Source organism: Eptesicus fuscus, chromosome 9 (assembly GCF_027574615.1).
Source record: "Eptesicus fuscus isolate TK198812 chromosome 9, DD_ASM_mEF_20220401, whole genome shotgun sequence".
In the NCBI taxonomy this organism is placed as follows: Eukaryota; Metazoa; Chordata; class Mammalia; order Chiroptera; family Vespertilionidae; genus Eptesicus; species Eptesicus fuscus.
The window spans coordinates 7,395,937-7,540,115 of record NC_072481.1 but is presented as its reverse complement, the minus strand read 5'-3'; the positions used below and the strand labels follow the sequence as shown (position 1 = coordinate 7,540,115).

The 144,179-nt window shown below is 44.9% G+C and overlaps 1 protein-coding gene and 1 long non-coding RNA gene across 5 annotated transcripts; one reads left to right on the top strand and one right to left on the bottom strand.

Moving 5' to 3' along the window:
* Window positions 1–30,512: 30,512 nt before the first annotated feature.
* Window positions 30,513–140,334, bottom strand: PRDM2 (PR/SET domain 2). 4 transcript variants are annotated; one of them, XM_054721206.1, is made up of 10 exons: window positions 140,181–140,334; window positions 123,939–124,010; window positions 110,323–110,440; window positions 108,602–108,705; window positions 96,317–96,469; window positions 89,112–89,238; window positions 64,909–65,019; window positions 55,612–59,980; window positions 33,703–33,846; window positions 30,513–31,166 (listed from the first exon to the last, which is right to left on the bottom strand). In XM_054721206.1, the coding sequence occupies exons 2-9, from the start codon at window positions 123,945–123,947 to the stop codon at window positions 33,726–33,728; spliced, it is 5,112 nt and encodes a 1,703-aa protein (XP_054577181.1). In that variant the 5' UTR covers window positions 123,948–124,010; window positions 140,181–140,334; the 3' UTR covers window positions 30,513–31,166; window positions 33,703–33,725. The 4 variants fall into 4 exon arrangements, with proteins under 4 accessions (XP_054577181.1, XP_054577183.1, XP_054577182.1 ...); XM_054721208.1 differs by lacking the exons at window positions 96,317–96,469; window positions 108,602–108,705; window positions 110,323–110,440; window positions 123,939–124,010; window positions 140,181–140,334 and adding an exon at window positions 69,074–69,132 and having other exon boundaries at window positions 89,112–89,177; XM_054721207.1 differs by lacking the exons at window positions 89,112–89,238; window positions 96,317–96,469; window positions 108,602–108,705; ... (1 more) ...; window positions 123,939–124,010; window positions 140,181–140,334 and adding exons at window positions 69,074–69,132; window positions 88,797–88,851.
* On the top strand, window positions 36,470–36,937 carry LOC114233951 (uncharacterized). Its single transcript, XR_003620160.2, has 2 exons — window positions 36,470–36,691; window positions 36,794–36,937. It is a non-coding gene; the product is annotated as an uncharacterized LOC114233951 (long non-coding RNA).
* Window positions 140,335–144,179: the final 3,845 nt, after the last annotated feature.

The window sequence follows — 144,179 nt, the reverse complement described above, 5'->3', positions numbered from 1 at the left end:
ATCTTTAAAAAAGAAAATGACCTTAAAAAAAACCCCAAGTAAACCTTTATACTCTAACTCAACCTGCAGATGTCTTTTGTTTGTTCTCCTTTCTCTGTACACCTAGTTCATTGCTTCTCACTGCTACACGTGTTTCATACACCAAATCAGCAACATTTTACGCTGTCCGCTTCCTTAGCACCAGGCACCTGAGCTACCTCCTGTAAACACAGCTATGATGCCACCTAATGGCTAGTCACCAATACATCATCCAGTCAGGACAAGGAACAATCGGAACCACTGCTAACCATTACACCAGGAGAAGCAGCATTAACTGGGAGGGAGGGATACATGCAAGAGTTCCTGGGGCTACATACCCAGGAGGGGAATTATTCAAAGGTGTATGCAAACCTAATTTCATTAAGCACTGCCAGCTAGTACTCAAGACTGGCAGTCCTGGTTCCCACGCTCCCTGGGACTGCACGGGGGTGCCCACTTTCTCACATCTTTGCCAATCACTGTTGTCGGCAAAAATTGGGAAGTTGGGCCACCTACTAGGTACAAGGTTATAGTTCATTGTTCCGATTTGCCTTTCCTTAATTACTAGTAAGTTGAGCATGCCTTGAAGCTCATTAACCACTTGACATCTCCTGTTTAGGCAATTTCCTCTTCAGAGCCTTTGTCCAATTTTCCAGTCACTTTTCTCTTTTTTTCTTTCTTACTCCTGTTAATTTGCACAGGTTCCCTGACTTTGCTAGGTATTCGTTTAGACTGTGCCACTATCTTCTCCAACTGATACCTTTGTCCATGGTGTCTTTTCTTGACTCAAAGTACTTTGTCTTTTTGTGTGGTCAGTTTCATTGCTCTTTTGACTTATAGTCTGTTTTGAGGGTCTTGCCTGAAACATCCTTCTCCCCTCCCAGGCTGCAAAGTCAGCTTCCTTTATAGGTTTATCTTTCATGCTTGGTGCCTTCCTATCTGGAGCCTCCTGTTATATCTGGTATGAGGTAGAGTAAAGCATTGTTTTTCTCAAGATTATGAACCAGTTTTCCCAAAACCCATCCTCTTTCCCCACTGTGGCCCCAGTTATTACCTATCCTGTCCCATGTATGTGGGTCTGTTCCTGAGCTCTCTCCCATACGGCTGACACCCTCCCCGCCACCACCACCACCATCATGCTATGCCGTCAGGGCTAACATTTTAGAGTTAGTGACCAACATGTTCAGAAGTCTGGATTTCAAATCTTTCAAGACACAAGTCCAATTTGATGGTGCTGAGCCTGCGTGTCTCGCACAAGCATCAGCCAGGGCAGCAAAGAACCCCTTTCTAGGGGACACACGCCGCCCCCTCCTGATACACCAAACCCGGTCTGCATCCTTACAGGACAAGCCTGTTCCTCACAGAGATGTGTTCACGTATCGAAAACATCTCCAAAGATAAAGGTCAAAAGCAAACCACGGCAGAGAAGACATTAACTGGGGGGGGGCCCTTTGTCATATGTGTGCAGATGAAGATCATGCGCTAGCGATCTTTCTGATGCCTGACACTATGCCACAGGAAGACTGAACAGGGTCATAGCAATGGAAGGTGGCAGGAATGGGGGCAAGGAGGAGACAGTGGGAGAAACAGCACATAACCTCTACACCCATCATCAACCAAGGATGGTAACCAAACAAGTGGGAACACATTCCACACCGAGAATTACGGCATCAGGCAAGTTCTTGTCATTCCAGTACCGGTGAGGGCTGGCGCCTGAGAGAAACCCTTAAGGGGGGAGCGGTACAGCTGGATCTGAGGAGATACCTGGATTTGCATCAGCAGAAGGAAAAGATTAGATTGGGAGTGGCAGGGGGGTTGGAACAAGCACTCACCTGGGCGACGCCAGTTTAAATGCGTGTTCCTCTGAAATGGTTTTAAAGTCCATTAGGGCTCTTTAGATCGGGATGGAGATACATTTGCTCTATGTCCAATCAATGGTCTCAGCTTTGTTTTTAAGCTGTCCCCTGATACATGTTCCATCCTATAGACTTTGCACTGACCTGCCCCAGAGAGCTCCCTTAACTTTGCTCCGACTCAGACTCCCAGGGGAGTTCAGGGCTAATTCTCTGATTGATCAGGCTGAATCCATCAGCTGTCATCCCCTACAGCTCCCAAAAAGTACAGACTACCACAGCCGGGCATGTAGACACGTAGAGGCAACATGAAGGGCAACTCAGAAAACCGTGACACTGCCGAAACTGGTTTGGCTCAGTGGATAGAGCATCGGCCTGCAGACTGAGAGGTCCCAGGTTCGATTCCGGTCAAGGGCATGTACCTTGGTTGCGGGCACATCCCCAGTAGGGGATGTGCAAGAGGCAGCTGATCGATGTTTCTAACTCTCTATCCCTCTCTCTTCCTCTCTGTAAAAAATCAATAAAATATATTTAAAAAAAAAAATAAAACCGTGACACTGAGCTCCGAGCACTAGGAGAGGCCACGGAGTGCCACGAGCCAGACTGTGCCCACAGGCATTCTCCTTCAGCAGCAGGGCTAGCCTGCCCCCATCCCCGATGAAGAAACCTGGGCTTGGGGAAATCCAAGTACTCTGCCCAGGATTCCACAGCCAGAAAATCATACCTCCACTGACAGGTAATCTACACGACGCACGGTTCCACTGGCTCCCTGCTTGGTGACTAGCGACCACCGATTTCTGTGAATAGTTGTGGTGTTGGCTCTTTTGCCATGGAGGTTTCCATACTGACTCCAGGTTCCCAGCAAGTCAGAATAAATGCCTTTCTTCTTACAAAATCGTTAAGCAGCTTTGCTAGGATATAATTCACATGCCATCCAATTCAACCACTTAAAGTGTACAATGTAATGTCTTTTAGTACGTGCACAAATATGTATAACCATGAGCACAATCATTGTTAGAACATTCTCATCACCTCTGAAAGAAACCTATACACTTTAGCCATCACCTCCTCTATACCCCCACCCCCAAGCAACCACTACTCTCCTAATGTCTCCACACACTTCCCTATTCTGGGCTTTCAGGTGCTTGGAACCACAGAACACTTGTTACACTATCATGTCTCGGTGCAATACCAGGTACTAAGTTATCCTAGTAACCTGAAAGGCAGCAAAGGCTAAAATAGTAACTGGCTCAAAAGGAGCTTAATTAAAATTTTAATTCTTAATTAAAATTCATTTAGAAGGCTAACCCTTTCTTTTGTTACAGAAATCACTGATCCGTAAATCCAGGCCAGAAAGAGATAATAATGTCCTTTTACATCGTCAAAATAGAACCTGTGGAAGTAAACATAATGTCTGCCTAGAGGAATAGGTCTTAAATTAAATTTCCTCAATGCTAGGTCTTCAATTATTTCTGTAATTTCATTTGTACTTTCCAGCACAGAATCTACTTTCCTTCCTTCCTTTCTGAATAATTCAATTCAACCCAAAAGATGGGGCAAGATGGATGAACAGAAACCCATGCCCGAGGTGTGGGTGGCGGATCCCAGCGCTGAGTCAGAACCTAAGCAGGATGAGGGGCAGCGTCAGGTGAGGAGGGAGGCAGGAGGGTCGGAGCCAGGCAGGTGAGGAAGACGCCCCGCAGAGCAGCCACAGGAGGCTGGCTCCACACAGAGGGGCAGTCAGCAAATAGGAACGGAAGTCAGATGCCTCACTGTTGGAGAAGAGGGAGAAGCCAGAACAAAATGGATGGTGTTAAATGGGAATTGTAAGTATTGGTTTTCTGTATGTAGATTAAAGACGTAAACCTAGATTCAGATGTGTGTGTGTGTGTAGTAGGTCAGTATATACACGCAATATTCCCTAATTCTGTCCACTGGGAAGGCCTTGGGAGCAGCACAGCAATGAGAGCTCACAGGAACCAAGATTAGGCTCTAAATACCACTCTTCCCTAAAAGGAACCAGGTAACTCTGGTATGAGGTACAGACTATAATAAGCTTGCTAAATACGCCCAGGGAAATGGGACAAGGTAAAGAATGTTGGTGGAGCCATGGAGACTATGGAAAGTTATTAAATTGGAGAAGTAACTAAAATGATATCAGCCACAGGTAGAAAGAGCTAGCAAATTGGGAAAACAGAAGAAAGTCAGAATGGAACACAGAGAAACACAGAATGGAAAAGAGAGAGGAACGTTGAAACACAGGGATTCAGTTAAAAGCTCTAACATTTTTAATTGTCATCCCAGAGAGAAAAGAGAAAATCAGAAGAGATCACTGATACTATTTGAAAAAGCTAAGATTTAAGACGCTCAGTGGACCCTAAGCAGGATGAGTAAAAATATAATCACACCGAGACAAATCACAGTAATACACTGAAAACCAGAAACAGAGAACGAACGTCTTAAACGCAGCTGGAGGTGGGGTGAGGGGAGAGGCGACCTTCAAATAAAATTTCAAAATAGAACGTAATAGCATCAATACATTAACCAAGAATAAATCTAATGAAAAACACTCAAGACCACTGGACAGAAAACTATAAAAGATGAAAAGTAAAGAAACCTAAATATATGAAAAAATGATTCAACGACTTGATGTTGTAAAAGTTTCAATTCTCCCCAAGTTGATCTACATATTTCATCTGGTTAAAATGTGAACTGTTTTTCTGTGAAAATTAACAAAATGATTCAAAAATTTAATTGGAAAGGCAAAGGGCCACAATCTCTCAACGGCGACCAAGAATGAAAGAGGATTTGCCACCAGATCATTCTAGACAGATTATTAAGCTTCGGTAATTCAGAGAACGTGGTCTTGGCTCAAGGACACACAACCAGACCCACCAATGAGAATGAAGGGTCCAGAAGAAAACTCACAGCTGGAGAGCAATGGAGATGCTCAAGGGTATGGGGTGAGGAAGAGGGGGCGGGGGGGGGCGGCGCGTGTGAAACCTGATTCCAGCCTCACACCACACACAAATTCTAGGTGGATTGTCATTTCAATGTGAGATTAAAACAAACCTTTTCTATTATAATAGAGAGTATCTTTATGAACTTGGGGTAGGCAATGAGGTATGTATATATATATATACACACACACACTTTTATTGATTTCAGAGAGGAAAGGAGAGATAGAAACATCAATGATGAGAGACAATCACTGACTGGCTGCCTCCTGGCACGCCCCCTACTGGGGATTGAGCCTACAACCCAGGCATGAGCCCTTGACTAGAATCGAACCCAGGACCCTTCAATCCGCAGGCCGACACTCTATCCACTGAGCCAAACCAGCTAGGGCAGCAATGAGATCTTAAACAGGATGCAAAAGCATTAATTGTTAAAACGGGGTAACTGTGTTTTTTTTTAGTTTCTACAACACAGCTGGTGTGATTAGCACTGAGATAGAACCTGGGCTACAGGCATCTTTTGTGCTGGCCTTCTGCACTGCCCCTGCCTTCTGTGCTGGGTGCCAAATACCGCCCTGGGAGAAAGACCTCGTGGGGCACACAGGCCTGCTGAGACCAAGCCTTTGTTCTAGTTGCCTCTCCCTCTTGCCCAAGCCAATATGGGGGTTGAAATTCTGGGGTGCTAAAGGCCAGGAGACCCCAGGGCTCGCTTAGGAAACATCTGTCAAAGGAGTCACAGTGTCTTCCTCGGTTCCTCCTATTTGCTGTGTCCCCTCCGGACGTGTAGCTGTGGTACCTGCTGCTTTCTGGGCCGGAAAGGCTCTTCCCCCTTCTTCACTGAGTGAACGCCTCTGGCCCTCGGCTCTCTCTGAGCTCTGACGGCAGTGCCCGAGGTGACTCACCCCAGTAGGTCAGATGTCTCTAGAACGCAGATCTCACTGTGAGATTTGATGACCTTTGGTTTCTCCAGGGACAGAACTAGGTGAGGCACTCGCCTCAGGCACAAAAACTCGGTAGTCAAAACAAATAACACTGCAATGTTTTTTTTAAAAAAATCAAAATGAATGCAAAAAAAAAAAAAAAAAACAAAGTCACAATGAATGCACTGTCCAAATTTAAAACCAAGGCAGGGTCACAGGCAGGGCCTGTTAAGGTATAAATTGCTGCATCCCATCCCCGAGTTTCTGATTCAGGAGGTCCAAGGTGGGGCCTGAGGATTTGCATTTCTAGCAGGCTCCCAGGTGATGCTAATGCTGCTCATCTGGGGACCACACTTTGAGAGCCACTGCTTTAGGGTATACTGACCCCACTTCCCACCCCCACCCCAGGTCCAGGCATAGAAAAAATGACTTCTACACCAGGAGCAGAAATGAGCAGAAAAGCAGCTATTGCGCTACAAAAAGATCCACATGGCCTAACCCGCTGTGGTAGCTGAAGGATAGCTCCCCAAAGATCTCCACGCCCTCATCCCCAGAACCTGAGAACGTGTGTCCTTATATGACAAGAAAGACTTCGAAGGCGTGATTACATTAAGGGTCTTGGCAAGGCTGCTGTGGATAATCCAGGTGGATCCAACAGAAAGAAGGTAATGCGATGGCAGAAGCAGAGATTGGTGGAGGGATGTGCTTTGAAGATGGAGGAAGGGGTCCCGCGCCTCGGGATGTGGCGCCACTAGAAGCTGAGAAAGGCCTGAAAATGGATTCTCCCCTTGGAGCCTCTAGAGAGAGAGCAGCCCAACTAACACTGTGAGGCCCAGTTACACTATTTCGGACTTCTGCCCTCTGGACCTGTTAGAGAATGACCGTGTTGTTTTAAATCAGCAAGTTTATGGTTATTTGTTATAGCAGCAAGAGGAAACTAATACTCTCCCCACCTCAAGTGCAATACCCACGTCGGCTATAGGAGATTCATTTGAGACAGGCCTTTCAGACATATTAGCACTCATATTTTGAACAGCTCTGCAAGAAGCTATTTTGGCTCCGTTTTACAGATGGGAAAACAGGAATGGTTTCCCCTTCAGATTTGTCTGTGGAGCTGGCTGGAAGGTCATCCTTCCCTAAAGAAGGTGGGTGAAGGGTGGGCACAGGGCCGACTTATCTGTTAAGCAGAGTAAACACAGGACCTAGAGCCAACGATACTGTTAGGGGGCGACAAAAAAAAATGTTTTATTTCTCACATCAAATGAGATATATACTTCAACTGTAATTTTTATCATTTTAAGATTTTTTTTCTAGAGAAAGGGTCCCCCAAATGCAAAATGCCCCCAGAACTCATCAGTTAGAACATGACCTGGCTGGACACCTCTGTCAGCAAAGGAGAGGGGCTAAAAGGCAGGTGGGTGGGCAACCAGTTGAGTTCATACAACTCTGCACACGGAAAGGGAGATGTGAAACCATCAGTGACAGGAGCGTGTTACGGCATGGAATTTTCAAGCAGGAATGGGGTAGAGTGACTGTGAGGATGGAAAAGAAGACCTCTCTCTCACCCAGTAATTGATGCTTCCTGTGGAGGAGTCAACAACTTCCCCCTCCACCGCCGTTATTGGTTCACAATCTTCTTTGTTATGAAATGAATTGTGTCTTCCCCTAACCCCTGCAAAAAAAAAAAAAAAAAAAAAAAATCACGTATTAAAGCCCTAACCCCCAATGTGACTGTATTTGGAGATAAGGCCTTATTTTTTTTTTTTTTTTTTTTTTTTTAGGCCTTAGAGGAAGGAACTGAGGTTAACTGACGTCAGAGGGTTGTGTCCCTAATGTGGTAGGATAGATGCCCCATAAGAGGAGGAAGAGACACCACGGAGGAAAGGCCATGGAGGGCACAGGAGGAGGGAGCCATCTGTAAGCCAGGCAGAAAGGGCTCACAGAAACCAAACCCCAGGCTCCTTGATCTTGGCCTGCTGGCTCCAGAACGGTGAGAAAACAAATGTACTGGGTAAGCCACTCCGTCTGTGGTGTGATTATGTAGGCCAAGCCCACTGAAGCCTCACCTGGTTCGATCCTCTCGTTATACAGGGTCAACTGTGTTAGAGAGAGCCAGCCACGTGTCCAGGTTCTGGCAGAGCTCAGCCTAGAGTCCTATCCTCACTGCAGTCTGTCTGCCTGCCTCCCACAAGGACACAGACCCGGCAGGTCATGGGTGCCCTCCAGCTGGTCAATTGCAGGCATTACCAGGGCTCTGCCAACACTGAGTGGGTGCTTCCACAGGTCTTCCTATCTCTGGGCCGGCTCTGTCCCAATTAGGACAGTAACGGGATGACCGAGGGTTTCCTGAAGGCAGAGGAGGCCCAGACACCCCACACAGCTCCCACGTCATTAGCATAGAAGGAAAGGGGGCGGGGATAGGAAACAAACTCATCAGCTTAATCCGGGAAATACAGTAGTTCTCAGGCCCAGTGCTAATTCACCCAGCACACTGGCAGAGACATGTGCTCGACGTTCAACGAGCACAATCCAGAAGCAACTGAGCATAAGAGGCAAGAACCATCATTCCTTCCAAGGATCCTCCGGGGTGACGGTGGATCCTTCACATGAATGAAAAGGACCCGGCTAATCCAAGATGGGGAATGAACGCTGCTTGCTATCTGCTGAGCCACGAGACACAGACGAGATCTAAACTGGATAGTGCCTTGTCCCGTTTTCCAAGTCTGTGCCCCTTCTCCCTTCTGGGTGAAATGTAACAAGAGCAGGTTTTTAACAAGGCAGCTGCTGGGCCATCTCAGCTTCATTTCTTTTCCTAAAGAATCGATACACCCGTGGGTCGCAGCTGCTATAAACGTCAAGCCGCAATTTGTGACTAACGCCGGTGCAAATCAGTTCAGGCAGCGCGTGACCGGAGGCCTCCCCCGCTGGAGCCCGAATGGGATAATAAAAATGCTCAAGGCTACGACGACATTTTTCTTCCTATCAGCTCCCGGTGCAGGAGGCTCGAGATTTTATTTAATCCTGCGGACTCCCTGGGAAGGAGGGAATCATGGCTGAGGTTTCCCGGGGTGTTCAGTTGACCTCGGGAAGCTCAAGGACTCCAGGGGGGGTGGGAAGAGCGTGGACCCTGGTCTGTTTGAAAGCACAAGTCGTTGGACAATATGACCTGTCACTCCTAGAGCCCAACAGAGAAGAGCCATCATTTGACAGATGAGTGACTGCTCCTGCCTCTGGGCCTCGGCACCTTCATTCCTTCCGTGTGATGTTTTGCTTCTTCTTGCCCTGTGGCTGACTTTCATAGTCATTCTGCATTCAGCGTGGCTGTTTTTTTCCTCCAGGAAATCTTCCCGTGACTCCAGGGCTGGGTTGGCATTTTCTTCTTTGTTCCTATAGTTCATGGCACATAGGGACCCTGGTTTTCACTTGCCCAGAAACACCTCCCCCTTCTTTCAGTAACAGAAAGTCGGTGCCCTTTGGGAGGATCCCTGCACACTGAACACAGGGTTCGTGAGCTGTCAACCAGAGTCCTGTCCACTTCTAGCCAGAGGAGTGGACAGAGGACCAAAGTCAAGTCAAATTTCTCATGCTGAGGCTACCGGATATTGATCAAGGTGAGGAAAATGGTGAGAACCAATTTGTCCTAATTTGTCTCTATTTCCTGCTCTTTAGACCACTGGAGCTGCTGCCCACTCCTGCCTTTTCTGAGCCCGTTGTTCAGCTTCTCCTTCAATCCTGTGAACCATCCCATAGCTTCCCAGTGCACTGTCTGTCTGAGGTTAGCCAGAGTCCGCTTCTGTTGCTTGCAACCCAAAACCCTAAGGTTCTCTAACATCCCACCCATCCTTCTATTGCATCTGCCTAAAAACAATGGCTGTCACTCATTTCATAACCTCAGTGCCTATCACAGGGCCCGATACATGGCAACTATTCACTGGCTTATTGAGTGGAAACTCCTTATGCTCATCACTGACGCTGCTTTGATTGGCTGCATCAAGAGCTGTCAATCGACATGCAACACGTACTGATGAAGCTGCTCAGGGAGGTAAGCACCGGCAGGCCAATGTGATGGAGGAGAAACACGTCAAGCTTCCAGGCACACAGGACTGAATTGAAATGCCAACCTCACCAGTCGTTAGGTATAACTCCAGGGCACAGAGTTGGCCTACCAGTCCTTGTATTCATAGCAGTGTACCTGGCAATTGGGCAGGTGCTCAAGGAGTAAGTGGGCCTGAGCGTGTTATAGCCCCTGATGTGAGAGTCTCCCCGTCAGCATCTTAGAGGAAGATCATCCTGCTTTCCACTCTGACTACTGAGGCTCAAATACCAGGTAAAACATATACTACAGTCAGTGTTCAGTGCATAGCAATTCCCAGAGTGCGAATCTATCTTCTACTTTTTCCCTAAAGCATTACTACGGTGGGCAAGGGGAACCATGTTTAAACCTGCTGCCCTACAGCTCCGTCTACATTATCGGTCTAGTGTCTGTAGGGGAGGAGACACTTTCCGCTCCCCTCCGAGGTTCTGCAGCTGGGGCCCTGCTACTTAGACTGAGGACAGACAGATTAACAAGAGAAAAACAAAAGTTCATGAACGCATGTGGCACACATACACGTGGAAGAAACTCAGGGCTGATGAACTCAAAGGGGTGGCTAGAACTTAAGGCTTATAGCACCTTAACAAAGGGCAATTTACAGAGAGGCAACAATACAAAGGAAAGGGGGTTTAGGCTTTTAGGGGAGACAGACTGTGGGAAGGTAAACATATGAAGGGACAAACACTGGAAGATAAGGGTTGTTTTAGTAAGGCTTGTTATAGAGATTTCCCCTGGTGTCATCTCTGTGCCAAAAAGAACCAAGGGTTGTCCCCAATGATGAATTATAGAGAAGAGAGGACAGAGTATTTTTCTTGTGCCTACTTCTCAATTGCCTTTAACTCAAGATAATCCTTATGTCACAGTGGCATATTTTGGGGTTGCATACTCTGAACTCCTTCATGTCATACACAGAAAGCCATGATCGGGGTTCCAGGCAACCAATTACAGCTTTCCAGGACATGAACAGTGCCTTGAATCTCCAGGACCCATTGAAGAGTGAAGAGCAAGCACATTGTGGCTGCAGAGAATGTTCCAGAACAATCCAGAATTTTATATATATATATATATATATATATATATATATATATATATATATATATATAATTTATATATACACACACACACACACACACACATACACACACACACTCAGTTGATCTGGCTTTGTATCCAGCTACTCTTTTGATGTGCTCTCTGAAAACTGTCTTACCTCCTCCCACGTCCCAGAAGTCATTTTTATCTGGAACAGCAAACACTATCCTTCATCTACATCAAGGGTTGGCAAAGATTTTCTGCAAAGGGACAGATGATAAATATCTTAGGCTCTGCAAGCCATACAGTCTCTGTCACAGCTACTCATCTCTGCCATCGTAGTGCGAAAGCAGCCCTAGAGAACACGTAGCCAAATGGACACGGCTGTGTTCCAATAAAACTTTATTTATACATGCTGGAATTTGAATTCCATGTAATTTTCAGGTGTCACAAAGTATTAACCTCCTTTCCCTGTTTTGTTTTTCAGCCATTTGAAAGTGTAAAAACGATACTTAGCTCAAGAGCTATGGGCCACAGCTGACCCACAAGCCAACATCTGCAGTCCCCAACTACACGGAGGTCTAACTGCTCCGTCATGGCATATGTTGACCACCATTAGCTGTTCACTCCCTTCCCAGCGAAAGCACCACCACCACCGCCCTGCACAACGGGAAGGAACCTGCAGAGGAAACATACCAAGGAACACTATCTAGAATCAGGGGGGCAGGGGCAGTGGTCAAAGCTGTGGAATTAGGTCCAGGGCAGAAATCTCTGAACTCCTGCTCACTCTTTGTCTAGCCCTGGGGAATTCGGTTAAACCAGTGGTCGGCAAACTCATTAGTCAACAGAGCCAAATATCAACAGTACAATGATTGAAATTTCTTTTGAGAGCCTAATTTTTTAAACTTAAACTTCTTCTAACGCCACTTCTTCAAAATAGACTCGCCCAGGCCGTGGTATTTTGTGGAAGAGCCACACTCAAGGGGCCAAAGAGCCACATGTGGCACGAGAGCCGCAGTTTGCCGACCACAGGGTTACACTTTCTAATCCTTGAGTTTCTCTTTACGCACAAGGGGTATATCCTACCACATGGGGACTGTGAGGATTACATGAAATAACCTGTTCAAAGCATTTAACATGGCCAGGCCCCTCGAGAAGGGCACAATAGAGAAGGAATGGCACATTCCCATTTTTTTAAATGTCAATTAGCCTGAAGAGTGTTCATACCTTTACAGAATGTATGTGCAGAGCAAGTTGACTGAGCCCTGATAAAGACGAACTGTGTTTGCTCTCCTGGATCAGAATGACTTACTAAGCTATTATGGGAGTTGGGAGGAGATGGGAGTTTTCAGAGGGCAAACCAACAGGGCAGCTAGAATGTACTTCAGAGAAACTCAGCCTTGTTTTCCCTTAATGCTTCTTTTTCTTCATCCTGCTGACTAGTGAGGTTTAGCTTTGCATTCAGGTTAAGGGGCCCTAAAATTGCAAACCATCCCCTTTAAGTTGCCTTTAGTAAGAGAAAGTCTTGGTCTGTGACCTGCAACATAGCCCTCTCTGCCACATAGAGCAGATGGCCACTAGCCTTCAGGGGTAAATTCATCTAAAAGCTTGGGGGGATATGGCTGGTTATCCAGGTCATCCTTGAAATGATGACCAGTAATCTTCAAGGGATATTTTGCTTTCAAGAACTCCAACAATTACCTAAATTGGGGAAAATCCCACTTATAAGTATGTTGTAGAAAGTTTTAGAATCACCCACAAAAAGCAAGAGTAGCAGGGGCAATATGGTGATGGAATCCCAAAACCACCTTCCAGGAGGGACTCGCTGCCCCCACGTCTGGTAAACAAAATAAAAGAGGGGTCTTTCTTCTTCTGCTCCAGATCCTGGCAATCCACCAAACTTGTCAAACCCCATCCTCCAAACTGAGACTTTACATCTGGAGAGAGGAGTAGAGATGGAGGGACGATGAGAAATAATTCCAGAGCAACTCTGTGGGGATAGCCGAATGACGTAACGGACTGCCTTGGCAGCTGCAAATCTGTTCTGGTGGACTACTTCTACTAAAATGGGATTTCATGCTTCCTCCTTCTCAGCCCTCCAGAACAGCCTGGTCCATGCCCACGTTCCAAGCCTGGTCCTCCAGCCTCCCACCAATGCCCTGTTTCCAGAGATAGACAGCCAGCTCTTCCCTAAGAAAACCAGTCAGTACTGCAGACTGCAACCCAAACTGTAAGTGACACAAGACCACCTAAAGGGATCTCTAGGGACTTGGAAGCAAGGGCTGTGGGAGCCATACTAAGGCACAAGTATGTGGTCAGGGAGCAACAGATGAGAAGCATGACTGCCAACACTTTGTTCCCGGTGTTTTATCACTTTCTCAGAATCCAACGACTCAGACAAGGGCAGAGCCGGATGCCCTGCTCACCCCCAAGCAGTGCTGGGATGCTGAGAGGAAGGACATGCCCCATAGGCAAATAAACAGACCCACCTTGTCCTGACTAAACCAGCCACCTGGGGGGAAGTTATCCTCTCAGAGCATCAAGATATTGTTGGGAAGGGGACTGGATGCTAAGCTGACAAAACGTGCCAGGTCCGCCCCACGTCATGAAGGTTCACCTTTGCAAGACATTGAAGCTATTTTTCTCCTATAGACTCCAAGCTCAGACAGACGCTATGTCCTCCAGTCGCCTCTGGATTGAACATGTGTTTACATAAATACAGCACAAAAAAACCTAGTCTCGCCCAGCTGGTGTGGCTCAGTGGTTGAGTGTTGAGCTATGAACCAGGAGGTCATGGTTCGATTCCCAGTCAGGGTTACATGCACTGGGTTTCGGACTTGATCCCCAGTAGGGGTTGTGCAGGAGGCAGCTAACCAGTGATTCTTTCTCATCATTGATGTTACTATCTCTCTCACTCTCCCCCTTCCTCTCTGAATCAATAAAATTAAAAAAAAAAAACTAGTCTCACATGCAAACAGGACTCCAGCCAGGTCTTACACCCTCTGCTAGAAACGGGTTCCCAGAGGTCCTAGGTGGAAAATGCAGAACTTAGAAAAAGTAGAATTCCCTAATCCACCCTTGTCCCATCTTTTATTTCTCCCAGATTATTCCCCATCCTCCGCTTCCTCTTCTCTAACACAGACTGCTGCCTTCTCCACAGAGATGATGTATGACTTGCTACCATACACCAGGCACTGGGCAGAGCTGCCTTCCAGAATCTGTCATTTCTGGGCCTTATTATTCAAGGCCTCGTCACCTACATGCTTAGGTTGGAATTGTTTTAAGGATGAAGTGTTTCTTTCTAGAGTATTACAGTTGATCCTTGAATGACTCCAGTTTGAGCTGTGTGAGTCCACTTACACCCAGATATTTTTTCAACAAATACAGTCAGACCTTCATATTCAGTAGTTTCGTATCAGCAGATTCAACCACCTGCAAATTGAAAACAGTCACTTTCACTTTCCCAACTGCAGATTCCCAGCCGCAGACGGAAAGTACTGTTTTCAATCCACGGTTGTTTGAATCCCAGGATGCAAAGCACCAACTAGAGTCAAAAGTCATATGTGGGTTTCTGACTGTGAGGGGGTCAGGCTCCTGACCACTGCATTGTTCAGGATCTGCTATAATTTAAACATGACAGCTTAGACAAGCATTTTTTCAGTGCCTTCCAAAACCTATAATAGAATTGTAATTTTTTAAAAAGATAGAAACCCACAGGGGCGAAGAAAACACGAGCTAGAAGACAAGATGTGAACAGACTTTAGAAGCAGGAGGAGTGAGGTCCCAGGAGAACAGCCTAAGCAAGCTGGGAGCCAAGTGCCAGCAGTTGGGGGGCGGGGGGAAGAGGGGAGTAAATGGAAGAGCAAGAATTCTAAAAAACTCTCTCAAAAATATAAAACAAAAATGTCAAGATTTTAAAAATAATGACAATTACAGTCAGAGAAAGATAAGTATCACATGATCTCACTCATCTATGGGAAATAATGAACAACATAAACTGATGAACAAAAACAGATCCAGAGACAAGGAAGCATCGATCAGACTGTCAAACCTCAGAGGGAAGGTAGGGGAGGGTGGGGGTAATGGGGAGAGATCAACCAAAGGACTTGTATGCATGCATATAAGCCTAACCAGTGGACATGGACAACAGGGGGGTGAGGGTATGAGTGGGGGGGGGGGAATGAGGACAAATATGTAATATCTTAATCAATAAAGAAATTAAAATGCAAAAAAATGACAATTAGAAGATCAAGCTAAACATTGAACCAACAGAAGTTCTAGAAAGATAAATAAAATATTAATTTTTATAATGTTTTTTAAAATAGGAAAATTTCAAACTTCCAACAGAGGACCCATCAAGTATGACAAATAAAAACAAGAGCCCTGCCTGGTCACACTGTGAGGTTTCTGACCATCAAGGATCAAGAGGAGATCCTTAAAATGTCTTTTTCAAAAACGGTATAAAAATCGGAATTGCATCAGGCAACATGATTATGCGATCAAGCAACAGGTTCGTGAAAAGATGTTAGCATCACTAATCAGGGAACCGTAAGTCAAAACCATGAGCTACCACCTCACACCTGTTAGAATGGCTATCCTCAAAAACACAGAAGATAAAAAATGCTGGCAGAGATGTGGAGAAGAGATGTGCATTATTGGCGAAAATATAAATTGGTGCAGACACTGTGGAAAACAAGATAGCGGTTTCTCCAAAAATAAAAAAATAGAATCACCATATGATCCAGCAATTCCACTTCTGAGTAAAAATCCAAAGGAAACAAAATTACTATCTTGAAAAGCTATCTGTACCTCCATGTTCGTGGCAGGATCATTTACAATAGCCAACATCTGGAAACAACCTAAGGTCCATTGATAGATATATGGATAAACAAAAGGTCTCTCTCTCTCTCTCTCCCTCCCTCTCTCTCTTCCTCCCTCCCTCTCTCTCTCTCTCACACACACACACACACACAGTGTCACCCCAAAAAATGTATACGCACTTTAGCAGCTGATAGCTCAATTTTGAAAATGAAATGTATTGCATGTAATAAATACTGCTTTTATAATTATTCAAAGTGTGTGTATACATTTTGGGGGGGAACACGCTACACACACACACACACACACACAATGGAATATATTAAGCCATAAAAAGGAAGAAAATTCTGCTATTTATAACAACAAGAATGGGCTATTATGCTAAGTAAAACAAGTCAAACAGAGAAATACAAATACTGTATGATCCCACTTATATAGAAAATCTAAAAAAAAGAAAACAGAACTCATAGAAACAGAGAAAAGATTGGTAGTTGGCAGAGGCAGGGGGTGGAGGTGGGCAAAATGGGTGAAAGGGGTCAAAACATGCTCACTGTAAGATAAATAAATTCTGGGAATGAAATATACAGCCTGATGACTAAAGTTAATAATACTGTATTGTATATTTGAAAGTTACTAAAAGAATAAGTCTTAAAGGCTTTCATCACAAGAAAAAAATTATAATTATGTGAGGTGATGGATGTTAACTAAACTGATTATGGTTATCATTTCGCAATATATCTACAAAATACGATTATATATAATGTGATATTATATACAGGCAGTCCTCTACGTTGGAGATCCATTCCTACAGCACAATGTAACGCAATTTTCACTGTGAGTCGGGACCCACCTACATAAGCACCCACGTCACTCACATGGAGCACACACACAGCAGTAATGAAGTGAAACAGTAAAAAAAAATTTAAAAGAAAGATAACAATTCCTGACCTTTACTTGTGGTAAGTAAATAATAAAAAGCATAAAGCACATATGTACATACATCGAAATGATGGAACTTTTTTTTTTAATAAATACTGAAAATGGGAGATGGCGACGTAACCACAAAACGACCCAACTCAAGTCCAACATAACTTGAGGACTGCCTGTGTGTGTGTGTGTGTGTGTGTGTGTGTATGTATATATATATATATATATAAAATCATGTTGTACACCCAAAACTAATACAATGTTAGATGTCAATTATACATCAATAAAACTGGAAAAAATAAAGCTCAACAAATACAAAGGATTGAAATTTTCCAGTATATTCTCTGACCAAATAGACTCAAACCAAAAATCAACAAATGAAAATAACAGGAGAATCTCCAAGGACTTGGATACTAAGCAACACATTTCTAAATAACTCATGGGTCAAGAGGAAGTCTCCAGAGAAATCAAGAATACATTGAACTGAATGAAAATGAAAACACAACAGATCGAAATTTCTGGAACACAGCTAACACTGAGAGGGAAATTTATAGCACTATATGCATATATTAGAAAGAAGAAAAAGTCTCACATAGATAATCTGAGCTCTCACCTCAAGAACCTAGGGGGGGGGGGAAAGAGCAAAATAAATGCATTGCAAGTAGAAGGAAGAAAACACCAAAGATCAGAAATCAATAAAATTGCAAACAGAAGAACAATATGGAAAATCAAGGAAACAAAGAGCTGGTTCTATGGAATGGTTGATAAAATTGATAAACTTGCAGCAGGACAGACTGACAAAAAAAAAAGAAGCAGTATCAGGAATGGATAAGGGATCAAAAGGATAATAAGGGACTACTGGAATAACTATACACACATTTGATAAAGAAATCCTCTACACTTATAATAGGGTCATATGCAAATTGGTCAGGACGCTGTCACATAACAACTGATCAGCAGGAGGGTGGGGCAGCGAGCTATATGAGATGGAGAGCTACAAGCGGCAGTGGGCGGGGCGGCCAGCTGAGGCAAGCGGCAGTGAACTACTTATGCACGGATTAGTATATAATAAAAGGCTAATATGCAAATTGACCAAATGGAGAAACAACCGGTTGCTATGACGCGCACTGACCACCAGGGGACAGACGCTCAACACAGGAGCTGCGCTCTGGTGGTCAGTGCGCTCCCACAGGGGGAGCACCACTCAGCCAGAAGCCAGCTCACAGCTGGTGAGCGCAGCAGGGTGGCGGGAGCCTCTCCCACCTCCGCTGCAGGCGGGCGGTAAGGAATGAGGAGTCCTGGACTGTGAGAGCCCCGGACTGCGAGAGGGATGTCTGCCTGCCAAGTATTTTAAAAAGAATTAAAACTAATTCTATACCCCAAAAAAGGAAATAAAAGGCATACAGATCAGAAAAGAAATGAAACTGTCCCTATTTGCAGATGACATAATTGCCTATAAAAAAAATTCCCCAAAACTCTTAGAACTATGGGTTTAGTTCATTAAAATCACAGGATATAAGATCTACACACACACACAAAAAAAAGTCAATTGAATTTTTTTATACTTTCAAGGAACCCAGGAATATCAATGTTAAGAATATAATACCATTTGCAATCACTTAAAAACTGAAATATTTGGGTAAAATCTAACAAAGCTATTATGCTGAACCTACACAACACAGATTTTTAAAAATCAAAGAATACCTAATAAATGGAGAGACGTGTGTTCATGACCAGAAGATTCAACATAGTAAAAATGTAAATTCTCCCCAAACTGATACATAGGTTTTAACACAATTCCTATCAAAGTCCCAGCAGGATTTTTTTGTGTAGATATAGACAAGGTTATGCTAAAATTATTTTTAAATTATATGAAAAGGCAAAAGAACCTAACAGCTAAATAATAATTGGGAGGGGGAGAATAAAACTGAAGGATTCATCTGCCTGATTTCAAGACTTACTGTATAGCTACAATAGCTTCAAGACTGCGTGATAATGGCATAGAGTCAACTGCCATAGAAAGGCAGGAGAAAAAACATAGATCAATGGAAGAGAATAGAGTAGCGGTCGCCAACCGGTGGTCCGTGGACCACTGGTGGTCCGTGAGGTCCAAAAGGTTGGCGACCTCTGGAAGAGAGAATCCAGAAATAGTCTAACTCACACAAATACGCCCAACTGACTTCTGATAAGATGCAAAAGCAATTCAATGGAGGAAACATAACCTTTTTAACAAATGATGCTGAGGTAAGTGAATAGTCATAGGAAAGAAAAAAGAAAAAGACCTTGATCTAAGTCACACATTCCACAAAAATTAACTCAAAATGAATCACCGGCTTAAGTGTAAAACATAAGACCCTGAAACTTTTAGAGAAGAGAACAGGAGAAACTCTGGGATCTAGGGGTAGGCAAAGAGTTGTTGGACTGACACCAAAGCATGTCCATAGAAGGATAAATTGGGACATTAAACTTCATCAAAAATTTTTTTTCTTTGTGAAAAACCCTCTTAAAAGAACAAAAAAAGACAAGGAAGAAAACATTTTCAAACCACATGCCTGACAAAGGACTATCGTATATAAAGAACTCTCACAATTCAATAGTGATAAACAAACAATGCAATTATAACATGGGCAAAAGACATGAGCAGATATCTCTCCAAAGAGGAAGTACAGATGGCCAAAAATCATGTAAAAAGATTTGCCTCATTAGCTCCTAGAGAAATGCAAATTAAGATCACAATGCTAAAAAAAATAAAAATAGTGACACCACCAAATGCTGTCAAGGATGCAGAGAAAGTGGATGGGTCACTCATACCTTGAAGAACATAAAATAGCTCGGCTGCTTTAGAAAACAGTTCGACTGGTTCTTAAAATCAAAACAAAACAACACTAGGCACACAAATCAACAACTGCACTCCCAAGAATTTATCCCAGAGAAATGAAAACTACGTTCACACAGAGACCTGGACACAAGAGTCTACAGCAGCTCTAGTCAATAGCCCCAAACCGGAAACCACCCAGATGTCTGCCAAGGGGTGAAAGGTTAAACTGTGGTGCATCCACAGCCTGGAAAACTATTCAGCAATAAAAAGGAACAAAGTATTTGATACACCCAACAACCTGGATGACTGCAGAAAATTACGCTGAGTGAAAAAAAGCCAATCCCCAAAGGTTACACATTGTATGATTCCATTTTTATAACAATCTTGAAATAACAAAAATATAGAGATGGAAAACAGATGAATAGTTGTCCCAGGTTACAGAGGAAGAGGGTGGAGCAGTGGGTGTGGCTATAAAAAGGCAAAGTGAGGGATCTCTTCGGTGATGGAAATGTTCTCCATCTTGACCTTTTCAATGTCAATATTCTGGTTGTAGTCTCGTACCACAGTTACCATGGTGGGAAAACTGGGAAAAGGGAACCCAGAATCTCTGTATTATTTCTTATAATTAACTAGATACCTGTTGCACAAAATTCATGCACTCGTGGGGGTCCCTCAGCTGGCCTGTGCCCTCTCGCAGTCCGGGGGCCTTCAGGGGATGTCAGACTGACAGCTTAGGCACACCTAGGTTGGACATCCTTAGCGCTGCTGCAGAGGTAGGAGAGGCTCCCGCCACCACCACTGCACTTGCCAACCGTGAGCCCGGCTTCTGGCTGAGCGGCACTCCCCTGTGGGAGTGCACTAACCACCAGGGGGTAGCTCTTGCATTGAGTGTCTGCCCCCTGGTGGTCAGTGCATGTCACAGTGACCGGTAGTTCTGCCAGTCAGTCGATTTGCATATTAGCCTTTTATTATATAGGATGTGAATCTATAATCTATATATATAAAAGGCTAAGTGTCCATCCGACCATCCAACCAGTAGCTATGACACACAATGACCACCAAGGGGCAGACACTCAACACAGGAGCTGCCATGACACGCACTGGCCATTTAAAAATAAACAGCACCACGGACCTGGCACCAACAAACCAACACTCAGCTTCCCCCAAGTAGGACACAGGCCCTGCCACCACCCCGGAGCAACAGCCCACCAAATTGCAGCCAATGCTGCCGAGACCCCATGGCACGAAATGTGGCCCACAGCCCAGCCCAGAAACGGTCACTGTGGGTGCTGGGTAATGATGTCATGTAGCAATGCCCAGCTTCCTCTCCCTAGCAACTAGCCTCCTTGGAGTTTCTTCAGCCCAGAAACCCGACTTGCTTTATATCCAGGTGCAAACATTTTACAGTTTAACCAAATGTTTGTGAAGCATTTTCAAGTGCCTCATCTCATTTGATCCTCACAGAAGTCCCGGAGTAGGTAGATAGGACACTTGGTAGAATCTTTTTTTTTCATTAGCCAGAAAACAGAGATTTAGAAAGTTTAGAAACTTGGCCCGACTGAAAAGTAAGAAATGGTGGACCTTGAAAATGACTTCAGGTTTTCTCATCGCACAGAATATAGTCAAACACTGCTACAGTTAAATATTTTACCCTTTGTTCTCCCTGCATGATCTACAATAATAATCTGCTTCGTGTTGATATTTACTGCTGTGTTGCTGACAATTACCTGAAAGAGAAGTTGGGGTGCTTCACTGGGCTGGAAAAAGTTTAGCTAAATCAGAAAGCAGGTCTAATTAAGCAAGTTCATCTACATCTATAAAAGGCTAAGTTGACTCACGCATGTGCAATGCATATAAAGCTCTTGCTGGCGCCAATTGCACGTGTGTGTTTCCATCTGTCATTGTCGATCATGAATTTGGTTGACACTTATATTATAGAAAAAAGGCAAATAGTGATATTAAAATATTTCTTCTAATTAATTTCCTTTCAATGTGCATGAATCCATGTACTGGGACACTAGTCTAAAAATAAAAAGTTTAATTTAAAAAACAAAACAGGGAACAGATTGGTATGAAAGTCAGGACAGGGGTTACTTTCTGGGGGAATGAGGGCAGGTGGCCCTGGGACTGGCAAAGTTCCACTCCTGTCCTGGGTGGTAGTGAGGAGGGAGTTTACATAATTCACCAAGCTATACATTTGTTTTGTGTGATTTTTTTTTTTTGGTATTTGTGTTTTGTTTTACAATAAGTTACAAAAGAAAAGATAGACTGTCTAGACACAGGAGCCACAATCATATGTTGTATGAACAAGAAATAAGCGTTTGTCATGGGCAACTAAGATTTTGTTTGTTACCACAGCATAAATAGCCCATCCTGACTGATACATACATTGTGGGAGAGTACAAAGATACAAGCTATCTGAGTTCCTACCAATTATGAACCTAGCAAAGGGCAATAATGTGCCCTTGGGAGGGCTTTTGGTGAGGTTAATAAAGCAAAGACTCAGACCAATTTCCTGCATGCACTGGAGGCCCACACTTACTACAGACTCAGCTCTCTCTGAGAGAGGATATTCATATTACAGATTGAATTGTGTGCATCATTCCCCCCCACCCTCCCACCCGCCACCCAATTCATATGTTGAAATCCTAACTCCCAGTACACCGTAGAGTGTGTATTTAGAGATAGGTCCTGTAACGAAGAAATAAAGGTTAAATGAGGTTATAAAGGTGAGCCCTGATCCAATAGGACTGCTGTGGTTACAAGAAGAGGGGGAGACACCAGGAGTGCATGTGCACAGAGGAAAGGCCACGTGAGGGAGGACACAGAAATGGCCACCTGCAAGCCAAAGACAGGGGCCTCAGGAGACACCAACCCTGCCAGCACCTTTATCTTGGATTCCAGCCTCCAGACTGTGAGAAAATGAGTTGTTGAAGCCGCCCCAGTCTGTGGTGGTGCATCAAGACAGCACAAGCAGACTAATGTAACCCAGAACAAGTTACCCACAAAAATAACGGGAGACCATCGTGTGCCGATAATAACAGACTGTAAGTTTCCAGCAGGCCTTCTCTCCACTGAAGGCTTCCCTCCGCTGAGTGCACAGAGGATACCAACTTGCATCGTCTACGTGCATTCTCTTGCTCTTCAGAACACCCCACTCAGGACATGAGGACTCACACCCACAGGCCAGACACAGTTCTGGGTGCCCAGTGTCACAGTGGGTGCAGCGGGATGTCGCAGAAGGCCTTCCAAGCAGACTGGATTCCAGGGAGCGCCCCTCCTGGAGTAGGGTCACTCAGTTTCCTATGGTACGTTTCAAGGGTCTTAGGTTTACCAAGGTCTGGAGAGGATGATCCAGACCTTCAGGGGACAATCTCGCCTCTGTGAGTACAGGAAGCTTCTTTCTCGACTCAGAAGGGACGTCGCCTACTCCCTATCATGTCCCACCGAAGTGGTCACCCGACCCTTCTCACTGGTCCAGCTGGCGGGGAACACACACCTTGCTTTTCAGAGGGTGGAATGCATCCCAAATAGAAGAAACATTTCTCACAAGCATGCGTGCTACAGAGCCTGATTAAAAACAAAAACTCATGAAAGGCTCAAGAGAAGTACAAAGTAGCTGTTGGGTCTCCCCCCCACTGCTCCTTGAGTCCTGGCCAGAAAGGCCTGGCAGACCTGAGTTCAAACCCCAGCTCTTCCCAACTTCCTACAGCCCAGCAGGGACTGGTCCTAGTCACAGGTGGGCCTGGTGATGGCGCTGGCCTCAGTGTGGTGTCGTGACTGCTCCACTGGAAAGTCTCAATCACTGGCATGATTTTAAGTTAAAAGACAAGCAGGCCTGCACGTAGCCTTCTATGCCATAGATTCTAGCTCTGCTCCAAGGCCACACCTAGCGAATTTTATGGAGGAAAACATCTTAAGCACTTGGGAGACAATTATACCCGTCCTGTCACCCTGTGCGTCCCTTGCTTCCTGTGCACACCATCACAGAACCGTGTGCTCCTATGACAGCCAGGGCTCCACCCCCCACGGCTGCTCCTACCTGGACTGATGCCAATCACTGGGAACCTAGAGGAACAGTGTTCAGAAGAGACGTACCAGAGAACAGGCCTCAGTCAGGAGGAGGGGATTGGACCCCCAGGGCCTGTCACCAGCTCACTGTCAGGAGAGGTTACACTAGGGTCCTCTCCCAACCACTGTGCAGCACTGTCAAGTGAGGGACGCTGTCCCAAGCAAGGGGCGCATGCCTGGAAAAGGTTCCGTGAGAACGTGTTTGGGGAAGGAGGAGAGAAACTGGAATAAAAATGCAATCTGGCCTTGGCTATCCAGGGTACGGCTCTTCTGCCACATGAGGAGAAGAGCCCTACCCTGGGCACCTTCCGCACATCCCCCTGACCAGGGACTTCTCCCCGCGGGCACCTGCGGGGGATGCCGAGCCTGGAGGTTTTGGTTTTTTTTTAAATATATTTTATTGATTTTTTTACAGAGAGGAAGGGAGAGTGATATAGAGTTAGAAACATCAATGAGAGAGAAACATCGATCAGCTGCCTCCTGCACACCTCCTACTGGGTATGTGCCCTCAACCAAGGTACATGCCCTTGACCTGAATCAAACCTGGGACCCTTGAGTCCGCAGGCCGACGCTCTATCCACTGAGCCAAACCGGTCAGGGCAGATTTTTTTTTTTTTAAGACCTTGAGCATCAGAGATGTGCACAGAGCTGGGTCCAGATAAGCCCACCCGGGGCACCTGGCAGGGGAGGCCCCTTGGATCCATGTCACCCGGGAAGGGAGAAGGTGGCCTGCACCAGCCCTCTGCAGGAAGCTCTCCCCGCGCCTCTCTCCAGGGAGCTGTCTGGAGGAGACCGAGGGCATGTGAGCAAGATGGGCTTTCCATAGGACTGCAGAACCAGGCTGGAGACAGAGCCAGGGCTGCTAGTTTCCACCTGGACTGCGCCCCGTGCCGGGGGGCCCAGCTCGGAGCCGCTCCCAGCAGAGGTCCTGTAGCGCCCGCATTCAGAGGGGACGGCCGTGAGGACCTGGGCTGGCTTCAGGCAGACCGCGGAGCCCCAGGAAACCTGGGAAGAGCCTTCCACCGCACACATTTGCTGCACCTGGAGGGTGCTTCCTGGGGGTCTGGGCACAAACAGCTTCCACTTGGACCTTCCAGAACGGACCGGCGGCTTGGCCCACTGTTTGCAACCTCCGAGGTGTGCAACCTCTCGGCCTACTCCTCCTCCACAGACACGGGAGCAGGGATTGAACCTACCTCCGCGGCTGTCTGTGTAGGGCGCCCCGCACTGGTGTGTGGTCCGCAGGGTCACCGGTCACAGCCGAGCGCCACAGCACTTCCCCGCACGGACCTACGGAATACAAGACGCTAACAGAAGGCGGGCTGAACAGTCCTCTCAGCTAGTGACGTCACAGCCCTACGTCAAGCCGTACAGCAGTCTTAACGTCATAGCGTGACACCTTACGTGACTGTCGTGATGCCGATGCAAATACGCGTACTGCGCAGCCAGGCATAGAGGTGCAGCATGTGCAGTTATGTACAGTGCTTAACAATAATAGACGATGATACTATTGATTTATGCATTTACCATCTATACTTTATTGTTAAGAGTGTACCCTTCCTACTTATAAAATTTGTTTTGTTTTTTAATATGTTTTTATTGCTTTCAGAGAGGAAGGGAGAGAGAAAGAGAGAAACATCAATGATGAGAGAGAATCATCCATCGGCTGCCTCCTGCACGACCCCCATTGGGGATCAAGCCAGAAACCCGGGCGTGTGACCTGACTGGGATTCCAACCATGACCTGCTGGTTCACATAGGTAGGCCAACGCCAAGCTGGCCAGGGGAAAATAAGTCTGTTGTAAAGCGGTCTGACATGTGATCTCTGCAGCAGCCCATACATCTCGTTTAGTGCATCTCTTGATGGCATCATTTCCTCTTATGCTTTATTTAATCCCATATTGTTTTGTACAGGAACATGCTGTCCAGGCTTATAGCCTGGGAGCAATAGGCTGTACGGTCCAGCCCACGCGTGGAGGGAGCTGTAGCATCTAGGTGTGTGCAAATGCACTCTGTGATGTTCGCACACGACAAAATCACCCAAGGACACATTTCTCAGAGCGTTTCCCCGTGGGTAAGTGGCACATGACTGCAGTGCACTTTTACACAGTCACTGCATTCCCATGGTTGTAACCATACTGCGAGCAAATGAGAACAAAGATATCCAGTGTCCGTGAGAAAACTTCGAAGTGGCTGTATTAGACTCCTCACCATCATTAAAGTGAACACAGAAGGAATAATAATCTTAAAAGTTTTAAAAGCCCGGGATGAATGACATGGAAACTAACACAGTCTATACCAGGAGCCGGGCATTGTTCCACATACATGTAACAATCAATTTAATTTTCCCAACAACCCTACAAGGAAGGGACTAAGATAGCCCCCACATTACAGATGAGGAAACTGAGTCACAGAGGGTCTCAATAACCTCTCAAGGTCACCCAGCAGGTTGGGGGCATGGCCAGTTAGCTAATATTTGTTTACATAAAAACCTAAAGGATGAAAGAATCCTCTGGTGGCTGGAGATTTCTTTGGATTTTCTCTATTTTTCTCAGGTTACTCTAATGTACATTTTCTAGTTAAAAAAATTAAACATTCGGTGTCTAAGGAGTCACGAGAATTGGTTCTGGGGCAAGAATTAGTGCTGAGGTAGCACACTGGGTAAGCGTTCACTAGGAGCTGGGCACAGCCCTGGCCTAAGTGGTCCCGGGATGGATGGCCCACCAGGCAGCCGCCCTGCCATGTGTGGGCCCACGCCCCTGCCTTCCCTCCACTCTGGCTGTAGCCCTGCCAGCATCATCGAATGGCTCTTGGGTAACACAGAGCAAATGTGGACCATGTGACAGCTGGCTTGCAAGGGCTCCCTCAGCCTGGCTCTGGGAAGGAGCCGGGGCCCTCAGCTCTAGGAGCCCTTCCTTGCCCAAGAGAGATGGCCGTTGGCAGCATCCTTCCAGCCGGTGCCCAAGCTGCTCCACCGTTTGCCCTAGTGTCCCAGAATCTCCCATCAGATGTTTTTAATCTTAGGCATCCAGCGAAAGTCAGAGCCACAACCCCAAGCGGTAGGCAGGTGTCAAGAGCCACTTGAACCCTCTAAAGAGTCCTCAGGGCCCCACTTGATACTTGGTGACCTTCCCATCCAAAGCAGGAGCTGTAATTAACAGCAGGGGACCCGCTGCCCTGGCTGCTGGGCTGAGGGCCAGCACTGGCCGACAAGCGCTCAGAATGACCAGCTGGAACCGGCAGGAGGTCCCCGAGGAGAAGGGCATCCCAAGAGGCTGAGCCCTCTGAGTAGGCTTGCCGGTTTAGCAAATAAAAATAAAGGACACCCAGTTACACTTTCGTTTTCGGTCAAGAGCTGTTTTGTTTTGTTTTCAGTATAAGTACGCCCCGTGGAATATTTGGGGCATACTTACACTTTAAAAAAACCATTTGCTTATCTGAAATTCAAATGTAACGAGGCATGCTGGATCTTACCTGGAAACCCTTTCCTCGGAAGCAGTGACATGTAAAGGGAAAAGCCCCTCACTCCCCCTCTGGCCACTAGAACGGTCTGCACCGGAAGACCCCTACACAGAAGCAGGCCGCGGCTAATACTCGGGCAGAACGCTGCACCCGGCTTGGGAGCTGCAAACCGGCCCTTTTCACACACAGCTGCTTCCGGTTGCCACTCATCAAGGACTCCTGTGCAGTCAGATTTCCCCAGGAATGCCTCTCAATGCGTCCCACAGTGAATCCTGAGGGCCTACTGGACGCTGGACGCTGAAGCCAACACGGGAATAGATATACACGGTCCCTCTGCTCCCAGGGGCTGACATTCTAGAGAAGCTGGGACACTAGAAAATCTCAGGTAGTAAATAAAATCAACAAGGCCAAGGGACAAGTGACCGGGAGGCCACCTTAGACTGAAAGGTCAGGGAAGGAAGCTGGGGAGACAATACTTAGGCTGAGAGCTGTGTGTCTATTGGAGGAGAGGGAGTCCTTGCAGGCAGAGTGATTAGTTTGTGCAAAAGCCCTGGGGCAGAGAGCGCTTCCTTTGTCCAGGAGCTGAAAGACAGTTGCTATGGCTTTAGAAGAGAGAGGGCAGAGCCGGGGGTGGTGGTGTGCAAGGTGAGGCTGGGGCCAGAGGGCCTTCTAAACCAGAAAAGAGAGTTGGATTTTATCCTACGTGCAGGGGAAGCCCTTGGGGTTCTTAGAGTAACATGAGGAGATTCAGAGATGTTCACCCCTCCCTCCCCGTCCAGAGAAACACACAGCATCATAGGTGGCAGGACCAGGGCTAGGGGGGAAATCAGTAAGGCATTAGGGTGCAAAATTTAAGAAGACCCTCTCTCTTGGATCTGTGCCAGCTGTTGATTCTCAGTGGCCCCAAGGCCCTGCATGGAAGTCAGGGCCCCGCCCCTGATCTGCCCTTGCAGCTAGAGTCGGAGAAGGGGGCAACTTACTTTGTGCTCCGTCTGTGGGGACAGGCTGCAGTCTGTGGTTCCCACTGTGCTGGGAACGCCATGCCTGACCCCACTCAGCTTTGTAAAGAAGGGGTGGACCCTGGGCCGGGTCCCCCTCTGGCGCACAGGACCCTCCTCCAGCGAGGGGTCAGCAGTTGGTCTCCGCAGCTGAGCCGCAGCAAGGCAAAGCTATGGGGCATTCTGACACGTGTAGTCCCCTAGCCTAGTGGACTTACACCTTCTGGGCCCAGCAGGTCAGAGGGAGCTGGACACCCCATCACCCAACCACCCCGACCCAGATCACTGCTTCTCTGTCTTCACCTCTCACCGTAGGGAGCCCAAGCTTCCTTCCTTGGGGCAGGAAGCTCAGAGAAACACTCCCCACCTCCAGGGCCCAGCCCCTAGCTCTGTGGCCTCAAGCCTCCTTTTGTCCTAAAGCAGCATTAACCAGGAGCACCTGGCTTGCCCACGGGCCCCGAGACCACGGTGATCTGGCTCAGGCCAGGGAGGTTCATTTTCAGTCGTTGCTATGGCCGTCGTCCTTGACCTTCGCGGGCATTAAACTTGGTGGGACAATAGAACTAGTCAACAAAAACATAGGTGACCAAGACCCACCCCGGGATGGCTCTGATTCGGCGGAAGTGGGGGCGAAGGCCACGAATCTCTCCTTCCACAATCAGCCAAGTGATCCGGGAAGCAGGTAAGTTAACTCGCCTTAAGGAGACTCCGTGGTAGCTAATTTATAGCCTCGCTAGGACACAGGAAGGTGGGCACAAACAAGGAACCCAGCTGAGGCCAGTGACCAGCCCAAGGTCACACAGCCAGTAAGGAGCACAGCTGCCAATCAATCCTGGCGGGAAACCCGGGTCCGCACGTCTAAATCCGTGCTTCTGGGCCGGCCGTGCTTCGGAGGGGAGCAAAAGTCCGGGGGCTTAGGGAGGAAGGGGGTGAAAATGTTCTAAAACTGACAGCAGGGAGCGGGTTGCACAGCTCCATGAACTAAAAGCCATAGCTTTGTGCGCTTACACGGGGAAGCTATACGGCATAGGAGTTAGATCTCAATAAAGCTGTTTGAGAACATATTTGCAGCCACAGGTGGCTTTCCTAGTCGTGCAATGGCTTAACTGACTGCGGCAGGTGGGAGGGGGATTTGAAGGCAGGTGACCTTGATCACCAGGTAAGATGTTTCCACCGTGAGCTCCCTCACGACCTTCGCTTCCTCTCATGGCAGGAGTGGAGCCCTCGGGGAACTCCCCCCCCCCCCCGCCCCGTGTCCCCCCCGCCTCCCTGCCCCCCGCCCAGCCCATTTCCATCCCAACAACACAGATGTCACCAAAACACACAGGAACCCAAATGACCACTCCCACGCTTCTTCCTTACAATCGCACTTCACACTTTTATTGTTAATTTTCTTCACATGGCAGATCCAGAACTGTCTCCCAGGGAAGCCACTCCCCCTCCTCCTGAAGCTCTGAGCAGATTTCCTGACAGTCTCAGAGGTTGACAGCTGACCAGCACGTTTGCACAAGCAAAAAAGGAGTGGCCCCCAACCTCCCACCCCCACCCCCCAACATTCCCAGGATTTGCCATTGGCTGAAGGTGACCTCCAAGGTTTTGGGGTTCCTAAGCCGTCCTCGCTGCTGAATGGGGAAAACCCTCAAGAGTGGAGAGGCTGGGTCCAGTACAGTACGTGAGTGTTGACATTTACGGGACAACATCGCATCGTTAGGATAAGGAACAGCCACGGATTTTCATGCTCAAGAGGGTGAGTTTCAGAAGCGGGCGAAAGGATTCCTCCCAGTTTGGGAACATTTAAAACAAACAGCAGTTGTTAGCCGGGTGGGAACTAGGAAAGCTGGGACGTGGGCCAACGATCAGCGTTTCTCTGCCCATGTGAGGACCTCGCGAGAACTTTCTCCTGGACCGCTATCAGAGCCCGCACTGCAGCCGGTCGACTGATTCATTAAATAACACAAGTTATAAAACTTTAAAAACGGGGCATTTACAGTCAGGGACATAAATACGTGCTTTTAAAAGTGTCTACGTACATATTTACAGAGTTGCAAGATCAACCGTAGTAGCCCTGAAAAAAAAGTCCCTTTTTCGTGTGTGACCACGCACACGCCTCCCGGTCCCCTCCCTCCACTTTGGGCTGGTTACGTCACTATTGGAAACGGGGGGGCTGAGGAACAGGCGGGAGGGGGCTCAGGCATCCTCGTCTGGGGTCTGCCCCAAAGGCACCAAACCCAAGACCCGCACCGGGTCCCAACTCCTAGCTCAGCTCACCCGTGTCTCCGAGGTGTGGCCTGTCCCGCCAGAGCAGGGGCCCCCTCCAGCGACCCCTGGCCGGTGATGGAGAACTTCCAGAAATCTCTTTCTCTCCCCGCCCCACCTTTGCTTTTTCATGTTCCACCTTCACTTGCATGTCCCAATTTCTATTTGTTGTTTCCCTTTTCAGCTAATTTGAGAAGCTCACACACGAAAAGTGTGGCTGGTCCCACCGAGTGAGGCAGAGGAGCTCCCGGACACAGGACACCACCCCTGGCCCCCACCCTCCCCGCCCCCCTGCTTCTCCCACGGAGGAACCCGATCCATACAAGGGGACAATGGCTTTCTCCCGATGCACATGGACTAACCACGATTTCAAATCTGGAAATGACTCAAGCGCCGACAGCTCAGGCTAGCGGGCCAAGGAGGTTTTCCAAGTGTACAGGCCAAAGGGGCAGTCAGCGAGGCTCCGACATGTCTGCACGCCTCCGATTCCCAGAGATCGTGAGGGACGTGGGACATGAGCGGGGGGCAGGGCGGCTGCAAGGGGAGCTTGGCCTCCTCCTGAAGGTCTTCCTCGGACACGACTGGAGCTGACCTTCACCCCGCCGTGGTGAAGGACAACTCGAGAAGCAAAAAGCAGGATCAAGGAGCTCTTGAAAAATTGCATAGTAGGAGAGGTCCCGCCCCTGCAGGAAGGCCGAGCTGCAGAACATGCTCGTTGGTGTGGAATCAGCTGGTGCCCTGCCTCCCTAGGGTTCTGGAGACCACACGCTGGCAGGCAGGCTCGCACGTGCACGCTCACACGTGCACGCTCACATGTGCACGCTCACACGTGCACGCTCACACTCCCTTTCTCTCGCAGGCTCCAGCACTGGAACAGGTCACTGCTCCCTGCAGGGCGGAAGGCCAGTCCCTTTGGCCTCTCTGATTCCAGGTCACTTCAGGTGCTGAGGAGACAAAGAAAAGAACAATAGCGGTGGCTGCTTATTCAGTGCCCTGGGCTGCTCAAGCATTCTCCCGCTGCGTCTTTATGATTTCGCTGTTTGTTGGAGCGCAGCACCCATCCAGAGGAAAGCAAAGCGTGATGAGTTTGCACAGTGCACACACCTGCGTAACCAGCACCCAGATCAGGAAGCAGAGCGGGAGACCCAAGCTCCCATCAGCCCCGGGCCCTGCCCCCCTTTTAGGATAACCACTAGCACTCATCCCCAGAATAACCAATATCCTGACCTCTGGCAGCATGCTAGTAGACTGATTTCCCCCATTTTTTCACTTAAATCAATGAAATTAATCAGTGCGCATCCTCTGTGCCTGGCTTCTGTGGCGAACGTGTCTGCAGGCACGTGCTGTGGATTTTCACTCTCCTCGCCGTGGGAGTCTGTGGGAGGATCATCCTGCCACCGGCCTAGGCCACTGCCAATGCAGGTCCGGGAGTTTGGGGCCATCCCGCATGTCGCTGGGATATTCTTACATGGCCTAAATGTCACGTATGGCGCACATGTGCACATGTGTATGCAGAAGTGCTGGGGAGTAGGGCGAACCTACATAACATAAGAGTGTATCCCTGGCAGTGGAATCACTGGGTCCGGGAGTTCGCGTCTGTTCAGCTCCAGCTGATACTGCCAAACCGTTTTCCAAAAAAACTGCTTACTATGGTTAGGCTGCCACTGAATTTCACTCGAATGCTGGCAACAACCCTCGTGGCAGGTGACAGAGACCCCCATTTTGCATGGAAGGAATGGAGCCTCGAAGGAAAGTAAGCTTTACGAGGTCAGGCGGCTGACAAGTGGCAGAGGTGGGACTTGAACCCAGGTCCAGCACACGCCAGAGCCTGCGTGTGCGAGGGAATGGCGTGGCCATGCTTCCCCCGTGGGAGCCTCATTTACGGCACGTGGCCCAGAGCCCGGCACACGTGAGCAGCTCACAGTGTTTGCTGCATTGGGTGGAAGATGAGCCTGGAATTGGGCTGAGTCAAGTTCAGAGGTTCGATTCTCTCACCCAGGGAACCTGGTTATCGTTACTATTAGTAATAATAATTATTAAAGTATTGCTACTAGTAATAATATAATAATTCAATGAGAATAATAAAAGCAGTGCTTATTTATGGGAGGCTTACTACATCTGAGGCATTTAACTTTCCTCGGTGTTTTTCACGTATTAACTGACCTATGACATGCTTACAGATGGGCAAAGTGAAACACCGAGAAGTGAAATAGCCGCCAGGATTACTGGCGCCAGGATTCAACTCCAGAAAGTGTGCGCTTAACCACACACTGTCCATTTCAGCCTCCCCCAAACCTCTGCATGGGGCTGGAGAGAGCTGCCAGCAGTGGGAGCTCTCCGCCACGTGAGGACACAGCCAGAAGGGACATCTGCAAGACAGCAGGAGTCCTCACCCTGACCGCGGACTTCCCTGGGAAGCTGCACATGTGTGAAGATAAGGGAAAAGGAGGCATCCATCCAGGTCCATGCCCTGACCCTGGGCTGACCAGGCTCCCAGGCCCTGCGCATCAGCATGCTTGTTCATACATCCGAGTGGGGCCCTGGGGTCTGTATCTTTAACGGGTGCCCCAATGTCAAGGTCCTGCAGTTATGCTGAGAGGCTGGTCTTGGGGACACAGTGAAAGAAGACACGCTGTGTCACCAACAGGGAAACCCACGCCTGCCCCAAATCACTGACCAGCCCAGCCCCCCGAAGATGGAAAGTCTGGTTTCTATGCATGATTCAGGCTTTGCCATCAGAGAATCTAGAAAAGAGACTTCTGATTCAACGTAAATTTAAATTTATTATTTTACAGATGAGTATTTCTTTTACTCTCAAATCTTTTCTGGGCTTAAAGCCTCTGAGGGAATCAATTAAGTGCTGATTATTATTATTATTATTATTATTATTATTTTAAATATATTTTATTGATTTTTTTACAGAGAGGAAGGGAGAGGGAAAGAGAGCTAGAAATATCGATGAGAGAGAAACATCAATCAGCTGCCTCCTGCACACCCCCCCTGGGGATGTGCCCGCAACCAAGATACATGTCCCTGACCGGAATCGAACCTGGAACCCTTGAGTCCACAGGCCGATGCTCTATCCACTGAGCCAAACCGGTTAGGGCTATTATTATAATTATTACTATAATGATAGCTAATGCTTACCTATTGCTTACTATGGGCCAGGCACTGTTCTAGGTGCTTTGCATGCATTTGACACTTGTAATTCTCACAATCCCACGCAGTAGGTACTATCGTCCCATTTTATGGATGTGGAGACTGAGGCTCAAAGAGACTAACTCGTTGAGGTCCCACAGCCAGTAAGTGGCACAGCTGGGATTTGAACCCAGGTGATCCAGGGTCTGCACTCTGCACCACTCTGCGCCCTTCTTGCAGGAAAACCCGTGCCATCATGCCCACCCCCTTCCTCTCCTTCCCAGCCACCCCAAGCCCCAAGCCCAGCCTCCCCTCCCAGAAGCTGCTCCCCCCTCTTCACACCTGTCAGGGAGCAGGTGAAGCTTCTACTCTTTGAAGAGGGGTCCTTGGAGCTGAGCTGTGGCCGTGGCCTTGACACTCCTGCACTGCCTGGTGATGTACGGGGCGGCAGGCGTGGGGCATCGGGTCGCCAGGCGGAGGCTGTAGCTGTGCAAAGAGAAACGACACACCATCACCAGGGGCCCAGCCAGGCAGCTCCTGGAGGCCGGGTGTCGGCCCCACCTCTCCGGCCCCTGGAGGCCAATGGGCTGTGAGCTTTGATACAAGCCTGTGAGCGCCCCTGGCTCTCCCCACCACCGTCCCTCCCCCAGAGGCTCTGAGACAGGGCGCTGTTCCCTCCAAGACACTGGGGAGGTGTTTGGCGCCAAGTTACCTCCGTCGCCTGTGGTGGGGAGAGGAGGGAGGGCCGGTCCCTCCCGGCTGTTACCTGTGCACCTGGCCTCCGCCCTGGCCCCACTCTCATGTCAGGAATCACAGAGCGGGTGTGAACCAGGATCCTGTTTGCTACCACAGCCCATTAAATTGGACTTGATTTTTCAGGGAAGCTTTTGATTTTTTTTAAGACAGGTAACCCCTTCCTTCACCCAGCTAACCAGTACTCCTCTTTCAGGTCCCAGCCGGCATACCACCTCCTCCAGGAACCCTTCCTTCTTCACTCCTGGACGAGTGTCCCTCCTCCCGGCTCCCACCACCCCTGGCCTTCCCCATCACAGCACTTGTGACACTGAATCAGAACCGCAGGATAATGAGTCTGCCCCGTCCTGAGCTGTGACCCCAAGGTCAGGGCCTTGGTGTTGTTGATTGCTGCACCCCCAGCTTGGCATGGCAAAAATAAGTATGTGTTGAACAGGAGCGACACTGTGCTAAGCGTTTTCTGTATGTCTTAGTCTTCATAGAACCTTCCCGGGCGGACACTGTATATCCCTCATTGACAGTGCGGGAAACAGAGGCACAGTGACTGGTCCCAGGTCCCAGGTCTGCCCCCTCCAGATGGAAGAGCAGGGCCTCAGGCGAGGAGAGGTGGGAGGTGACCTCCACCTGCTCCAGGTGTTGGCTGGGAGCCAGCTCCGCCCGAGGGAGCAGGAGATGGGGACACGCTGAGACAGCGGGGCTCACAGGAGGGGTTCTCAGCCAGGGCACGCGGCTGCAGTGCCCGGAGACATTTCTGGCTGTCACATCGGGGGAGGGAGGATGCTACTGGCATCCGGTGGGTGGGGCCGGGATGCTGCTAAACCTCCTCCGATACACAGGGCGGCCCCCACGAGGAAGAACGATCCAGCCCCCCGAGTTAACAGCACCCACTTGATAAGGAAGCCCTCGATCTGTTAAGACAAATGAATGATCCAGGGGTCCTCAGACTTTTTAAACAGGGGGCCAGTTCACTGTCCCTCAGACCGTTGGAGGGCCGGACTATAGTTTAAAAAAGACTATGAACAAATTCCTATGCACACTGCACATACCTTATTTTGAAGTAAAAAAACAAAACGGCAAAAACACCCGCATGTGGCCCGCGGGCTGTAGTTTGAGGACACGTGGCAGACACGTGACTACAGCCAGTGGCCCGTGGAGCCCCGCCCTGCTCCGCATTCTTGCTCAAGTGCCCCCTCTCAGGGAGCTCCCCACCGTCTCCTGGAACTCCCAGCTCCACAGGGCATTTTACAGCCCCCCCCCCCCCCCCCCCCCCCGCCGCCCCTTCACCTGGGACTTTGCGTCCCACCGTGCCAGTTACCCACAGTCAATCACGGTCTGATAAGATTAAATGGAAAATCCCAGAAATGCAGTTCTCAAGTTTTAAAACGGCGCCGTCCTGAGCAGCAGTGATGCAATCCCCGCTCCCACCCACCGCGGTGCATCGCCCCCGTCCAGCCCGGTCCTGCTGCGAGTCCAGCCCAATGAGATGTCTGGGAAGAGACCCCCTTCGCGGAGCTGCCGGGATAGCACGCTGTTACAACGGTCCTACTATGGTAGTTATTGGTGCTCATACCTTACTGTGCCCGGTTATGAGTTACACTCTATCATAGGGACGAACGGAGAGGGAAAACAGGGTTCGGCACCACCTGTGGTTTCGGGGCCGCCCTGGGGGTCTGTCTTGGAATGTGTCCCTCTCAGATAAGGGGGGACGACTGCCCTTCCTTTTTGGATTTGTCACCACCCTGTGTCCACCGGGGAATTTGTGTCCTGGCTCCACCCGGCCTACTTGTCGCTGACGGAGCCCGGCACCTGCACGCAGCCTGGCACAGTGGGCAGCCTGGCCCCCGGCCCGGGGCTCTGCAGGCAGCTTCAGTGGGCGAGACAGAGGCCACCTCGCCGTCTGCCCGTGACTGTGCGCAGAGAGGAACACGCCGTTTCGGGAGAGTTCGCAGCCAGGGCGAGGCCGGGCCTCGGGCCTCTGGCTCCCAGGGGGCCACAGTCCCGGTCACGGGTTTCTGGCAAAGGAGATGTCCGAATACGCTGACCCACACTCGCTAAACAAAACTGAAGGAACGGCAAGGACGGCCAGGGCCCGGGAGAAGATGACCCTGAGAAGGGTCCCGGGAGTCCTGAGCCGAGGGCAACAAGGGCCCCGAAGGATCTAAGAGCCGGGGTTTGCCTGCCTGGAGCTTCTCGCAGGCGAATGAGCCCCGAGGGGAGGGGGCCCCCTCACCCCAAAGGGTCTTCCTGCAGCTCTGATGTCACCGGGCTGTGGGAGTTGGTGACATCACAGAGGGGCCACCATACACCAGAGCCCCGCACCTCCAGGGGCTGCCCAGGGCCAGGGGCTGCTGGGCCAGGGGCTGCTGGGCCAGGGACATGTACACACTAAATAAATTCGGGCAAAGTGCCCGTCACTGAACAGAGAACAGACCAGTGAGCAGAGAACAGAATGACATGAAGAAGCAGTTCCCAGAGGAAGCCAAAGCCCGTGGAGAGGAAGAGATGCCAGCCACCTGTCCAGGAAGCGCTTGCTAACACAGGGGCCTGGGGACAGGCGCCGGATGCGTGGGGTCTGCAGGTGAGGGAATTGACCAGGGTGAGGACTGCCCCCATTTCCTGGACAGTGGGGGGTGGAGCCTGGCCACCCCATCTCCTAAGAGTCTTCCTCTCCCCCTCTCAGAGCGGCTCATCGCAGCCCCCCCATGGATGACAGTCATCATCCCTCAGCTCGCTGTGAGCACTGGAGACACAGTGGAGAGCCCGGTCACAGCCCCCCTTCCCGTCCTGGCAGACAGAGAGCGAATAAAGGAGCGTGTGGCAGTCAGACCGCAGGGATCACTGTGGGGAGAAAGGAAGCAGAGGGGAGAGAGAGCTCGGAGCGGCCGGTGGGGCGGACGGGCAGGCGGGTGGGCTGCCAAGTGGAGGAGGAAGACCTCACAGAAGCAGGTGCGCCAAGACCAGGAGGAGGCGGGCGAGGGACCCACCACGACGCATGGGCCTCGTGTGCTCCAGGCCGTGGAGCCGCACGTGCAAAGGCCCCAGGGTGAAGCTTGTCTGGAATGTCAGAGGGAAGATGGGGCAGCGGGAGGGGCTGGTAGGCATGGAGCCAGGTGGTCCTTCTGGGCAGCGGAGTGGCCTGGCCTGAGTGGCCACCGTGTAGGGCGCAGCCTGCAGGATGGCAAGAATGGGATGGAGGAGACCAGTGAGGGGGCGACTGCCGGCCTCCAGGTGAGAGATGACGGCAGCATGGACCTGGGGCCGGCTGAGGAGGTGGGGCTGTGAGAAGTGGCTGGACACAGACCCTTTATCGGGGCCCACAGGGCTGATGGACCGGAGGTCGGGCTGGGGCAGAGGTGAGAAAGCGACCGGAGTCCAGGTGGAGTCTGGATGGGTTCCGTTTCACCGAGCTGGGGAGGCAGCGGGAGGAGGACGTGGCTTCTTGGGGGGTCTGCTCTGGAAGGACTAAATTGGAGATGGTGTTAGACACCCGGAGGGGGAATCACGTGGGTGGCTGAGATGCACCGCTGGTGGATTTGGGGCTGGTCGGCATCTGGGGGGACTGGGTGGCTCCCACGGGGTGGAGACGAAGAGGAGGAGTCCAGGGCCTGAGGAAGGGGTTCGGGGCAGCGCTGGTGGTGTCACGAGCCCAGAGAGAGGTGTCCCGGGAAGAGGGAAGAACAAGTGTCCAAAGCTGCCGATGGGTGATGACGGGACTGAGAACCAACCGACCCGGATGTTGTAGAAGCCTAGAGGCTGCTGGTAACCGTGGCAACAGCAGTTTCCGAGACAAGGCGGAGGCAAACGCCTGAAAGAGGCGAGTTCAAGGGAGGAGAGGAGGGCAGGGGGCAGGGTCCAGAGACTCAGTCGCACAGATTGGGGTAAAGGGGGCACAGGAGGGACAGGGTTTGGGCGGGGCGGAGCTGCCAGCCCCCGGATGCTCCCCAGAGCTCTCCAGTCCCCGCCGGGCCAACGCGCTCATCCACGTGCTCCGCCAGGCTGCCCGGGCGTTGAGTGGAGACCCTGCCTGCCGTGGCCACCTCCCGCCTCTCCCTCCCGCGTGCGTCAGGAGGGACCTTCTGGAAAGCAATGGCCATGCTGGTTGGGCCACACAGCCGCCCGCCCGGAGTCTTACACAACTCCCCTAAATCCTCAGAGGGCAAACATCTAAGTCAGCTTTGCCCGAGGCAAGGGAGAAGCAAAGAAGGCATGCAGGTAAGACAACCTGAGATGATGCTGAAATGCCCGCAGGCTGGGTGAAGGCCACAGGCAGAAGCTACAGCAGGTGTCCTCAAACTACGGCCCGCGGGCCACATGCAGTTGTTTTTGCCGTTTTGTTTTTTTTACTTCAAAATAAGATATGTGCAGTGTGCATAGGAATTTGTTCATAGTTTTTTTTTAAACTATAGTCCAGCCCTCCAGCGGTCTGAGGGACAGTGAACTGGCCCCCCGTTTAAAAAGTGTGAGGACCCCTGAGCTACAGGAACCACCACCTGCTTCCTGGCACCAGCCAGCGCCGCTTCCAGAAATGGTTGGCCCCAGCTCCCCAAACAGGGCAGCCCCTTCTGCTCCAGGGCGGCCCCTGCTACTCAAATGAGGCCCCTGGGCTGGGAGGCAAGAGCCTGGAGGGTCAGCCCTAGGTTCCCCGCTACTTGCTGTGTGGCCTCAGGAAAATGCCTCTCCCTCTCTGGGTCAGAGTGGTCTCACCTGTAAAATGAGGATGTCAACCAAGGAAAAAAATGTATAGCATCATCCACTGAGCATGTGATATGCGGGAAATGCTTGGTGGTGGGGCGGGGGGGGGGGGGGGGGACAGTTCCTGGAGCTCCTGAAACCCTCCCAGCAGCCCCGAGGCAGGGACTGTGCCGATGCTATCTCACCGAGGAGGAGACAGTGGCTCAGAGGCCAGGAAGCCCAGCGTCTATGTTCTCTCAGCCAATTGGGGTACAGCATTTAACCAGGTCCCTGGAGAGGCATCTGCACCCAGGGCCATTGACACCACACCCTGGATCCCCTCCGACACAGTCCTTGTCGTGATGGGGACAAGGAGCTCTTGTCAATATCCCAAAAGGCCATCAGCAGGACGCACAAGCCGCCCACGCAGGCAGGAGCCGGCTTTGCGCTGGAGCCGCGTGGGCTCAGAGGAGCCCTGGCGTGGGGTCTCACTCTCCGAGGCTCACTGGAGGCCCAGGAGAGGGGAGAACCCCCCCCCCCGGGGGCCCACTCCTCAGCCCTAGTCTCTGACTGAGCTCGCTGGGGTGCAGCCCGGGCTCTCAGCCACGGGTCTATGACCCACCCACTCAGGGGGTCCCGGGACCAGCAGCATCGGCAGTCCTGGGCGCTGGTTCAAGTGCAGCCACCCAGCCCCACCCAGCCTCCTGGCTCAGACGCCACATTTAACCAGGCCCCTGGAGAGGCATCTGACACAGGAGTTGGGGAGCGTGGGCGAGGGGTGCAGGCCACGGGCTGATGGCAGTGTCTAAGAGGGGCCTGGGTCTGAAGCCTGAGACCGGGGGCCTAGTGCCTAGGGACGTTTTGTAGAGAAAGTCTTCCCCATGGGAGGGCTCGAGGGAGGAAAATACAAGTGGTCCTTGGTGGCCGAGGGCCGAGGGCCGAGGCTGAGACCGCCGGCCGGGGCAGTCACTAAAAGACCTACCGAGGACGGTGAGGAGTTGGCATCGCGAGCCCTGCCAGCAACGCTTGGCGGCTTTTTCATTCAATCATCCTCTAACCACGTGAGGTGGGTACTGTGCCCCTTTGAAGGCTGAGAGGACAGCAGCATAGAAAGTTAAGGTCATTGACTCATTTAAGGTCACAGAGAGGGACATGACTAGAAGGGCAGGAGGGGGGGCGGGGGCGGGGGAGAGGAGAGGAAGTGGGAGCCAGGATCTGCGGAGCTGGCCCCACTCCGGAGCTGAATCCGCCTCTCGGCAGATGGATTTCCTTCCCTCTCAGCCCGGGAAGGCCCTGTTCCCATGCCAGCTCCCGGCGTGGCCTCCACGCATCCAAAGACCAATCACGTCCCTGCCCCATGCAGCTTTGACGCCAGGTTCTGCGGCCTCCGGAGGCCATTAGTTCCCCAAACATGTTTGGCTTGAACTCCAAATGCCCAGCGTGTGGCAGCTCGTAACCCAGTCAACAGAGGGCTGTCCCGCCCGGCCATGACCTCGGGCAAAGGAAGCTGCCAGGAGGACATCCCTGCTGTGGCCGCCTGCCACCCTGCCAGGACAGGAGGGGGAACAGGGGACCCCAGAGTCCATGCCAAGCAGCCCTTTGCTCAGACGGGAGATGCCAGAGGGAGGAGATCACCCAGCAAGTTGCTCTGGGGAAGAAGTGAGAAGGCACAGGTGGGCTCACTGTTTACATGGGGCACTGATGGTGGGGAGGAAGGGTAGAGGGGAGCCCAGCGGAATTGGGGAAGGAAACCCCAGGAGGCAGGGCACCTGGCGCTCTGTGACTGTCCCCAGCCCCTGCTGCGCCCCCTGGACTGAGCCCCAAGGGCGAAGGCTGGTCTGTTCTCGCCTCATCCAGCCACCTGCCTGCCACCTGCCTGGCACAGGATGGGCTCTGAGAATGGTCCCTGGACAAGTCAAGGGCAAGCCTGACCAGGCTCCTCATCCAGTGCAAACCCAAATGTGCTCATCCATGGCGCTCAAGGACCAAACTGTCCAAGGAAATGACCTCCAGGAGGTCCTCTCACCACCAAGGCCCCGCCCCAACCATGGGACCAGGTGCCCCCTTTCCCGGCATCTTGGAGCCCGACTCCGACCCCGCAGGCCTCCCTCACCGCACCCCTGGCTCCGCTCAGTGCCGTGGCTCAGGCGTCATGCCCGCAGGAGGCAGCACCACCGGTGCCGTGCCCAGCGAGGCGGGAAGAACCCAGCTCCGCCCCCTCTCAGGGCACTTGGCTCCTGCCCCCCCCCCATCAGTTCTAGTGCCCAGATGCCATCCCTTCTCCTCCTCTCTAGCCAAGTGGGACAGGCTGCTCTCTTTAAAGGAAACTTCTAAGAATGGGAGGGAAGCCCAGAAGAACACACGGACACGTGTGTCGGGACATGAACGCACAGAAAGCAGCTTCCCAGTGTGGGGCAGAAAGGCACCCGTCCCCCACGAGGTCCAGAGGGAAAAGCTCTTTTAAATGGAAAAACCCTATGAGGGACGCTAAGACTTCATTCTGGCAACCGCTCCGTCCTCTAAAGTCAACTTAGACCAAGACGTTAGGAAGATGACGAAGTCAGCTCCAGGAGCCACGTCCACATCTTGGAGTCACTGGGACTCAGGGTCTCGGAAGTCCTATGTGGCATCTCCCAGTGACAGGATCTCTGCATGCTAACCGTCTGAGGCGCCTGCCTTGACGGAGAAGCCTCGTGGAGCTCGGGGGCGTCTCCGAGGCCTGGGTGTGTCTGGCTGGCGGGGCGTCCCAGGCACGGGACGGGGCATTAGCCAGCGGGGTAGGGATGCTGCCCAAAGGGCCAGGGCACACACGTGGGCTGTGGGCCAGGGGAACTCATCCTCAGAGGGTGCCGGGGACTGGATAGCAGTGTGCCCAGGCACCTTCTCTCACCCGAGCCCCAAAGCCCTCGCCCTGTCTCCTGGCTGACCTCCAATGGGCTTAGGGTGGCTGGGGCTGGAACATGGGACAGATCAACCCATGTCACAGAGGGCACAGAGGCGGCCACAGGTGCTAAATGACCCGAACCAGCTGGCACCTCTGGGCTGCTCAGCAGCACCAGGACCCTGCGTTCCATTTGGGTTGAGGTCCACTCATTGTCTACATCAGGCGTCCTCAAACTACGGCTCGCGGGCCACATGGGGTGTTTTTGCCGTTTTGTTTTTTTACTTCAAAATAAGATATGTGCAGTGTGCATAGGATATTGTTCATAGTTTTTTTTTTTAAACTATAGTCCAGCCCTCCAATGGTCTGAGGGACAGTGAACTGGCCCCCCGTTTAAAAAGTTTGAGGACCCCTGGTCTACATGGAGGGTCCCTCCCTGTAGGTCAGACACGCGGCCCGGCCACACTACTGGGGTGCCCACGGACTCATGTCTGACATGGAATGAAAACTGTCCTAATGTCTCCTCCACGTTAGCGGCAGGTCACCGGCCCGGGGTCGGTGGAACAGGTTTTTCTAGGTACATCCTCATTATCATCTGCATCTAACATTTCCCTGCTCACTACGTGCCGAGCGCCTTGCCCAAACTTGACATGGAGTGGCGAACTTCACCTTCACAAGGCCTCTCTGAGTGGGTCCTACCACGTTTTATACATGAGGAACTAAGGCACAGAGAGGTTCGGCAGCTTGCCCAAGAACACACAGCTGGCAGGAGCAGAGCCGGGGTAGAAGCCCTAGACACTTAGCTGCAGACACGGGCTCCCGGAGCCAAACAGGCACGTCTGGGCAGGATTTCTGAGCTTTAATGTGCACACTCAGTTCCCCCACTTATCTGACAGCTGCCCTGTGCCAGGTATGGTGGCACAGCCACGCACTGCGAAGGCACGAGAATGCTGCAAGGGATAGCTTTAGTCTAGCTGAGCCTAAGGAGGCGCCCTGTAAGCACCATTTATTTTTTAATTTATCCTTTTTAACAGAAATTTCTTCACATCAGCCACGTGAAGCAATATCCTGATTTAGTGTTCTCTTTGGGAGTCAGATTTCTAACTCTGCACTTACATCTGCTGCCATGTGCCGTCATGCACCGTCGCGAGGTGTCGTCCTCGGAGCCTAAGGAAGCGTGGCAGCCTTCGTGTCCACACACTAAACAAGATCAGGCCTTCCAATGATTCGTATCGATACCGACCAATCACACCTATTGTATACCTGATGCTGTGCTGGACGCTGGGACACAGCAGCGAAGCAAACAGACCTGGTCTTTGCCCGTGGGGGGGCATGTGTTCGAGAAGAGGAAGGTCATCATTGCTTGCATAATCTATAATACAAAATCCCAGGGTGTGAGTGACATTAAGGAGGAAACGCAGAGGCTACCAGAGCTCTGAACAAGGACACAAGGGACCTGACTTCATGTGCACATGTGTGCATGTGTGTGTGTACGTGTGTACATGTGCACACATGCAGTTGGTTAGCACCCCCAGATGTGGGTTCTGTAGGACCCTGGGAATACACTTAGGGTTTACTTCATTTGCCGTGTTGTCTTGTATTATTTTGGAGGATTGGGGAATGGAATAAAGCACAGAATGTCTAACTTATTTTACACCCAGGAAAAAAGAGAAAGGATTTTTCAGAAGAGATCTTTTCGGTGTCTGAAGGCAACCACACACTGTTACTGTCTACCCTTGCCCCCAAATCTTTCCCGCCCTCATTCTATGCCTGAGCTTCCAAGTTTTACACAAGCAGATCTGAGAGTTTGCAAATTGGAACAAATCGGGTGAGAACTCATCTAGTTCTTCCCCAGGCTTTCTTCCGATCTGTGTCTAACAGATCTGGTCACACGAGGTCGCCTGCTCATCACAAGATGCAGACCTGAGAAGACGGCCCCTGGATGTTTGATGGGGTCACACTGGGCTTGCTGCCGAGATGGCCTCTCAGATGCTCACAGCCCACTACCTGGAGAAATGGCCGGAAAGTTGGGGATGGTTGGGATTGGGATGTCTCCTGGGATAAGTCAAGAGGCCATTTCCAACATTTCCATCACTTCTGCTTTTCTTTTTAAGACCCAATGGAAGGCTCTGAAGTCTGGGTAAAACTCATGTGAGAAGCTGACAAAAAGAAAGATTTCAAAGGCCCACCCCACAGAAATAACAGTTTCGCAGGTCTGGATTCTCAATAAGCCCCCAGGTGGCTAGTGGTGCAGATGGTCCACCACGTGAACATCCTGACACATGCCAACCAGGGCCCCTTCGCACACCTGGGAACACAGGCGGGAAACGCGCCCCCTCCCCCACCCTCCGAACACTGTCATTAACAGGTCTCCTGGACCCAGGAAATACTGTCCCCTCACCTAAGCACCTGCCCAACATGATTCAGGACGTCGCCTTATAAAACACCTGCTGTTAGCTGATACTCTCGGCTCTACCTGTCATGTTTACAAATAGTTTTAAGGGATATAAACATATTAACCATAGTGAATTACAAAAAGAACAACAACAACAAAAAAAAAACCCACAGAGCATATACATCAACTACAATATCCAACACCAATTTGTTGGGTGCCTCAAAGTGGTTGGCGCCTACATGAGGACAAAGTCAACACAGCCTGTTTCCACCCAACTCACTCGTAAAATGCAAAGGAGCCTGAATATGAATGAAGAGGGCAGAACACCTCTGAACCTCTGCACTGGTCATCAGAGAAACTCTGGAAAACTCCTGACTTAGAGAGGAAAGGAAAGAAAGTCAAATCAATGGGCAGGGGGACCCATGTCTTCCTTATCAAGCAATGGGATGGACTGAGCCCCAGGCACTTCCTCAGAGACTCAGCCACTGGTTAGCACAGGCACCACATGAAATATTCTAAACCCAGAACAAAGCACGGAGGCATGAGGTACAGAGAAGAACACAACTGTTTAAGAATTAAGGTACTTCATGGGGCAAGAAACCTTCCCTGAGACTGTGCATTCTACCCCAACTTCCACTTCATTCTCTCCCCAAATTGCTTATGAAACTTGTGGCTCAAAAGGAAAAAGCGATCTACAAGTGTGTGTTACACTTCACCCGTTCCTATCTAGAGGTCATTTGTCCAGCAAACGTCATTTACCAGCCAAGGACCAAGGACATTTTTAACAAGCAAACCACGCCAGCACGTCTGCGTCTGCTGCTCACGCACTCTGCTCGCGGGGAGGCCCCTGGTGTCTTCTCAGGCCCTACCTACCTCGTTATTTACAGGAACTATTAATAGGACCACTATCTAGCTTCCTAGCCCATAGGGGATTAACAGAGCACATCTGGAGGCGGCGGGCGGTGCAGACAACATCCATAAATCATAAATGAAAAACGAGCCAGGAGCACATCCTTCCTGAAACATTGTTAAGTCACACCTCAAGCATCCGGATCCTGCCTGCCTGAATTGCCTCTGAGGGCATCACTTCTCCACAACCGTCTTCACTGACGGTTACCATGAGCCTCCAAGAAAAGTGAACTTGTGCCCAGTGATGTTTTTAAAAGCAGGGAAATAGCAGATACTGTTAGCCTCCTGACAGCAAACACGCATGCGGCAGAGTCATTGCCCCCGACCCTTTCTGCAAACAAGGCAGATACCTGGCACGGGGCCCTCTGACCCTGAGCGAGACCTCACCTCTGAATCCCGCCGATGCAGCGCCCCAGGCGGTGGCTCTCCGGGCGCCCATGGGAACCTACTTGCCTACCGTGGCCTGGAAAGCCTCCTCTGAAGTAGAAAAAAAGTCGACAGTAGACAGCAAGGTTTGGACGAGTCAGCACCTGAACCTGTTACTTCCCTAACAGAGCGGGTGGCATCACACCAGGCCTGGCTGGAGCCGCGCAGTCTGGTCTCCCAAGAACAGATAAAATGGACCAGGACCAGGGAGGACGGAGACGTGTGTTCACCGCCTCCCTTTCAGCTCCTTCAAATCAACTGGTGCTTCTCAGCCACATGGGGCAGTTGCTTACCAGCATCTAGCTCCCTGCCTTTTTGTTGTTAATCCTCACCTGACGGTGTTTTTTCATTGGTTTTTAGAGTGGGAGGGGAAGAGACAGAGAAACATTGATGTGAGAGAGGCACAATGATTGGGTGCCTCCCGCACACGCCCCAACCGGGGCTGGGGATGGAGCCTACAATCCAGGTGCATGCCCTTGACTGGAATTGTACCTGGGACTCTTCAGTCCTTGGGCCAGCGCTCTATCCACTGAGCCCAACTGGCTAGGGCTCCCTGCTTCTTAAGACGCCACTGGGAAGAACCAGGCCTAGCCAGGCTTCCCTCCCAGGTCAGGGGACTAGAGGCAGAGCAGACTCTGATGGACAGGGGAGGCCACTGCCTGGACCTGGCTGCTCTGACCACCTGGGACCTCGGACAAATCGCTTACCTTCTCTGTGCCTGCTCCCCACTTGAAAAACGGGAGGACAGGAAAGTATTTTTTTTAATGATGAAATGGGGTAATACAGGAAAAGCCCCGAAAACAGTGGTGGTTCTTACACTATGTCACCAAGTTGGGATTCCTTGGTTACATTTACATGGAGCGAATGAAATGTTTTCTTCTGAAGCTACCTTTTTAAACGTACGTTTTGGCTTTGAAATTCAAAACCAAGGGAAATAAAGTTATATGGAGGGAGGTGCTTTGAAATTCAAAACCAAGAGAAAGTTACATGGAGCGCTGACGTCATAAAACTAACCCCTTTCTCACCTTGACTTGCAAAGTGCCTGCCTGTCTCTCAGCTCCCTCCCCAGCTCTGGTGGGAGCACCCCGTGTAGAAAGGCAGCACCTATGGTCCCCACGGGACAGCTCAGGCCCCGCGAGGCGGCCAAAGGCCCCTGGGGTCCCTTGAGGGCCCACTGTGGGCACTGACAGGAGAGGATGGGGAATTCCGGCTACGGCAACCTCTGCAGTCGTGAAATCACATACATGGCAAGTCAGCTCTGAGGGGAGCCACAACGTCCGATCAGCCGTGAACAGATTCCACGGGACATCTTTCAGAACCACCAGCCACAAGAGCGGCTCGCGTTTACGAAGCACTTACTAGCGCAAGCAGCATCGGTGTCCTCGCGGCCTTGTCTGTCTCCACAAGCATCCTTTGTGGCTGGACTGATCACGGCCACTTTACAGAAAGGAGGACTGGGGCTCAGAGAGGTGGCATGACTTGCCCAAGGTTACAGAGCTAGTAAGTGATGAAGCCAGGATGCAGACACTTTATTCAATTAACAAATATTTTTATTGAGCGGCTACTACATGCCAGGCACTGCTGTACATGCAGCAACAGGCAGCTTCCCTGGGTGGATTCCCCATCCTGGGAGGAGAAGCGTTCAGTAAACCAACGTAACAGGTCGAACAGAACACAAGGAAGACGGAAGGGTCTCCGAGAACAGGTGGAGAGGGACAACGGCACGTATTTCAGAGTGGATGGTCAGGGAAGGCTTCTTGAAGGAGGTGACAGCTGAGCAAGCAGCTCTGGGGCAGAGCGAGTGCCCTTACCTACATTTCACTGCCTGGGATGCAATCTCCACGCAGCCTCCCAACCAGGCCAGCGCTGGCTGCACCGCACCATCTCTTTCAGGGGAGGCCAGAGGCCTGCAGCAAACTCTGAACTTTGAATTCTATTGTGATCATGGCTGCCACCCTGAAGCTATGGACTACGCTATACCACCTCCACCTCTCGGCAGCAAACCCCTCTTTGGTGATGACGTCAGCAGGAGACATTTAGGGGACACGGAGAGTTCAGAGGTTTCACAATGCCTTTAAGGACAGGGCTCTGGAGCCTGGCCAGCATGGCTCAGGGGTTGAGCGTCGACCTATGAGCTAGTAGGTCACAGTTGAATTCCCGGTCAGGGCACATGCCCAGGTTGCAGGCTCAGTCCCCAAAGGGACTGGGGGGGGGGGGGGGGGGGGCGGGGAGGGAATGTGGGAGGCAGCCAATCAATGATTCTCTCGCATCATTGATGTTTTTCTCTCTCTCTCTCTCTCTCTCTCTCTCTCTCTCTCTCTCTCTCTCTACTTCCTTCCTCTCTAAAATCAATACAAATATATTAAAAAAGAACAGGGCTCTGGAATCAGCCGTTTGGGCTTGGGCACTCTCTCACCTGGAGCTGTGGGACATAATGCAGGTGAGGCTGCGGCCCAGGCTCCATTTCTCTGTGAATGCTGAGAACGCCACGCAGAGACCTCGGAACAGTGGCCATGTCCCAGGGGCCTCGGCAAGCCCCGGGACACAGGACAGCGTCCACAGATCTACAGCCCAGCACCTTGGGGATCCAGATAGACCATTAAAGATGTTTTCTGAATGGCTGACCGGCTGAATCACTACTGGAGAATGTGCCTGCTTTTACGAGTCCAGGAACAGCTTGGGAACAGCCATCCAAAAATGTTCCTCAACTCAAGCTGGGTTGGCAAGGGTTGGATGTGATTATAAAAAACCAAGTGAGAAGAGAATGTTACTGCAAGACAAATTGAATCCATGTGAGTTTAAAATAACCTCATTCCAATAAGAATATTAAAATATCACTTTGGCAATTATTAAATACTAAAACAAATGCAATGATTTAAAATTGAAATTCTATTTTTATTTTTTGTTAATCCTCCCCCAAGGATATTTTTCTATTGGTTTTTTTTTCCAGAGGGAGTGGATGGAAGGGGGGACAGACAGAAACATCAATTGGTTGCCTCCCACATGCGCCCCAACAGGGATCGAACCTGCAACTGAGGTATGTGCCCCCAACCAGAATCAAACCTAGGACCACTCAGTCCACGGGTGGATGCTCTTCTACCCATTGAGCCAAACCGGCTAGGGCTGAAATTCTATTTTTTTTTAAGGTAAAATATGAAAATTGCCTTAAGGCCTAAATTCCCTATTGTTATTAACTTACCTGTGCAACAAACTCCAGGCCTTTAAAGATTCCTACTGAAAACTTAATATTTTTTAAAAATATATTTTTATTGATTTCAGAGAGGAAGGGAGAGGGAGAGATAGAAACAGCAATGATGAGAGAGAATCATTGATTGGCTGCCTCCTGCCTGCCCCATACTAGGGATCGAGCTCGCAACCTGGGCATGTGCCCCTGACCGGACTTGAACCCGGGACCCTTGTCCGCAGGTCGATGCTCTAACCACCAAGCCAAACCAGCTAGGGCTACACTTACGATTTGATGCTAACACTCATTAGTCACCTAAGCATAATTCCAGACTGCACAGCAGGCTCCTGTCCAAACATTACTATGGAAATACTCTCAAATCTGTTCAGGATAGAAACCTGTACTTTAAAAACCTTCTGTAGCTTCCTGTCATTGCTAAAATGACACCCAAGCTCTCAGCCGGACTGGGTAACTCAGGTAGCACCTACCAAGGAATGTTCAGAACCGTGGGTTCTGTCTGGCTTGTCGCTGTGGTTTATAAGCTGGACATGGGAAGGCACATTTAGGCACTAGAAATCCTCCATAAAAACCTCTGTTCTCTGGGACACCTGCCTGAATTTGGGGTCACTTTCTGTAAGATAGTTGAAAAGGAATCCAGCTGGTACAAGTGAGGCAGAAAACAGAAGCACGTACAAATCCCATTACCCCAGTAGTTCAGCAAGTTAACTCCAATAAAAGTATTTCCAAGCCCCTTTAATGGCTCAGAACAGAACTGCAAGCAATTTACTGCAGTCGTGAGGGCTTTTCTAATTCTTCATCTAGAAAGTAAATAAAACCTACGCACACTCTCCTGGCTGTAATGCTATACTTTAAAAATAACTTACTACCGGCAGAAGTTAACCCTTTGATTTGCACGTAACACATACCTGCCGACGGGGGGAGGCAAGCCCCGATCAGCTTTCTTTCTGGGCTAATGCCCAACAGGTCAACGTTCTCAAGTGACAACCGGGACGCTTCCCAGGCTCCCCGGGCCCTTCTTCAGAACCACTTTCAAGACCAGAGGATATGATGATAGTGAGCTTGATTTTCCTTATACGATTTCTGTTCACTAATCAGATCAATCTAGAAAGTCAGCGGGACTTGAGTGGCCCGTGACGTGGGCGCACACCCCACCGTTCAGAGTGAAACCAGACTCGGGAGCTCCAGGAGCTGCTCCCGCTGACAGTCTTGCTGCAGCAGGAAGACTGGACTCTACTTGTTCACAAACGCAGGGGAAGACTGTAAGAGGCTTTTACATCTAGAGGAAATGAAACTTGGGGGGGGGGAGGGCGCTATAAAAATAATAGACAGGATGGTGCAGGTTGGAGGCAGTTCAAATCCCAGCTTGGCACTTTCAACCCCCCCAAGTCTGTTTCCCCATCGGTAAATGACACCCACCTCAGGGTGCTATTGTCAAGAGTCTGAAAAACGCTTAGGGCAGAACCTTGCACGCGGAAAGGAAAGCGAGCGACAGCTGTCAGCTTCCCAGAAGCTTGTCACCACTTGCAGGCGAGGAACTCAAGTGAACCACAGCGACTGGAGGTCGGGACTAGGCCTGGGTGGTCTCCAAACGGGAGACGGGGGCACAGAGCCTGACCTGACCAACCAAAGAGCAGTCAGTCGTACATTTTCCCTCTAGGTCTCACCCACTCAAACTTCAGGTTTTGTTCCAAGGACTTTTTTTTTTTTTTGACCCTGTTGTTTTTGTCTAGGAAGAATTTAACAGTAATATGGAACTCATCAGTCCCACCAATCTGGACCTAGTTTCTTTTTTCAGAAATATCCCACAGCACTGTGTCTTTAAGGCCCGGCATCTTGTAGGCAAACTCCCAGTCCCGCCAAAGCCTCAGCCTCCACACCCAGTAAGACGACGAAGGAAAACGCAGAGACCACCTAGCCATCCCCTACCTGGAACAGACCGGGAACTAAGACCCAGAAATAACCTGCCCAAGGCTGGGCCACCGAAGCAGGCCGTAGGAGGCTGGAAGGCGAGTGGATGTGCGGGGCCTGCTGGCTGCGGCGTGAAGGGAGAGGAATGGCGAGCAGACGGCCAAGATGGAACCCACTTCCTCCATGAGCAGCGCCCTCTCCTCCCACAGTGTGCGGTCCACAGGGAGCTGTGTGTGCTCAGCCCTCAGTGCAGGGCCATTAAACAGCCAACACAGAAAGCAAGTCCTAACTCCTCCAACCCAGCGCCTCCCCACTTCCTCCTGTGAAACCGACCTCCCCTCTCCCTCCCCTTCCCACTGGGTCTCTGGGGGGAGGGGGGAGAGAAGAGGGGGGTATCATGAACTAGAGGACATTTGGCCAGGAGACACGGATCACTCCTTCAGCTTTACCGCCTTCCCCTAAGAATTCGGAATGACACATACTGATGTAAAGCATGAGAACCACAGTGCGGTATCATGTGGGACTTGACGAAACTGCAAACATTCCATCTCAAGAAAAACAGCAATCCCACACAAACTCAATACAGATGTTCCAACTTCTTTGTTTCATTCTTTGGGGATTAACAATAAAAATCCCCAAACCAGAGTAATCTGTTAGCAAGCATCGAGGAAGTGGAGACCCTACCTGCGAAATGCTTTATTTCACTCTCGAGGTACCTCTGCGCACACTGTCCGACTTCATGGCTACCCGCTCAATGGTAGGGAAGGATTTGAAATAACAAATAGTCAATGCCACATAGGAACACGTGAGGAGGTCCTCTGGGCGGACCCTGCACAGCGCACAGCACAGCGTGCGGCTTAAACGCTTTTCCTACGGGCCTCTTCCTTTTTTGCCCTTCACTGCTCCCAACCATGTACAAAATGCAGTCCTTTCACAAGCTTTTAGAAAGTTTTTATTGGTTACAATGATATAAAATGTATCATTTAAAGTTCCCCTAGTTATTAAGTGCTTGCTAGCAACAGCATAAAAAACTTTCGTACATCTGACAAGCTCAAATGATTTGTTTCATCCTGGAAGGGATAAACAGCAAACAGCACTCTTAGCTGGTCTGTCTACAATTAGCCTCTTTCTTAAAAGGCTACATTGGTTCAAATCAACAGACAATCCCTTTTGTATGTCAAATTGTAAATTTTAATGTTTTCATTAAAATAGTCTTTTATATCATAACTCTCCAACAAGAAACAGTAAAATAACTAACAGCAAACTCCAGTACAAGAACACTCCAGATTAACAACTCAAACACAAATGTAAAAGGCAAATCACAATACAATTGAAGCATCCAAAACAATTTAAATAATTTTAAATATTTTATTTTTAAACTGCTACAAATGCTTTATACAATATTTCAACACAAAAGTCCCCAGAACAGAAATGTAACAAAATGGGAATGATAGTGAAAGGATTAAAATGGCACAAATTCACCAAACAAGTATTAAACTACACATTTTAAGAGGTAGATTACTTTTAAAGTTGAAAACAAAAGGAGAAAAAAAAACACATGAATAACCTAGCCATTTCCCACCAACTCAGTCATTAATTAGGGTGAAAGCATGTATAATGTGTGGAGAAATGATACACCCAGGAAAAGGCCAATTTGTAGTTTTTAAATCTCTATTAGAGACTGCAGTGTAAGCCTGTATGTAAATTTATTTTTACTTTTTTACTTAAGTGCAGACATACAGCTTTCAAGGCCTGAGATGCATCCTAGGCATTGGTATATTGCTACATAGTCTCCCATAATATAATAGTTATAAATTAGTGCCACATAATTATTTGAGAGGATGTCCATCTGGATAAACACACATGAAACTGGAAGAGGCATACAAAAGGAGTCCATATCCAATCGGGTTTCCTCTCCATTATGCTGGCAATCAGCTTGTGATTTAAAAAAATAAAAAATAAAAAAAGCAGGCAGAGAGAGAAGCTAAATGCCTCTGTCTATAATTAACTTAAAAGGCATCAAGAGCTGGTGTGTGACCAAAACTTAAAACAAGTGCATTAGAATTTGTCATCCCTGAAATCTACAACAAACTACTGATAAAAAAGAGAACTTGCTTTGCAAGGTTAAGTTCAAATCACTCCTTCCTCTGCTATGTGCCAAAACCAGGGCCACACTCACATCTGAGTTATCAGTCCCGTGACGATGGGCCAGTTCATCTAGCCCGTCTTACAGCACCTCTTGCATCTCAATCACCCAGGTGCCCAGCACGTGTTGGGCACCAGCGAAGACGCAGATGCCTGACTCTAACCAGGGCACCAAGAAGCCTGCAGGTTTGTGAGACAGCTTCAAATGGTCTTGCAAGCTTGGTAGATTTCGCATCCTTTGTCGTAGTGCTTATCCTAAGTTGAGCATGCATTATCTGTATTTAGTCAATTAAGGTTTGTTTTGTGTGGGGGGCTTTTCTACAGGAAGTTCCTAGAAAATAAGAAAACTGAAGATAAATGACAACATAACACAACCTTGTATGAATTGACCATGTTAAAGAGAAGGTGAGCAGATCCATATGACAAATGTTAAGACAGCAACAGGTTGATTCTGCAAGTGTTCAGGAACTTGGGGGCCCTACTCAGCAGGCACACGCTGGCAAGGCCCCAGCCCTATCTGGAGTGGTGTGGCAGAGACGGACATGGGAGGAAATGGACATCATCTTATTTCTGTAATGCTCTGTGGTAAATGCTGGGGGCTGGCTCTTAAGCACAGATGGCTATGATGAAACACGCAGGAGGAGGAGGTGGGCCAGTGCTGTGGGAAGCCCTTCAGTACACAACAGGGTGAGTAAAGCGAAATCACTGACAACAGAGAGAAGCGAGTATTTCTGACCATGTGCCATGAAATCATCCCTGAATAAAATTTACACGTAGAAATACACTGAAAGGGAAGGCGGCTATAGTTAAAACAACTCCTTACCAGTGTAACACAAGTATGTACCAAGGACGAGGCCTGCTAAGCCCTCGTGATAATCTCAGGCCTGAGGTTCAGGAATCCTGGTTTTATACCAAATGGGCTAAAGGCACTGAAAAGAGAACAAACTCCCTGAAGAAATGCCCACGCTTGTGCCCAGATAATCAGAATATGATGCCCCGTCTTCACAAATTTATGGTCACTTGTAAATGGACCCCTTGTAAGACACGTCCTTCGGATGTGCCCACAGCACAGTTCAGTGACAAACACCCAGGGGGGCCAGCTACCGGGGATGCTGCTGCTGCCCCCTACCAGTGAGAACAAGTTTTATCTGATTCTCTGTGCTTCCTTTCAGGCCAAATTTCCCTCCAGCAATGTAACCCTCTGTTCAACAATGAAACGAAGCAAAATGATTATAATGAACTGGAGGAAACAGACACAATTTCATTAGGCACTTTGGTCCCCTTCTTCCCAGAGCACTGGGTGAGTAAGAGGCTAACTGAATGAACTTGGTAAGTTCAGTTACTCAGAGGACTTTCCTTTACCCTTGAACTGCACAAACGGGATCCAGTACAAAATGATTCTTTCAGACAAGACTGGAGACAAAGGGGGGTACGCATAGCGCATTCTAAAGCATCAACCACCCGGGGCATGTTTCGTAGTCGTCTGTAAAAATGAGGACATATTCCGGCTCTTTATCTTTGTAAAGGACTCGAGTTCAAGAACCTCCTATTGCTGAGGAACTTCCAGAGCAAAGACAGAGTACTAACAGGTACAGTTAAAACACTACAGCAGGCCACTATAATGGCTAATAGGTGCTTATGCACATGGCATGGCCAGAGACCAGATGCTGAGTTATCTCTCTAGCAACTAACTGTTTAGTACATTTCTGAAGTAGCTTTTTAACTATCAGTCTTGGCTAACGATTCTTCTCTACATTGTTCTTTATCCGTGACTTAAGGCACACGGGCACCCAGAATTCTACCTCATCAGCTGTGCACTGGTAACAATACCTTTGGGTCCTCACGACCTCCCCAAATGGCAGACCACTCCCCAGTGAACTCTGATTCTGCTTTTCCTGAAACACCAGACTTTTCAGACCCCGAGAGGGAGAGCCAAGAAGGCCTCGAGGCCGGCAGCTCACTCCGAAAGGACAAGGTTTTCAAGTATTTTGCAGAAATCCTATCTGATGGTGAGTTTTTCATGAGCTTGACCCGGAGGCATTTTTTAGGAAACAGCAGGAATCCCAAGAAACTGCGTCAAACCAAGGTTATTTAAGTGACTTAGAAAGTTTGAGAAGTCAACATAACCAATTTAACGATTGCCCTGTTTTTGTGTCACTGAGAACACTTCTGAATCTAGGGAGGACACAAACAGAACAGTAGAATCACCTCACATCTAAGATGAGTTCTTACATCATTACTGGGAAACAAAGGCACCGGCGGCCGCGCTGACTTGCCCTGGGCTTCGGCATGTGCCTGGGGGAGCCAAGGAGCCTGGCCTTGCCGCAGTTCTAAGCCCTCTCCCGGCTGCTTCCCTTCGGGAGCTGGCCTGTCACCCTACGCTGGAGAGAGGAGGGGTGGGGACCTTAGGCATTTTAAAATGAGTACGGGGCATTTTGTTCTAACCCACGAGGCAAGTTTTTTGAATGAAAACAATAGAAGCATGAATAATGGAAGCACTCTCCGTTACTATAACTATGCTTGAGTCACAGAAATATTGATGAGATTGCAATGTGGTTTTAATGGCCTCAGAGATCCATTTTAACAGAAGAAACCACCTATAATCCAGAAAAAATACAAGTGACACTGAGATATTACCCAAGATAGGAAGTTTAAGAGGATTTCATCTTTTCATAACAGGGTACTTTTGAGAGCTTTTCATGGTTTCAAATTCAGTTCACACTGGCCCTAAAAGAAATGGCCCGCTTTTGCGAGTCCTGGGTCTGAGATAAAGCTAGGCGGTATCCATCTCTGCAGCAGCTGTAACTTAAGCAACCCCATTTCCTTTAAGTGCTTATGTCAAAATTACACAGGAAGAAGAAAAAAAAGCCATTGGGCAAGTATACTGTTCGCTTCCAACCGTCTTTCCCGCCCCCACGCTCCGGAGCTGATTTCCTCGGGCCCTGGGAGACAGCTTACCTGAAGTCCTTCAGCTCCTGCTTGCCACTGCTGTCCTCCCTCCTGCTGTCGCCCAGGTCGGCAGCAGCTGCCAGCTGGAGGCTTCGGGTGATGGGCCCGCCACTCCGTTCTCTAGATTTTACATTGAACCGGTCTGTTCTTTTCTTACCGGCCAGAGCGGATTTGCTTTGTAAGACGGCCTTGCTTTTCTGTACCCTCACGTGCAGGCTCCGGGCCGCCTTGCTCGAGAGCTGAGCAGAATGATTCTTGGCCACAGCTTTGGGCTTTTTCCCCTCAACGTGAGTTATTTTGGCCATTCTGATTGGACTCGAGTTCCTTAAAGAGGAGGTTGGTTTTTTGGACTTCCCCGAAGCTGCAAATTTGACATTCTGCTTGGACCTGAAGGACGAGGAAGGCAGTGGGACCTGTGTGGGGCCTGAGCTGCGAGCTCTAGTCTTGCCCAAAGGAGCCTGCGTGTTTTGCATTTTAATCTCGGCATCTGCGGTCCGTCTGCGGTGGTTGCTGCTACTGCTTCTGTCACTACTTGCAGGTGACACATGCCCACCTTTCTTGGACGAATGGGAAGCTTTTTTTTTGGAAGGAGAAAGCGGTTTTTTGGGACAGCTGAAAGCAGCATGCTTATTCAGGCTTCCGATGTACGTGAACTCCCGATGGCAATACGGGCAGATGTGCGAAGAGGACTCGGAAGCATTTTTTAGGTCCGCCTTCTGCTTGGCAGATCTGTTTTTTTGCAGGATGGCTTTCTGAACAAGCTGATTTTTTTTCTTCAATGCATTTAATTTGAGCTTATTTGGTGACATTTTGCTGAGTTCGACACTAAAGTTCAGTCTTTTGGGCTGTCCCATTCGTCTGAAGGCATTTTTCCCAGAGTTCTCCAAAACCACCACGCCGTTTTTGGGCTGCACCGTTTGTTTCAGCGGTACTGGGTTTTTCCTGGGGGTATACCTCTTCTTGTCGCTGGCAGAAGCGCAGGCCAGGATATGCTTGTGTAACTCGGGCATGTTGTCTACACCTTTGCCGCACTTGGTGCAGCGAATGGCAGTGCTAAATGTCTGTGGAATGTTGTGTGTAGTGAAGTTGGTGGCCGTCACACCGATACCCATGGGGTTTCGGTGGTGGTACTGAAATGGAGGCGGTTTAAAGCTTGGGTAATGTTGATTGAGACCCAATCGAACATCTGGATCTTTCGTCTTTATTCCAGAAGCCATTATTTTTATGGTCGTGTAAAGCTCTTCGGAAGAATCATTTAACTCCTCTTCCTCTTTCGACGTTTCTAAAGGATCTTCCGGCAAACTCTGCATATGCTCTGCGTGGGCCTTGCTGGGATCTGTAAAGTTCTGCGGCCTCAGGGTGCCACTCTCAAACTCGTGGTGTGTGCACACCTTATCCGGGTGGAGATCTCGCTGGTGCTGCTGCAAATTGCACAAAAAAGCAAATTCTTTTTTACAAACTGAACACACAAAGATATTCCCAACTCCATGAAGCAAAAAGCGATGTTCCGACAAATCAGTTTTAGCCTTAAAGAGCTGCACACAAAATTCACATTTGAAGGGCCATTCTTCAGCATGAACAGATAAATGTTTGGTTAGATCTTTAATGGAAAGAAAAGGCGATTCACAGACATTGCAGACAAAGTTTTTGTTGAATGTTTCCTGAACGATATCCTGTTCAACTGCAGACGGGGGTTCTTCCCTGGGTTTCAGATCTTCATTCTCTAATTCTTCCTGTTTGAAAGATATCATGGGGAGAGAGGCTTCCAGATTATCCCCAGAAGAAACAACGGATGATACTGCTGACAGAGGAGGTGGTGAGGGGGAAGAGGAGGAAGATGAAGAGAATGAAGATGAAGATGCAGATGATGATGAAAGTGTTGGAGGCCCCGGAGAGGCAGCAGACATGAGAGGCTCTACGGAAGGAATGGGAGAAGGCGAGGGAGACACCGTAGGAGAAAGAATCGGAAGTGGGGACTGCGCAGTAGCATTTGAGAGTGGGGAGGGACACGGGAGAGGAGACGCCCCGGAAGAGGGGGCTGCAAGAGGTATGGTAGGCAGGAGTGGAGGAGGTGGTGTGGCAACAGTTAACACAGGAGGACAGGGCGGAGGGGATGAGGGATGTGTTGGCATCAAGAGAGGAGGCAGCTGCCCGGAGGAAAGAGGTGTCTGGCAGGCAGGAGATGGAGGAGAAACATCAGGGGGGCACTCCACAGTAGGGGCAGATAAACTCGTGTCAGGCCCAAGGTCAGGATCTGCTTGGGGATCCAGGGATTTACAAGGACTCGGGCTCCTGGTCACATCTGCCGTGTTTTCGATGGGCACGCCGATGCCATTGTATTCATTGAGAAGGACCTTCTGCAGCATGCAGGTGGTCGGCTTCTTCTTCTTGACAGCACTGCAGGCTGGCTGCGCCACGTTGGTGTCTTTGAATTCCTTGCCTTCCAAGTCCGCACAAGGCTTTTTATGCACACTGAGATCTAACACCGATTCCCACTGGACCGGAGGCTTGCCTGGATCCTCAGCCTTCTGTTTGACACCGCTGGATAAATCCAGTGGCTGCTGGTTGCACACAGGGCTGAAGGTGGAGCTGGCGGCCCACTCTTTGGATACCTTGAATTCATCAAAGCATGGCGGGCTCACAGTTTCCCTCTCGTCTCTCCCAGACAAACTCCACACCGGGGAGGAATTGCTATGACTTTCTAACTTGGGCTTTTTGGAACCCAGAACTGCATCAGTCCACACTGCTTTCCCATCGCTTTGCTTTCCGAAGTCTCGAAGGGCAGGACTGTGCTGTGGAGAGCTGGGAGGGGAGCTGGTCCGCCGCTTAAACCGACTGGACGTCACGGGCAGCATCGACGCAGGAGCGGACACACAGACAGGACCTAACTTAGTGATCTCAGCTGCCAAAATCCCTGCGGGAGGAGCTAGTTTATCCTGGGTTTGAAGGAGCTGCTTGAGCTTTGACGACAAGTACACGCCTTTCTCTTTGTGGAGAGACACGGCCTCCGTGGTGATGCTAAGGGGAAGGCTCAAGGAGCACGAGGGTGCTATGGGCTCAGGCTCTGCTTCAGCTTTGATTCTGGGTAACACGGGAGGACTAGCAGTTCTCCGTCTCTTGGACTCACTGTTTGTGCTGCTGGAAGGCTCTTTAGGAAGATCATCTGTTATGGGGACCTGTGTGGTCTTTATATTCTGAGTGATTTCCACTGTAACTGGGGTGAGCAGACAGTTTATACCATACAAGTCTGCCGAACTGGACTCCATCTCAATCACATCACAGTTACTGGTGCTGCTGCTGGTTTGAATTTTACCATCGATATAGTAATTTAAGTTCTCAGAAATATTGCTAGAAATGTCCATGATGTACACGTCATCTGCCTCCCCTTCCTCCTCGGGTTCTGTGCTGGGAACGTAGACATTCTGGGGGGGCTGGGCCCGCTCTGCGGGCGGCTGGGGCTCTTCCAGGAGGCCTCCTTTTCTCCGCACACCTTTGGGAATCAGGTGACGCTCGTGAACTCTGCGCTGGTGCCGTCTCATATTAGTATGAGTGCCAAAAACCTTCTTACAGTATTTGCAGGGATGAAGCTCTTTGACTTCTCCATTCTCTTCTACAACAGAAGAATTTACTGTTTCTTGGGAAGCTTTCTCTGAACTCAAGATCAGACAGTCTTGCCCAAGATTGGGAGGATTCGAGTCATCTTTTGGAGTGACACTGTCTCCAGATTCTTTGCCATCAGCTGGGTCCTCTGATGGCTGTAGTGTTAGGCTGGGTTTTCGCTTTAACCCTGCCTCATGGCGACGCTCATGCCTCCGCCTGTTAATTTGGGTGCCGAATGCTTTCCCACAGTACTTGCATTTGAAAGCATGGTTGACTGTAGATATATGGATGTGCATGTGCCGTTCCAGCCCCTGTTTGGTTGTAAACTTCCTTTCACAATGCTGACATGGAAACATTAATGTTTCAAATACATCACCATTGGCTTCTTCCTTAGTTTTGGGAATTTTGATAACAGGAGTTACCTCTGGAGAGTCTTCGAGAGTTTCTTTTGAAATGTTTTTTGGTTCTTCTAATAAATCTTCTAGCTTCTCATCGCACCGTATTTCTGGCTCTTTCACAGAGCTTTCATTTGGCATGTCAGCTTCTTCTTCCCCCTCTTCTTCCAACCCATCATCTTCCTCCTCTTCTTCCTCCTCCTCTTCCTCCAAGTCATTCACCTCACAATTTGTTGCTTCTAGCTTCTTGTCTGGTTCTGTGTGCAGCTCGCAGGCAGGGAGAGGGGTTCCTAGTTCTGGAAGCACATCCTGACTAACCACCTCCTGAACAGCTGTCTGCTCAGCTGCTGGAGCTGAGGGCTTCTCGTCCTCTTCTTTGGCACCTAGAAAGCAGAGGGAAGTAGAAGCATGGAGGTGAGGGCAAAACTAGCTGATTTAAGATTAATTCTTATTATTCAAGTTATTTCTCTTAGCACTTAAAATGTGTAAGGGAGGTTATTGATTAACAACAAACAGCTCTACATTCTCATTTACAAAGTTGTATTGGATTTAAATCCATTTCATTCATTCAGCTACTATTTACAGAGCACCTGTATTAACCAGGCAACACACTGGGCAGTGAGGAGACATACGTGAACAAAGAGTCACTTGGAGCTTAGAATCTTTTCTATGTTTAGTCACACATATATAAACATTTTCATTTATAGAAATTGTAGTGCCTAAAATTGTGTTGGAGTAGCAGACACTGAATTTCAGGAGACTAGTTGTGAATTCCAATTTCTCAGGATTCCAAACTGAAATAAGAAAGTGGTTAAATATATTACCTACCAGGTTAGATTCTTAGTGATCTTCCTTAAATGGAATGATTCTCTCCTCCCTTCCTGACGAAATCTACATTTTTAGAAGCTAGAACAGTTTCCAGAATCATATGATCAGGATTTTTTTCAAGTAAAAGAAACTTTAGAGATCATCTCTTCTAAGCCTGATCAAATGATTAGCAACTCAGGAGTCTCAATGCCCGAGAAGAAACCCAGGTGGGCAGCGAAGGACGCACTGGTAAGGTGACAGTTGAGCAGAGACCTAAAAAAAGTGAGTCATGTGAATATGTAGGGGAGGGGAGCCCTCTGGACAGAGTAAACAGCAGATACTGAAGTTCTGAGTCAAGAACCTGTTGGATGTGTTCAAGGAATAGCAAGGAATCTGGAAAGACTGTGGGGAGGGGGATGGAGGAGACTGGAGGAAGGCAGGACAGCAGAAGATACGATCAGAGGCCAACTCACATAGGACCGTGCAGGCTGCTGGCCTTTACTCGGAGTGAAACAGGGAGCTGAAGTTCTAACAGAAATATGATATAACTCACTCATATTCAACAGGATCACTCTTGGTACAAGAAAGATAGGGAACTCCAGGTGGATAAGGGTGGAGGCAGGGAGATGAGAGCTGCATCCTGCAGGAGAAGGGCCAGGGTGGGGACTAGGGTGGCAGGGGAGGTGGTGGGAATGATCAGACTCTGGATACATTTTGGAGATGAACTAACAAGATGTGCTTGCTGACTAGCTGTGGTGAGAGAGATGTCAAGGAGGAGCCACAGCAACCGCAATAATCCTGTTTGCTAAGCAGTAGGAAACGGAGGGAAGAGCAGGTTTGGGCTGTGTGTGCGTGTGTGCGTGTGTGCGTGTGTGTGTGTGTGTGTGTGTGTGTGCGCGCGCGCTGGAGGAAAGTAGAGTTCATTTTGATGTATTAAAACTTTGAGGTACCTGACATATCCACGTAAAGACGTTAAGCAGTTATGGATGACTCGAGTTCAACAGAAGCTGAGCCTAGAAATGTACAAGTCCTTAGACACAAAATAGTATTTGGAGCACGGGACTGGACGAGGTCACCTGGAGAGTGAATGCAGACAGAAGAGAGGAGGGAAGACTGCCCCCAGATGACCCCAGTACTTAGAGGTCAGAGAAATGACCCGTGAGGTAGCTGGAGAATCGAGAGAGTGGTGGCCTTCGGCTAAATAAACAAAGTTTCAAGGACGGAGTGATCAGCTGTGTCCAGAACTGCTGATGGGTTGGGTAAAGCAAGGACTTACCTTACCCAACCCATCAGAGAATGGAGAATTCCTTTTACCAAGGCGGATGTGTGGTGATCATGGTAACAGTTTCAGTGGAGTAGCAGGGACAAATGCCTAATAAGAGTTCCTAAAAGAAGGTAAGGAGGGAGAGACAGGGAGACTATAAGCAGCTCTTTCAAGTTTAGCTATAAAGAAAAGCAGAGAAATGGAACAGCGGTTGGGAGAAACCTACGGAGAGCAGGGGACTCCAAGACAGGAGCTGTCCCAGTGCACCTACTGCTGACGGAGAATGTCCTTTCTCCACAGTGCCACCTGTCTGTGGAGCTAGGCCCCTTGTGCTGTACACGTTTGAGGAGTCAGAAAAGCTCTGGGACCTCCTGGCTTGTTAACTGGATCTTTCCCCTTTCGCTGGGCAAGTATCTACTATATGCCAGTACTAGGCGATCAACATTGTCAAGATCCTTATCCTTATAGAGCTACGTGAAAGTAAGCAGGCAACACCACTGTAATAAATGAATGGTTACGCCCGTGGAAGCACATGCTGCTACAGAAGCACACAAAAGGACCTTGTACGTGGCTTAATCAGGGGAGGCTTCCTAGATAAAGTATTGGGCAGGCTGAACGTGAAGGTCAAGGAGAGAAAAGGAAAGGCAACAGGAGGAATCAAAACATACAGCACACTGTGAATTATTCTGGACTCACCTGTGGGCAATGGGGACCCATTAAGGTATTTTAAAGCAGGAGGATGCCAGTTGGGAGATTTTGGCTGTGATGTGGATTAAGGGACGGGGAAGACACATTACTGCAGGCAACCAATACTGATGCAGTGGTATCAGAAAGGAGATGCTGCTGCTTACATTAAGACATGTAGCAGTGGAAAGAAGCAGTGGAGGCAGAAAACAGTGGCCAGACTGTCAAGATAGAAGAGCCTGTCACAGACCTGGTGAATGCCTGGATACAGGGGAAGTGGGGGTTAAAAAAGCCAACTGTGCCAAGCTCTCTAAATGCAAGCTTTCCTAGGAGTTATCAGTCTTACTTTTACCCATATGCCCACCATTTTACTGGCAACGAGGCTTCTGCTTCTAAACAGAAACCAGTCTTCCCATTCCCCGCCCCCACCCTGACAAATTTCATAAATTCCATGAGTTTTCCACAAACTGAGAAACCAGTCATTTGATGGTGGTAATGTATTTCAAATTAGGAGCTAACTCCCTTTGAAATACTACATGTTCAACACAGACCCAACATGTTGCTAAAAAAAAGTTGGAATGAGACTACAGAAATTTAAAATAACATCTGTAAGGCACAAAAATTTCTTTATGGAGTTCTTTTTGAACCAAAATCTGTGGCTTCTTTTAATGGAAAAAAAATATAAATGTATTATTTCTTTCTCTGTGATTGGTAAACAATTTCAGATTTGAAACTGTCCAAAGCAATATAAACCAAAACACAGCTCTGCTCACTAGTAAGGCCCACACCAGAGTGTGTCCATGTGGTCACTGAGTTTTAAACATAACGGGAGGTTTGGGGAACACAGGAAGAGTCTGGACTGCTTGCTCAGACCACTTTTTAAGAATACGCAGAACATTCAGGAATGACAACTACACTGTACAGAACCAATTATACTTTAACCATTTATTCCACAAAAAGGTAAATATTAAGTACCTTTTTTTCATGGGGCCTGATGTTATATCAGGAAAAAAATAACTGTCTTGAATTTTTGAAGGGGGAAAGGGGCTCCTGGATTTTTGTTTTTAATTCTGCCACTAAATGTAGGGAGGGTCCTTAGTATTTTTGTTGTTCAAACAAATGTCTTAGCAAATCTGCTATCAGCGGGCAGAACTTAGTTTTATAAGGTTCTGGGAAGTAAACTTGTCGATTCTTGCTTCATATAATGCCACCGGAAATTATAATCCTTTATGAACGTCATCACCACAAACAGTGCTAACAAAATGGCTTAAGAGAAATAAAAAATATTGTTGGTGGCTTTTTTCTCTACAAATGTTTCTTGAAAGTCACAAGCCTACATTTTGAAATTCGCCTATTTGGGTCACTATGAACAACTCTTGAGCAAGCTCCGGTCTTTGCATAAATTGGCCACATAATGAATTGGGACATAACTCCCTCTTTTCTAATAGCAATAGTCTCGATATGGTGGCTCAACTGAGCAATCTGCCTTTCGGATTAACTTTCAACCCATGTCTCTGAATTCTTACAGCATGGAGGGACTAGAATATTAGTCCTCAGAGGGGACCACAGAAAATTTAGTGGGAAGAAACATGAGAGATAAAATAGGAATTAAAATTCTAACAAAAGAACATTTTTCACTCTGCACATTTTTCATTCTGATATATAAAATCAAGGGTGTTTAATATTTTAAGTAATTTTTTAACTGAACTGCAAAACATACCTAAAGTATGCAAATCATAGCATAGAGCAAGATAAAATGTTTACAAGTAAATACACCAACGTGCCCACCCCACACATCAGTGGACTAGTACTGATGTGTAGTAGTCTGCCCGTCAGTCTGACTCCTGTCATTATAGATGTTTTTTCATGGTTTTGAACTTTGGAAATTATTTATAAATGCAATCATATGCAATGCTTCATTTTATTTTAACCAAGCATAATGTGATTTCTAACAAGGAAGGTCTTTAGTACATTTTTGAAGAGGATGGGGGATGTGAAGGGCTTGTAGGGGACCTTCTTGCTGTTTCTTTTCTTGAATGACTCTCAGGCGGGCATCCAAAGAAATCTATAATAATAAAAGCCTAAGCAATCACTGCAACTGAACGGACGACCAAACAGGCTGCGTGGGGTGACCAGGCCAGCAGGGGGATTAGTGAGGGACGACCAGATGACTGAGCAGAAGGCTGCATGGGGCGACCAGGCTGGCAGGGGCAGTGAGGGGCGACCAGGCTGGCAGCGGGAGGGGGGGCAGTTAGGGGCAACCAGGACGGCGGGGGTGGGGGGGGACATTTAGGGGCGATCAGGCAGGCAGGCAGGTGAGCAGTTAGGAGCCAGTGGTCCTGGATTGTGAGAGGGATGTCCGATTGCCGTTTTAGGCCCCATCCTGGCAGTTGGACATCCCCTGAAGGGTCCCGGATTGGAGTGGGTACAGGCTGGGCTGAGGGGACCCCCCCTGCCCCACCGCCCCGTGCACAGATTTTGTGTACCGGGCCTCTAGTACAAAATTATAAATGGTGATACACACCGAAATCATGCAAGCCCAACACCCCAGCCTACCTTCTGCAGAATCTCTCATATTGGCAGAGGTGTGATCTGGCTCACTTGTCTTCAGCTGTATGTCTTCAGTTTTGTTTCCTTTGTTTTTATTTTCCTGGGGTTTTTTCTTCCCTGAAACAAATAAACCATTTATTTATTTGTTTGTTTGTTCATTTGTTCGTTCATTCATTCATTCACTATTACCCCGAATTCTTGAAGGAGACCATCCCTAATCCAATCAGAGCAAACTGTCTATTTCTAGGCAACTATCACTTCAATCCCTAAAGAAAGGAATAGATGATGAATACAAATACTTTTAAATCATGTCAGAGAAAAAAAGAAACCCATAAATCTTTCAGAATCTTGGGCACTAGTTCCCTCATAGCTCTAAAGCAACTATCAAACTAGCATAATAGATTCTAGAAAAGTTAACAATACTGATGTCACAGGAAAATTAGATGATAGCTCTCAGATTTAATACCATACACATAACAGGGACTGGCAGAAATCTGGTTATTTATAAGAAGCACATAGGGAAAACAATATGGGTTAGCTTGGGGCCCTTTTAGTTAAGACATAAACACCTATAATTGTCAAAGTAAAACAACAGAAGCTGAGATTCCACTAAATTGTAAGGAATACTCATGCACAATGGCTCAAATATCAAAGCAGAGTAATTATGAATAATTCACTGTGGCCAGCCGGCACAGCACTCTGAGGGTCCTGAGGGACTCAACTCGAGGTCCAGAACAATTCAATATTTCATTAACAATTTGGAAGCTGGGATTCAGGAATCATTAACTGAATTCCAAGTGATACCACAGTTCAGAAGATAAGATGAAAATGCAGCACATTTCTGACAAGCTGGAACAGTGAACTCAAGTCACCAAGATTCTCAGTAAAGATAAACAATTCTAGACCGGTTACTACTACTGGAGGCTCAGCATTTGGTCTCGTTAGGATTTAACCAGAATTTGCAACCCCTCTTGGCCATTTTTTAAATTCCAAGTTTCTTATGCCTGGTAGCTTTTATTTTTCAGTTTTCAGATTCAGAACAGGTCCCATCACCTTCCCCAAACAGTTCCCTTCTCTTTCTGCAATGCTCTCCTCAAACAGGCTTCATACAGCCTCCTGAGCTTTCTCTTTCGCAACGAACAGCCACCTTGATCTCTGATTTAGTAAAATGACAAACTAGAAAACATCGGCAGTTTCTGGAAAATGGTGTTCTCCATAACAGAGAATCACTACAGAGCAGCATAATTAATTAAAATGTAGGTAACAGATGAAACTTAAGATCAGAGACACAAAATATTATCATTGCAAAGATCATAATGATTAAAAATAGAAACATTTGTAAACAATACAAACCAGATATCAATCCTAAAAAACATCACCGGATTTTGAGAAATATTTAAGAGATTCAACAAGAAAAAATGAATAAAATACTTACTAATCAGCCATTTAATGTTAGTCTTAAAAAGGAAATTCTAAAACACCATTTTGAATCCCTAATTCTTCAGTAAGAAAACAGAAGTTTTCTGCAACTGTGTAAGAAAGAGTTCACTCAAACACATATCTGAAAACAAGTCAATCCATTCGTTTCCAAAGGCAGCTAAATGGAACTCAGGACTTCACTGGAGCCACGCACAGAAGCAGAATCTTCATGGAGCAAGTAGGTTCATGTCTCCAGGGGGAAGGATTATAAACCCATGCCCTCTGCAAGGGGCAAGGCCATGAAAACACATGACACGGCCACAAGTCACCTCCTCTTTCAAGTCTTTCTCCCTCAGTCAACAGCACTGGCGTAAATCTGATAATGACAACGGCTCCTGAGGAATCCAGTTGTGCTTTAGGGAGTTTGGATTCTAACCTTTCAACCAGTTTTCTTATCCTCATGATGACATATGCCCAGTCCATCTCAGATTACTGGTAGCAAACAATGCTAATTTCAGTGACTGGCTACTAACAGGAACTGCTGTAGTTCCGCAGGTCATGCCTCATAAGACCCACGTCAGGACTCCTGCTGCCCCCTCAGACATTTCATTCCAAAGTTATATTCAGAAAATTTTCCCTGGATCAAAACCACAAATGTGCTGGAAGACATCAGTACCACCTCATGTACTCCAAACAGGCCAAGAAATATGACCTTTCTTACTGAATTCTTACCTGCTACTACTTTCTACAGGTATGAGCTTTCAAAATACATAAATACGGAGGTATGGTCTAAACCTTCCCTCCTTATGCCTAAACCTTACATGAACTTTAAAAACCACACTGTACAATTTAAAGAAATACAGACACTAATTTATTGTATTACTGTCCCTTGCAAAAGCAACTCAAAGATTTTCTGCAACTTCTCAAATACTATAGAGTCTAGTGAGCAGGCTATATAAAGAGAGTAAATTGCCCTATGTGAACAAAGTACTAAGTTAGATTTCTAGATTTATATTATAATAAAGCAAAGTACAACTTTAATAATACCATTTATTAATATGTACTCAGAATGAGATCATATAACTATCTAAAAGGTAAAAATATCACTTGAAGTTTTATTCTCTGCCTAAGGAAGTATGAGAACACCTAGCTGATCCTGAATGTCAAATGTCTATTTTTGGACTCTCCAAACCTAACCAGCGAGAAGTATCCCTCCTGCCCCCAGGTGCCCTCTTTCAAACCCATAACCAGGAAACCTTGATGCCCTGTGAAGAGAAGCCACTTTCAGTAGGAATATCTGCATCCTATTCAGAGAGCTCCCTAGAGCATCCCACCACAGGCTACTAGAGGCTGGATACCAGTGGTTCAACTGCAGTTCAAGTGACACTTGGACCCGATCACGCTCTGTTGTGGGGCTGCCCAAGGCATCGGAGGACATTTAGCAGCATCACTGACTTCCACTCACTAGATGCCAGTGTCACCTTCTAGTGGGACAACCAAAAGTCTCCACACTTGGCCAAATGTCCCTGGAACATTTGGGGTGGGGTTGTTCCCCAGGTTAAGAACCACTGGGCTAAACCAATCCCATCTAATAAAAGAGTAATATGCAAATTGACCGTTACTCCAACTCACAAGATGGCCGCCCCCATGTGGTCAAAGATGGCCACCCCATATGGACACAAGATGGCTGCCACAAGATGGCTGGCAGGGGATGGCAGTTGTGGGTGATCAGGCCAATAGGGGAGGGCAGTTAGGGGTAACCGGGCCTGCAGGGGAGGGCAGTTGGGGGGTACCAGGCCTGCAGGGGAGGGCAGTTGGGGGTGATTGGGCTGGCAGGGGAGCAGTAAGGTGTCGATCAGGTTGGCAGGGGAGTGGTTAGGGGGTGATCAGGCTGGCAGGCAGAAGTGGTTAGGGACAATCAGGCAGGCAGGCAGGCAGGCAGGCAAGCAGTTGGGAGCCAGCAGTCCTGGATTGTGAGAGGGGTCCCAGATTGGAGAGGGTGCAGGCTGGGCTGAGGGACATACACCCCCGTGCACAAATTTCGTGCACCGGGCCTCTAGTATAATATAGGTTACTAAAGACAGGTGAGGCTCTGCAGTTTATACATTTATTATAAAATTTAAAGGAAGTATTTGAATAACACTAATAAACCAATTCTAAAAAAGAAGGAATGGAACAATTAAATTTACCTCCCAAGTACCTTTTGGTGAACAAAGATAGACTTAGTTTATGATAGAAATGCAACTGTTATGAATCTAATTATCATTCTTTCATGGACCTGAGATTATCTGGTACAGGAAATGTTCATCAGAACACCTAACACTCGAGCTACTTCCCATCAGGACCCTAGACTAGGGTGAAGGAGCTATTGAAATCCCCTGGCCTACCTGCTATTTTGCAAGAGAAACCAAAGGCCAGGGCCCCACACAGGGGGGGCTACTCAGTCTCTGACAGAACAGAAACTAGAACCTGAGAGTCCCGATTCACACTAAGGTATGCTTGGTGTCACTCACAAAGCCAAATATTGCAATTACAGGTTTGGAAACTGCTCCATTTCCTTACATCAGTACATTTTTTCTGGGTACTTGGTTTCTGTTCTATATGTAATCAAATTAAAATAAAAAACAAACCTATAATCAAAAATAACCTGAATGAGGTTTGACAAAGGGGCGAGAGGACTAGCTGGTTTCTACTGTGCGAGCTGGTGTGGCAGAGCCCACTGGGAGCCTGGTAAGTACACGTGTGCACTTACCATCAGGTTCCTGAAGGGTCCTACACAGAGGCTACTGCCAGCTGCGTGCTCCACTTGCTCTAAACAAGAAAGATATAGGAATGAAACACAAGGAAAGTGAAATGGAAACAATGACAAAGAACATAATGAAGCACAGGACAAAACTGTATGCTTATATATAAGGAAAAGAAATATACACACAAAGATGAAGAAAACGAAATGAAACAGAAGGAAAACAGCAGTTGTCTACTGCAAGGTTCTCACCAAAAAACAAAAATAAAAATAACCTTTGTGTTCTTAGTCAGGGATGGGATGTGGTATACTTACACATAGTGTAAAACTGATGTTCTTACCACTTAAGCATCACTCGGCTATTTAAGACCAGAAAGTCCCAATCCATGCCTCTCATTTCAGAGACACCCAAGGACCAGAGATGTGCAGTCATCTGCCCCAGGCCACAGAACTAAATTAGCTCGAGTCAGAATTAAAACCCATGAATGATGATGCTAAAAGTGCTCCTTCTAGTACATTTATTTCTTAAGACTAAAAATGTCATGATAAGGATACCTTATTGTTTAGAAAGCACTTTACAACCATTACTTCACTCAGTTTCAAGGGCAAATGGAAGTGGTATAAAGACTTCTACTGCAAAGTGGGATGCAGATATTTTTCCATTTCAATTTTATCTTATGCCAGAAACAAGTATCATTCAACAGCACAGAACACCAATCTGAGCAAATACGATTAACCATTAAGTAATATCAATAGAACTGGATTTTCTAGTGAAATAGTTGCCCTGGAGGGAGACCCGACAGCTATGATGGGGCTTTAAGGACAAGTGAAGCATTGTACTGCTGGCGCTCGGATGCGAGGTGCAAAGCCAAAACTGCCTCAAGTGCCACGTGATTAAGTTCTGGACTATGTTGCACTCTCCCAATAAAGTGAATAAACACTAGGAAAATCTAGGGAATAATGTTTTTCTTTTAAAATGTTCAGGCATCAGAGAGAATGCAAAATTCTAGAAGGATGGCATAAGGTACATTTAAAAAATTATTACAATAGCGAGGCTCCTGCATTCAGTGATTTAAAGGAATTACATGTAGAACCATATGTAACACTACATGCGCTGCCTCCTCACTGGGAACTACTCAACTATGAAGTATAACATCAGAATTCAGTCTCAGCAGGTCTATCTGATCTTTGGGGAGCTCACCATCTTACTCGGATGCACAGCTGACTGCCAAACCGGGAGAAACCCCATCAGTGAGAGCCATGCAAGATCATGGAGGAAATGAATGGGCTGCCCTGAACAGGGACCGACACCAACTCTCCAAAGGGGGGGTGTGCGTGAGCTCCCAGTTCCCCACCACTCCATCCGGACTCTCCACTCCCCACGGTTACCTCTGCTCTCAAAATTACAAAACCCAACATTTCTTCCCTTATTAGCCCCAAGTTGCTCCTTCACCTTTGGCGTTTGATGGTCCTACCATTTTTTTTTGGGGGGGGGGGGGAGTTAAGGTGGAGAGGGAGGGTCTTTCATTCTTCAGATTACTCTCCGCAGCCCTATGACACTATCATCTGCAAACTCCCGCTTTCACAACCAGTCTGTCATAAAATCTTCCTCTTCTTGTGCCCCAAATGAGAGGGTCACTCAGAGGAAGTGGAAGATCGGAAGCATGTCCTCACATGAGATTGAAGAGAGGCTCCAACCCAGGACTCTGCTAAACTGAGGTTCCAGACCGTAGAGAACAGAAGAGAGACAAATGACAGAATTAAGGGGCTACATTAAAAGGTGGGAGAGTCCTGGCCCACGTGGCTCAGTGGTCAGAGTGTCGGCCTGCACACCAAAGACACTCAGGTTCAATTCCTGATCAAGGGCATGCACCAGCCCCAGTCAGGGCAATGGCAGGAGGCAACCAATTGATGTGTCTCTCTCATATCAACGTTTCGCTCTCTCTTTCCCTCCCTCCCTTCCACTCTCTCTCTTAAAAGAAAAAAAAAAAATCAATGGAAAAAGTATCCTTGGGTGAGGAGTAACAAAAAAAAGAGAGAGCAAATTAACAGTGCCATCTGCATCTCGGGCAAGTTTGAGAAATTCATCCTAAATAAAGACATCATACATCTTTTTAAAATTTTTGAAAGGCAAGGGTTGTGATTTTCGTGAAAGTAGGCCAGTGTGGCACTGATATCAGCACTGGGGATATCTGGTTCCCAGAGGTAAGTCAGAATTCTGAAAGCAAATGAAAACTGAACAGGGGTAGTGGGAGGGATGAAGGTCATATTAAATAAACTTTATAGGATTAAAGAAAGAAAAAAAACAAGCTCTCTAAAAGATCAGGTAGCAAGGAAGGAGAATCTACGGATAATAGCAAAGTTGTTAGCTTAACGAATGGCCAAAACGATGTTATGTGTGAGGTGGTCAAGGGTGGTCAGAGCACGGCCTCAGCTGTGCTTTACTCTGGTGGTAGTTTAACATTCTGCAGCTGGAGTGATGAGTGGAGAGAAGCTGGACACATATATAAAACTAAACTTTCCACAAGGAAATAACAAACAGTCCATTTCAATTATTTCAATATCCTTAGTGTATGCTAAAAAAAAAAAAAAGGAAGTCATCAAAAGCCACTGACAGGATGATCAGGCAACCTGGTGCCTCTAGAGCTATGAGAACCAGACATCAGAAACTGTCACCATAAAGGCCAAAGGTTACACAGGGGGATGTGTTATCAGCTGATCAGAAGTGGCCCTTACAAATGGCCAAGGTGAGATCAGTGGGTTAACAAGCGACTTGGGGCCTTAGCCCATCAGTCCGTGTGTTTGAAAGGGAGACATTTGAAGCAATAAGATGCTGTAACAGTTGGTTTTTATGAACGTAATACGCTATACATTTTCTATAGATTTCTTTTACACATAAAGTAACTCTGAAATGTACGTGATGGTAAGAAATTCTGTTAAGCTCCCTGGGCATAATTTCAAATCTTTTTTGTAAACTCGCCAAGAGCTGCCTGTAACCTGGAGGCAAATTATAAAAATAAAACCTCTCTCGTTTTAAGTTGGTCATGGTATTAAATCAGGACTCTAGACTTTGCTTCCAACAGAAACAATGGAAAAGTTCTGGATATTTCGGAGCTGCAGATCACAGTATAAATTCCTGGAATGCTTGCGTCCCGCCAGCGGGGTGCGCCGCCTTTGCAGTCATGGCTCCTCCAAATGTCAGGCTGATGGGAAAACAGCAAAGAGCACATCTGAAGGGACCTTTAATTTCTCTAAAAAAGGTTTTTAGTGGCTCTGACTGGATAATTCCAAATACTAGAAATAAACTTTTGTAAATTCAAATTAGGAAGGCATTAAATTTCCTTATACTCTTCGGAACCTCAGAAAATATTGTGGCATAAACAAAATTATTTTAGAGACTAATTAAATACCTCTGAAACTTAAAACTGTTATTCTGTTCTAATTTAAAATTATTTTCATTTCTAGCGTTCTTCTTGTGGATTTTCAGGAGCCTTTATTTTACAGGGAAATAATATATACCTAAAGTCTGAAACCTCACATATAAAAAGTGAATTGGCAAATACAAAGTACAGAACTTAATTCAAGCTCAGGTATTAGTCCCCTGTGGCCAAACAAACCAGGACTGGGAGCTAAGCGGAGAAAAGTGCCTGGCAACCCCCTAAAACAGAGGGGACAGCCACACCCTAAAGAACTGTCTCAGCTAAAAGGAAAAGGCGTTTCCCTCTGAGTCCATGATAAGTTTTATAATACTATATCCTGATGAATTAACTACAAAACTTAATTTTAAAATATTTCCAGGAAGTAAAAACTGGATATAAGTCTGAGTCAAGAAGCAATTATAGCACTTAGAATTCAATCTTTACATGTTTATAGAAATTTTAATAGGAACAATGGTCAAATCACTCAATAAAATCAGTCTACTGTTTGTCCATCAACGTCAACTGAGCTGATCTACCTTAAGATGTTGACAGGTGTCTCTCATTGATGTGATTACTGATGAGGGTACAATACCTGTTTTCCTATCTGTTTGCATTTTCTAATTTTTCTAGGTAAACATTTGCTTACGTTATGCAGAAAGATAAATGAAAGATTTTTCTTAAAAATACCTACAAAAGCAAAATTAGCGAGGCAATTGAAAATGTTTTCTTTGGTTGAGATTAATATATGTAATTTTATAAAATACAGTTTGGAAAAGGCCTCCACCTTCTCCTTTGCCTGCACAGTAAAAGGTCTGGCTAAAGTGTCTCTGTTTTCCAACTCTCACCTGTACACCCCAGTGTAAGTGTCCAGAAAAGAAGCATTATCCCCAGAAACACCAAATCCACAGACACAGTTATAAAGATTTAAGAGGGATTTAAAATATCCATAACAGACATTAAATCGTCAAAACTGCTTAAGCATTCAAATTACCACTGATGGTTTTTGGTGTACATCCTTCAACTCTTTTTCCCTATGCATCACATTACTCCAAACAAAAAATTAATTGGTCTTCCTGTGAACAGCCACATGCCTCTTCTCTCCTGGTTTCACTGTGTGTGTTTGGTTATTATAGCCAGCATTATTTAAATCAGAAATCTAATTTAAACAATCATACTGAGTGCCTCGCAGATCAATGCTTTGGCAGAGGACTGTGAGCACAATACTAACTTTTATTTTGCTTCTCCTAAAGTGCAAAAATTAGACAATGGCACTTGAATAATCCTCATTGGTAGTGGTTTAAGAAATTCATTTATAGCCCTGGCCAGTGTGGCTAAATGGTAAGAGTGTCGGCCCATGTACCAAAGGAGATCGGGTTCAATTCCCAGTCAAGGACACATATCTGGGTTGCAGGTTCAATCCCCCGGCCAGGTCTGGGCTCCTGCGGGAGGCAACCAATCAATGTGTCTCTTTCACATCAATGTTTCTTTCTCACTTCCCTCCCCCTCTTCCTTCTACACTCTCTCTCTAAAAATCAATGGGAAAAATATCCTTGGGTGAGGATTAAGAAAAATAAATAAAAAAGAAGAAGAAATTCGTTTATAAAAATAAGAGAATTTATTAGAGATTCGAAACTCCCTATCCTAAGCATGTCAAACTCGTGGCCCCAGGCCGCATGCCTCGTTCACTATTATTTGGCCCGTGTTAGCCTTTGAGTTTGACATGGTTGCCCTATCCCTTGAATCTACCATGAAATGACACACTTTCATTCCAGGATAACTTTTAAGACTCTTCATGACTATTGCTAAGTGACCTCATTGCCTTCTGTCCAAGCCCCAGCTGTCCTCCAGTGCCTTTCTGGCCTGCAGATGTGCTTCTATCCAACCTCATGGGCTGAGGCATCCCTCGCTGCTCCAGCAGGGCTTGGCCTGCTCTAGGCTGACGCATGCACGCTGGCTAGCATAAATTCACCCACTCCGACAACTCCAAACTGCCAAGGCCTCTTTCAGACTCAAGAAACAGAGAAGGAACTAAAATGTATTCTCATACAGTAATTACTTTTAAATCATAAATTACATTTAAATTCACTTCCAGATTTTTTTATTGATGTCCACCTAAAAACAAACCTACTAGCCTATTTAACAACACATCTATTCTCTGATGTACTAGCTTGTATCAAACTACAGAATCACTCAAATTTAGCCCAAGCTCACCGTGGCTGGTTTTGCTCAGTGTTAGAGCACTGGTCCAGGGACGGACGCGAGGGTCTCAGGTTTGATTCCCGGTCAAGGATACGTGCCTGGGTTGCAGGTTCCATCCTGGCCCCAGTCAAGGAGTGTGGGGGAGGCAACCATTCGATATGTCTCTCTCACATGGCTGTTTCTTTCCCTTCCTCCTTCCCTCTCTCTCTAAAAAGCAATGGAAAAAAAATATCCTTGGGTAAGGATACAAAAAAATTTTTTAGCTCAAATTCACTATTTTTTTAGATTAAAAATTTTTCCTCTAGATCAAGCATGTCAAACATGTGGCCCTCCGGCGGCAAATGTGACATAGTTGCTCTACATGCTTTGTAAAGTTTCTGGAAGAATGGTGAAGTAGAAGTATTTTGATAATTTTTCTTGAGTGCTTATTATCTACAAGGCCCTTTGTTGAGAGCTACAGGGAATTTATGTATTTTACTACAAAGAAGTCTGCACTGGTGGAATTTAAAATTGAAGTTTTATATCTAACTTTGTACAAAACAAGCCCCTTTGAGGAAAGGCCCCACTAATGTCAACGAGAAGCAAATTCTGAGTAGAAAAAATATTCCAGAGAATCTATATTTCATTAAAACAAAATTTTTAAGGGAAGGGAAGGAAGGAGGGAAGAAGAAAGCAGGCCGGTGGGTAGAGGGAGGGAGGGAGACAGAGTGATGGCTGGGAAGAGAGCTGGGTGATGTACACAGCCATGCAGCCGGTCCAGCAGGGTGCTCAGAGTCACTGAGGGAGCTCAACCTGTGGCCCTCCTCAGAGCACAGCTTGGACCTCCAACTTTTCCAACAGGCTCCGGCGCTGAGGTCACAGCCTTTCAGAAACACTAAGTCTCACTCTGCAAGTCTCCAAGGACTACCCCACACGGTCCTGTGTTGATGGTTCTCTTGTTCAATATGGGGATACAAGAAGGCCCCCAGGGAGGAAGGACTCACAAAGGACTGGGGTTTGAAACACAGCTGTCTCCTAGGCCAGTGCCCATGATGGGAGGGTCTCTCTCTCAATCTAGTCACTCATTTCACCTGCTCCCAAACGGTTCCTGTGTGACCCGTGTTCCCTGCAAAGAGCTGACTCCAATGAAAGTGAGACAATCCTGGGCTTCCTGGACTGGCTCCTCTCCCTCTCCACTGTGGGTGCCACTCTCAATAATGTCGGTCCTCAAAGGACAGAAGCCCACAAAACTGAAATCACAGAACTGAAACTGTCCTGTGCAGTCTTGGGCCATGCCTGGATTAATGAGAAATAATCCTGCTCACGGCAGATGGGACCAATGATACACACTGGTGATAACTACCTGCTTCTGTCCAGGGGAGGAGAAAAATGAGATGATGTGCATAGGAATTTTGCAGAGTGCCTGACACAGGCTCAATAAATGGAATCAATTGTCAGGATTAGCCACAGCAGATTCTGCTAAATAAATTACAGAAACGCCACGCCTACAAGCCTGATTGTCAGCATATGTTCCTTCTTATGAAGACAATGGCATTCTGCTTCCACTAACAACTCCAAATTCATCCATTTTTTTGTTCATTTGTTCTACATCAGTTCACATGATCCCACCCAGATATCATAAGGAAATGTACAAGCCAACGAGGGCAGTTTAACTGAGAGGTGAGAATGCTGGCAAACACCCTGTCCCCATCAATATACACTAATGCTCTGACAGCAAAAGCTGTAAATATTCTTTAAGTCTGTAATCCACTGATTTTATTGCTGTCTTTGCTTAATTTTTAAAATTAAATACACGAGTTCATACTTTAATGGTTCCTAACGTTCAAAGGAAGAAACCTGAGGCCCCTTTGAAAACCAGGTAACACCTAAGGCTCCATCCCAGATAGTCACACATAGACATGAACACTAAGTATGAGGGTTCAGGGACCTTCTATGCTATTACAAGTCAAGTTGTGAGTTCACATGAAAGGGAGTGTGTGATCCCTGGGAGGAAAAAAAAAACAGAAACAAAAAAAAAAAAACCCTGACAGCTCAGATTGCTCAATAGAATGTTGCACAGGTAATCAGGACATTTGTTTCCTTAAAACTGACATTGTCAACTTAATTAGTAACTTCTCCTAAGAAAATGGCTCTTTCACACTTTTTTCCTGATTCACATCCAGAAGAATGTGAGCTGACAGACTTCCTCATCTATCACATAGAGCACTGAAATCGCTGCCACACAGGGATTTTCAAGACTGTCTGATAATTTAACATCTAAGAAAATGTATCCAAAGTTTACCTAAAATGTCACGTGCCTAAAACGTGGTAATAACAGTCAAACAGAGCCACTTCAAAATGGTTTGGACCACACCAAGGTAAGACCGAAGAACAGGAAAAAAATAGAAAAAACACACCTTCATTTGGGCAGCAAGCGAACAGTGAAACATGAGTTCCCTATCTCCAACCTGTAACCACCAGTGTCCTAGTTTGGGTAACTAGTGAAAGAGGACAGCTTTTAAGAAAGAAGCAGGTCTCTAGCATCTGAGGAATTCTCTAGTACCTTTATGTGTATCTAGTTGCAGCTCAAAAGCAGCTCTGTACTTCTACCTAATTTGCAATCTACTTCATTCATTAATTTGCAATCTACTCCATGTCACCAAAGCAAACTACATGTTTAAAGGACATGCTGAAACTGTTTATTTTTTTAAATCCAGAGTGCCTTGATAAGCTAATGGACAGGCTGAGTTACCACAAAGCTAATTTTGCTGGTGCCCACCAATGACAATGGAACAGACCAAGGTCGCTGTGCCACGCATGTTCCTAGGAGGCTCTTGCTCAAGGCTCACAGCAACTCTACAGGTAGGTCTTATCCCCATTTCACAGACAGGTAAGCTGAAGATCAAAACACGTAGAGTAACCTGTCCGAAGTCACACTGCTACTGATTGGTGTGAATGTGAACTGGGATGTGAATCTGGCCTTGTAATTCCAGCATGCCACGGTATTCGGTATAGCTGGGTCAGCAATTTTTCCCTTCTCTCCTCCACCCAACACGCACACACATTTCAGGATTCCTTTTAAACAGCTATCCCTTTGCAAAGTACTAATCAGGTTATCTTTAATACAGAAGCAGTAGTGAAGCCCCAGTATACTTCCACCCACTAAACAACTCTTTTGGTAGCTGTTTACTTGTTTTTATAATGTGCTTGAGCATAAAAACTGAAGTTGGGGTTGAAGGCATTAACGCAGTCATTAACTATGAAAACAGTTTACCAATTCCTCTTACTTTTTGACAGTCGTCCATGAGGTTTAGAGGACCCTGTCTCTCAAAAACTGAAGAGAGTCAGAAATAGTTGGTTAAGTATCATCTTTTCTTTTGATTTAATGTTTTCTACACTCTACTACAACCATGAATTTAATTTACTTTGGCATACAGACAGTGATTTACATTATTTTCTATCCTGAATTTACCATTTTGATAGAAACAAAACTGCAAATAGATACTTATTAAACTTAACACTCAAATTTGCTCATTATCAAATAATCCTATGATTATACCTAGTAAGGAAAAGATACCTCCTGTGGTAATACTTTTAAAAGCTAGTAAAATTTCTTAAAACAAGCAAATTTGGAATCTTAAGCCCTTGTTCAAAATTCCAACCAAGAAAGAGTGAGATAGCCACTCCTTTTTATTACTTGTTTTGGATACCAGTAAGAAGGAAATTGTAATTTAATGTGTTAATCCTACAAAAATTACAATCCAAAATGTGTAAATAGACAAGATTGTTCCACGTATAAAAAAAATCAAAACTGCAACTAACTAGGTCGCTCTGTCTACACTGTAAACCTAGTAGAAATGAAAAGAAGACGTAGGTCTCCACTGATCCCAAGTTCACATGCTCACAGAGAAGATACCAAGACAGGAGGTGGAGGCAGGGAAGCCCTAGGCCCTCACAGGGACCTCGGACATTCTGCTTGGAGCCAGTAGTTACTGTATTCCATGGAGAAACAGGTCCTGATAATCTCACATATTAAAAACAAAAAACACAGCCAATAGACCAGAGAGCCATATTTTACCCCTCAAATTGGCAAGAGAATGAAAACTGACCGGAAGAAGCCAAACAGTGGAAAGAATAACAAAAGGCACAAAAATCACCTTGTTGCCCATTCTAAACTGTATTGCAACTTCAAACACTGCACATATTCCATTTAGAAGTTCTAAACATGGGTGAACAAACCAGTTTGCCTTCATTTTTGTGGCATGTGATGTCTTAGGAAACCTACAAAAGACTACATCAAGAGTTAGGATTCTAAATACAAGAGGAAACGACTGTTTATCACTGTAGCTTCACAGAAATAAAGAAAGAGGGGACTTTAACCTAAGCTGTATTTATTGCTTTTCTTTTTAACCAAAGCGAAGATAATCCTCTGCAAATGTATGTAAACTAGCACAGGAGAGCTTATTCATGAAGGGCAAAATTAGGTTTGGGTTATAAACTAATAAAAACATATAAAAGTCAAAATTTTGAAAGTATCAAATTAGCAAGGATTTTAGATGTCATAATCTTATTTTAGAAACTGACATTTGTATATACCACACACACACAATATCATTTTATCATTAGAATAAATCCCTTGCCTCTAAAACTATTCAAATATTCTCTGTATATTAAAAATAAATGTGTTAACCAATAGAGAGCATTTAAAATAACTATACAACATTTACCGCATTAAAACTTCAATAAAACATATTTTAAATTTCAGGGTCAGGTCATCACAGAAATGGGAAGAGGAAAGTGCTATAACAAATGCTACAAACACTGAAAATTTTCTAGTCTCTTACCCATAATCCCACAAGACTTTTTCTTAATATATGCACTGAGCTTTAACCTTTTAAAGTTACTGCTTCATAATCTTTAGAGAAAAGGGTAGAACAAAAAGGAAAATACTTAAGAAATTTGAAAAATGAAAATTCAGATTACTAAGCATGTGTCTGAGGCATGGGGGAAAGGGTGTGTTATTAAGGACTTATTAAATCTTTAAGGAACAACTGAATCAAGTCCTCTAGTAAAAGTTGCAGATAGAAAAGGCCGTTTTACATTTTGTTACAAATTCAAGAAGTTTTTAAAACTTTATAAACACATACAAGTTCTATAGACTCTGTGGTGAAATGAATACAATTAAGAAAGCAAACCCTGCCCCTCATTAGGAAAATTCAAGAGTGCACATGGACAGGTTAGGGCAACTCCTCTCTCATTCTTGCTTCCTTTCATGCTTTTTTCAGGAATGAGTCAAGTCACTAGCATAGGCACAGCTTTATCAGCAAACAAAACCTTTGAAGAAGGTACTGCTTCAAATGAGATCCTCTTGGAAAAGTAAAAAATAAAAAGCTACCCCCCAAATAAGCATTTGACAAAACAAACAAAATCCCTAATTTTTACTGAAGACAGTGAAAGAAACCAATAACAAGCGTGATTTAACTCAATGATATTCACAAATCAGAATTGCACTTATAGTTTCTAGATTTAATTTTTAGTGTATGTTAATTAAAACATGTTCACGATCCATAAAACTCAGCTTATAAAAACATTTACAATTATATTTTACTCAGTCATTCTTAGTATTTGGCCAGTCATTCTCAACGAAAAACACAGGCACAGAGGAGGAAGCTCCACACCATGGGGTTCTTAAAATCACCGGTGAGACCACCGAGGCAGCTCTGCCACCACAACTGCCGAGGGAGTCAGGCAAAGGCAACGTCTCCCTCTGCTCTTGTTTTCTCAACTGATTTCAAAAACAATATAAAACTTAAGAGAAATGAAATATTCAGAAGCTCGAGCAGACAAATATGTTAAAAAACACTTAGACAGCCCGGCTGCTGTGGCTCAGTGGTTGAGTGTCAACCCATGAACCAAGAGGCCACTGGTTCAATTCCCGGTCAGGGCATGTGCCCAGGTTGCGGGCTCCATCCCCATTAGGGGGCATGCAGAAGGCAGGGGATGGATGACGTGTCTCTCTCACTGATGTTTCTGTCTCTTTATCCCTCTCCCTTTCTCTCTTTCTAAAAATCAATTTAAAAAAAACATTTTTTTTAAAAAGAATAAAAAAACACTTAACAAGAGCTAGCAAGGAATAAAATGTACTCTGTCAGTGTTTTAAAAAACTGTTTTAGGTGATCAAAGGAATACAATAAATCTATTCAGTCCATAAACCCCCACAAGAAGAATAGCTGAAGGCACTAGTTCTCACCATAACTTAGCTTTCCAATACCAAAGACTTCACCTAATCATACTATATTACCTTATTATTTAGGATTAAAGTGAGCCATTCAAACTAAGTAGTGAAAATTCATCTTGACTAATTGGCAAAGCCTTATAAAACACTGCTTCTTACTCAGTGTAACTGTTCTACTTAGAAACATTATTAATAAAAACTGGATTTAGGTAAGGCCAAGTAATTTAAATAGCTGGGCGAACTTGGGCAAACCACGTGACCCCTCTGGGTCTCGGTTTCCTCATCTACAGAGGGCAATGATCAAAATGATCACTGCTTTGCGGGGCCATTGGAAGGATCAGCAATGAGGTAGATACTCCTGGGCTTACGATGGGGTCACACCCTGATAAACCCATTATAAACTGAAAATACCGTAGTCGAAAATGCATTTAACCTGCTGACCACCGCAGCTCAGCCCCTAGCTGGTTTCTAGTGAATGTGCATCACTTCTGCACCATCGTAAATCAAAAAATTGTAACTGACACCATGGTAAGTCAGGCACTGTCCTTATATGGAGCACCAGGCACAGTGCTAGGTTCTTGCGAGACTTGCTAAAGAAACAAAAGCAATTGCCATCATGGTCACCATCAACAGAAAGCAGTAATTTATCACATAATGACATGATGTGCAAATAACTGTCAAATTATGAGATATGTCCATATCAAAATACTCAGCCAAAAACTCTTGTAATGCCTGACACGTGTTTAATCTGAGTGGTTAAAAAATAAATAAAATGGCTAGTTCAGTGTTTATATCTTTTCAACTTTGAGAAACAATAGTAGTGTTTTCAAATAACTCTTGCTTTTATGTATCATTCAAGCTTCCCTAACCGACATCACCCAAAATATTAACATCAATAAAATCAAACTTCAGGACTGTCCTTGGCAGTGTGTAGTGTGAACAGATAGAGTACCATGCTACTCTACCTGAGGCTGCAACTCTCCAACCACCTTTAACAGAAAGAAATGTCTGCATTTTTAACCTACATAATGGCGTTCTTGGAGCACTTATCCAATTCCTCAGTTCTTTAGAGGCAACTTCAAATATAAAACTCTCTTCTCTTCTCTGTATCTCTCCTATGAACATTTACGATCCCATATTATAATAGTTTATTTGTAAACAAAAATGTCAAAATGCCCAGGAAACATTCCATGTTTTTAAAAACAGCAAGTAATTGCCGAAACCGGTTTGGCTCAATGGATAGAGCATTGGTCTGCGGACTGAAAGGTCCCAGGTTCGATTCCGGTCAAGGGCATGTACCTTGGTTGCGGGCACATTCCCGGTAGGGGGTGTGCAGGAGGCAGCTGGTTGATGTTTCTCTCTCATCGATGTTTCTAGCTCTCTGTCCCTCTCCCTTCCTCTCTGTAAAAAAATCAATTAAAAAAAAAAAAACAGCAAGTAATCGTAATTCAGAAAAAGAACCTAGTATTCATATTTAAGAAAAGCACAGCTAATTGTTTTTCTACTTTCAAATTACAACTGAAATTTTAAAAATCAAGTAAACTATTTTGAACTCGCTACAACAGAATCTTGTGGGGGTTTTCTTGCCTTTTAGAAAACGTAATCATAATCAAACTTTTTTCTGAATTAGGCCAAATTTCACCTTCCAATTTACATAGGGACAGGAGAACCAAAACAACAACCCAGGTATAGACAGAACATAGCATATTTCCTAATTCACTCAATTATATTTTAAGCAGTTTTTAACCATGGTAGGTATACACTGGGATTTTAGTAAGTTCATCCAGTAAAATATGGATAAAAATTTGGAAAAATGCTTTGGAATATTTTAGTTAATCCACATAATTAACCTGTGAACAAGGTTATGACATTAAGTATCAAAGGTACAAAACAAAAATATCGATCAACTGATTTACCTAATTTGGGTCAATTCAGTAGCAGCAGAATTATAAAATTTAACCTGATTCATCCTCTTAGAAAAAATATTAAAACTGTACTGCGTTTTCAAAAACAGACCACCACACAGTAGTAGCAAATGACTTGGCAGGCGATCACCAGAGATGGGGCACTGAATGCTCAGCAAAGGTATCACTCAACGCCAAGGCAGCGAGAGCTGTAAAGGGGACAAGGACAACCTCTACTTGGGACACCTCTCACAAGCCATCTAGCTGGGGCCGCATTTCCACAGAAACATCGCCACTTCCAACTGCCAACACCCTGTTCCACCCGCTATAAACAACAACTACGGGGAGCGCCGGTGAGTAAGTGGACAGAGGACCTGCCTACCACACACCCAGAAGGTTCAGGTCTGTCTGCCATCATTACCCAGGCCTCTGCCCTTCAGCTCTGGCCAAGGAGCCTGGAATAGCTGTCCGCTGCTATGGAAGGTGAGGAGATCAAACGCCACTGAAGCCCACCTGTTTTCTGCTTATTAAATGTATTCTCTAATTTTAATTCTCAATGAAACCAGTGTTGTCACTTCCACTGCTATTGCCCACCACAGGTGAAAGGGGACAGATAGCTGCATATTCTACGGAGGAGAAGGCATGGAAAACCTGGGTTCGAGTTCTAACTGACACTCAATTAGACAAGTTATCCAACCTCACTAATTTCCATTTCCTCAGCAGGAGCTGGTGCAAACCATGGAGACGGTTTGGACACCCCAGAAGTACAGGCTAACGAGGAATGCCCGTGGTAGTGCTCAGCACGATTCAGCTCCACCCCACGCTCATTACTGTGTCTTGTGACAGCTCCGCACACCCCTGCCCACGAGGCTCTGTCTCCATCGGAGTCTCTTGCTGCATCTCTATGCTTCTACCTGTTCTCTAGCAGTGGCCTCTGACCTCATGTCCTTGTGAGTTTTCTTTCCCCACCTCATGCGTTACTCTTTCCTCCGTTCCCTCCTCACTTTATCACAGGTCCTCCCACTGTGCTCCACTTTGTGACCACAAAGCAGCATCACCACCTCTGCCCACCCTCCCCACCCTATCCTGGACCCCAAAGACATCAACTAAAACACTGAGTTTAAGTCTGACCTGCATTGAGCTGCAATAAAATGGAGAAACTACCCCCTGGATAGTTGGGCCATCTCTCTAACATTCCCTACCAATCCAGACACTAAGTGCAGTGCCTGGTAGAAAAGAGGCCAACATGTCCATTTGTAAAATTAAGCTTCATAATTCAAAAATACTCATGTGAATTCCTAGGTGGCCCTCACTATGCACCAGCCCATCAATAAATTTCCCAAAATGCTAATAGTAATACCCAAACAACTTCTCTTCCTGGAGCTCTCTGTCCCTAGAACTTGACAGGCCCACCCTGTATCATTCACGTCACAGTCTCTAAAAAGCCACTGCTGGCTACCCCTCTACACCCCACACATACCCACTTCGTTAACATTACAGGACCTGTTGTTCATCTTGCTGGCCGTTCCCCTCACTCTCTAGCATGTCAATCCCGTGAGAGCAGGAACCTGTACCTTCAGCACTCAGAATAGTGTCTGATGCAGAAACCGAACTTGTTAACTATCTGGGGGAGATCATCCACACACTCATGTCACTGACCTGCTCACAGTCCCTAAGGCTCCTCTGCACGTCCTCTCTGCTCTCCATTCTGAAATGCGCCCATCCTGCCACCCTGTCTAAATAAAGACTCCCAGCCATCCCAGCCCAGAGGTCCCTTTCCTTCTCCCAACGCCAACAGTCCTTTAGGTTAGCACTTTCTTTGTTTGTAAACTACCTCAGATCAACTTATTTTCCATGTGGATCCCTCACCTCTCTAAACTGTCTACAAAATTCTATAGGATTTGTCGCCTTTGAAGAAAGAACTTCAAACATGCACAATGTCAAAACAATTGAGTGTTCATCGCAGTATGGAGGTTTTTAATTTGAAGGGCTGTGATTGTATAGACAGATAAAATTTCCTTTTTAAGCTGATTATAATTTAACTGTTCTGTGGTGACTAAAGGTCACCTAGATAAATACTATCAACTAGCTGATACTCTCAGGGACTATTTACAGTTTTTATAAAGGACTAGAGGCCTGGTGCACGAATTCGTGCATGGGTGGGATTCCTTGGCCTGGCCAGCGATCGGCTGGCCACAGGAGGTTGGCTGTGGGAGGGCACTGACCACCAGGGGGCAGCTCCTGCATTGAGCGTCTGCCCCTTGGTGGTCAGTGCATCGTCATAACGATTGGTCGACAGGTTGTTTGATTAACCCGTTGTAATGGTCACTCAGGCGCATATATATATATGTATATATATATATTATCTGAACCTGCTAAGTGACGTTAAGAAACCGTGCTCCTTCTAATTCATTACTGTTTTTCTCATAAACTTTCTGTCTTCTTTACTGTCCAGCTATCAGCAACAAAACTATTTGCTGCTATAAGTAACTCTCCCTTTCTAATTCCCTAATCTGCTGTGAACAGGAAAAGTCAATAGGTCTGAACTAGGCCTACAAAAGGGGTAAAGTGGCACAGAGTGAGGCTCAGCCATGGCAAGAGAGGTGGAAGAGACCCACTGCTTATTTTGAGCTTCCACATGTGCTCCATAAATACTGACTGATTAAATGAGTCACAAACTCAGTCGTTCCTCAGTGAGAAACACCTAAGTAGCTGTCAGCTATGCACTGTTGGTGGCACTTACAAGTATGGACTCACACACTGCACAGAGCTGTTCCTTTTTGTAATCTCATTTGCTCTTGACAACAACCATGTGAGGTTAGGTAGCACAATGGCACCCACTTTTAAAGCTATGGAAACTATGCCCCAGAGAGGTGACATAATTTACCCAGTTACCAGGTAAAAACCCAGGGGTCCTGCGTTGTGTTTTTTTTTCCTTCCACTAAGCCCAACTGTATAAAGGCCCTGTTTACTCAGGGTAAAAGAACTTCAGGTAGGGCTCCTATGTAGCCAAAAGAGGGCAGGGAAACAAAACATTCTGTGATTATATTCTATTATAATCTAAAAAAGCACTTGCCAATAGTCATTGTTTACTGCTAAAAAGCAAATTCAATTCATACTAACAAATAGGAGGCAGAGATGGAGAAGATGATAAGTACATCCAAAATTGGCCCTTCTATGTTACTTTCCATGGTTCCTTCCTATGGTTCAAATTAAAATAACCGGAAACACCTAACACTAAAAAACTCTCTCTTCCTCTATACCCAAAAAGTTTAATCTGTCCCATCCAAGGGACTGCCCATGTTCAATCTCATTACAGGGGCTGCTCAGATATGTAAGAAATTAGGCCAAATTACAAAACTGAGAATTCAAAATTCTAGCTCAAAATGCCCAAGGTGTGTACATCTCTGGCCCATGGCAAAACGGCATGCTCCTTGGTCAGAAACAATGTGAACTGTGTTCTCACAGCGCTGCGTTCTTTTCCTTCATTGAAGGTTTGTGTGCGTCTTTGTTTGCCAATCAACGAATATTTATTGAGGGCCTATTCCATGCCAACCATCTAGGCGCTGATCAGCAACTTACTGACTTAACATGTGTCTCTAGACTACAGGCGCCATAAGAAGAGTTACTGCTTCTTTTTTGCTCAACATTACGAAATACTACCCAGCAGAGTGCCTGGCACATGGCAGAGGCTTAACAAGCATCAGTTGAATGAAGAATTAAAGACAGAGACTCAGAAGGAAAGAGAGAAGAGACCACTTTGAATGTAAAGGAATCAGGGCTTTTCACTGCCCAGAACTCGCCTCATGATCCCCCAGCGATCTGATGAATTCTGAAAGGCACCACATGCATGCACAGCTGTAGGCATAGCAGCTGTCATGCAAAGGAGCTGAGGCCCAGAACGACGCAGAATTCAGCCCTTTGTTTCTCTGTCTGCCTCATGACTGGAATGAAGTTAGGTCCACTGTCAACCTACCTGTCAGCTGCATATCTTCAACATCTGGCTTTCAGAAATACTAAGTTAACATTGCTACTGAGTGAGCTTTATGTAGATTTCCTCACTGACATCACTACCTGAAAAGATATTAAAATGTCTAAGGCCTATATAAAACCGGGTTCATATAAAAAGTTCTCATTTCAGATCTTTGCAAGCTATAAATTAGCCTTCACAGAGTATTTAATTGAAAAACAAAAAAAGCTTGACTCATTATTTAAACTCTCCAAACTTTAGGTCATAAAGTTCAAACAGGACTCATTACCAGTAAGATGTTAAAAACAGACTAAGTTCTAAGAATGAGCCTCACCCAAGTATTTTAATTAAAACCTAAGATTCAGTTTGGTTATATGCTTGCTACCCTGAGTAGTTATAAAAATAATAATAGGATAAAAAGAAATATGAACTATTTAACTCAACATAAAAAACAGCAATTAAGGCAGGTATGAATAGAAGGATGTGTAAGTTCATGTAATAAAACAAAAAGTTTACTTTTAGTTTTCCCCTCCTGAATCTACCTAAATAAATGGATTTTTAAAATTAAAGGATAAATTAAGAAGAAAAGCAAAAAGTAATAAAATGTTCTAAATATGCACGCCAAAGTATGCCAAACAGAACAGCCCTAGAGTGATGATTCCATTAAGCTATATATATATTTATATACATCAGTTAGTTAGGTGTAGTAGCAGAGTAAACACTTTCCCTTCCCCCCAAACTCTAGCCCTCGCAAATCACAACTTACCTGGAGAGGCTGGTGACATTAGTTACAAACAAAATGAACACTAAATAAAGGAGCAAGGTGAATTATGTGAACACTTTGCAAACAATTATGCACTAAGCCTAATGTAAACAAAAATCTCAATACCCAGTTAAAACAGTAAAAACAAAAAAAACCTGGGAATTTCCTAGAGCCTGATCATCTAATTCAGGATTAAATTATTTAATGACCTAAAACATTAGCAAAATCATGCTCAACAAATACAGAACATGTATCTAGTATTTAGTAAAAGGCCCACAAACTGTCTCTTGGATGAGTTAGTTGTATTCTCATTATACTGTTAAATACAAAGAATATGTAATGGAAAAGTCAAAAAGCATTTCTTGCCTACACTTTTAAGTATCATTTTTACTTTTTTCCTAAATCAAGTTTATGTTGTGATTTTAGTGTGATTTCCATAATTCACTTTGCAATGTAGTGAGTAAAGGGTAGACTCCTAAGTTCAGATGACTATAAAAATTTACTTAAGACTAAAGCGAGCAAAAACAAAAGTTTTATATTAGTAAGAAACTGCCATATTGTGCCTTGGCATATATTCAAACTAGGCTCTTTGGAAGATTCACAATTTCACATTAAAAATCTTTATTTTTTTTTAAAAATCCCAACAACGTGTCAAAATGCCAGCTAGAAATATGATATATGCAACCAAACTATTTTCCTACCCGGAAATTATCCCCTCCCTTTGGTAAGCGTGACTACGCTTTACCTTGGCTTGAAAACATCATAAAACAACACTATTGGAGTGGAGTCAAAAGTGACAAAACAACATACTCTCCAACTTCCATTCTGCTAATGGTCTGACTTCGGGCAGACCTGCTGCGCTAAGACCTTAGCCCACCCCTGAGAGTGTTGCAATCTTGCGCCGCGTGGAGTGGGGTGGGGTGGGGTGGGGTGGAGAAGAGAGGCAGGGCCCATCCCGGAGAGCGGAGCAAAGGCACGGCCGCGGCAGGAGGGGGAGTGCGGAGTGGCCCGGGGTGACAGGCCCAGCCCCTCGCGGAGCAGTGACAGTGCCCGACCTGCCCGCGCCGAGTGGCGGTGTGCGGCCGGCCAGCCTGCTCTGCCCTCCAAGGGACAGGAGCTCCTCGGCCGGCCGCAGCGCCACCGGCCCTCACTGCAGTCCCGGGTGGACACGAGGCCAGGGAATCTGCGGACCTGGAATGTCACTGTGGAAACACATTTTATGACGCGCGCTCTGGCAAACAGCACAAAAAGCTAAGAATATACCGGGAGTGCCCGGCTCCGAAGAGACTGGCTGCAGCTCCCGCCCGTGAGTCCGGCTCTCCTGCCGCCCGAGAGCGCAGTGACAACCAGCCTTCGGGCAGCGCTGGGGTCCACGCACTTTTCCACGCCCCGATTCCCAGCCCCAAGTTAGCAAAGAGCCCACGCAGCGTCCGGCGCCGTGATTCAGCAGCGGCTCGGGGGGGCCGGATCCCGGGCAGGCGGTCAGTCCGGAAAAGGTCACCGAGAGCTGCGGGCGCCGCCCCAGCCTGGATCCTGCCGGCCCGGAGCGGCGAGGGAGCGGCGGCGGCGGGCTCCTACCTTTCCTGCTTTTCGGGGAACTCCGCTTGCTCCGGGCGCTGGCTCGCTCTTCCTCAATCGCAGCTGCTATCTCGGGGTTGTCTTCCCCATTGTACCAGACCAGGAGCTCCTCGCCCGGCGCGATTGGCTGCGGGGAGAGAAGAGACAGGCGCCGAGCCAATCAGAGCGGCGGTTGTTGGTGGGGCGGGGGCAGGGAGGGGCCGCGAGCCAGAGGCCAGCCGGGCAGGAAGGGCTACCAAACCCTGTGCGGCTGCGGGGACGGCTGCGGGAAGGAACCCTCTGCTGGAGGGAGGACCTCACTTCCCGCCCGCTTCCTTTCCACGGTCCAGAAGGCCATCTAAGGATCCGAGAGAGATGGCTGTAAACTCAAAACGGCCACACGCTGCGAATCTTACTGCTCAAAGCCTTACGACTCCCCATACAGAAGGAAAGAAGAAAAGCCCGGAACCATTTTGCTCATGAAATGTAACTGACGAGCAATTTAAGCGCAATCAGAAAGGACCAGGAGGTTCGGAGAGAGAAGTGCTGAAATCTAATTTCCAGTGCACGGTTCGGATTCCAAGAGCAAGTTAAGCCTGATAAGGAAGAACTATATGCCACTGCACATTTTTAAGTCGCCGCTCATTCTATCACGGAAAAGCTAAAAGGACAGGAAAGCGTCCTGGCAGTGTATTATCTGTGCCCTGCCACCACCCTACTCCGGTCCATAGAGAATTCACCGTCTCGCCCTCGGTACCACACATCGAGTTTACGTGACAATTTACAAGGAAAACCTAAAAATACCTCGCATGTATTATGCTCCTAAAACATTAATTCTTAACTTTCATGTCAGTAGTGAGGACATATACCACCAACATACTGATTACACCTAGAACAAGACCCTGAAGAACAAATACACTGAGTGTAAAGATTACACTCCTAAATAGAATTTAGGGAAATGTCTTACTGGTTTCTCTCACAATGACTCATCTGTTCAAATACTTCTGAGAAGGTCAACACAAGTATCATTCTACCTAAAACCTTATGAATAAAATAAGAATCAATGAGGCCATACTGATATAAATGAATAAATGAATGAATAAATAAATAAACAAATAAATAAATAAATAAATAAGAAGGAAAACTCTTCATTAAAGCAGATCCCAACTAATCAATGAAAAAGAAATAATGGAGGCAGGTAGAAGAGGGTAAATGAGGGATAAATAGTGATAGAAGGAGATGCCTTTGGATGGTGAACAAACAATACAATACACAGATGATGTATTATAGTTATACACTTGAAACCTATATAATTTTATTAGCCAATATAACCCCAACAAATTCAATTAAAAATAAATGGAAATAGAAAATCACCACTTGGTAATCATCACAGTAATAATTGATTCAGGCAAGAATTATTGATGGAACTTATAAGCACAAATTTGAAGAATAACAATATTTGTGAAGTTTCAAAATATCTCCCCCTAAAACATTTACTAATCACAAAGATAAAAACTATATCTTTATAAATGATATTAGACATATGTGCCTCCTGATACTATGCACAGAAGAAAACACAGCATCACTTCTGGAGATTTGTGCCCAACATGAATAAATGTAATCTAATCACGATGAAACACAAGAGAAGCCCAAACTGTGGGACATTCTACAAAATAGCTGACCAGCTCTCTCAAAACTGAAAGGTTATACAAGCAAACTAAAGAGACTAAGAAAAAGACATTATAACTGAATGCAACTGAGTTTTCTTTTCCTCTAAGGACATGATTGGAACAATTGACAAAATATGAATAAGGTATATAGATTAGCTAATAAACTATACACTTTATCAGCGTCCTGCTTTAGATCACTGCACTATAGGTTATGGAAGAAGAGGCCCTTGTTTGTAAACTAAGATGTCAGTTTAGAAACAACATAGTTCCTAAGTTCAGACCTAGATAATGCCCTTTAAATAGTATTTTGTTTCATTCTCTGCAAAACTCACTGTTTATATAGTTCAAATATTAAAGCATTCTAAAGTCTTTAAAATAGACAAGCCACTGTTTCTTTTGCTCCCCCAAGGATGGTTAAAACCTGCCATTTTCTTATCTTTAAGCCAATGTACTATCATTTCCTTCCTTGAGTATGTTAAACCTAAACAAACAAAACAAACACACACAAAAATATTAATCTAATATGTATAAGATTTTAATGAGTTAAAATACATAAGATTTTATGAGTTGCATATAAGATTTTTTATGAATTAAATAGCCATTACAATACTTTTTGGCACTCTGATGAGGTAATATGTTTCTGTTAAAGGAACAGGTTTTGTTTAAATAAACCATTTATAGTTCCAAATGAACAGTTTGCTTCTCTATTTTTTGTTGTTAAGTCACATTTATGAAATGGTGGTATCATAAAATATTTGAAATGACTAAAGTTTGTGGAAACATGTAAAGACTTAAATAAAACCAAAGTAAAAATGAACATGGAAAGGAGTGAGAAAAAAATGCATTCCCAATTTATTCCTAATCCAAACAACACAAGCAGGACACGGGTGAAGACACCCACTGGCCCTGTCAGGTACCTCCCAGACTCCGAGCATAAGCTTCCATGGCCAATCCACTCCAGTCTTCTGAGGGTACCAACTGTGCTAGCAACTGGATGATGTTAAATATCAGCACAAACTTTTCACCTCAAAAAAACACAATATAAAAATATGCCCCCCCCAAAATACCATACCAGAATCTGTTCTTACCTCAATACTATATAATAAAGAGGTAATATGCAAATTGACCATCACTCCAACACACAAGATGGCCGCCCCCATATGGTCAAAGATGGCTGCCCCCATGTGGACACAAGATGGCTGCCACAAGATGGCTGGCAGGGGTGGACAGTTGTGGGCAATCAGGCCAGCAGGGGAGGGTAGTTAGGGGTGATCAGGCTGGCAGAGGAGGGCAGTTGGGGGCAACCATGCCTGCAGGGGTGGGCAGTTGTGGGGGACCAGCCCTGCAGGAGAGGGCAGTTAGGGAGGACGAGGTCTGCAGGGGAGGGCAATTAGGGAGAACCAGGCCTGCAGGGGAGGGCAGTTGGGGGGGACCAGGCCTGCAGGGGAGGGCAGTTGGGGGTGACCAGGCCGGCAAGGAAGGGCGTTAGGGGCGACCAGGCCGGCAGAGGAGGACAGTTAGGGGTGACCAGGCTGGCAGGGGAGGACAGTTAGGGGTGACCGGGCCAGCAGGGGAGGGCAGTTAGGGGTGACCAGGCTGGCAGGGGAGGACAGTTAGGGGTGACCCGGCCAGCAGGGGAGGGCAGTTGGGGCGACCAGGCTGGCAGGGTAGGGAAGTTAGGGGAGTCCAGGCCGGCAGGGGAGGGCAGTTGGGGGCGACCAGGCTGGCAGGGGAGGGCAGTTAGGGGCAATCCGGCCAGCAGGGGAGCAGTCAGGCGTTGATCAGGCTGGCAGAGGCGTGGTTAGAGGGTGATCAGGCTGGCAGGCATAAACGATTAGGGGCAATCAGGCAGGCAGGCAGGCAAGCTGTTGGGAGCCAGCAATCCTGGATTGTGAGAGGGATGTCCCAGATTGGAAAGGGTGCAGGCTGGGCTGAGGGACAACCCACCCCACCCCACCCCACCCCCGTGCATGAATTTCGTGCACCGGGCCTCTAATCTAATATAAAATTTCTAAATGGCTAATGAGTTGATGAATTAAAAGCAATGTGATTTGTTTGAATAACCTTCAAAATTTTTAGAAACTGAGGTGATTACATCAGGCGTCCTCAAACTACGGCCCGCGGGCCACATGCAGGTGTTTTTGCCGTTTTGTTTTTTTACTTCAACATAAGATATGTGCAGTGTGCATAGGAATTTGTTCCTAGTTTTTTTTAAACTATAGTCCAGCCCCCCAACAGTCTGAGGGACAGTGAACTGGCCCCCGTTTAAAAAGTTTGAGGATCCCTGGATTACATTATTGAACTAATTACTTCCCAACTTCATATTAAAACAGATTCACAAATAACAGACCTTTATGAAGAGGAAAATATCATCTCTCTTTTAAAATCAATGACTGTTTGCCTCTACTGTTTTTTGTCTTTACTGCTTAGCACATTTAAGATTTTATAAGTCAAACTTCATAATAAACAAAAATTTTTGTTCTTAAAAGCTGCATTAAAAAATATAAAGTCAAAAGTCCAAACAACCTCTTTTTTTGTAATGTATTTTGATGTTTAACAAAAAAATATAACCAGAAAAACAGAAAGACTTTTAAACTCTTCCAGCTTTTCCTCTGGATTCTGACAGGCTTACCATAATCAAGCATACTCTCTTCTCTAAATACCAGTAAATATAAACTTGAAATTTTAACAGACCAAATAGGAAGAGACAAAGGTTCCAAAAAACATTCTTGACACTAAGTCAAAATAAAAGACTCCAGAATTACAGGAACACAAAGCACGTCCATGCTTTCCCTATAATCTAGTCCCCAGCCTGACCTTTTAAAAGTCACAGGTAAGAAGCCTCAACTCTGGAATGGGTTGAAACTGAAGAGTAGAAACTCATACTTTTTCTCCCTTCTGACAACTCCGCCACACCTTTTCTGGCCCCTGTCCACCTCATCAGACTCATTTAACATTCTTTCCCTTGTTCCCACCACAATGGCCTTAAAGATAACAACAACAACAAACTCCAGCATATTCCCACTTGAAGATCTCTGCTTCTCTGGGGGCCTCCCTTCCTGGACTGCTCTTCCTGCAGAGATCTGTGTGTGGCTGGCTGACCACACATGCCAGTGAGGGGAATTCATTCTGACTTATCTTCCCGGGCGCACCAGAGATAAAGCAGCCCTCTCCCTAGTCTCTATCACATTTTATTGTCTTCTAAGCCCTCATCAAGATCTGAAATCATTTTGTTTACTTACTCACTTGCTTATTATCTTGCTTCCTCCCCATAAATTAGAAGTTCCCTGAGACCAGAGATCTTATCTGTTTGGCTCACTACTATAGAAGAATACCTGGTACCTACTAGACACTAAATATTTGTCAAACTAATGAAGAAAAGAATGGGTAGCAGGTTAACAGATAACTTTCAAAGCTTTAAAATACTTTTTAATTTTATTACCAACTAAATCAATACTGGGATTTTCCAGTTATCAAGGTGACAGTTGAGGTGAGCCCAGAAGAGCATCACATGTAACTTATTTACAAAATCTAACTCACAGAAAGCCTAATCTGTAGTTAGATAATCGCTAGTAAGAATTCTGAAAGGTCTTGTGCATACCTGAGCAAACATCTAAGGTCGGGACAGGGGGAGGTCTGCAAAGATCGGAACTATGTTACTTCAGAAGAAGAGAGACGGAAATCATCGCAGCAGTGCAGCTAGTAAACAACTTTGAGTGCTTGGGTGAGACTAGGAACACATCACAGAACCTTACTCTACCATCCTGCTTGATCTTTGCAACAACGATATACTAATTTTACCATTAACTCCGTTTTTACAGATGAAAAAAGTAAGACACAGACGGTTTAATTAACTTCTCAGGGTCACACATCTGGAAGCCAAAATCCACTCACAAGGCATTCTGCTACAGTCCTCACCCCTAACCATATTATACCACCTCGCCAAAAATAGCAACTACCATTTAGTTAGCACTTGTTAGGCACGAGAGCTCTACCAGTACATAGAAATCACCATGATCACTCTATGAATACAATTATTATCTGTATCTTACAAATAAGGGAACTTGTCTTGGGTCACACAGCAAGGTGGGATCTAATGCAGAAGCCTGGCTTCAGAGTTCACTCTCCCAAATACTCTCTCTCTTGCTTCTCAGTGTTTCTCAGATTTGCTATCAGAGAGAGCAGTCTGATGACGGAACTTCAAAGTGTCCTACCATCTCCCTGGGCTTGTTCTCCCTTGAAACCTCCCTTCTCCTTCCTTGACTGTCTCAGATTCATCCCTGTGCTGGCATTTCATCTCCCCCAGGATTCTGCCACACTGATTCAACCAGATATACCTTCCCACTTTAAATAAATCTGAGAAACACAATGAATTCTTGAATCAAACTTAAATCGAATTTCAAATTCCAGTGTAATGAAACTGTATAGTAATACCCACTAGAAAATCATGCTATTACAACACAGCAGAAAGAAAATGAGAAGGCTATAGAAGTATTAAATTAGAAAGTACAACAAAAATACCGCTCCTACAGGGACTGGAAGCAAGAATGTGGGTATGTATGAGGCAGAGGACAATCCAATTGTCTAAAAATGACAGGAAAATTAAGCAGTTATATGCTCACTAAACTTCCAGAAGCTCTAGTGCTACCCGACAGGCAAAACCCAGCCTGCCACAATACTGACCATGACCCCAAATGCATGCTCAACTAAAGTTTTTGATGTCGTGGAGATCATTTTTTCATGGCCATCCTCCTAATCCATGACATTTTTAATAGAAGTCAGTGAATAAAGAGAAATTTGCCTTACAACAATTTCAGCAAACATATCTATTCCAAAAAGCAACAATCATCTATCTTTAGAGCCTCAAGACTCCACCTTCGAGAACATGTCCATGCAGGACGCGTGCAGATTTGTTTTCAGAGAGAAGTGACAAGAGACAGACAGGGGCCTGTTTCTTGCAGAAATGCAGCCACACTCAATGCTTCCCAATACTCACTTCCCTGATGTATTCAGTGACCTCTGACATCACTTCAAACCCTAAAAAATTACTTTCCTCTTCTTTTCATCTCAGCAATGAATGTCTCCAAATAAAAATTTCATAAAGGAAGAAACATGTTCTACTTAATCCCAATTCTTAATAAAATTTAGGAAAAACCTAATCCAAGGCTACTTTACACTGAAGACCAAGACTGTTTTCAGTTAGCACAGAACTCCCAGAGCTATTGGCGGCTTCCTACATTGGATAAATCAGCCTGTCAGACAGTTCCTAACGCATCTGTATCTTAGGAGGAGGGAAGTAGCTGCCACACGTTTTAACTCATCAGTATCTATAAAGATGCAGCAAATAATTACTTAACATAATCTTCATGCTCTAGTGCTCTTATGCACATGAAGCGGTGGTAACCGGATATTTTAAAACACAGACCTTCAATGTGTTGATGAACCACTTTCAAGTATAATCCTTTCAATGTCTGCAAAGTTGTACTGTCAGTCACAGCTAAGGACGGTATTTGCAAAAATGCATGCGGAGTAACAGAGACTAATTCTAACACTTACCTTTAAAGTCTTATAGTAAATAGCCCTGTTGATTTCCAGTGGAAATAAATTTTGCTCTTCTCCTGAACAAGCCCAATTCACATATCGCAGCCAGTTCCCCTTCTCTGGATCGGTGGCGTCAATGCACATCCATCCCAAATTTGGATAATAGACCTTGGGAGAAGAAAGAAAATACCTTTGTTAAAATGACAGTATCTTTAAAATGTTTCCACTTTCCATTTTTAAGACAATTCTTTTTCATTATATGCAAACTAGTGGCCCAGTGCATGGATTCGTGCACACTGAAAGGAAAATAATAAGAAGAAATAGTCATTGCAAATGCTGGCATTCTGTCAATGACGCAGGCTTCTGTCAGCTTCAGAGGTATGTTGTGCCATAGTCGGTCTTCATATTCTGTCCACCATGCTGCTTTCTTTCAGCTTCAGAATGTCAACAAAAACAACCAAATTCATGATCGACAATGACAGATTAAAACACACACGTGCAATTGACACCAGCGAGAGCTTTATATGTATCACGCATGTGCGAGTCAATGTTTATTTTTAAATTGCCAGTGCGTGTCATATGTACTGGCCGATCAGTCGTTCGGACAGTCGGACGGTCGGTCACTTAGCCTTTTATATAGATAGATATATATAGATACTATATAAAATCATTTCACAGAAACAAAATAAATAAGCAACAGATGAAAGAAAAAATAAAAGATGAAAATTGTGGTCCAAAATTGTGTAATCCATCTGGCTGGTGTGGCTCAGTGGTTGAGGGTCAACCTATGCACCAGGAGGTCACTGGTTCAATTCCTGGTCAGGGCACATGCCCAAGTTGTGGGCTTGAGCCCCATCAAGGGGTGTGCAGGTGGCAGTTGAACGATGTTGATGCTCTCTCATCGATGTTTCTATCTCTCTCTCCCTCTAAATATAAATGTACTACTGTACGTGTGTGTGTGTGTGTGTGTGTGTATCAATAAAAACATATATTTTTTAAAAAACTGTGTAATCCTCATTAGTTATTTTTCTATCTATGCTTGAGTAATATTTTCTCTCCTAAACTTGAAGAGCTATAGTAAATATGCTGAATGATCTCCAAATGCTTTGCAAATATGTACACAAAGACAAGTGACAGCTCTATTCCCTGAAGACAGAGTTGGAAGAATGAGCTGACAGCACCCTAACCCCTGGCTTCCTGGGTTGCTGTGCATGTCGCCCAGTCCTGCAGGTGCCACAGTCCAGCAGGTCCCTTCACTGCAGGGCTGACAGGAAGTTAGTGAGTAAACAAATTGCATTAACTTCCAAGTGGTGATAGGATATGATGCTTCTGCAAACTCAGTTCATCTTTAAACACTTCCCTATCTAGAGCACCTGTCAGGACTGAGGTACTATGGAACATAATGGAAAATATCAGCGTCCTTCAAAAAAAAAAAAAAGACCAAAACCCAACCCATCTTTTCAAGAGTCAGATCAAATCTACGCTTGCAAGAAGCTTTCCCTGATCACCCAATCTCAGCCAATTCCTTCTCCCAGGTGCCTCCATCACTTAACATTCCTTCCTTTTAAAGAAAATCTATTTAGCAACTATTTTTAACTTTATCTTTGCATATACATATATACATGTTTTACTTCCCCAGAACTAGACTACAAGACATTTGATTAGGACTGAAATAAAATTACAGAACCAATTGGTGACAGACCTGTCAGAAACAAACCGAACGAAATGAGTCTTCTACTTTCTCTTTAGGAAGGAAGAACCTCGAAGCCTCCATTGCACACACAGCTGAGACTGCTGCCACTCACTCCTTTTCTTTCCCACCCACACTAACTCTTCTTTACTGCAGCCTCCCTTCTGGAACAAAAAGCTCCCCCCTCCACTCTCCGCTCACTGGGCATGCCCCTCTTACTGGACACTAACCATTCAGGGATAATGCTACAGACCTTCCATTATTATCTCATTTAACCCTATGCCGCAGATTCATTTTTTTTTAACACATCAACATTGAGGATCAAAAGTTAAATAATTTTCCCAAAGTCACTCAATTAATTAGTAGTAAATATGGGTTGAACCCCAGGTCTGCTTGACCTCTACTTACCCATCCCTCCTCTGACCATCCGAGCTAAAACTGCAAAGCCTTCTCTTCCTATCAGCAGCCCATCTCCCCACCCCCGATTCACTTTTCTTCATAGCAATTATGCTCTTTTAAAGTATGAGGTCATCTACGTACTTATTTTACTAGTGACTGTCTCCCTCAGCAGGGTATTAGCTCCAGGAGGAGAAGACATTTTAGCCTTTCCACTCCCCGCAATGCCTACAATACCTTGACCCGCACTTGGTAAAGAGTAGGCTCTCAATAAATGATTATGGGATGAATGAACAGATACCATTATACAAATGTATAACTGCCATCATCTAATAAGCACCTACTATGTGACAGGAACCATGCTGGAAGTGGCTTTGCAGTTAGTTTATTTAATCACCATAAGTGACAAGGAGAATATTTTCACTATCCTATAAGTACCCCCAGTGAGTTTATTAAAAAATTGCTGCTCACTAAAACACCATTCTGAAGAGAGGTTATCCATGTCATATCAGACTCCTTTTCAAAACTCACTGTCACACTCACCCTCAGGACTCACACACACTCCTCTCCCTTTAAAATAAAGAGAAAGAGTAGCCCCCAAGTGGTATATTATGAAGAGAGAGCATCATGGTGCAAAAATTAAACCTTACACACCAAAATAATATAAGCTGCTTTACTTTAAAATGTTTAAGAGATATTTTTATCATGTTTGTCCGCATGATAAGGAAAACGGAGTAATTGTTTTTTAATACTGTCAGTCTGTATTAGTTATTTTTTACTAATTTGTGGATAAAAGTTTTTTGATATATCACAATGGATGGAGAAATCCCACTCACTCTCAACCCACATACTGACGTGGCTACAAACATCAACGAGACACAGATGAGACCTGAAAACGGCACCAAGTTACAGCCGGCAGCTGGAGAGAGGAATCAAGAGTCTACCCATCCACCTAGGCCCGTGGTCGGCAAACTCATTAGTCAACAGAACCAAATATCAACAGTACAACGATTGACATTTCTTTTGAGAGCCACATTTTCTAAACTTAAACTTCTTCTAACGCCACTTCTTCAATATAGACTCGCCCAGGCTGTGGTATTTTGTGAAATAGCTACACTCAAGGGGCCAAAGAGCCGCAGTTTGCCGACCACGGACCTAGGCTAACAACACAGGCTGTGCCCAACTTTTTGGCTCCCAGGTCAATACAGACCTTTGCAAACAGCAAGGTATGCCACTTGAGTGAATTCTTTATGGTGCACAACATTCGTGCACTGTGGGGGTTAGGAGGGGGGTCCCTCAGCCCCGCCTGCACCCTCTCAGCTGTGAGCCCGACTTCTGACTGAGAGGCACTCTCACTGTGGGAGTGCACTGACCACCAGGGGGCAGCTCCTGCATTGAGTGTCTGCCCCCTGGTGGTCAGTGCGCATCATAGCGACCAGTTGTTCCTCTGTTCAGTCAATTTGCATATTAGCCTTTTATTATATAGGACTAGTAGCCCATTTGCACGAAGATTCGTGCAATAGACCTTCATTCACCTGGCTACCTGCACCAGTTTTCTGCCGGCACCGGGGACCCAGGCCTTGGCTGTGGCCACTGCCTTCTGCCTTCTTTCAGGGTCGGGGCTTGGCCCCGGGCGGTGGCCTTGGGCTCGGCCGCACCCAACATCCCTGCTAGGGATCGCAGGAGCCGACCCCCAGTGGTTTCCTGCGATCGGTGCAGGCTCCCCGCTGGTGCCCAAGGCCGGGAAAGCCTCGGGCTTTCCCGGCCTTGGGCTCGGCCGCACCCAGTGTCCCTGCTACCGATTGCAGGAGCCGACCCCCAGTGGTTTCCTGCTACAGATCGTAGGAGTTGACCCCCTGGTAGTTGCCTGCGATCCATGCAGGCTCCCTGCTAGTGCCCAAGGCTGGGAAAGCTGCAGAGGCTTTCCCGGCCTTGGGCTCCGCCACACCCCAACGTCCCTGCAATGGTTTCCTGGTGGGCGTGGTTGGCGGGCGTGGCATGGTTGGTGGCGTGGCTTGGGCGTAGCGAAGGTGCGGTCAATTTGCATATTTGTCTATTATAAGGTAAGACTAGAGGCCCGGTGCACAAAATTCGTGCATGGGGGGGGGTTGTCCCTCAGCCCAGCCTGTACCCTCTCCAATCTGGGATCCCTCTCACAATCCAGGACTGCTGGCTCCCAACTGCTTGCCTGCCTGCCTTCCTGATTGCCCCTAACCGCTTCTGCCTGCCAGCCTGATCACCCCCTAACCACTCCGCTGCCAGCCTGTTTGCCCCAACTTCCCTCCTCTGCTGGCCTGGTCACCCCTAACTGCCCTCTCCTGCAGGGATGATCACCTCCAACTGCCCTCCCTTGCAGGCCTGGTCTTTCTCAACTGCCCTCCCTTGCAGGCCGGGTGCCTCCCAACTGCCCTCTCCTGCTGGCCATCTTGTGGTGGCCATCTTGTGTCCACATGGGGGCAGGATCTTTGACCACATGGGGGCAAACATATTGTGTGTTGGAGTGATGGTCAATCTGCATATTACTCTTTTATTAGATAGGATAGAGGCCTGGTACAGGGGTGGGGGCCAGCTGGTTTGCCCTGAAGGGTGTCCCTGATAAGGGTGGAGTTCCCTTGGGGTGTGGGGCAGCCTGAGCGAGGGGCCTGTGGTGGTTTGCAGGCTGGCCACGCCCCCTGGCAACCCAAGCAGAGGCCCTGGTATCTGGAATTTATTTTCCTTCTACAAGTGAAACTTTGTAGCCTGGAGCGGAGCCAAGCCTGGGGCTCCCTCCACAGCCAGCAGCCATTTCTGTTGGGGTTATAATTGAAACTTTGTAGCCTTAATTAAGCGGGTGGGCCTGGCCATGGTGTGCGGAAAGCTTTGCTTCCCCTGTTGCCGGGGGCAACGCTGGCCTGCTCTCTCAAGCTCCATTCTGCCGCCATTTCTGTTTGAATTTGTTTACCTTCTATAATTGAAACTTTGTAGCTTTAGTGGAGGCTTAGGCCTGGCAAGGGCAGGCGGAAAGCTTGGCTTCCTCTGTTACCTAGGAAACCTTGCTCTCTGTGGCTGTAGCCATCTTGGTTGGGTTAATTTGCATACTCACTCTGATTGGATGGTGGGTGTGGCTTGTGGGTGTGTCGGAGGTATGGTCAATTTGCATATTTGTCTATTATTAGGTAGAATGGTTCCTTTTGGTTCAAAATGGACTAAGGCATCTGCCAAGTCATACTTAAACTAAAATGCTTAAGTTTACAGAATTTCCATTTTTTAAAATGTGCAAACAAGTTTAATTCACAAAGAAATACACATGGCCAAAACCTTGTGAAGATAAAAATTAAACTTACCTAATAATAATAAAAAAATAACTTCAAATTAAAATTTTTTCACCTATCAAACTGGTCACAATTGTTTCTTAAGGGAAAAAAAAAACAAGATTAGAAAGTAAACATTTCCTGCAAATATAAACAGAACAACATATTGATGGTTTTTTCTCTCTCAAATAAATAAATACGCACTGAATTTTTTCATCTTCTGTAAACTGACTTGTAAGTCATTTTTCTATTGAAAATGTTTTTAAAGGGCATTTACCCACCACACAACTACTTAAAATATGAGTAAGTTTATATTGTGTTTTCTTGCTTGTGCACCTCTATGCAATAAGGTGCTTTCATTTTACACTCTAAGAGTTGTTTACTTACTTTGTTTGGCATTACCCAATTACAGTTTTTGAAAAAAAAAAAAAAAAGGCAAATATTCCCCAATGCTGATCAAAGAATAAATAAATGGAATTTAGCAGTACTTAACACACACACACACAAACTGAAATGTACATGCATTTTGACCAGCATATACATTTAAAGGAATTAGTCTCATGAGACATTGGAGCAATCATACCAGGATGTATGTACACAGATGTACACAGCAGTGCAGTTTACTGTAGACCTGTTTCAAATTCACTCCTAGACAGAAATCTCTATGGATTCAGAGAGTATAATAATACACGCACACAACAGAATACTAAGTAAATGTTAAAGTACTACTGCATAAATAATTAATTATGTGGAAACTTTTACTTTCTGTTACATATTTCTGTATTCCTTAAGAATTTTTTCCAATAAGCACACATTCTATAATTAGAAGAAAACAAAGATAACCAGAAGTTGTGGAATTATTGGTATAAAAGATAGTCACAATACACTGATGATTAAATAAAGCCATTTACAGAAAGTATGGCTTATATAATACCATTTTTGTTTTAGACATATGACTATATGGAGGAAAAAAAAACCTGAAACTATATAAGTATAAATGTTAATAAATTATGGTTTTCTCTGAGAAGTAGGGTTGTCATACTTTTTTTCTGCTGCTTATCTAAATTTTCTACCTTTTCTCCACTGATTTAGTATAATCTCTTAAGTAAACAAGGGAAGTGGGTGGGGAGAGCACGTTCGTTTTTTGAAAGAAAACCTAAGTTTGAATGAAGGCTGCCAAGGTCTGCTCAATGCTAAGCTAAAATATTCCTCTTCCTCCTCCTCCCAACATCATCACACATACACATTTTAAAAAATAATGGAGCTTTCTCATTTGTCTTGAGACTCAACCTTATAAGTAAGAACTGCAATAAAAAATGTGTTTTTATACAATTCCTATCTCGGTCAAACCTTGTTTTCCAAACAATTACTTTCAGTAGCTGGCACACAGAACCTAATCACTAAAATGTCACAGAATTTTTAAAATGTAAACTACACATTACTAGACTGCAAAAGTGCCATAACACCTTCTAGGGTAGTGGAAAGTGGAGAACCAACTACCATCCCTTCTCAAAGACAATGCAAAGGCAGGTGAAACTCCCCCCCCCAGCTCAAACCAGCAAATGATATGTAGCAAATCTATTTCCATGTTTTTATGACAAGTTCAAAATTTAGTACACACTCCAATTTGTAACATTTTATGTTACAAATAAAAAAATCTTATTCAATTAATGCAAAGGTACCATAACTAGAATCCTAAACTGACTGTCCAGGAGGTCCTTACCTACTCTCAATTTGCAATAACCACCCCAGGAGTTAACAAGGGGCAATTATGACACCTCTTCTCCTGCTGAGATAAACCTTTTATCCACCTAAACCCTCTCCCCTCCCCCGCCTCCCCTACCCACCCATCCCCTGAGTTAAGAGTCTACAGATTCCCCGCCCACAATGGCTCTAACACATTAGAGATGGAGATGGGCCTTCTCCTGGGGTCCCAGCTCCATTCCAGTGGCTCTAGTTTGTCATATTGTCTGAGGCTCCTTTTCATCTTTATTTCTCTGGGGATCTAGCTTGTTGAATCCAACACTATGATCTACACACCACTCCCCCTTTCCCTATCTGTTCCTGGAAGACAGACAATACCTAATTATATTTCCATTTGTTTAAACTGTCAAAGGACTCAAGGGGAGACAGGATGTCTACCTCTCCACTACCCCAACTTGCATAGCATTTCCCACCAATGCGTTTGCGCAAGTAAATAACTCAGAGAGCTTTCAAAAGTCATTTCTAGGATCCGTCCTCCACTCCACAGTTTGTTTCAAAATACTGTGCATACCTTCTGACATTAGAAGAGAAAGAAATTCTAAGCAAAAACGAACGTTGGCAATCTTTTAAAAAGTACTCAACTAAAAAAAATGTTTTATACTCTATATAATTCAAGTGTTCATCTTTGATATTCAGGTTCCACTAATATTTATTGAACCAGCAACATCTATATCAAGTAATTTCATATACACCATCTAATTTGTAGCCAAACAATTCTATGAGGAGCTTGTTATCCTCATGTAAAAGTGGCAATAAAGAAAAAAATTTATTTAAAAAATTACATTAAAGCCTCATTATAGATATAATTTCTCTATCAATTTTAGTTGAAATGCATCCTCCATCCTCCTGACTCAAAATTTGTGGCCTGAACGAATACTATGCAAACAGAAGCAGTGAAGTATCAGTTTTCATTTATAAGAATGTGGGAAAACATTGTTTAAAAGATTAATATTGGGTTTTAAAAAGCTAAGAAATATGCACTCATGATATTTATATAAATTAGCACAATCCTTCTAGAGGTCTGTTAAAGAAAATTTATCAAAGATTGCCCTAGCTGGTTTTGCTCAGTGGATAGAGCGTCAGCCTGAGGACTGAAGGGTCCCAGGTTCAATTCCCAGTCAGGGCACATGTCCCGGTTGCAGGCTCAATCCCCAGTAGGGGATGTGCAGGAGGCAGCCAATCAATGATTCTCTCTCATCATTAATGTTTCTCTCTCTCTCTCCCTCTCCCTTCCTCTCTGAAATCTATAAAAACAAAACAAATAAATTATCAAAGATTAAAATGTACAAAGTAGCTTTTGACTTAACAATTATACTTCTAGGAATTTATCTTAAGAAGATAAGCAGACAAATAAGCAATTATGTACACAGGGTTCCATATTTAAAGAATTGTTAATATCATGAAAAAATTAAAACTATTTAAATGTCCAACTGGTTTAACATGGAAGATACAGTAGAATTCTAAGCAGCATAAGAAATAATGATGTAGTTTGGTCGGTGTGGCTCAGCAGTTGAGCATCGACCCAGGAACCAAAAGGTCACCTGGTTCAATTCCGGGTTGGGGCACGTGCCCCGGTTGTGGGCTCAATCCTTAGTAGGGGGAATGCAGGAGGCAGCCTATCGATGACGTTTCTCTCTCATCAATGTTTCTATCTCTCTCCCTTCCTCTCTCTCTCTAAAAAAAAAAAATCAATAAAAACATATTTTTAAAAAAAGAAACAATGATGTAAATAATATCTGAGTTATGTCCATAACATATTGAAAGAAAAAGGCACATTACAAAATTACATGTACTGTCTGATCTCAACTGCATGAAGCATTTGTTTCTATATCAGTGTATGTGAGAGACAGAAAAAACAGAGGCAGAGTAATAGTTAAAAGAATGACCACCAACATGTTCACAGATGACTTTTACTTTCCTGTTTATAGTTTTCTATATTGTTTATGTCATTTTGTACTGAGTGTGTACAACCTTCATAAGTTAAACAAAACAAAACATTAGAGTGAACAACACCAAAAACGGACCATAATATAAAACAGTGATAATGATGTGTCAATGCAGGTTCATTGATTGTAACAAATGTACCACTGGGGTACAGGATGTTATGGGGGAGGCTGTGTATAGGGGCAGGGCGGGGAGTTTATAAAGAAACTCTGTACTTTCTGCTCAATTTTGCTGTGAACCTAAAAGTGCCCTAAAAGCCTATTTTTTTAAAAAAGACATTAAAGCAATTCAAAAGTTCTGTTCATCAGAAGCAATATGAGCCCCACAGAAGTGAATTTGAAAGATTTTCATCAGAAGCTGTTTTAGGAATCCTGCAGACTGCTCAGCGGTGTGGGGTGGTCGGGGGAGCATTCATTACATGTAGCCAGCATTTCACCTGGCCGGCAGTTCCCCACCAGAAACGGATCAAAGAATGTTCTCCTCTTTGGAGAACCTGTTTTGTGCATTCACCCTGAGGACACTCTACTGTTTTTCTCCTGTTATGTCTGATTTAATAGACTGTTTCCAGTGAAAGCTTAGAGGACTTAAGACTGTGACAGATAATCAGGGGCTCAAGAAAAACAATTTAACACTGTCTTTGATTAGCTTTAAAATGGAGTTCTAGTGGTGGCAAAAGACCAGGCTGCTAAAAGATAAGCTGTTCGTAAGGGGCTTTAATTGAAGAACAAATGCCAAGATGAGACTTTAATGATAAGTTTCTGTTGTCTCCTCGACCGGGAGTTCAACCGGGAGACCGGGAGTTCGATCGCTCGTTATGATGTGCAGTGACCACCAGGGAGCGGTGCAGAATGAAGGAAGGCCCTGGCTGGCAGCAAGAAGGCTCCGATCGGCCCTGATTGCCGGCCAGGCCTAGGGACCCTACCCGTGCACGAATTTCATGCACCGGGCCTCTAGTATATAGATAAGTTCATTATAATTTATGTGCCCTGTACTTTGCCAAATGCTACTTCTTCATATATATGTCTTATATATCTATTTTTAACAGAGCAAAAAGCTTAAGGGCTTCTGTATGGAATATATACCTTGTGGTTGGAACTATGTGAATGATATCCAGATTTTTAAATTTAATTCATTGGGGTGATACTGATTAATAAAATCATATATATTTCAGGTGTACAATTCGATAATACATCATCTGTACATTGTATTGTGTGTTCACCACCTTAAGTCAAGTTTCCTTCCATCAACATTTATCTTCTTACAACTTCCTTTCCCTCTGGTAATCACCATACTGTTGTCTGTGTCTAGAGGTTTGTTTTGTTTGTTTAATCCCCTCACCTTTTCCACCCAGCCCTGAAACCCCTACTCCAGGTATTTTTTTTAAAACTGGAGGAAGGAAAAGCCAGCCCTGACAAAAACTAAATCTTCATACCTGACCCACAAGAACTGGCAATGTCATAAAGGTTCACAAACTGTGGTAGTACGTAAGCAGAAGTATCTTAAGTTAACAAGGGAATGTTAATGGGTTTATAGTAGAAATGGAATCCCTAGAATGCCATGGCTCCAAATCACAATTTTCATCAAGCTACTATGAATTCATACTATGCAGGAATTTCAATACAAATGAAGCTTAATGGAGAAAAGGCACCATTAATAATTTATACAATATGCCCAACAATATCAAACTGCTATGTTGGGTAAAGCAGATACCATAAACTTGGGTTTAATGTCAGTGGCATTTGTTCAAGCTTAGCATTCTATACCCAGAACTAAAGCACACATTTCCTGGGTCCCTGACGTTATCCTCACGCAGGTGAGCACTAACCCAGAAGAGCATATTTGGTCGTTTCCCTTGGGAAACTTGTAAAATTAAAAATGTGGTTTGGAGCATAATTTTGTAGGCAAGATATCTGTGATCACTTAGGGTAATAGCATATTTTGGCTGGGTAGTTTTTCTACAAATATAGCACTCTCTTACCTCAAAAGTGGTGAAATAGCAAATATAATTATTCTCAGGGTAAGTCCTCATTCCTAAAGCCCCTTGGGTTAACTGCCATTAGATTTATTATAAGGGATTCACAACAAAGAAACTCAAAATTATTGGGAGAATTCATCGGAATTTCAAGTTAAGAAACACTGCTTATAACATTGAGAAGAACCGCAATATACTTCAAACGTACAAATGCCACAGAACTTCTTGATGTAAAGTATCCAGACACTTCCTATGCATATTTTATTTTTAGGCTTTTGCATGTTTACATGTGAAACAGATGTGACTCAATTTAAGACAATCTGGTTGGAATGCTTTCCTCACCACCAAAAAACTCCACTTACTTTCAAAAGGAGTCACACCACTCGGTTCCTGTAAGAACATGAGGAGTTTCCAGAGGGTACCTCATCTGAACTAAATTCCACACAATTGGTGAATTCCCATGCAACTCTCCAAGGAACAATTAACAACGTATTTTGTCTTCACAGCTACTTAATGAGATATTTTTTATTCTCTCCATTTTAAAATTGAGGGTTTTAGCCAGAGTCACAAAGCTAACGGTAGGATATGAACCAATGAAACCTTTTTCATTGCCTCACTGTCCGTGGATGTGGATTCTAGTTCTGCATCGACACCACTCTCAACATCTGGGCCCCACCGGAAGGAGGAGTTCACCTCTGTTCTGAACCGCTTCACCTCTGTAAGGAGGGCGCTAATGTTCTGCTCTGTCTTCCAGAATTGTTGGGAGAACATGAAATAAACCGAATAAAAGGCTTTTGAAAAGTTCAAAGCACAATATAAATGTGCCATGTGCTAAATATATTCAACTCTGAATATTCCAGCAACACAGATGACTTTCTAAAAGACAGAGAAGACCCGAACAGTGTTTTAGTTGCGGCCACCTTGGGGCGTCTTTTATGGTGTCTATCTGGAAGCCTGTAAAATGACAGACGAAAGTCTTGGCTGCAGAGCAAAAGCCCTGAACAGGGAATATAAAGAGTGGATTTGACATTTATTGTTGAGGATGGCCACGCAGTCTCAAAATACAAATGTAAACAGCAGTCTGCATCCATGGAAACACATTTTCTACTTAATAAAAGTATTCTTGATTTTTAAAGAACACACTAAAATGGTGGTTTTAATTTCTGAATGTCAAATACTAAGAGAATAGATTTTGTTTAAATGTATAGAACTCTGATAGACAAAAAAAAAAAATTCTTCCTTACCTCCCACATGTACACATTATTCTTAACCTGAGATCTTTTTTTCTTATCACCGACAAATGGTCCAAACTTTTTGCCTTTTAAAATTGGTTTAGTGGCCCAGACACCTAGAAAAGAAAACCAGTGTTTTTATAATCTATGTGGTTACCCTAAAAACTGAAGCACTAGTGTGCCCTCTCTTTCTCTCTAGAGCACACCTGTGCCTTTCCCACCCGCTTCTTTTCCTTAGGCCCGTATCTTTCGCTTTCTTTCTCTTAAGTTCCAAGGGCCCTTCTTTCGCTTCTGTAACTTGTTTTCTGAGTCCACACACAGCCCAGCTGGCTCATTTCTTCTGCCTCTGTGACTTTTTCTAAAAGGCTAAATAAATGTCTTGTACTCAAGTTCTTGGCTCTGAATTCTGTCTTTGCCAAACTCAAGAACCAAGGTCTAACAGTGCTGCTATCATCTGGAGCTGTGACTCAGATTGTCTTACCACCCTTCTCGGTGTGAAAAGAAAAAAAAAGATTGAAGCACTAAAATCATTCAGTTTCACAAAATAGTTAAAAGGCAAGATAATGTTAAATCAACTAAGAGCAGGTGAAAGCAAATTAACTCAAGTCTTCAAAAGTGATTTTTGTTCTTTATATTCTATATTTTCCAAACAGCCTCTAAAAAACCTATTTTGTTTTATAATAAAAAATAATGTTTTATGTATTTGCTTGTTTTTAATTTTTACATGTAAAATTAGCTGGACAGTACAATCACAAATACTTGGAAAATAGCACAATTAAAGAGAAAAATACTGGAATGTAGTCAAACTACAAATAATTTTTAAACTCTTCTATTTTTCTACATATTTCAATGATCTCCAATAAACATGAGTTGCTTTTAAAAAGGGTTATAAATATAGGTTTTTTTAATACATATTTTTGAAGTTTGTTTGTTCAAAGTGAAAAACCACCTCCTCACTGTTTCCTAAAATCTTAGCTACGGGACAACTCGCTTTGTGGAGTTTCAAACAGCCAAGAAGTATGCTGTTCTGGGTATTCTTAAGGGTGTCTCCATTTCCTCTGAACTGGCCATAAGGCAGGCAGACAGATGAAGCAGCCGTGGCTAAAATGGGAGTCAAGGGAACCGGTGCCCAGCAGTGGCTCTTGCTGACAACAGGTTCCCTCATCTCTGGCCTCAGTTTCCTCACATACAGGATGGTGGCATCTCAGCCAGTCCTGTTCAGCTAGAACATACGAATCCCACTTTTCTGTAAGTCTGCTATGAATCCTGTTTGATAACACAGCTAATAATAAATTAGTGGAGCTATAAAATCAAACACTTTCATGTGAATGATACAATTTAAATGCTCAAGTTACTGAATAGATTCCAATGAGGATTAGAAAAAGTATTTATTAAAAATTTATTCACACATATACATACATAAATTATAATATCAAAAGCACATATTTAAAAAAGAAAACAGGATATAAACATGACTGTGCTTTGACTAAATTTTTATCATTTACTTCCTTAGCCTTATGACCAAAGATTAAACCACAAAAATAAGATCAAACACACAAGATGTACGTCCACCCTGGATTCTTGTCTGGAAACTGCATGAACACCACATAATCTCCTAAGTCAGAGTACAAACTGTTGCTTTTATGGTGAGCTCCCTGCCTTAAATGCCCCAAAGGGAGTCGGCCCGCAGCTGCAGTCCCTGCCCCTGCTCCTTCTCGGGCCCTAGTTCTCACCAATCCGAGTCTTGTCCACAGCAGATGGGAGAAGCCGCACTTCCTCGGGAAGTCCTCGAAGCACATGTTCAGGTACCTCGGCCAGGGTCTCAGCGGCTGCCACAGGCTCAGTAGCGTTCTGCAAGTCAAGAAACAGAAGGATCATAGCAAAACGAAGAAATCCCAGTTAGCGTTTTGTTTTTTTCTGGTCCAATAAGCAAATATGCAAACATGTAACTGAAAGCTAAATCTGGCAAGCCAAGCCCAAGACCCAGAGCATGATGTCAAGCATTTCAGAGTTGCTTTGATGTCTGTTTGTGAGTCTCCAAAGGAAACCACTGACCTTCAAGCATGTCTTTGTTAATCTGTTTTGTTCCAGCCACCCACAGCCATTTTCAAAATATGTAATCTCCGGTACCACATTGCTTTAAACTCCCAGAGAATCGGGCAGCTTAAGCTTACACTTACTCCTAAGTCGAAGGCTACCATCAGCATAGTAGAACATTTAAAACTCACAATCAACACTCCTTATTAAACGAATGCCTTCAGCACATACTGTAAAGGCCACCATGGCCAGCCGGACCCCATCCGATCCATGCTTTCAGTCTCCACCACCAATACCCCTGGCAGAGCCTTGACTATTCCAACTAAGAATACTATAACTTATTCCGGACCTTTATGGGGAGTGCGACTTTCCAGGAAACAGTAATTTACCACCATCTACCAGGTCATTAAACAGCAAAGTCACCACAATATCACACAGTCTCTAAGAAAGACATTTTTATACTAACCAAAGTATATGTTCAAATTCACTGTAATCTTAAGAAATAAGATTACTATTAGATATGTATAGAAGGGGATGAAAAGGGGAGATTTACTAGTAAGTCAACTGGTAAAACATGACTGTTGTTTTACAAATAACTTTCAAGTCAAAGGGAAACCAAGCATCTGTTAACTGGTACCACATATACCCTAAAGAGCTCATGTGTGTATCATGACACCTAAGAATTCTGGGTTTTGTAGACCGAGTATTCTTTATTTCACTGCAAAGGGAAACATTCCCCAAGAACTTTCAAAGAAACCAACGTGGGCAAAAAGCAAACTCTAAGCTAAAAAGATTAATTTTCCCACAACAATCAAGCTCTTGTAGTTTTTAAGAAAGTTTTGTGCCAAGAAAAGAATATCGTCCAAATTTGAGTACTCCCAGAATTTCAATTTTTTTAAAAACTACCAATAGGCTGCTTCAAGACAAAGAAATCCCACAGCAATGAGCGAGTGATAATGAAGGTCTCTCTGGCCTGCTTTGAGCCGAATGCACAAAAGCAGGCACTGAAGACCTGGGTGCCTGCCTTGCATGGAGTAGTCGACAGTGCATATGCCTCAGAAGCTTTGGCCCCAACATCATCACACACAAGTTAAGTGCCTTCCAAAGCCTGGGAATGCCAAATGTGTTCCAGAAAATGGCCTTTGGCATTTTTAATTAGCTAAAGTATAAAAATTTCTCACTTCTAAATATAGTGCCAGTTTTTACATTTTTACTCTATAAACTAGAATTATGGAAACGTGAATCAATTTCAAAGCAGAGAAAGGTATAAAATTGGTAGTTGGTACCCTAGGGCAGTGGTCGGCAAACTCATTAGTCAATAGAGCCAAATATCAACAGTACAACGACTGAAATTTCTTTTGAGAGCTAAAAACCGACTTCTGCGCATGTGCCACGAAATTTCAATCGCACTGTATGTGCGCGCCCGCACGTGGTATTTTGTGGAAGAGCCACACTCAAGGGGCCAAAGAGCCACATGTGGCTCACGAGCCGCAGTTTGCCGACCACTGCCCTAGGCTATATAATAGTTATTTTTTTAAATACATTTTATTGATTTTTTTTACAGAGAGGAAAGGGAGAGGGATAGAGAGTTAGAAACATTGATGAGAGAAACATCGATCAGCTGCCTCCTGCACACTCCCTACTGGGGATGTGCCCGCAACCAAGGTACATGCCCTTGACCGGAATCGAACCTGGGACCTTTCAGTCCACAGGCCGACGCTCTATCCACTGAGCCAAACCGGCTAGGGCATATATAATAGTTATTTTTTAACACTGATAAATTAAGCAATATTAACAAGTACTAGCCCGAGTTATGAGTCCTATCACTCCCAGTAAGAGAAAGGACTCCTAAGCAAAGATTTTAAAGAATTTGACATCATCTAACCTCCCCAGGAGCTTTGAAAAGACAGTGTCAGCTAACCTAAACTGATACTTCCAGGCAATATCACAGTAATGTTAACAACTTAATTAATATGTACTCAGAAGCTCCCCGGGGACTCCTTGTAGAGCACTGTGCTAACCATCTTACATGCATGACAGAGTTTACTCCAAACAGAACAGGAGGCAGGGACCGTCAGTGCCCCCTCCAGACAACACACACAAACATACATGAAGAGGCCTAGGGAAATGGTCTAAGTTGCTCAGGGCCATAATTTGAACCTTGTTTGTCTGACCTCAGAGCCCAAGCTCATAACCACTGTGGTGTTTCCAGTTAAGATTCTGCTAGATTAGGTTTGCGCCTCTAATGTAAAACATGATGGCTACAGTTGATAACACTGTTACTGAATGAAATTTGCAAAGAGAATAGAACTTAAATGTTCACACATACACACAAAAAGATAAATATGATATGAGAGGTGATGGATATGTTAACTAACTGGAAGGTCAGAATGCTTTCAAAACATATATGTATATCAATTCACTACAATGTATAATTTAAATATCTTACAGATTTATTTGTCAATTATATCTTAATGAAGCTGGGGGGGAAAAAAAAGATTCTGCTGGAATATAACCTAAGAACATCTACCCTAAAACCTCCAAATGTCCAGGGAAATGTCAGCAGAAGATGGTACCTAAGACAGAATGGTCATTCCCACAGGAAATTTGTAGCATCAGTGTAAGTTGGAGACCAGGTATATTAAAATTGGTGAAACACTGTGAATATAAAGGACCTCAGCAGAGCTGCCACAGGGGAAAGAAGTAAGGAAAATTCCTACACTTTTACTTACCTGCTTTCAGCCAACCCATTATTTATAATTTGGGCTCGTTTACCTAGCTGGGAATAGCTAGTTCTGTTTATTTTAGAACCCTTTACCCTTTACACTAGAACGCAATTCAACTTTTATCTCTACGCAGCCACCCAGCCCTGGCAGCTCCAAGGCCTTCCTCTCACCTCTCCGGCTGTCGGAATCTCCCCTGCATAGAACATTTTTAGAAAATCAGTGATTCGAGAAGCAGAAAGTGGGTTTACCTGCCCAAGGAGAACCATCCTCTCCCCTTCCTTATTTTTCCTTCATAGGTCTTATCACAATTTTAAACCATTATTTGTATAATTTCAAGTTTAACGTACCTCCCCATCAGAGTGCAATAAAGACATATTGTGTATATGTTATTGAATGCTACACCCCAATGCTTAGCAGGAGACATAAAATGTTTGTCACTTAAACACATGAATGCCTAAATGATTCTTGTAAGCTAACTGAAATCTTTTTTAGAAAAAGGAGGGATACAAATAAAATAGCAGGGTCATCTATCAGAAAGCATTTTCTCCATGTGTGCCTGAATTTCTTGCATCTGAGATAGGTGTTTTCCTGGGTTGATACAAGAACCCTTTTTTGGAATATGTGATATGTTCTCAATTTCAAGCAACCAATTTATAAAGTAAACCTTTGAAACAAAGGAACACTTCAAAAAAATCTCTCCCTCACACATTCAATAAACTGGAATCGCTTTTTTGCATATATCTTGATAGTATCAGATGTCATATACTGTAAACAGGGTCATCCATCTTGGTCCCAGACTGATTTTGTCTGTAAGAAATTGCAATATCTAATCATTTAATTTAGTAAAATATTTCCGAGTCCCTCCTATGGGCCAGGCAACGTTTCAGGCATCACATTTGCCTTAACAATGTTTCCCTCTAGTGAGGACAAACAAAATCAGAGATACACCATGCCTGGTAGATACTGATGCTCTAAAGGAAAAGCAAGCACAAGAAAGACAGTAATGGGGAGGGGAGGGTGCTACTTTAGACAGGGTGCTCAGGGAAGACCTCTCTACACCTAGGAAGAATCACGCGATGATATGGGGTGAAATATGCCAGGAAAGTGAACCAGCAAGGACCGCTGCTGAGTTAGGAAAAAGCTAGGTGTGCTCAGAGAAGAGACAGGCAAAAGACCAATGTGCGTAGAGCAGAGAAGGCGAGGAAGGCAGGAGTAATAATACTTTAGGAGAAATGTATCAGCACTTGCTGATCTACACAGAAGGAACCAACCACAGACCAGGCTGCAAGCTCTCGGAAGGAACCCTGGCTGCTCCTTCTCCCAGGACCCCATCCTTGCTATCCCAGAATAAAGGCACATTCGCATTTTAAGGCTTTTTAACCCTGATCGCTGTGACAAGTATGGAGGAAGTTACAAGGACTTCCAGACTTCCCTACTATGCAATAGGAAACACAAGAGCCCTTTATTTCAATGAACTGATGTGGAATGGTATGTATTAAATGTAACTAACACACTAAATATAAGTTAATTTAATTAACATACCTAATTCCATAAGTTAGTTATTAACTATTAATTGATCTTGTTAATTTGATGTCTCCAACTTCTTGCCTCAATCTCAAATGTAGTTGATATTCACTCCCATCCCCAATAAATGGCCAAGCGGCCCTCCTGCACTCAGTCTACCACTCAGTGATTAACAAACACTCCTGGGTGCCTGCTCGGCCCTGAAGAAACAACGGTTAGGAAAGCTGATCTGGCCCCGCCCCACAAAGCTCACTGGCCAGAGGAATTGCTCTTCTGCTTCCCAGCACACAGAAACCTTAGAGGTATTTTGATTCTCCAGTTCTTCCAGCTGTGGGGCATCTGAAAGGCCCCTCTGCTGCTTCCTCCTAACACCTTTCCTCCAGCCCAGGATGACTATCCTCTGCCATGCTGGGGTGCAGGAGAACTTAGGGAATATGACATTTATTCCTTGCTCTGGGCCAAGGTCTATGCTAAGCACTGTCCATGCATTACCTCACAACCACCAAAGCTAACACTGACCGAGTATGCAGGCCACTCAGACACGACTCCAAGCACTTTCTACGCATTACCTCGTTTAACCTTTACACTACCACTCTGGCTGTAATTTTATGATCCCCTTTTTACAGATGAAAACTGAAACCTGCCCAGAGCTGCAGTTAATGAGTGGCAGAGCTAGGGTACAAACCCAGTCAGGCAGGCTTCAGGGTCTGGACTTTCAAATACGATGCAGTGGAGTAGCTCTGTCAAGTAACTTCCCTAAGCTACAAGATTTTAAAGTAGTGGAGCCAAAATCAAGTCCAGACAGTCAGACTCCAGAGTCCACATTATAACCAGTGGGGTCTCACACTATCGTCCGGGGATGCCTGGGAAGTCCCTCTCGGGGGTCCAGGAGCTAGTTTTTATAATAATACTAAGATGTTACCCACCTTCTTCACTCTTAGGTATGGAGAGGGAAGTGTTGGGGAAGCTATGACATTCTGCTGGCTAATGGTATGTGATTAATCTTAGGTTTCAAAATGTTCTGCTTTAGGAATAAGGCCATGTGTTAAGGCTTGAGCATTCCAGGGAAATGTCTGGGGAGACAAAGAGCTTGGCATGTTCAGGAAAAGAGGCCACTATGGCCAGGTCAGAGTGACCCAGGGAGAAAGCAGAGGTGGCCACCACCAGAATCTGCAGAGCCCTCAGGGCCAGGGCAGAGACTGGATGGCATAGGAGAGTGGTGGGACCCCACCAGAAGGTTTTGCTCAGGGGAGTGACAGGATGTCAAGAGGTTTTCTATTCCATATTCGACTCCCTGGCCCCTACAGGCACCAACTTCTGGCTCCTCTTCCCTTCACCAAATTAGGTCTCTTACTCCTGGGGGGGGGAGGGGGAGAGGCTTTTGCAATTCAGGTTTTTAGTTGATAATGAACCCAGGCCACTGGTCCTTATGGCCCTCAATTCTTCTGACAGTCAATATTCTCTACATCTGTCCAGGTCAAGTTCAAATCCCAGTTCATCCATGAAGTCATTCTAAACAATTCATGATGATTGTCCACCTCTCTGATTTCCTATATGGTCAGTTTTATGTTGTATAAGTAAGTATAGTACTTAAGGCACGGGGAAAATGATTCAATGGGGAGAGATGTCAGTGAGGCAATCAATTAGGAAGTTTCTATAACAGCCCAAACAAGGGATGTTTGGGTCTGAACTCAAGCAATGACAGTGATAAGAAGGTATTTTATTTTATTTTAAAGTTTTTTAAAATATATTTTTTATTGATTTCAGAGAGGAAGGGAGAGGGAGAGATAGAAACATCAGTGATGAGAGAGAATCATCCATCCACTGCTTCCTGCATGCCCCCTAGTTGGGATCAAGCCTGCAACCCAGGCATGTGCCCTGACCAGGAATCAAGCAGTGAGTTCGATAAGGAGGTATTTTATAAAGGCAGAATCAAGACTTAGTTACTGCCTGAAAATAAGAATGGTGATATAATAGTAATACACAGTGTTTCCTACATATATGCCGGGCACTAACCTTAGTGCTTTATGTTTATTAACTTCGCTCCTGACCACACCGCATGGCGTGGGCACCACTACTATTCCTATATAACAGGTAAGAAAGCAAATACCAAGAAGTCAGTGACCTGCTCAAGGTCACGCAGCTGGACTGGCAAAGCCAGGACTGAAGGTGGACTGTGAGTCACAAGATAACTAAAGGGAGGCAGAGCTAAACAATCCTGAAACCCTCTCTACCAAAGCATTAACATCAGGGTAACAAAATGCAAGCCTTCTGGCCACCGTCTTCTATACTGCAGAGGGAAATGCTATTCAAGTTCCTAAATTACTTTTCAAATTTCAAAAATAATTCAATTATCTTCAGAAAGACATTGAACTTGATTTTATTTTATAAATTGCTAATTTATAAATTTAGAATATGTGATTCAAAATAAAATTTAAGTGTCATCATTATTAAACACATTAATTTCCTCAACTATACACTCATTAACTGAGGTTTAAATCATCATGGATAGAAACCATCTTAGTTGGAAGTCTTTTTTAAAAAGTATGAAAAATAAAATTTGCATTTATACTTATAGAAATAAGTTATTACTTATAAAAATACAATTCAATGTTAAGAATATGCTAAAATAGCAAAAGTAGTTTCAATTTTTTACACAATATATATTTTTAGAATTAAAAAAAAGTAGAAAAGCTATCTAAAATAAAGATAGAAAGCCATCCCAGGGTTTCCCCTAACCTTTAGAAATATGGTGTGAAGAGATTTATCTAGAATGGCCAGATGATGGCCCATAAAATATTTTCTATAAAAGGAATAAGCTACTGATATGACTCCATTTATGAAAAATTCTAGAACAGGAAAAGCCAACCCACAGGGACAGTGAGCCAGATCAGTAGCTGCCTGAGGCAGAGGTTGAGAGGAGGACTTCAGAGCCACAAAAAGGAACTTTCTGGGGTGACAGAAATGTCCTGTCTCTTGACAGAGGTGGTAGTTAACATCAGTGTGAAAACTCAGGACCACACACTCCAAATGAGTACATTTTACTGCACATAAATAAGTAAATAAATCCTACACTCTCTTTAAATCATGTTGAAACTTTAATGCTCCAAGAAAATAAAAAACAAAAATACCAATGTCATAGGAAAAAAAAGACGTTTTAATTGAGATTTTTTAAAAACCAATTCAAAACCCTTGAACAGTTTCCCTTCTCCCTGAGTAAGTCTACTCTGGCCTGTCTGCGGAGACCACTCACTGCCCGCCCCCCCCTTCTGCTCCTCGGAACCAGCCTGCTCCACTTCCTCTCCTCACACTCAGATGAACTCACTGGAATGAGTGAGGTAACTCTGCTCTACAGCATGACACTGGCACTGCCTCCTGTGAGATAAGGCTGCATTCACCCCCGACATACACAGCATATACTCATGTTTTCATTGTTTAAAAGATAAGAATAAGCAAATTTTCCTGGTATTTCATTTAAATTTACAGAAGTACTTCTTTCACACACTCTACCCAGACAATGGCCATAAATTATTTTATCAGATTTAATTGATTTAATTAAAGCACCAAGATTTTTAAATACCAATTGATCAAAACTAATACTAGAGAGTAATATTGCTTAATATTAAGACATATCATTATATATTCAAAATAAGAGGTATATTATTGCTACCACAGACTAATAACCACCATAATAATCATTGTTACCAGCAAAAAAAAATAATATCCAAGAATTAAAGAGCATTAAAATACTCAAATTCTGTGAACAACTCCAATGAAATACTTTACTATTCTTGGGGGGAAATGGGTGGGGGTGGGGATCAAACAAGCTTCAGTTTACTGAAATAGCATTAAATTATATGCGGTTAAGGAATGAGTAAGACTGCAATAACAGTAAACAGATGGGGACATAGATAAGAAAATCTTACATACCGCCTTTGGAAAAGAAAAGCAGTCAAACAGTTCTGAAACATTAAAAAGTACCCTCTTGCCCAAAGCTGGCAGGTCCGTTAAGTTGTCCGAGTGAAGAAAATGCCCTCAAATATGGTGTTAATCGCAATAGTGAGCAAGCATATTACCACGCTCTTGCCCCTTTACAATCCAGTCTCATGGCAGTGAGCATGATATGCTAAAAATGGAAAGCAAAGTATGTCCCTGTCCAGTGGCTTCCCACTGAACTTATAATAAAATATAAACTTCTTCCCATGGCCTTTAAGGACCTATAAATCTGGCCCTTGCCTCACATACAAACTTCATCTTGTCCCAGAGTCCCACGTGTTGCCAAGCTCCAGCCCTGGCTTGCTCCCTATGCCTTGAACCTGCAAGCTCATTCCCACCTCAAGGCCTTTGCACTGTCTGTACACGCTGCCTAGAATTTTCTTTCCCCAGATCCTCATATATCTGGTTCTTGCTTATTACTTGGGCTTATTATTCAATTATTATTATTAAGAATTCTATTAATTTATTATGATTCTCTTGTTAACCACCTTTCTGGAATAGCCTTCTCTGACCATGTAATCCAGAGAACCTCCCCCTACCTTCATGCAGCATTCTTTACCACATTACCTTGCTGCACTGTCTTCACAGCAGTTTTCACTGTCGGAACTTATCTTCCTGCTTTTGCACTGTTGCCCTCTGCGAGTATGTAAGCTGCAGAGCAGAGCCCTTACCTATCTGCTTCACTGCAGAATCCACAGCATACTGGGATGCAGTCTATGCAGGATGAGTGATGGGATGATGGAAACATGGATGGCTTATCACAATTCTCAGGGTTACATTTGCAGTGTCAAGTGATTTACCTTCCTTTAATTTTTTTTTTTTTTTGTATATAAAACTTTAAAACAAGTTTAGGAGGCTAAATTACTGGCATCACCACAGATTATTGATCAGGACAGAGAGATGCTGCAATCATAAGCTACTATACTGGTAGCAATTTCAAATATTAGTAATAAGAGTTATACAAAGGTTCTTTTTAGAAAATTGAGTGTGACTCAATAAATGGTAATCAAGGCCATTGTATTACATCAAGGTGAAAACCTACAGAATGTTATATATTAAATATATATCAATAAAGCTGGAATGATTGGGCTGTACCCCAATATTACAGTTCTCCTGTTCTCCTAGGCACTTGACAGAATGCTCTGCTCCCCTCCACACACACACCTGAGTTTTAAAAGTTAGATGTGGCCATATGACTAACTTTGGCCAGTTAAATGTAAACAGAAGTGACATGTGTTGAGACAAAGTCTCCATCATCCTTGGTTCTTGAGCAGCCTCAATAGCAGAGCTACAATGGATGCATACTGAGAACAAGAAATAAATGGTTGTTAAGCCCCAAAGATTGTGGAGCAGCCTGTTAGCACAGCATCACACAGCTTACCCTGACACAGCAATATAGCACAGCGAGCAAGAACTGGGCTTCGGAATCTACAGGCCTGGGGGTGAATCCGAGATCTACCACATGTCTGTATGATCATGGGCAACACCTCTCTGGGCCTTAATGTCTTCATCCATAAAATGGTTAAAAAACCTATACTTCATAGGGTAGCTATGAAGACTGAATTAATAAGAAAATGTATGTGCGATAACGAAATGCCTGGCATGTTGGGAAAGCACTCAATGGATAGGAATATGGCATTAAACTCTAACATACCTACTTTAAGCTACTATGAGCATAGTTGCATTATGGAACTTCACTCACCTTGGATGTTCTATGAAAGTACAGTAAGTAAGTCCTCATTTAATGTCATTCATAGATTGTGCAACATTAAGTGAAATTTGGTAAAATGAAACAATTTTACCATAGGGCTAAGTCTGTGGTCGGCAAACTGCAGCTCGCAAGCCACATGTGGCTCTTTGGCCCCTTGAGTGTGGCTCTTCCACAAAATACCACGGCCTGGGCGAGTCTATTGTGAAGAAGTGGCATTAGAAGAAGTTTAAGTTTAAAAAATTTGGCTCTCAAAAGAAATTTCAATCGTTGTACTGTTGATATTTGGCTCTGTTGACTAATGAGTTTGCCGACCACTGGGCTAAGTGATACAAACAGGAGTTAACTTCCTAAGGCAACTCATTAACATTATAAGGAAAGGACATTGAAGGAAAGGAGGTGAGGAACCTCCTTTAAATAAAGCATTCTAAACTCTTTATTCAAGGAGAGAACCATTTATAAAGTTCTGTATTCTCCTAGATAAATCTAGGAAAAAGAAGAAAAATAGTGGAACATCTCAAAGTTAATTATTTAGATGGATGTGTAAAGTAAGTGGAGTAAAGGATATCTATGATTTGCAAATGGAGAGAAAAGAAAACGGACAGCGAGGGAAGGAGGTAGAGAGTTGCTCCTCCTGCCTGCCCATCAGGCCTGGGCTCAGTTAGAAGAACAAAGGCTCACATGGAAAGCAAGCTGGGTTCTAAACTGGGAAGACAAGCGATAGTAAGAAAGGGTAAGTGCTGAGTGGAGAACAGACCAGAAGAGAAAGAAGGATAAAGAACATTCGGGTCTTGGCTCCAGGGCTGGGATTGGAGGGGAAGCCTGGCAAGCAACTACTCAAAATGCATTGGTAACACTGAGCAGTCCAGAATGCTGCTTCAATAGTCAGTGCTTAAAATACCAGCAGGCATTGGGCTTTGGACTCTCGTTTCCACTAGAGGACTAACTTGTAAACAATATGATATGCTCACTCCTAGGGTCACTGAGTCCTTAAAACTCGGCTGTCAGGCACACATGAATGAAGGATGCTGTGTTATTGTCTTAGAGACCACACCCATCACAAGGGACATAATCTGACAGCTAACATTCATCAAAGCTATGTGGATCAGTCCCTAGAGAGAAAAATCTAACCCTAAACTCACCATCAAGATTTGAATTACAAATCAATCCAGTTCAAGTTAAAACTTTTTGAATATCTACACTTTTGTGTAGTTATTTTGAAGTTTTCAAGCATGCATTGCTCATTTTCACTGGCTACAAATGAGAAGAATAAATCTAAGAGGGAAAAACATAAAATGTACTGAAACAATTCTTATTTTTAAAAAATTACTGGGACAACTACTGAAAAACAGTCATAGATTTTTTTGCCATGACATAATAATCAGGACTAAATATCATGTAACTAATATTCCTCAAATAATGAAAATATAACTAAAGATGCTGAAATTTTACTCATAAAAAGTAGACAATTTTTATAATACAAATAAAAGTTTCGTTACTACCAGGCCATTTAAATTATACCCACATCAGAAATGTGCTAACCATTAGAAACATACGAGGACCCTTTTCCATTGATATTTGGCGTTTAGCATCAAAGGCAATCCTCCGCAGATCTGATATTAAAACTTGTCAAACTCAAAATGAAATTGTAAAAAGGCCAAAAAAAAGAAATGGTCACAACTCTTTCAAATGGCATGAAGACTTTCTTTAAATACAAGTTCATTTGATATAAGTGAAATATTGAAGCGAATGTGTGAGGTGTCAAAGAAATAAAATATCAGAAATATGACTAGCCTAATAAAATGTAAGAATTAAAAAGTTATTAAGCCTAAGGTGCAAGCTGTAGCCACTGAGATAATGACTGCTGAACAATGAGGCAACAACAGCAATGTCAACATTAAGATTCCACTCTGGAAACTTTCACGACCATTCTTTTTTTTTTTTTTTTTTTTTTTTTTTTTGCATGATCATTCTTATCCAAAATCAAGACTTCTAACTAACAACAGTTCCTGGGCCATTTTAGCAAAGCAAGCTCCTTTGGGTGACAAGGTTCACATTAAGAATCAGTCTTAAAGTGGGAAAATATATGAAATCTATGACACATATATGCATATAACTTTATGGGCAATGACTGTGAAAATCCACTGTTCTCTTTCCCGCCCCCATTTTACCATTTCAAAAACCATTTGCCTTCAAAAGCATGTCAGTAAATCTGCAAGTTTTAAAATAATAGAAACCACGTGCCCCATGTGTTCACCAGATTCATTTTTATGACGTATGGTCATCTGCATTAAAATAAATATATTTTGATAAAGAAAGTAATAAAAAGAAATCAAAGAATCCATTCCAAAAATTTCACATCTCTCAATCCAACACAGGACTGAATTTATTAAACTTGGCCACCTAATAAAATTGGACTTGTGATCTCAGTTAGAGGCACCTGCAACTGATAAAAAGGTGTCCCAAGTTCCACTTGATGAGGGATACAAAATATTTTCCAGACTGGTAGTTTTAAGCTAAGCACTAAAAATTATAGACTGCACATATTTAAGTTCTGTCCTTTTTTAAAAAATGTATTTATAAAGATTTCAAAAGAGAATGTTTCTGACACCCATAAATTTCTGTAACTGCAAGTGAATAATATTTTTAAAAATGTGTTTATAAAGATTTCAAAAGAGAATGTTTCTGACACCCATAAATTTCTGTAACTGCAAGTGAATAATATTAAGACCAGAAAATAAGAATTCTACTTTAGAACATATTAAATCCACATAACAGGTTCTACTTATCAAAACACCCTGGAGGCTACAGAAATGTCCACAGCAGAATTGTTTAATCTCCAGGTAATCCCAAACCCCTCAGAGGTGAAGCACATCTTACATTTCAATATCTGCCCTCTTGTTTCTACTCCATGAACAGGTATTTTTCAAAGACAGAGCAACTTAAAGTTTCCCGTTTGATCAATTTTGGTCTTTAAAAAACAACAACGAAACTTTTAATACTCTCTTTTCAGTCAATGGGTATTACAAAATAAAAAGTATTAAAAATAAAAGCTTAGTAAGTCTCAAAACAAAACAATTAATAACACCAGAGTGTAGCAGGGGAGAGGTAAAAAAGAAAGAAAGAAAATCTGAATTAGGTCCCTAAGAATGAATGAGTTCTCTACTCAGGGTTCCATAGAAATGCCAACCCACATCCCAAAACGCACACCATGAAAGCAATGTATTCATTAATGGCATTAAGAACAGAAAGGAAAACCTGGGAGGAATGAATGTTGTGTGTTACTATCTTTTAGAAATCAAGAACTGGTCTAACATCTAGGTAATGTATTTGTATAAATTCTTATATTTAAACTCACCTGATTCATTTTCAATTCCTGTTGTGTTCTGAAAAGATACACACAACAAAAACTTCTTTGATTACATGAGCCCTAAAAAGAAAAACAGACAATTGTAATATGTACCTGCCTACAAATTTACAGTGATTTAAAACCACATACAGAACTGTAGAGTTTGCTCAAAGGGCTATTCATAAAGCAACTCCATGCCAGATCAACTTCGATCTATGCTGAGAGCTTACTTCACAGATTTATTAGCTACAATAAAAAAGATTTCTTGCTAATCTTTACCAGGGCTTCATTGTACTCTACAATTGAAAGCAGACTCATTAGAATGACATCAAATTTTTGCTTTGGAATTGCATCATTCCTAAAAAGAAATGTTAGCTTTGTTCATAGAAACACAAAGCCTTGTTGCATAAATTATGCAATTTAATTGTCCTTCTCTTACTTATATCAACCCTGAGTTGAATACAAACACAATTAGACCCCTTTACATTATTTTGTTTTTCAAGTTCCTGAAATAGAGGCAGATTCAATAACATTTTTATAGCAAGTTCTCTTTGAGAAACAGAACAAAAACCTTGTAGTAAAATGCAAATGTTTCATTAAAAGCTGTTTAGAAAGAACTACAATTGTTCTTTTAAATTTCTTCTTCAATATACTCATAGTATAATAAAATAACAAGAATACAAAATTGTTTCTTACAAACGAATGTGACATACTTGTTTCTAAATAACAATCTATAAAGATGGTCCTCTCTGCAACATACATCCTGCGAGTCAATTGAAGTCTTTCACAATAAATGAAAATTATGCCACTTTCAGGAGTACTTCCACTGTAATATTCTAAGTTTTCAGCCTGTATACATACACACACCATTAAGCATAATTATATTTCTTCATGAATTTACTTACAATAATCTCTTCTTCCTACACCCCAAAGACACTGCTCATCTTAGAACTATATGTTCTAACTAGAGGCCCGGTGCATGAAATTCATGCATGGGGGGGGGTGTCCCTCAGCCCAGCCTGCACCCTCTCCAATCTGGGACCCCTCGAGGGATGTCCAACTGTCTGGGCCTAAACGGGCAGTTGGACATCCCTCTCACAATCCAGGACTGCTGGCTCCCAACCGCTGCCTGCCTGCCAGCCTGGCCACCCCCTAACTGCCCTCCCCTGCCAGACTGGTTGCCCCTACTGCCCTCCCCTGCTGGCCTGGTCACCCCTAACTGCCCTCCCCTGCCAACCTGGTTGCCCCTAACTGTCCTCCCCTGCAGGCCTGGGTCCCCCCCAACTGTCCTCCTCTACAGGCCTGGTTGCCCCCAACTGCCCTCCCCTGCTGGCCATCTTTTGGCAGCCATCTTGTGTCCACATGGGGGCGGCCATCTTGTGTGTTGGAGTGACGGTCAATTTGCATATTACTCTTTTATTAAATAGGAGGACTGTTACTAAACCAAGGAACATGTAACTCAATGATATTCTGCATACGAGGAGAAAATACTGCCTGCCCACTTCATGCAGAACGGGGCTTTTACATTTTACCCTGTTCATTAACAAGGACAGTTTCGGATTTCTTTTCCCTGAGCTACTTAACCACACTCACCTGATCACCTTTAGGGCCTGGTCATCTAAACTAGCTTTTATTCATACTTGGCACAGGGAATGTATTCCATAACTTGCATCTTGTTGAAGAGCTCAGTCTAGCCAAACCAATATAAGCTCGTAAGTAAATACTCAGTGAACACAATTTCAGAAAATTGAAGGTTAACCCATGAAGTCCATTCTTTTCAAATTTAATACTGAGCTTCTTTCTCAGATACATGTCCTTCTTTAGTATTCATTCTATACTGAATATAATTGATCCTTTTCTATGATACTGAAGATTGTTATCAATTTAAAAATGTCTAACAGTGATGAGATTAGTGGCCTAGGAGGTGTGCATGCCTGACGCTCTCTACCACAAATGCCTTATGACTGATGAGCGGTCCCAATAGGAGAAATCTTTTGAATAAAATATCCTGGAGTGAATAAAATGTCATGTTTTTCACTTGCTTCTCACTAAGTTTTTAGAGGTGGAATTAATAACATTGGCCACAGGATGTTCTCTTTGAGGAACAGAACGAAAAAAATCCTACAATAAAATGCAAATGTTTTAATGAAAGATCTTCGACAAGAGCTATACAATGTTTTGCAAGGTAAGCACTGTTCACCAGAATGGCTATGGCTTTTCCATCCAGAGATGGAAAGCCACTGGGAGGCTGAAGGTGGCAGGAATGACCTAACGTGACTTAGATTTAAAGAGACTAAGAACTACAAACGGGTAGTTACAACATAGTCACAAGGATGTGAATTTCAGCATAGGGAATATGCCCAATAATACTATAGTAACTATGTATGATGCCAGGTGGGTACTTAAAATATCCAGTGGAGCACTTTGTAAAGTATATGATAGGCTAACTACTATGTTTTGCTAATTCAAAATAATATTGAAAAGAGACTGTAAGAGAGTAGGGAGAGGGCGAGCAGACCTCTTAGGAGGCTAATGGCCCAACCTAGCAAGAGACGACGACAGTGGTTTGACCCAGGTAGTAGAAAAAAATATGAGAAGTAGCTGGATCCTGGATCTATCTGCAAAGTAGAGTCCCAGGATTTGATACCAGATTAGATTCCAGGTATGAAAGAGGGAAGTCAGAAATGACACCAGGGTTTTTATCCTAAGGACATGAAAGCATAGAACTGCCATTTTTTCAGATGCTGCCTCCTTTTCATGTGCTTTCCATTTGTTTTTCCCTCTTTTTTAAAAAACATTTTCTTCTCTCTCTTCCCATTTTGCAATTGCTAGCTCACAGGCACAATTCAAACAACTGAGATACCCTGACATCTGAAACCACATATCCAAAATATCCACGTACAGTAGCCCCTCAGTATCTCAGGGGATTCATTCCAGGACCCACCCCCAACGGCCCCACAGATACCAAAATCCTCAGATGCTCAAGCACCTTAAATAAAATGGCATATCTGCATATAACCTGCATAGGCACACCCTCCCATATACTTAAATCATCTCTAGATTACCCATAATACCTAATACAGTGTAAATGCTGTGTAAATAGTTGTTGCAGTGTATTGTTTAGAGAATAATTACAAGGGAAAAAAGTCTGTAAATACTCAGTGCAGATGCAATCATCAATCATTGTAGGTCTAACTCCATGGTACACATCTGCAACAACCTAACTCCCCCGCACCCCCTCCCCACCACCCCCGCCCCAGAATATTTTCAATCCTTGGTTGATTGAATTTGTAGGTGTAGAACCTGTAAATACAGAGGGCCAACTGTTCTTTTACTGTTATCTCAATTTTTTCTTAATGAAAAATTTTACAATATAATTCAGATTGTTACAGGATTAATAATCTTCTCTCTGTTTCTACACTGTCATTTCCTCTTTGTCCAAATAGGAATGCACTCATCATTTCTTTCCAGAGAACAAAAGGACCTTAACATCTTTTTCTTAGAGTTCACTACATACCTACATGCTTGGACCCTTCCGTCAATCACTTCAAATCCTAATGGCTAAAAACCAGACCCTCATTTTTTTTCTCTCTCCCTCTTAGCTTACAACAATGTCAAATAATATATCTAAAATTTTTTACAATATCAAACACATTGCAAATCCAACACTAACTTCTCAAATGACATTTTAAGTTATATTTTTTATTCAAACTAAGGGATGTTACAACAAAAGAATTGAGACTTTGAGGACCACTGCATTTTGGACAGAGCGACTCGTGTGAGCGACTGTCCCTTCCTTTAAGGCCATTCAGCACTGCCCTGTACAATCGATGCCAGTAGTGCCGTCCCACACTTTGACAATCAAACCATCTACACATCCCCAAACACCAGCCCAATTGAGCACCTACAACCTGTACTCTAAAACCCTAAAAACAGTTACTGAAGTCACTTCCTTAAGATTCCTCCAGCACCACAAAGCCCTGTGCCAGTGTCACGGCCCTCCCACCTAACTTTCATACTCGGTGTTGACGTCACAGCACTGTTTTTACATACCCACGTAACCAATACAGAAACCTCAAGGTCCAAGTTTTACCACATGTGAGAACTTGAACTATCAATCCTATCAGTGTAGACTCTACACTGATAGAGGCACAGAGGACTCTTCCACGCATGCCACTAAAACTTAAAAATTCTATCAAAAATTTTTAAGTGGTAAATAACTAAGTGCCTCTAGCTTCCCAAAGGTAAATACTTAAAAATCCCTAGGGCTTCTATGACCCTGGCTTATGCCTTAGTTTCTTGTCTGGATTCCTATGCCTGACTAAACCTTCTCGAATATTTCTTTATATATCTCTCATTCCACCTTGCTGACATTTATCAAATAAAGGACAGTAGGCAGACATAGGGCCTGTAACTTTTTATCACCAACTATTCTTTACTAATAGCATACACTCCCAGAAAAATAAGAGCTTGATCTTGATTTTACACATCCAAGATTTTAATAATATACATATACTGCTTCCAAATTCTAGGACAAATCATCCTTATAAATATTTAACTTAATATCATAAAGATTATTTGATTATACAGGAACAGTATCAATATAGCAATAATAAATGTAAGGTCTTTATTCAAATCCTGTCCCTTATAGTGTCAAGACAACTTCAACAACTGTTAAGCTGCTGTCATCTGAAATGGAGGGTGAGAGGCTAGAAAATAGATATGCAGGCTGCCCCAGTCCTGCAGCCCTAGCCATCTCTCCATCACCCACCCTCTGCAATAGACAGATTGAAGGAAAGACAAACAGTAACACACACACCAGGCTGAACTATCATGCCTGCCCTTTGGAGTCTTGTAAAAACTACAAAACTATATGAAAGGCAAAGTAAAAGCAGTAACAGATTTTTAAAGATTAGTTTAAATCGGGGAGGAAGAGGAGAGAACTAGAAAAATAATTATTTGATTTAATTTGTATATTCACCTATAAGTAGCTGGCATTTTAAAAATTTTTTTAAATAAGTTTATATCTTTTGGGGCTATTTGTAAAATAACTCATTAAATTTGCAACATTCACTTAGAGGTCCCTAATATTAATTATTTAATATTACTTTCTGAAGTTGCAAAAGAATTCCACTGAAGCATCGACTCACAAGAAACTGTAAATTTTAAGATTCAGGAAGCAGTATATAGCTTATGGACAAAGAGTAAACAAAAACAAGAGAACAATATGTTTATAGCAAAATATAAAAGATCATAAATGCACTGAAACCATGGACTAGATATAAACAAAAGTGTTAAAAATCATTTTGTGAAGGGAGTCTTGGTAAGTTTATGATCTACATAAGAATTATTCTAAAACTACATCAAGTAGAGCTTTCATGTTAAAAAGTATCATTGTGGCAAACACAGAGATGATTAAGCTATTAGTGGAATAGATTTATAATGTTTAACACTGTTCTTCACTTATTCTGACTAAAAGATTCTTGCAATTCAGAAACTTCTGGAAAAATAATCTGAAAAGTCTGGAAAATCTGGGGGAAATCTGGGAAATATAATCTAAACTGTGACAATTTCTCAAAAGCCATTTTTATTAATTTACAAACACAACTAATATATGTTATTTTAAAAAAAAAAACTACCACTCATAATTTCCTACCAGAAGAATGAAATCACCAAATTACAGCCTATAAATTATAGATATCAATATGAAAACATTTAGCGCCTACTACTCATTGGATTAAGCAAAACCATGTAATTCATAAATATTGAACCTGCCCAAGAATTTGCTAAATGGAAAATCATTTTCCTTTTCTAAAATAACAAACACACCCCTGGCCCATTTAGCTCAGTGGATAGAACATGAGCCCACAAACTGAAGGGTGCCGGGTTCGATTCTGATCAAGGGGACATACTTTGGTTACAGACTCAATCCAGGTCTGGGTGTGTGTGGGAGGCAACCAATCGATGTGCCTCTCTCACATCAATGTTTCTCTCTCTCTCTCTCTCTCTCTCTCTCTCTCTCTCTCTCTCTCTCTCTCTCTCTCTCTCTCTCTCCCCCTTATTCCCTCCATTCTACTGTCTAAAAATCAATGGGAAAATATCCTAGGGTGAGAATTTTAAAGAATAATAAAAAAGTAAAATAAGAAGCACAATTTCACGATAATCATCCAGTACATCTAGTTTCACACTGAAAAAAGTACCGCCAACTTTCCTTTTAAAAGCAAGCTATATTACCACATAAGCTAAAGTGGAAAAAAAAAAAATCAAACCTGAGATGTTTATCACTTTAAGAATAAAGAGATCAGCCCTGGCCCGTTTGGCTTAGTGGATAGTGTGTCAGCCTGTGGAATGAAGGATCCTGGGTTCGATTCTGGTCAAAGGCACATGCCCGGGTTGCGGGCTCGATCCCCAGTAGGGGACGTGCAGGAGGCAGCTGATCAATGATTCTCTCTCCTCATTGATGTTTCTATCTCCCTCTCCCTTCCCTCTGGAATCAATGAAAATATTTTTTAAGAAAGAATAGAGATCATGTGTGAGTGTGTGAAGGACACAGACTGAGAATACAGCAAACATTTGGTGAGTTGCTGAATCAAAGGCGTGAACTCTTTCTCCTGGAAGCTGGTTGCTTGTGTCTCTCACCCTCCAGAGTGATCTCTACCAAGGCAAAAAGGCAATGGTTTAACAGAGCAGACCACACAGGAATTTCCCCACCTAAAAAGTATGTGAGAGATAGAGAACAGAATAGCTCACAAATAAACCAGTAATTTCTCCCATTTCAATCAATCAGTTTCCTCAATGAGGCCCACACCACCACAGACATATATCCTGGGGCCTGACTCACCAAATTCATAGAGCAGTGTCCTGACACGAACCTAAATAAGGAAGCAGAGTTTAGCACTTTACTCCAGGTGGGGGAATTTGATTCACACAACACAGTTTCCGCATTAACAGACAGGAAACATAGAGGGTCTGCTGTTCCGAATGGGTTTAGAGCCGCAGAGCGCCAATGAGAAAATAATACTGATTAGAGCTTTTGTTTGCAATATGTAAGTTAAACACCATAGCAAAGTGTTAAATAAGAAATCTGTGGATATGCACCATAAGTCTAAATTTAGATTATGGCCCCCTGGGATTTTTTCCTCCACAAGAATTTACTTCAAAAAATAAAAATAAAAAAGGGTGGGGGGGAGGGACTAAAGGCAAAAGTTTCAAAATATACTGCTCCAAGCCTCCATTAATAAAGAGGTAGCTTAGCAATAAACGTATAGCAATTGCTGATTGTTTACCATTTACCTGGCTGATGTTATGGATAGCTATTAACATGTGCTCTCCCTTTTTCTTTTGATTAAATGTATGCATCTATGTCATTACATTGCACTGAACATGTAATTTATTACATCACAAAGTTCACGTTTTGTTTAGGGTTCCTACAATAATCCCTCCCACCCCACAGTTAAAACTATCTAGTTTCTCTACAGAAATTACAACATATTACTCTCACTAACAGTACTCCTTCCTATGATGCTAAAGACAAAAAATATTGTCAGTTTTCCTGGATGAAGTAACTCCATCCAATCAAACTACTCTTGAATTAAAAAGTTAATTTCCTTTCCTTATTTTCAATACTAACTGGTAAAAATCCAAATGAAAAGGGGGGTGGGTGAAAATACAAATGCTTTCCAGCCAGTCACTACTCTCTGATGTCTGATGAGAACTGTGCCACAGATTCAAGATTATTATTACAACTGCCATCTCTCCTAGGAACATTACAACTTAAGCAACTGTTGGATGCAGATTCTGAAAAACAGCATTAAAGTCAAAGAAGTTCCTATACTAGTAAAACTATACTTTTCTAACATTTCCCCCATGTCAGATGTGTAAAAACTTTGGATATATAAAAGGAAAATTAAGTCAACTCTTTCCTAACACTCAAATGCTAAACACAAAATTTCTAAAGTAAGATGCCACATTTCACAATTCCCAAAATAAAATGCATTCTCAGTTAACACCTTTATTGTTTCTCCACTGGAGCTGCCAATGCAGATTTACATTTGTGACTAAACAGTCAAAACTGAGAGTTCTTCAGAAACCCTGCAAAGTCTTCTGAATCTCCTAAAAAAAAGGGACAAAAGCTTCAGCAACATCACACACTGGTCCTGGCTCTAAGTACTCATTTTCTCACATAAAACTCTCTAAACATTAATATAGTCTCCTTACAAGTGGCCACTCGGACCTCTTTGGGATTTTCCTACAGGATAAAATACACAGAACACGCATGTTCTACAAACCACATATAAATGACAAGGGGGCTTCCTAAATTCGTAAGTAAACAACCTAAAACAAAATCCAAGTTAAGCCAGATCTATTTTGCGAAGCCACACATATCACTACAAGATTCTATAGGTCTTCTCCCACGGTTATTAAGGTATTTACTATTTGGGTAGAAAGCAACTCTTCTACTTTAAGTAAAATCTGAGGTTTGAAATCTATCCTCTAACTATGTCCCTATTTCTGTTCTCAAGAGCATTTTTAAATAGCAATGCCGGTGTATTTCTATACAGTTTAAGAAGCTCTCGTACATACATGAGTTTTTATTTTTTAAAGGAAAGTACGTTTCCTCAAAATAAATTATTTGCAGTCCTTGTTTCAAGGTAAAAATAAATGCCTCCCCATTTGTGATAAAAATGAGAGATGGTCTCTTGGTGCTATTGGCTGTGGAAAACTAGTGTGATCAAGAAATACCCAGAGAGAAGAGATGGTGAAGGATCCGGCTTTGTGAAAGGTGTGGAAGGGACTGGGGAGAACAGCTCTCTCCCCCCCACCCCCCCGCCATATTCAGTAGGAGCAGAGCAGTGACAGACTACATGGGACAGTCCTGTTGTGACAGACTACACGGGACAGTCCTGTTGTGACGGACTACATGGGACAGTCCTGTTGTGACGGACTACATGGGACAGTCCTGTTGTGACGGACTACATGGGACAGTCCTGTTGTGACGGACTACATGGGACAGTCCTGTTGTGACGGACTACATGGGACAGTCCTGTTGTGACGGACTACATGGGACAGTCCTGTTGTGATGGACTACATGGGATAGTCCTGTTGTGACGGACTACATGGGATAGTCCTGTTGTGACAGACTACATGGGACAGTCCTGCTGGTAGGGAGTTAGTTCCAGGTTAAATGTAAACCTGACCCTGTAATTAGGGCTCCCCAGATATTGTGTAAGAAGTTACTGTCCCACACAATCTCCCTCCCACCCCACTCCACAGCCCTGGAGGCCTTCAGAGAACCATGGCAGAGGAGTTCGAGGCAGAGCCCAGGAACACACGTGGGTAGGAGGCTGGGGGGAACCTGGTTCTTCCATGACTGCCCGTCAGGAAGGCAGCTTTGGCCACCTGGATGAGCAATGTGGAGCCAGGAGTTCTTTCAGACTGGGGAAGGGGAGGGGAGATCACAAACAAAAGAATGTCTAACGGTTTAGGAAGAGTTAATCAACAGGAAGGAGAAAGGACAGAGGTGGGGAAAGGGCAGCCACAGAAAATGTTTTCTAACTGAACAGGAGGTAAATGACGATGGTGAAAAGCCCCCCACATGGAATATGACTGACTGAAAGAATGAACAGATTTTGAAGGCAGAGCAGTCAGGAGTAGTGATTAAGAGGTGTTGAACCCTAGCTGGTTTGGCTCAGTGGACAGAGCATAGCCTTGTGGGCTGAAGGGTCCCCGGTTCGATTCCGATCAAGGGCACATGCCTGGGTTTCAGGCTCAATCGCTAGTAGGGGGCTTGCAGGAGACAGCCAATCAATGATTCTCTCTCATCACTGATGTTTCTCTCTCTCTCTCCTCCTCTCCCTTTTCTGAAATCAATAAAAATATATTTTTAAAATATCTGTATAAAAAAAAAAAAAAAAAGAGGAAGGGTTGAGCTCTGTTTTAGAGACTGAGGGGAGGCTACATAGAAAGCTGCATCCCTCAAATGGAGGAAAATGTCCCAGCACCGACTGCCTTCAAGGCTGGGGATGGAGATTTAGAAAAAAAGCTGGAGGACTCAGATAACTTGAAAGGGTTTCTCACGACCATTGTACCACATTCCCTCAATACCTACTGCATTAGGAGAAATGCTATTAACCTAAAGCAGTGGTCGGCAAACTGCAGCTCGCGAGCCACATGCGGCTCTTTGGCCCCTTGAGTTTTTAGCAAAGGCCAGCTTAGGAGTACCCTAATTAAGTTAATAACAATGTACCTACCTACACAGTTTAAGTTTAAAAAATTGGGCTCTCAAAAGAAATTTCAATCGTTGTACTGTTGATATTTGGCTCTGTTGACTAATGAGTTTGCCGACCACTGACCTAAAGTATCTCAGAGTGCTTGCTTCGTTTTCATCTATTCATCTCAAAACATCCCAGTTGCCCCTGCCACTGCCAGAAATACCAGTCTCTGGGATCCACCTGTGATACGGCTTATTCAGCCACTGGAGTCAGGCTCACTCAAATTACTAGGCGACTGTGTTGATACAATATCTCTCTCTCCAAACAGGTGAACAGACCTGCTCAGTGACCTCTGACAAGTGGTCATAGAGCTTCACCATTAAGAATCTAAATTTAGCCCTAGTCAGTTTTGCTCAGTGGATAGAGCATTGGCCTGTGGACTAAAGGGTCCCAGATTCTATTCCAATCAAGGGCACGTACCTCGGTTGCAGGCTCTCCGCCTTGGTCGGGGGCATATAGGAGGCAACCAATTGGAGTGTCTCTCTCATTGGTGTTTCTCTCTGTCTCTCCCTCTCCCTTCCAATCTCTCTAAAAATCAATGGAAAAATATCTTTGGGTGAGGATTAAAAAAAAAAAATCTAAATTTATCCCAAGAGCCCTCCTTTTTAAAACTCCTTTCAGGTGGACTTTAAATCTAGGTCTTTCAGAATTATGGCAAAGTCCCTAAAATAATTCTCACAGAGTGAGAAACATTTAGAATATTATTTTTATATTCATACTCCAAATTTTGCCTAATTTACATTGTCTTAGTAAGGCCTTGGGTAATTAATGCACAGGATTCATGCTAATGTATGTTCTTTAGTGTTTGGTGAATCTCAAAACTCTTTAAATTCTGATGGCATCATTTAAGTGATTTGAAAATGCCACAGAATTTCCCCACCAGAGATTAACGTAGTCTTAGGGGAACTACTTACAGCACCTATAAAATCTGTAGGTTTCACTAATTTCCAGACAGGCAGTCCACCATAATCAAACCAACAGTTGCACTTAGCTATACACGTTTCAGGCAAGCTGTGCCAAGAAATAATTTAGCTCTTTCAAAGCAAAGCCTATCATATGATTTACTGCAAGAGCTACAAAATACTCTTTTCACCAAAATGGCTGGCAAACATAACTTATTCAGTGAAACCTCCTTTAGTGCATGTTCCAAAGGACTAATAAATGAAAACACAGTATAGGTATGACATGAACCAAGACTCTAAGAATAAGTACCATACAGTGCTGAGAAAAATATCATAAGCATATTTCACTCCAAATGACCAGATTTACTGCGTACAAAACTCTAATTCACACTGCAGGGAGGTGGAGTGGGGAACCGAAGGCATTCTCTTTAAGAAAGAATATTGAAATGACACATGCGTTCATTCCAGGGAAATTATGCAGATACTGCTTTTTGTTTTTGGTTTTCAAAAAACCAAACTATTACCAAATAATCCTACAGCATATCTCTTCTTTTATGTTTTACTTATCAGTAAATTCTAACTAAAGAGTTCTTTAGTATGCCACATTAAAATTCAATCTATACTATCTATACTCTTATGGTTTACAAATAAAGATGTGACAACTTACACTTATTTCACCCAGGAAAATTTGCATAATGATGCATGTTTGCCATGAAGCTCAGTAAGCTATCTTTACAATATAAATATTAAGTTAAAGTTACATAAGCACTTCATAAGTAAACCTTATCTCCTCAAGATAAATCCATTATTTCTGGTACCTGTGAACTGGTTGTTTTTTTTAAAAAAAAAGAGAGATTTTATTAGAAAAACTAGTTTGGTTTCTACCATCAATCTTCAATAAGCCTCATTTTCTTTGAGAAAAAGACAGTTGTGTCCGTGCTATTCAGTATACTAGATCATGAGCTTAAGTTATTCACCATTCACTGGTTCTAAGCAAATGTATTTACGTTTCCTAATAATTTAATCTACATGTTGGGGATGCTGATCCTCAGCATGAAACTGCATAGTCTCCAAGTTACCTCCCGTGGCTTCATCCCTTGCCACAGAAGGGATGCCGGAGCAGAACGGCTGAAAGTGACCATTCAATGAATCATAAAGCCAAAACAGGCCACTAAGTCCTTCCCCAGCTGCAAGGCGGACTTCATGTAAACCATACAGTCTATTCTTAGTATTTTGACTAAAGAGATTCCATAAACTGCCTCAGTGACTCTACCATCCAGTTAGAGGAGCTTTCCTTTAATGCAGCGGTCCAGAACGGGGGTGATTTTGCCCCCCAGGGGACACCTGGCAATGTCTGGAGGCTCTATCAGTCGTCTCACTCAGGGAGGTGTTGCTGGCATCTCGTGGGTAGAGGCCAGGGATGCTGCTAAACATACTACAATGTACGGGACGGCACCCACAGCAGAATCATCCAGCCCCAATGTCAATAGTGCCGAAGTAAGAAACCCTGCTTTCATGGAACCTAAGTACTGCTTTCAGTGATGGAGTCCACAGCTTCCCATCTTCGCTCTACGAAGATGATTTTTATGGCTTTAACTATAACTTCTAACTTCAAAAAAGAAAAACAGAACACTAGCCCAGACCTCTAACCCAGTGGTCTGCAAACTCATTAGTCAACAGAGCCAAATATCAACAGGACAACGATTGAAATTTCTTTTGAGAGCCAAATTTTTTAAACTGAAACTTCTTCTAAATAGACTCTTCAAAATAGACTCGCCCAGGCCGTGGTATTTTGTGGAAGAGGCACACTTAAGGGGCCAAAGAGCCACATGTGGCTCGCGAGCCACGGTTTGCCGACCACTGCTCTAACCAAACGCTCTGAAGGGTGACAGCGCAGCCAAGAGCAGTATGGGCAGTAATAACTGTCAGGTAATGTCCCCATCATCTGGAAACTCCCTGGATCGCCATGCAAATTTGACAATTTTCCCCGACTGTCCCTTTTCACTACCCCACTGTGGCATTTTCTAGTGACAGCTCAGTTTATTTTTTCTGCCCGGGTATTAAAAATAGCACGAAAAGCAAGTCAGAAGACAGGAAAATAGTAAATAACCTACGGTGCTTTCCATCACGGGAAGTCTATGATTTAACAGGACTTAAAAGGTTTGTACATCAGATCTGGAACTTGAAAAGAGAGCGGCAGCTTCAAGAAACAGTCCCATGAATAAATAAAACACCGAATGTAAAATAACCATCAAAAGACTACGCATGCAGATGCATGTGTAACTGCACAGGCCCGGCTGAGGGAGCTGAAACAGTGCTGACTCTTGTAACTGCATTGGTAGGGAAAATGCATCTTTAGGGGCTAAAAACATAGAATTTACATTTTCAGATATCTTGAAAGATTACAAAAATTTAAAATTCACAATAGAAAAACCTTTTGAACAAATCTTAATAAAAAGAAAATTTCAGGCTATATAGAAACTTTACAGATCAATATGGAATTGATAAATAAGTTATGGCCCATTTATATATCACATGGCCATTAAAATCATACTGAAGAAACTTTAATTGCTTCGATATAGGCTCACAATATCCTACGGGAAAACAGGTTAGAAACAATATACACAAGATGACATCAACCCCGTATATCCACTGAGCCAAACCGACTAGGGCTGTATAAAACATAAATATACAGAAGTGAATATATACATATATATATACACACACATATATATACATATGAAATACACACATGGACAGCGATAGAGATAAATGATCACAGTGGTTATCTGAGGAGTGGGAAGGTTATGCCTGATTTCTATTTTTTTGTGTGTGTGCTTTCCTCTATTTTCTAATCGTTCTATAGTGAGAATCTTCGCAATGTTTTATACTTACAAACTAATACATCACTACAAATTTAAACCATACTGTTTCAGGAGCTGTCTACAAAATAAGAAAAAAAAAAAACAATCTGAATACGCCAACTTTTCAATTAAAGAAACCACCTTCAGAGTCAACCAAAGCGAATCTTTATCGGGCATTACTATCCTGTGCCTGGCGCTTTTCCATGCACTTCAAATATACTGACTTTCCAATTCCAACCAAAAACAAACAAAAAAAAAAGGTGTAAAAAGGAGCCCTGGGACACGGGAAGCAGGGAAGCAGGTCAGCCCCGCCGTGAACGTCAAGCTCAGTTTCCACAGCTGGAGTGAGAGGTTTCCCTGGGATGGTCTTTAAAGGTCCCCCCGAGACGGCACGGAGATTCTACGGCAACGAGTGTGGTCACCAACGAGTGTGGTCACGCAAGCGTTTGTAAGGAAGCTTCTGGAGAAAGATGGGGCGGCCGCACGCGATGTCAAAAACAGAAGCCTGCTAAAGAAGAACATGGGATTGTGTGTCTCACTTCCTCCTCCATATGTGTACAGCAAATTTCAAAACATGGTTAAAAAAAATATTAAAAAGGCCTCCAGGTCCCCAACACTAGGAGCTGCAACTGATCAAACTGATAGGGTGTTTATAAGAATCACTGAATTGTACAACGTTGTGGTTGCTTATAACAATAAACCTAGAGCAAACAAAAACTTAAATATATATCTATATTTATATATATATACATATATATATATATATATATATATATATATATATATATATAAAGTCGCGTTCTAGGTATGGCCAATTTAGTGGGAGTCCCCGAAAGGCGTTCCACTTGGGAAATAAAACCCAAACCGCCTACAACACCGAATGGAAACGAGGGGCCCGCCCGGGTCTCCTCTCCGGGGAAATTACGGCTGCGCAGCGCAGGGAATGCGGGCTCCCGGGCAGCCGTGGGGTCCCCGTTCAGCCGAGGGCTCCCCGGGCAGCCGTGGGGTCGGTCCCGCAGGTCCCCGCCCCCCACCCCGACAGGAGGTGGCCAGCCGTGGCTCAGCGGACCCCGCGCGGGGCGGAAGGAACCTCGGAGGTTTGGTCGGAAACCCCGACCTGCTAGGTCCACTTCAGGTCCCACCCGCCACCATCAAAAGCAGGTCCGCGAACATCTCCAGCGACAGAACCATCTCCGAGCGCACGTCTGCAGAGAGAAACACGCACCGGCGGCCCGCGGCCGGGGGCCGTCTCCAGGCTGGACCCGCACAGAAACTCTTTGGGGAACACAAAGACGCAAGACGCACACGGGGGCTGCAAGTGGGGGAGACGCGCTCGGTTTGCACACAAAAGAGAAGCGGCACCACGGCCCGACCCCGGAGCGGCCCGGGGACCCGCGGGAGCCCCCTCCGGGCGGCCGTGCCCGCCCCGCGCCGCCGCCCGCAACCCGCACGCGTCCCCTCGCCGGGCGCGCGGCAGACCAACGGCGACAAAGCGAACCGCAACTTCGCCGCCGCGGGCCCCAGGGCCGGCCCGGGTGCCGGGGCGCCGCAGGAGGGACCCCGGCCGCCAGCGGGCCGCGCCTGGTTCCGGGGTCCCCGCCAGCCCGGGACGCCCGGACCTCGGAGGGGGGCGCGTCCGCCCGCCCGCCCGGCCGGCCGGCCGGCCCTGCGCGCCCGGGTCCCCGGCGTGTCGCTGCCGCCTCGCCGCTCGCGGGCAGGGCCGGGCGTCCCGCCGCCCGTCCCCGAAGCAGCCCGACCCGGAGCCGCGTACCTGCGCCCGCGCCCCCGCGCCTCAGAGCGCCGAGAGCCGCCGCCCGCGCCGCCGCCGCCGCCGCTCCGCACGCCCCGCCGCCCGCGGCCGCGCCGCCGCCATCTTGGCCCCGGTCGGAAGTGACGTCGGTGGGAGCCCGCACCCTGCGCGCCGTCGCGGAGGCCCCGGCCGCGCTCCCCGGACGACCCCGGCCGCACACGCCCCGACGCGCTGCCTCCCCGAGGCCCCGGCTGGCCGAGCTGCGCACAACGTCCCGCGTCGCTCGCGCCCCGACGACTCGCGCTGGGGACCGCACCGAAGGATTGGGGTGCAGCGCAACTGAAAGACTACGGGAACCCACAGCCTTTGAGAAAAGACGGAGGGGGAGCGAAACGGGCTTATCACCGAGGACCCTGCACCCCATTCTTCGCTCGCTCGCCTCGAGCGGACCAGGCTAGTCTCACCCCAAAAGATCAAACGCCCCGAGGGCAGGCGCCGCTGCGGCTCTTTGCTCCTCGTCCGCACGAGCGTCCAGAGCCTGCCCGCCCTGCTGCCCGCACCGTCTCAGCGGTTGTGGCTCCGGCCCCGGACGGACAGGACCCTGGCCTGGTCCTCGTGGAGCTTGTTTACATCGGAGGACGCCCCTAGGCGACGTGGGTGCGGAAGAAGCTCTCCTGGCGATGCGCTGGGGTGACGTCGGAGGGGAGCTGGCTCGCAGGCAGCTGGAAAGGAGGCTGGAGATAAGAGAGAGCTGGGAGTTGTCGCATACCGATGGCATTTGCTGGTGAAGCTGTGAGCACTTCCAGATAAAGTTACGACCTGAGCATGAAATCAGGAAGAATCTAAATGGAATGGGCATCGTGAGGCCTGGGGGACAGACAGGAGGCCAGACGCAGGGTCACCTTGGAAACTTCGGAGGGGGCGCACAGGTCCGTTTATGTAACCGGGGCAGCGATTTTCAGCGGGTGTGCAGCAAGAATGTGTAAAACATGCAGTACCTGTGTGTTTAGTCAGGGGCCCTGAAAGAACCCTAATCGGTTTGGCTCCGTGTAGAGAGCGTGGGCCTGCAGACTGAAGGGTCCCCGGTTCAATTCCTGTCAAGGGCACATACCGCGGTAATCAATGGATGTGACACATCCATGTTTTTGTGTCTCTCTCCAACCTTCTCTCAAAAAAAAAAAAGAAATCAATGGAAAAATATCCTCGGGTTAGGATTAACCAGGAGGAAAAAAAATGACAACAAACAACACAAAAATAGCCATTCGGTGTGAATGAATCAAAGTTATACCTATTTTTTTCTGTCAGATCAAAAATATATATTTTTTTGGTGTGCCTCAGAATTTTAGTAATTTGTATCTGATGAAAACGGTTGAACATAGCTAACTAGGGTTTCATCTTAAGAAATCATGATGTACCAGCATATTGCAAAGGGGTGATGCTGTACCTAATGATCCGGTCATAGTGAACAAATGAAGATATCCGAGTAAATTTTATGAAGACCTTGAAACATGGCAGGGTTAGCACAGAACATAAGAAGAAAAGAAATCAACCCTCATGAGTTTGCTTATTCCGCTATTCAAGGCAAAGATATCCTAGATCTAGGTAATACTCCCCTGTATGTCACCAAAATAGTATACTCCGGTGTGGGTCAGAGCATTGATCAGACTTCCACCCCTTACCTAGACCAGTGCCTGGAAGCATGATCCATGCATCAAAATCACCGGAAGTGTCTGCAAAAAAAAGTCAGGGAGACTCCACCTTTCCGTCCACAATCAAAACACCAATGTACAAATCAAAAATCTAAAAGAAACGCAGCTGCCATCCGGCTGCAGTCGAATGCAAAGGAAAAATAAAGGAATGTTAAGTTAGAAGTGAGAGGGTGAACCAGAATTTATACTAGGTAGCATGATGCCAAGAAGTGGTTGACAGAGTAGTAAGTAGTTGTTCCCCCTGTCAATCTAAAATGACTGGGCACATTAGTTTCCTGTGGCTGTTATAACAAAGTACCTCATTTGGGGTGACTCACAACAGAAATGGATTCACTCACGGTTCTAGAAGCCAGAAATCCAAAATCAGTACCACTGCGCCAAAATTAAGGCATCGACAGGGCCACACTCTGTGTGGAGGCTCTAGAAGAAAATCATTCCTTGCCTCATCCAACTTCAGATGGCTATCAGCATTCCTCAGCTTGTGACCACAGCATTCCGATCTTCAAGGCCAGCATCTTCAAATCTCTCTCTGCTTTATCATCACATCACCTTCTCCTCTGTGTGATTAAATTTTCCTTTGCCTCCCTCTTATGATACATGTACTTACATTTAAAGACTCACCCAATAATCCAGGTTATCCTGTCATCTTACATGCTTCACTTAATCCAATCTGCAAAATCTCTTTTTATGTGAGGACTAGAGGCCCGGTGCACGAAATTTGTGCACTCAGGGGGTCCCTCAGCCAGGCCTGCACCCTCTCACAGTCCGGGAGCCCCCAGGAGATGTCTGACTAATGGCTTAGGCCCGCTCCACAAGGAGTTCCCGCTGCCACCACCACTGCGATGCGCTCACCAGCCATGAGCCCAGCTCAGAGCTTCTGGCTGAGCGGTGCCTCCCCCTTGTGGGAGTGCACTGACCACCAGGGGGCAGCTCCTGTATTGAGCGTCTGCCCCCTGGTGGTCAATGTGTGTCATAGCGACTGGTCGTTCCCCTGTTGGGTTGATTTGCATATTACCCTTTTATTATATAGGATTAGGAAGTGGGCACATCTTTGGGGATCATTATTTAGCCTGCCGTGCTGAGTATATCCTCAGCACTTCTAAATTCCCTGCTAATCAGACATAGTGTATTTTTCAGCTGTGTATTTTTTACCATTTTTATATTTTACAACCTGTGTTACTTCTCAGGACAAATATATGTATTTTATCAAATCACTCTAAAAAAGACATGAACTATCACAAATACTTCATGAATAATTTCATGAATATTTATCATCCGTCTGAGATGTCAAATATTACTCTTTGGCCTCTTCGGAAAAAGTGAGGTATACTGCTAGAGGATGAGGGAAGGAAACAGACATTTTTACCACATTTCATGGGCCATTTTTTGTATTAGGGATGGAAGTGTAAAATACACTCTGTCTAAATGGATAGCATGAATGAAACTCCTCTCTACACAGGTATGACTCGTATGGGGACTTGGCTGGCTTTGTATCTTGGTGTGCGAAACCTTTACAGAGGATATGATCATCATCACAACATCCCAGTACCCAGAACTGCCTGGCACATGCATAGACACTTTCAATGGGAGGAAAAAAAATCTCCCTGGCTCTTCTGATGTGGCTGGATTAGAGCAAATATGTGTGGGCCAAAGGCACTGTGCATTGAAAAGACAGCATCGGGCTACAATGGAAACCACAGAGCAAGCAAAGAATGGCCTGTGAGCAAGCCCACCTACCGTCAAAAGATCTGAAACTTGGATTCGGGTTCTCTTTAGGAATGAATAAATGAAGTTTAAAGAAACTCTAGGGGTTAAAGATCCATGTTATTGCATAATACACATTTGGGGCAGCATCATTTCAGTGTGAAAATTTCTACAGCCTCAAAATGGATAGGGGGATCAGCCCTGGCCGAGGGCACGTACCTGGTTTGCAGATTTGATCTCAGTCTGGTCGGGGTGCATGCAAGAGGCAACCAATAGATGCAATGGATATGTCTCTTTCATATTCATGTTTCTCTCTCTCCCTCCCTCTTCCTTCCCTTCCTCCCTCCCTCTCTCATCTCCCTCCCTCCCTCTGTCCCTTCACTCCCCGGTGAGGATTTACAACAACAACAAAATAAACGTATAGGGAGATCTTAGCAGTGGTGACATTTCATGGTGAGACCGGGGACAAGGAGGGGAACTTGGCGCGCCAGTCTGCGCCAGCACCTTATATTACAATACAACAGCAGCAGCAACTGTCTCAGACTGTTGAGGAGCACAACTGTGAGTGCCAGAGGCAGGATTCAAGGGCTTGTCCGTTGTCAAAGTCCATGATCTGTCTACTGGCCACACACACTGCTTCCCGGTCATCCAGATGCTCTCAGTGCCACACGCTCTGGGCACTAGGAAGGACACCAGGACAAAGACACCGCCGCTGTCCTCCACGAACTTGGGGTCTCGTGGAGAAGACGGGACGTGCTCCCAAAGCGCAGCAGAGCCGAGTGTGAGACCACAACAGCACCTTTATGCTCCCTGCGTGCCCACGAGGGTTTGCACCCGCTCTTTATTTCAATGTTTTATTTCCATATAGAAGAAGAGAAAGAAAACCAACTCCAAGATGCCAACATTCCTAACCGACTCAAATTCATGACCCCCAAAATAAACGTACTCCCTCTTATAAGAAAATTTACAACACTTTCTAGATTTTTCCATCGCACTTCCTAAACCACATTTTTAGAAACAAACGCGTTAATAAATCCATTAAAAGGCTCA

Coding starts and splice junctions, on each gene's coding strand:
- PRDM2 (XM_054721206.1), bottom strand. Junction 89,239..96,316: donor TTTACTATAAGACTTTAAAG/GTAAGTGTTAGA, acceptor CTCTCCCCGCAG/CCAATCGCGCCGGGCGAGGA. Junction 59,981..64,908: donor TATGAGAGATTCTGCAGAAG/GTAGGCTGGGGT, acceptor TCTGCTTTCTAG/GTGCCAAAGAAGAGGACGAG.